Source organism: Accipiter gentilis, chromosome 19, assembly GCF_929443795.1.
Source record: "Accipiter gentilis chromosome 19, bAccGen1.1, whole genome shotgun sequence".
NCBI classification, from domain to species: Eukaryota; Metazoa; Chordata; class Aves; order Accipitriformes; family Accipitridae; genus Astur; species Astur gentilis.
Window position 1 is genome coordinate 25,673,233 of NC_064898.1, and position 124,781 is coordinate 25,798,013.

Below are 124,781 nucleotides of genomic sequence, written 5' to 3' on the forward strand. Positions count from 1 at the left end.
TGGTGTAGGCGTTTAGACTAGGTGGTGTCTTGAGCTTTCTTCTGTCCCGAAGCTTCCTCCATGCCCAAGATCATGAAATTCCACAGGCTCTGCTATATGTGTCCCATAAAATAGGAGTCTCTGTAACTCCACCGCCCAGACTTAGACCACAAGGGAAAGCAGAGTAGCAGGGGGACGTTCATCCTGTCTTCAAAACCAGTGCTGGTGGCCAGAGACATCCATTCACCCACATACGTCCTACATCTGAACACCACAGTTTACAAGGAAGGGTTGTGGTTAAAGAGGTTGAGCTCAAAAGCTTGAGTGTGGAGGGGATGAATCAAATCCCCTTCTCAGTAGTGTTAAGTATAAAGTTTTTCTGCAAGCAGCGTACATGAGATTTTGTCCTTGCTGAGGAAATTCCAGTAAGACCAGTAGAAAAGAATTCAGAAAAGAGCAAAGATTGTTTTGTTTCATCTGTGGCAAATGTTCAGCGTTTCGCAGTACTGGAATACAGTGAAACCTTTCCAGCTGGATGAAGGAGGCAGATGAGCATCGCCTGAGCTGCAGTAGGATGCATCAGGGTGCCTGCCTGCAGCAAACACCTTGGCAAGGAAGAAACATGGGTCATACTTGTAATTTATGTTTATAAAAAGTATCTCTGGCTCCCGGCACCATGACCATGGCTGCAGCCTCTTTCGATCGCAGCAAAACTTGTACGCGCCTCATTGATTCAAACATGTAGGCTCCAAATAAGACCCAGCCACACAAATCTCAGCCTCCCATGGAAAGGCCATGCACATTAGGAGGAAAATTATGAATCAAAATACACCACGACCTAGGGAGAAGATTTCCCTAATCTGTTGCTTTCTAGCACAGGGAACAAAGCTCGCTTTCAAGTTGCAGCAGGCTGGGCTAAAAAGCAAAGTCAGACCAAGGGCAGGGAGGGGACACGACAGGCAGGAGCACTTCTATCATCTCCGAATGTCAGAGACCCCCTTTCTGTCCTCCTGCACTAACCTTTTACCTTCAAGCATCCTCTTCCCAAACACGACCGCTAGCCCTCTCCGGCAGGTCATTGCTTTGAGCGGCAGAGCTATTTGCAGCAATCAGCTCTTGCTCAAGAGTCAGGAAGCGCATGGCCGAGGAGGTTAATTAACAAGAAAACATTCCAATAGCATTTCCGTTTCGTGGGACTCACGGTTTGCATTTGCTCCCCCTTTCCCCTGTGCGAAAAAAAAAAATAAAATGTGCTGCAACCGCTCTCAGAGACAGGGAGTGACATGTGGATCTCTGGCACCTTCCTGCTGAATTCTTTCGGTGAAGGAGTCTGACCTTTCCCGGGGAGGAGGTTCATGCCTCAGCTGGGTGTGCGTGATAGGAGGGGAACATCTGCACCAAGACAACCTCCTTGCATGCAAGAACCACCCACAAAGTATCTTCTCCCATCACCTTTCCTCGACCATGGACTCCCAAAGTCCGTTTTGAGTTGTGGCTCCTTGCGGGCACGTATTCCTTGCACAAGATTTGTCCCCATCACGCATAGACAAAAACCCGGTTATAAAAATCAAGTCACGGCACACTTGCAACACGATGATCTGAGAATGGAAGGGTTACGAATGCTCAGGAAAGCCTGGGTTTAAAACCCAGGTAAATTCAGAAGGGGTAATGATAAAAAAGATGATTTGCAAGCAGTGGATGAAAGATGGTCAGTGCTGTGGGTAGAATTTTGGCAGTGCTAAGCCTCTTCAGCTGTACAAAGTGATCCATGGCTGCAAACCAAGGGGAGAAGCTGGGGGACCGGTCAGCTTTGCAGCTCATATGCTGGCAGCTGAAAGCAGCAGCCAAGGCATTTCCACTTCCCAAACACACCAGGCATTTTCCTGGACCTCAAATGAACGAAGAAACTCAGCAGCTCCCAACTTTGCTAGAAATTTCCTCAAAACCGAAGCCGAAAGGGTTTTCCCCGACATCTAGCGGCCAGCAAAAACACTGAGAGAGATAACGCGGCAGGAGAAAACAAGCCGTGCCATTACCAGGAAGATTAATTACAAGCGCAATAATATCCAGACCTTCTGATGAAATATTTTACAGTATATTGCCCTCAGGAGAGTGGCTCTTTTTACTGATTTATTTTAACCTTCACATTACGCAGATACGTTATAGACGTCTTCAGAGATGCCCTGGTGTTATTTGCCCCCTGACAGCAAATAATAAACTCTTTCTCAGCTATATAACATTTCCAAGGAAGCCCTTGACGTGACTAGAAAAATATCGAGGACAATTAAGTCACATGGCACTCATAGCCCTGTGGGAACGGATTTGAGCTCTGCTGCAGGACTTGGATAGCATGAGAAACCCTGGTTCAAACGGAGTAGCAAGAGTCTTGAAGGTAGTAATTATTAAAGATCTCCTGGTTAAAGATCCTCTGGGGTCTCTCTATTATTTTAATAATGGTTCAAACTAACTTTACTGCTTCCAGAGGAGCCTGTTAGCACAAAGGAGGAAGGGCTCACCGCAAGGGAACGCGGGCAGGAGATCAGCTGCCCGCAGTTTCCTTCAGTGGGGAGCAAGGGAGGGTTGGTCACACATCTTTGGGGGGTCCAGGTAAATTTGGTGTCTCACTTGCATCCCTGCTTTCAGTCTCACTGGCTGGAGCAATGTCATGGGCAGAGGTTGCTGTGAGGTGGACATCAGCTTGGACTCCCACGGTTAAAACACAGTTAAGAGGACTCAGGTAATTTGGGGATATTTCCAACCATCTAGTCTGCCAGCCCAGACAGCTTGCTTCATCCCTTCCCTTGGTTTCTCAGCAGCAGTTCATAAGGCAGCCTTTTTCCCTCATTACGGTTGTCCTGGCTTTGCTGTGTTTGTGCAGCGCCTGGCACTCCGGCCGCAGAGTCTGGCTGAGACCCCCCACACTTATCACACTGAAGAGAGATGCTTGCCACTGGAAGGGGTGAGGTGGCAGAGGTGACCAGATCCGGCTAATCTGCCCAGTGAGGGACCCACAGCATCCATCAGCATCAGGGGAAGGATGCTGACCTCCCTCGGGGCTCGAGAGCTGCGGCACACACCGGAGGGGGTTCGTACAGCGCCTAGCACATGCAGGCGTGGGTCCCAACCGATGCTTTCAATCATTGCTTCGTTACAGAGAGCAAATCCATCCGTCATCACCTCACCGGTGTTCGCAGGGGGCTAGCACCGGTGGTCCTGCCGCTCTGGGTCCCACCACACCTCTGGAGGTTTCTCCACACCATGAACCTGCTCTTCCTCTCCCTCGCAGCCTCCTGATCCCACCCACAGAGCAAAACCCCTCTTAAATCCTTTGATAACCATCAAATCACCTTAATACAATGTTAGGGTCCCACCCCATCTGACCTAGACGCCGTATCCGATTTCTCTCATTGCTGTGAGTATTGGCGCGACGGCACGGGAGTCCCACATTAGACCTGTCTGCCACGGGATCGTGCAATAAATCCTGGCAGACAATTGGCTTCAAGCCAATTTAAAGCCTGGTTCTGAACATTCACCTTCTCTGTTCAGCCCCTCGGGGGACCAAAATCCCACAGTGAGAAAGAAATTAATTTCTAAAAACCTTAGCTAGCAAAAATAACACCGGGGCTTCTGGATGCATCAGACCAGAAGATGCCACACCATGAAGACCTTGGTACCCACAGAAGCAACTTGCATCGGGGTTCCCCCTCGGTACAGTTTCTCCCGAATTTCATGGCAATCGGACCTGTATTTTATCACAAACAGGTCTGAAGAAAATAAACCAGAGCAAAATCCCAGCAGCAAGGCTGGCTGGTGGTGGCCCAGGGGAACGGCGTACCCACAAGGGAGGCATCAACATCTACATTCATGTGACCATCTTCTTATTTGTAGGGTCCCTCCAGGGTCTGAGCACACGTCTGCTGGCTCCGTGTTCACAGCCCTGCTCTGCACTCGTGTAGTAGATGGCCATGGGTGAAGAGAAACCCTCTGAGATAATCATAAAGGTGACCCTGGCGCTCCAGGTTTAGGCTATTGCAGAAACATTCAGCACTTTAAGCTTCTGCTGCCCCAAAGGGAATTATTCCTCTGCCTGGGGGTTGCAGCATCAGCCCTCTAGCACCTTTACCAACGTTACAAACCCGAAGCGAAGGGCAGCTTGCACGCACCTCCGATGCCTTTTTTGCCTCCCTCTTTCCAAGCCCTGCAATGCTGGAACAGATCCCTGCAAAACCACTTTGGTTAGCGAGCTGTTGTCAGGTCATTTTGAAAAGTTTGCAACACTTTGCAAATTGTTCTTGCTGGAGGTTGTACAATAACAGTGCCATTACTCAAAAAACCCATCCAAGAATATTATGTTAGACACAGGTCAGATCCCTCCACCCACAACAATATTCCAAGGGAAAAAAAAAAAAAAAAATGAGGAAAAGAAATTGTTAAACACAAGCTGGAGATGACAATGAAAAATTTACTCTTAACTATGTATATTTTTATGGAGAAAGGTTATCTATCCATCCATCATCACATACTAGTACAGGAAAGAGCCTGTGAGTATTTAGATATTTATATCTTGCATGTGTAGTTAAAGAGAAAAAATACTCTTAGAGATGCATGGCTGTCTCTACTCCCCCACACTCTCCCCTTAGATGCCCATCACAAACACTGCATAAATACATTGAAGCCAGTCATCTGACCTATTTTAATCATCTATATTAGGATGAAATGAATAGAAGTGTCTGTTTGCCTCCAGTGACAATAAAGGGAGTCTCAAGCAATTAGTTCAGGTGTGAAAAACTCTGCTGTGCCAGACCAATCCCATCTACGTGTCTTGTTTTCTCCATCCCTAAAGCAGAGATAATAAACCTGCCTTTGTCTCAAAAGTACCTGGAGATCCAGAGGGGAAAGGTATTCATGACATAGGGATGTTAGCTACAAAATAGCAACAATAAGGTTAACAACAAGGCTAGTAATGAGTTCACATATAAAACCTGCTGTGGGATTGCAAAAAATCCAGGCTGCCCTCTGTTTGGAAAATCATGTCTATATTCTCCCTGTAGCTCAAACTGGATCCTTCAAAAAGTAGCATTTTTCTACCAGAACTCAGTAATTTTCAAATCAAATGTTAAATTAGAAAGGTGGTTATTTCTAAAAGCCATTAATTCTGTACCTCACAAAAATTGCATGACTGCATTCAGTGCAATTACTGTATTTTTCAGCATTTTGGCGAGTTGAATGCAACAAATACCAAAACCCACATGCAAATTAGAATATTCCTTTTTTTTTTTTTTTTTTTTTTTTTTTTCCCTTCCATTTTGCCATTTTGTTCACATTTACATTCTCCCTTGCCCCTCTGCCTTGGACTCCCCACCATCAACCAAATCCCTTATGGTGCAAAAGCAGAACGAGGATGCAACAGAACCACCCCCAGAGCGGGTGTTCCTCTGGCGGCTCTTGCACCGAGGACACTGCTTCAGCCCATTCTGTCTAGCCCATGGGAAGAAGCTGATGCCCCAAGGTCACACCAAGCCAGGACCTCCTGTTCCTGAGCCTGCAGCATGGACACAGGGCTCTGGGAGGGGGCTAGGGTTGGAAAAGCTGGCTCCTGATGCCTTCAACAGCTGGAAAAGGACCCAGCCCCTGGAAAGCCATTGGCGTTGGCTGGTGGGGATAGAAGATGTAAGAAGGAACCAGGGCTTGGAGGTGTCCCCACGTGCATCTCAACCTCTGGGTTGGAGCCAGGACATCTGAAAATATGTGCCTATAGGTGCATGCGCATCCCTTCCTACGCCGTCCCCTGAAGGACTCACCGATGAGCAGGGCATAGGGAACCCCCATGGAGCACTAGTGGTTGGGTTGCTCCTGAAGATACCGTGAGACCCCACAAAACTCAGATTATCCATGATAGACCCCTTCTAGCATCCGGGCAGGGAAACGCCAGCCTCTAGGCACCCATCTGCTTCGTGTCCTTGCTTTACATCAGTACCTGCACACTTTTAGCATCTTGAAGCCCCTGCGAGGGACTCTGCAAATCTGCGATGCTGGATTCGGTGAGATTTTGTTGCCTTGCTGGGTCAGGTCAGAATCAGACCCTAGGTCTTCAGCAGAGTTTCTAAATTTTCACAAGTTTTCAACAACATTAATTTCCTTTCAATCAGGTTTTTTACCTCTCCGCTGATCTGTCCTTTCTGCCTTTCATACATTTCCAGGCTCTGTAGCCTCATAAAAAAAAAACCTCCACAGGAGAACGTTTCTGCTTGGTTGGTGTGGGCAGGAAATTACTGTCATTTTTCACTTCTTCAGCCCAAGGAGGTGTTCACCGGGCCCGTCATCAGCGGGCAGTTGCACACTGGCCCTTCCAGCACCGTCCCCAGAGAGGTCCCAGTGCCAGCAACCAACGCAGAAAAGAAGCCAAGCTCTTTATTTTGACTGGCACCAGGAAGGCAACCGGGGCTTTTCAGCAACACAACATCTCCACTCAACCCCTCAGCAGCATCTCGGCAGCGCAGCGGAGGCTGTAGAACACCCCAGCCATCTCCGAAGGTTAGCAGCAACCCAGATGCATGTGTTTATCCCGGTTTTGGACATAACACATCCTGCCCCACCGCGGTTGGTTGAGTGTGAGCACCTACATCCCTCAAATACCTCCGTGCTTTGACACCTCACTGATGGATCTGGACCACGAAGCTCCTGAGGACTCCTACAGACACCCCTGTACGGGGAGAGTTAATAGAGAGGAGCGTTGTGGCAGAACACAAATACAAATGCAGGACTTTGAAGTGTCCAGGAAGCTTTGTCTTCATCCTTTATCATTTAAGAGAAATAATGAAAGGCAAAGACCAACATGTGGGTGAAGAGCCTCCTCTCCTTGCTAAGTGCATTATTTTGTTATTTTCGTGGGTGGAAGGCAGGGGCTGGAAGATGCAGTTCTTGGGGAAAGCTCCAGGACATGGTGAGCAGATGGGAAAGGGCTAATTCTCCTTGGGGTGCAGTAGCTCCTGATGGCACATTTCTTGGTATTTTACCCAGGACAGCCTTCAAACTTCTACCTGATGAACTACACCCCTTCTTTGTGGCAGGAAGGCTCTGCAAAGCTCAGTTATCTGCACAAGATGACGATGAGGACAGAGCCTTGTCCTTCCTTTCCTCCAGAGCTGTCTCCTAGGGTTTGGCACCTTGTCCCTAGTGTTGCATGGGATTATTCCACCCCAGATTTAAGAACTCTCCCATGCCCTTGCTGAACTCTGTTGAGCTCCTGTCAGCCCATTTCTCCAGCCTGCCCAGGACCCTCTTCTGAGTAGCAGCCATGCCCTCCAGCACATTGGCTGCCCCCCTACCCAAATCTGGTGCCATCCACAAGCTTGCTGAGAGCGGACTCCATCCAGGATATCAATGAAGACATTCAATCTTATCCAATGCCAGTATTGATTACTGAGGGATACCACTAGTTTTTGGCTGCCAGATGGACTTTGCACCATTTATCATAACCCTCCGAGATGTTTGCACCAGAGCTAGTTACTTGTGGCTCCTGTCATCACTGCAGTGAGAACCAGAACCACAAAATAATTGAGGCTGGAAGGACCGCTGGAGGTTGTGGTCCAACCTCTGCTCACTGCAGGACCAGCCCCACCGTCAGATCAGGTTGTTCAGCCTCACCTTTCTCCTGCAAATTCAGCTCGGCCTTGTTCTCACACAAAGCGCTGCTGTTCTCCCCGCTTTCGTTCGGAGAGAGCAAACAGTGACCTCCACAGCAAAGCGTGCCCCCCAAACGGCAGATCACCCCATACCTCCCAGCCCCGAGCTGTCAAGGCAGGGAAAGACACATCGCTCTAACACATGCTCTGTGGCTAAATCGACTGTTCAATCAGCTCGCTCCACTGTTCCCAGGTTGTTCAGTAACGCTGTCCTCTTTAATTCCTAAATTCTTCCCACGTGCAGTTGCACACCTGTAATAACAGAGACAAGGTTGCAGGTGCTCCATGCATGATTTTATTGTACTAACAATCTCTGCAGCCTGACAGACTGATATCCCAGGAGACACGAGGATCTCTGATTTTTAAACAGAAATAAGCAGAACAATCCCAGGGCTGTTTCAGTGCCTGAATTCAAGGGTAACCCCCAACCACAGAACAAGGGCCGCAAAAACTCTCATTCATCGAGACACTGGCGAAGGATGTGATAAAGGAGCTGAAGTACGGAGAACACTTGCCTCCTCGCTGATTTACTCTGTTTCATCATTTCCTCAGTCACCTGCATCCTCTTTCGCTTTCTTCTTTCACATTTAGACCTCAAAATCTTTGGAGCAGGGTTTGCTTTTATTCTGCTCGTATATGCCAAAGGCTCCACACGGCTGAAACAAAACTGGATACAACCTTTTCGCTTGAAGAAAGACATGATGCACTCTGGAAAAATTCCATCTACCTGTTCCATTAAAGCCCTCTAGAAGTTTTCTGACCAACATATCCCTTTGTTGAGGAGCCAGGCTGGATTTTTGGTTTTAACAAAGTCAGAATGACCTCTGCTTCAGGACTCCCAGCTCAAAGCAGATTAGAGTCAATGACCTGGAGAGAGTATCAGCAGACCACCAACACTATGACTGTCCTTGCAACAATCTTGAAGATGTGACTGTGTATAGATACCTATTGTAAGAAAAGGATTTGATCTCGCTGTCCCACCATCCTTGTTTTGGCTGAATAAGCCACGCAGATTTTAGAGATGCACGTGATTACCATCTCTAAATGAGATGATAAATTATTAGCAAGCATGAAGCAACATTGTGCTCAGCAGAGATGCTCATGAGCTGCCTCTAAGCAGCACAAGGAACAGGAACAAGCCTGAAACAAGCCAACACCATAAATTCATCAACCTCGGCACCTATCCAGACTTATTAACTTGAGCCCAGGATGAACTGTGACTCACAGGTTGCGTCCATTTCCAACATCAGAAAGGGTAAGAAGAGGATCTCACTGACAGGCGTCCCTTTTTTTCTCTTCCCCCACCTTCTCCCTCCAGCAGCTGAGGACTGGTGTACTGCTCAATGAGGGACAGCCACGCTCTGCCCACACGAGAGCTCGGCAGGCTTTCAGGAGCACTGTGTCAGACCACGCTTTCTCCTGCCACGTCTGAAATGCAACACACCAAGAGAAAAGCAAAAGAACCAGAGGTCAGCATCATCCTGAATTAGCTAATTGACTGTGGCTCAGCTCAGACCTCTCTGATCAGGAAGGTCCCTGCTTCTTGTTGTTCAGACCTCAGAAGGACCCAAGCACGGTACTGCCTGTTGCTTCTATAATTTCTGGAGGTTCCCAGCAAGTCATTGCAAATCCCCCATGTTTCACCTTTGAGGGCCGTGTTGTAGATGGCAGATCCCTGACTTAAACCCTTTTAGACGTGTTGGGCTCAAAAAAAAAAAAAAAAAAAAAAAAAGAAGCTGGTCCTGCTACACTATCTCATTTGAGGAAAGCAATGTGGCTTCTCTCTTCCCCCATCACCACCGGCAGCAAACAGACCAATTTCTGGGAGGACTTGGACAGTGGTAAGAAATCACACCCGACTGTTGTGCAATTAACAGAAGAATTAGAACCCACAATGCAACAAAATTACCTTGTCTCCTGTAATTTGTGGAGAGGATGCTTCAGCCTCTGGGTGTCCAGGCACGTTCCAGTTTGCTTTCTCACTTGCACTTCAGCATTTGCGAGAAGGTTCACTGCACACGCAAGTGAGTGGTAGGTACAACCCAAAGACCATGAAGTATTTCCAAGCGTCTCTAGCTCTCATGCCATTCAGAATAGGACATCAAAGGCATCACTGCTAGAGATGAGCATATAAGCTATCAAACTCTGTCTCCCAGATTCTACCTGTGCATTGCCTGCATTGAGATTCGGAGGCTGGTTTGGGGGAGTCATCTGAGTTGCGAAGTCACAGTGTAATTTTGGAGAAAGAAGGAAAACCAGACCCCTAGGAAAAGCGTGACCTGTAGGGATGCAGCTTTGCAGGAATGGCCCTGTATGTGCTGCTCCTCCCAAGCTCCTTCTATGGCTGACAGGGAAAATTCAAGCTACATCCCAAAGCAGGCATCCCAAGAACAGGACCCCATGCTCGCTTCTCTTCAGTGGCTCTGACTGGAGCCCAGAATAACCAGTTAAACTGCAGTGATCTGCAATGCAAACATCTCCGCAAGCAAGCTCTTTCCCTCCAGCCTTAGTGTGCTCACCCACCTTCAGGAGCGGCTGCTGTGATGCCGGTTTCACCCAGCCGGTGGCAAAAAGCGCATCAGTTGCTCACCATCCCAAATACCGCAAGAAGAGAACTCTTGGAGCAAATACGACTCCCCAGCCCCGGAGTTTGGCCACGTAGCCACCAGCCAGCCAGGCAGGCATTGCAATGCCCGTCTGCTCAGCAGAGAAACGCACAAGGACAGGAGACAAAAATAATTTCTCTTCAGCAAAGGAAGATAGTTCTGCATGCTTTAGTGACTTTGCAGTTAATAATTTCCATATGTTTAACTATCCTTTTCAAGCACCGTTCCTACCTGACTTCCCAGCTTGCTTCCCCACTGCTGAGGATGGGAGAGAAACCCCACTCCCACCCTCTCCCTCATTTGGGAGCCAGCCCTGAGAGCAGCTCAGCACCCAGGACCCATGTTGCTTTACCGGTTCCTCGGTATCATCCAGGCCGTGCCCTGGGCAAAGCTCAGCGCCGGCTGTGGCAGGTTCCCGGTTAATCCAGACAGGCACCTTTTTGACTCTTGTGCTGGACTTTCCTGGCAGACAGGGAGACGGGGGCAGCCAGGAAAGGAAAGTTTCTAAGTATAAAACCTAAAGCGTCTTCAGCCTCACAAAAGTGTCAAAAGTAGAGAAGCACGTGGTCGACCCGAACTATTTATAAACCGAGACCTGACGGAAACACGATGGAGCTGAACCAAACTCCTGTTTCCAACCCATCCCTCTCCCCACAGCCATGTGGCACCAGCCAGTGTCCTTGGCTCTGACTTCCCCAGGGTCAGGGTTTAAATTATAGCTAAGCACGCAAATTGCACCCCTCGGATGAAAAGTAAGTCCTTCCCCTGGACATCACACCAAGCTATAGGGACCAGCAGTCTGACGCTCCCTTCCAGGCAGTGGCAGCCTCTTCCCATCACATGGCTGAAGAAGAGGATGAAGAACAACCCGGGGCAGAGAGAAGGAACAATTTGGGAATGCACGACTCCTAGAAAAGTGAAATTTTAAGACCTAGATTTATTCTGAGTCATCAGAAGTAGTCTGGACTGGGAAGGTCTATGCCTCTAGGTTGAGCAGGTTTCTGTTCCTTCCTTTAAGGCATTTTTAAAGAGCAAAATTTACAGGACTCTCTCACCTATGGATCCACCCCTTGCCAAACCCCACAGCAGCCTCCGCTCCCCAAATCCTAGGGGAAGGCTAGATGTGGCCACCAGGAAAAGCCCCATCCCCTTCTAGGTGACCAGGCAGCCCCTGAAAGAACGAAGTTCTCTGCCTCAGCTGCTGCTTCTAGACACTTTTGCAACACAAAACACAAGCCTGTAGAAAAAGCAATTGTGTGTCATTTGTCGTAACAGAAAGCTACCAAGAGAAGCAGACAGCAGACCACAGTGAGGAATTGTTTTCAAGTCCAGTGGTTAATAGCTTTCTTTGCAGAGCTCATGGCTGGTCCTCCACAGAAGGGCCCACGCTTCAGAAGGAAACGTTACCATATTTATCCTTGTGCCATTGCGCTGCTCTTGCAAGTGATAATCCTACTTTTATCACGTGTTCTTCTCACAGGAGCCATATAGGATGCTACGCTTCCAGCGACTAGCAAATTAATTGGGTTTAAGATGTGTAAAATTTAAAAACCACCAGGGGAGGAAAGAATAGCAACCTTTTCCCGAGCTTTTTATTGAATTCTTAGGGAATTACGGATACGTGCGATTTGGATGAACAAAAACACAGAGCTGGAAAGGAGTTCAGGAGCCTGTGTAGACCACCCTCGGTTGCTGAGACAGGGTCGTATCGGTATGGGACATCTCTCGGGGATGGTGTAGCACAGGCTGGGGGCTGATGGGCTGGAGAACGGCTTTTAGGGAAAGAACCTGGGACAAAGACGGCAAACTGTGCCATGGGTGGTGGTGGCAGGAGTGGAGCCAGCAGGGCCAGGGAAGCAATTCTCTCTCTCCGTTTAGCACTTGTCAAACAGGGCATTGGGACCAGTTTGGGCTCCCCAGTACCAGGCAGATCGTGAGAGAACCCAGTGAGGCCACCAAGCTGGTTGGGACTGGAGCTCAGGGCACGCAAGGAGAGGCTGAGAGCTGGGTGTGCAGTGAGAGTAGAAGGCAAGGGGGGATTTTGTCACTGTCTGCAACTCCCAGCTGGGATGGTGTAAAGATGAGAGAGACACAGGCTTTCATGGGAGAGGCTCGGCGATGGGAAGAGAGTCAACAGCCCAAGATTGAACATAAGAAATTCCCATTAGGAAAATCTTTTCCCCACAAAGGTGGTCAAACACGGGAACAGGGGTCCAGGTTGGGGATCTCCATCTTTGAAGATACTCAAAACCCTCCTGAAAAAAACCCTCAGATCAAACTTCAAAGTTGGCCCTTCCAGTCCTGTTTACGCTGTATGTCTTTGTTCTCACAGTCTCCAGTAGCAGGGATTAGTGTCCTTGGATTACCTCCTCTAATATTTCCTACTTCTACTGTTCTGAAATTTTTCCTAAATAATACCAAGTGCACATTTGCTGTGTGTGCGTGCATTTCTTCTCACCATATGGCAGCAGATGTGTAAAAATGAGACCTTTCCTGCTCTCTTCTTTGCATCCCATCTCTTTTTTGTAACAGCATCACCTCTGGCTCTTGCTCCACCTGTGATGGGGAACTTCTCAGCTCCTCTCCCACCACTCAATCCCCACACGGAGCCACTTCACATTTCCCCTTTGGGACACAGCAATGTTTTTCCCCTCACCTGATTAGAAAACCAGGTTCAAATTCCAATGGTAGTTTGAAAATCCCAGCTGAGACCCATCGGATGGAAAGAGCTGTATCTGTTTTTATAAGATATCCGTTTCATCGAGGGGAGGAGGTGGAAGCAGAAGAGATGCTGTCCATGTGCCAGATGGGCACGGAGAAGTCCCAGGCCAAGTTCACACCTCATCATAACAGCTTATTAACCAGCAGGTCAAGGGCTTGAGTAGTAACCCCGCTGTGTTGCAACCCTCATGTAGACATGGGAAGATTGGGAGATACGTTCCGCTTGTGGAGGTAATGGAGATATCTGAAGTCTTATCTGCTTGTGGAGTTTACCACAGCTGATCACAGGCTGTTTTGGTGAGATGCTGTGCAGATTTTTCTCTTGCTCTCTAGGAAGTGGGTAGAGGGGCACCGTTTAGGTTCCAAAAATACACTCAAGAAATATACTTGGCTATTGGATTGTGGATTCATCCACTGCTTTTTAATGAGCTCCCCTTGAGACCAGCTCTGAGACCCTGTTTGGGAGCTGTGCAGGGCAGGGGCCTCCGCCTCCAATCCCAAGCAACAAGGAAGGATAAGGCATCAGTGCACCGGACAGAAAATACAGCTCTGCTTCGGCTCCAAAAAAATTTTGGCATAACTTGCTAGCTTGAATTTTATCTGTAAGCGTTTTCAGCCTGATACCACTGGGAATCCTGATTTTTCCGAGACTTACCAACAGGAAATCCCTGAGCCAGAGGGTTTAGCTGTAATGAACTTATTGTATATTCAAGCGCTGAATGTCAATTTGGATTACGATGTCAAAAATAAGCACTGAGAGCATGCAACCATACCCTGGGGTCACCTGTCAGGAACTCCAGACTGAAATTGGCCAGATATAGACCAGCACAGCTTTGATTTATATTTTTCCCTGTGCAAATATAACAGCTAAGACTGCACAAACCTACTGCATTTTGGAGATGAGCCCCCTCCTTCTCTCCCCAGTGCCTTCTGCCACTTTGCACGGGGCTTCCTTGGCTGGGGATGCTTCATTAGAGGCTGCCTGAAGAGCTCAGGACTAGTCAGATGCATTGGGAGGCTGAATCCCTCTATTAGTGCATGTCTAAATCCCTGCCACTTGTGTCATTCTGGAAGCCCAAAGTCCCAGGCACAACCAGGATTCCCATCCTCCCAGACACTCAGCACGCACACGTGAAGACAAGCTCTTGCTCCCCAGCCTTGGGCTAAAGCCACAGAGGAATTCATCCGTAGCACAGGATGCAAGAGGAGAGGTACGTAGGAGCAGGAGGGATAATTTACACCTTCCTCTCCAGGCACACGGCCACAGCCTTGCCCCTGTTCAGGGGCTGAAGGAGCTTGTGCCTGTCTTTCCATCCATCCCCTTTTCTCCGCAGCCAGGATGCAGGCAGAAGCAGGGAGGCTGGACCTGAAAGCCAGGGATCTCTGTTCATTTTTTGTGCTCCATCCCAAGCACTCCGGGGTGAGAACTGATCCTCTCACGCTGTCCATTGCTCACTGCAACCATGGAGCAGCACCCACAGGGCGTGCAGAGCCGGGCAGCAGAGGCTCGCCTCTGCAGAAGGGGTAATCCCACCACACAGGGCTGACAAAAGGTACCCTGCCAAGGGGATGCCAAATGGAAGTTTAAATCCCAGGTACAAGTCACATTTTGGATTTTAAAGTCATTCCAAAATAGAAGCCAAGAATCAGATACACACCTTCTCTAAGTAAATGGTTTTGCTAAAGTCTCTATGAGCTAGGTGCTAATGTTATTATCTGCAGCCTTGGCGTTCTCCCCAATTAGTGTCACATTCCCTGAGATTTCCTCCTAAATCCTTCTCATGGAGACTCTACAGCCTCTTATGGTTAGCTGGATGGAGAAAATACTTGGAGACAAGGCAGGTCAAATTTGGTTCCTTCAACTGAAGGTCATGGGACTGGAGTCTTAAAAAACAAAACAAAAACTATCCCTAACCACCCTCCAAACAAAACCAAAAACCACCCCTCACCGTCCCCCCAAAAATGAAAAAAAAAAACCCAAATGCCAACCAAAACCAAATGACAAAACCAACCAACAATCCCAGATCTCCCCTCTGTCTCCCATAACTCTAGCCAGTTTGTCTTGAAGCTGGCAATGAGATTAGCTCATTATTTGCTTTGAGGAAACACTGAGTTGCCTCTCGCTTGCATGTACGGACACACACACGCTCAGTTGGTAGACCGCGGCCGCGGGCCCCAGTGCAGTTCTTGAGGTCAGGGATGGGGTTTGCAGGGCACTTGCAGCCTCTTTTCCTCCCTGCAAACCTTCAGCCACATGAGGAGCTGGCCACCTCCATCCCTTCATCCATCCATCCCTCCCTCCCTCTGGCTTCTCTGGTCACCGGGAATAGCTCACAGTGGAGGTGTTCACCCCAGCCAAGTAATTGAGAATCCTCCTTGGAGACTGCATGCTCTCCCTTCCCTCCTCGATGTCAGTGACTGCTTGTGTGGTTTATATTCCCGAGCCTTTAATTCACTGTGCTCTCACAAACTACACCAGCACTGAAATGAAAGTCAGGGATATTGGGTCAGAATAAAACCACCACCTGCTTTAAACTGGTTTTGTCAGGGAAGAAGGTAGATCATAGAATCATTTAGGTTGGAAAAGACCCTTCAGATCAAGTTCAACTGTTAACCTAACACTGCCAAGTCCACCACTAAACCATGTCCCTGAGTGCCACATCTACACAGCTTTTGTGACTCCACCACTTCCCTGGGCAGCCTGTTCCAATGCTTAATAACCCTTTAATGAAAATAATGAAAAGCCTTGGGTCTCCTTTGCTTTGACAGGTAGGGAAGGGTCGATGGTGTATCTGTTTTATTTGTTCATCTTATGCTGAAAATCACAGCAGAGGCAGAGGAACTGAAAAGCACAGTTCAGAGATGCTCAGCCAGAGAGCAGGAAAAATGCTGCTCTACTCTGCTGGTCCCCAACTCGACAAATACTCGCTCGAGGCAGCAACACTTTTTGTTAATGCTGGAAGCCTTGCTGCACAGAGCAAGCCCACGCTAACCAGCCCACGTACTCCAGTGCCTGATATCTGGCTAACGTCAGAGCAGGGAGGATTAAAGCTTCCCTCTTCAGCCGTCTGCAGTTCCCAGCAAAGCTGACAGCATCTTGGACTTCTCACCCAGGACAAATCCTACCCCAATTTAGCAAGTCTCCTTCGTGGACGAAGAGGTAGCCAAACAACCGCTTTGTGTTGTCACACTACGTGCTGTTGACAAAGTTATCACTATAAAAACAAGCCGGAGCCAAGTCAAACGGGGCCCTCCACCTACTCCAGCATGAGAGCATTTCCTGCTAGCACGGGGGAAAAGGTTATTAAAGATACATATAGAGGCAAAGGCAAAGATAGCTGCCACAGGTTGTGGAGCTGCACTTGCTGTATATCAGTGTTTAGGGTCTGAGAAAGGTGATCTGTAAAAGGAGGACTCCCTCTGGTAGATGAAAAATATGAAATCCAAAAGCTAGATGTTAAAACTGCTCTAGGTAGATGATAAAAAGGTCCAACAGGAACAAAGTTGAATGCGCTTAAGCTCAACCGGGAATTAAATGAGAAGATGCTGTGGTTGCAAGTACAAGTTTTTAGCTGCCCAAGTTAATGCTCTGAACAGTCCTTGTCTCTTCCTCACCATCTGCTATGCTAGGAAGGATTTACACACTTTTCTGAAATACTGTGGCTTATACTGCAAATAATACACTGAAAGATCTAGGTGAAACTCTGCGGCCCATACAGCATAACTGGTTAGGCAAGACCAGCCTAAAAGCTCAGCCTAGCTCCGTTGGCACATGCTCTTCTAGCAAATGCAGATGGGAAGCGGAACTGCATGTAGTCTTATATGGATATTAAGCACCTCTTCCACAGAAGATCTATGAAGCAGAACATCTCAGTGCCTCTTGCCCTTTCTCCACATGCAGCTGGATCTCCTCCAGTGGTTGCCCTACACGCATACAACCAGTTCTTCACAACTGTGATACTGATTTTTCACTACAGCACCAAGCCTATGGTTTCAGCTGACAGGAACATGCTTAAACCTTGCTGATGGCTTGTGGTTTGGCAAACATACGAGGGGAGAAATATCTAGGTAGATCTGTTATTAAGAGTTGCTAGTAGAGCCCGGCAACTGCAGAGCTTGCAATTAATTGCGTTGCAAACACCTATTCTGCAACGGTGCTAATGACAGGAAAAAAAGGGAGAGATGACAGACACCAATGGGTGAAACCCTACAGAATCCATAGGGCACTCTCTCCTTTGAAGGCCATCTGAAGATATGGGAAACAAGTTAATCTTTTTTGGAAGCAAATGAATTTGTATTTTTTTTGTTACAAATTTTACTGAGACAGAAAATAGGGAATGCTTTTAGAATAGGGAATATTCTAGGGAAATAGGGAATGCTATCCTTCAGCCTGCCAATACTGTTTTAAAGAAGGGGTTCCTGGACTGCAGGAAACCACCATCCTGTTGCTTTTGTCCTTCTCTTGCACAGGAACTGAAGGTGTCCTGCACGAACACAGAACACAACCCACCAACAGGGGAGGAACAGCCCATCACCAAAGAAGAGCTGTGTTCCGGCTCTTCAGACCAAATATCTTGGAGCTGGAATCACAGTCCTGTGTTTCTGATCACCAGGAGAGGTGCTGCACTTGTGTACTGCCCCAACTACCCTTACAGCCAATGTGGCATTACCTTTATTTGCTAACAGAAAGTTGTTTTTTAATTCCAGCACAGCAGCTGAACTTCCTCCTTTTAATCGATCTCACCACACACGCTGTTCCAAAGCGATGCCCACCCCAAGGCAATCACAGCCAGGTCATAAGGAGGGTCCTGTAGCTCCTCTGTAGCTGCTCAGCTCTGCATTCACCGCTGGAGCATTACCTGTAGTGAACATCTGAAAAAAACCTGCGTTGTAACCAGCGTTTAGTTTTTGAGGTGAAGGAACAGAACACTGAGGCTGCTATCGGCAATAAGAGCACAGAGCACCTCTGCCTGCTGCAGAGGACTGAGGAACCCCAACGTGCTTCTGGAGCTGAGTAAAACCAGCGATCGCGGTGCTAAAAGCTCAGACTCCTCCAGACCCATAGCTATAGTTGCCCAGGGATCTTTTAAAACCAGGCATATGTGACTTCGGCTCTCTAAGGGACACGTGTTAAGCTGTGGCCAGGAGCACCGTGGTCCACTAACAGGAATCCTCAACGTCTTTCAGACCAGGCATCAAGACACAGGAAAACTTTGTAGGGACGAAGTTAGACAGAGGTGAACTCGGTTTATTGCCACTCCTTCCAGCATCGGTTTAAACAACTGCGAAAGAAAGGAGGAACTCAGTGAGGTTACCACAAAGCTGAGATGTTACCAGAACATCTGCACTGTGTCTGTCAGGTGCCCAATCTCCCCTCGAGGAATCGTTCCCTTTCAGTCTCACATAGGGCACGTACAACCAAAGCCATAGAAAACAGACACACATAAGAGTCCTCTGTCTTTCTGCCAGCGCACTCATGTCTCCAATTAAACCATCGAGGATGTATCGGGTTGCAGTGAAATTTCACCATCATTGCAAATTTGCAGGGAGAAGAAGATTAATATGAGAAAATGATTTCCAAACCCAGCAGCCATGTTCTGAGCAGTGCTAGCCAGGTCAGATGAAACCGCAGAAGACAACCCCAAACTCTGCCAAGACTCTTTCTAATTTCAGACCGACAACCGAAACCAGTCTCCTGAAAACAAGACCAGAGTAACAAGAGCTGAAAGGAAGGGACAGATTTCTGCTGCAGGAATGGCAGAGGAGGCATGCAGGTCCTCCATCAGGAGATAGCCTGCAAGGAAAAGATTTTTTTTTTTTCCCAAAAAGTGCCTCACTTGTAGCACGTGTAAGTCTTAGCTGAAAATATAAGCACTCAGCACTGGCAGCAATGAACCGGCCAGCTGGAAGAATATTGCCTTCCTGAGCGGAGAAGCCCAAGGAGACTCACAAGCAGAACAGTTGCTGAGAGGTAGAGCTAGGATTAAAATTCGGGTAGGCACAGGTAATCCAATCACTGCACCATGCTGCCCTGACCTTGCACCTTCTGTAAGAAGGAAGATGCAGAGATAAATTTCTCCTCAATGGCTGGATTTCTTCTGCCCGTCCTGTCCGGGGGGTGCAGTCCCCACATCCAGGCCAACGTGCTTGGCAGAAGCGTGCTGGCTGGGCTGGCAGGTTTTCCACCTGTACCAACTGCATGTCCAAGCTTAACAGCTTTTCATGCATGTGCAGCTTAATTGACTGAACTACCTTATTACACTATTTAAAAAATACAGGCATTTTATGTGAAATTTTTAGGTAGCTGGGACTGTTCTATGTTTGCAGATCTGTTTATATCAGCATTAGTATGCTACGGCACTTCAGGAGTTGCCCATTAGGAGCTGTCCATGATTTCAGTTTAACACTTGAGACATGACCACGCAACCTGACCTGCAAATACATTTTTAACAGAGACGTGAAAAACACACCATGCAAGACAGCTGACAAGATTGACTTTGAGCAGTTTAGGCTCAGCTCACGTTTCAAACACCATCACTAAAAGGCATTAGGTGCTTTCAGTGATATTCGTTGAAGAGCGTTCTCTCTCTCACAAAACCAGGACGAAGGTCTTGCTGGCACTGCCTGCGACCGAGATAACAGCACAAACCCCTTCTGACAGGTACCTTGCAGGAGCTGAGGCTTGGTTGCTGCAATGAGATGATGCCTCTGGCACTGGCACACAGCCCGTGCACCACTGCTGGCAGGTGGAGACATGACGGAAAGCCAGAGCGCTGCTGCCAAAAAGCCAAAAAATCAATAATTAGAGCAAGTGTTAGATTTATTCCCCATCTCACCTTTATCCAGCCAAGCAAACTACATTTAGTTTTGCCTAAATAAACAGCCTGAACTTGTTTCAGTTACCGTGGGTAATCAATACAGGCGCTCAGCATCAGGCTGAGGGCTGCTGCCCCCCTCTCCTGCGAGAGCTGGCTGGCTTTGCAGGCTTGGAGGCACAGCAGAAAACACAGGTTACATTCTCCTCCGCTAACATTCCTGGGAGAATGCTTCCCCTGTGCAAGAGCAGAAAGCATCTGCTTGCTGTAGCTGGGGAAAGCAGCTCCAGTTCACATGGGTTATTCGAGCCAATTCAGGGCTTAATAGACCTGCGTCAATGAAACCTTTGTAATGCCTGACTACCAGAAAGCATTTTTTCTTTTTTAATTTTTTTATTTTTTGATGGCCAGCGCTTTAGTTTCTTTTAACAAGTCAATACAACACAGAAAGGGACTTTCTGTCCCCGCTAAAACCAAGACAATCCAGATCAGAATGGATACGGCTGTTCCAGAATTCGGAAACTCAGAAATTCAACTGTGGTTTTATCAAAACAACCTATTAAAAGTAACTCAATAAAGCTAGATTGAAGAGACCAACAGTTTAAATGCCAAGCTAGTCAATGCAATACATACAGGACAAATTGCAGCAGCAGCAAAGCTGATGTCTGACAATCAGTTACGTAGTGGAAAAAAAGTTTTCATACTACTTAACGAAAAATTATAAAACAATGTTGCATTCTTCCATATACAAAATAAGCTGATATCAACATAACCAGCAATTAAAAGAAGTCTTAGTTACTTTTTTTTCCTGGAAAATATTTTTTTCACCTGGGGTTAAGATGACCTTGCCTGCAGACAGGAGGTGCTCACGGCTGCCCAAAGATACCAGCTACACTGGATCATTTCAGAGGTCAAAAGCACCTGCAAACACTTCCATCTGAAAAAACGTCAAAATCCAGAAACCAAGAAGAAACACCCTCTCTGGCCATTTGAAAGGTGACAAAAACGAGGTTCAGAAGAGCCCAAGGTTTATCTAGAACAAGTCCACTCTCAAGCAGCACCTCCAGTTACATTTCAGTAAAAACCTTTTCCATTCATAGTTTATGATTTACTTTAATGCAACTACATTTCAATAAAACTGTTCAATGTTGCAAAACAGCTTAAAGTAATATTTTTCTCCTGTTATCTTCCCACTTCAGCTCCAGGACTATACAGTTGATGTCTTGGCATTTTACTCTCTGCTGACAGACAGATTGGGTGGGAGAAAAGAAAAAAAAAACCAACAAAAAACCACAAAACCAACAACAAAAACCCTGTTGCTCTGATGATGCCTGGAGAGTCCCTGTAGCTCTTCACATTACACTGCTTCCCACCAGCGACTCCGTATAGCGGACAGTCTCCTCCCAAGACTTGTGCAGTAGACTCCTGTTCAAGGGGAACATCAGCTTTTTAGGCAGACATATGTTGCTTATTAGCTCGGATCACAGAAGGTGCTGGATGAGTAGCAATGCCTCCCTGATGAGGGAACACGGCATTTCCACTATCCATAAAAGTTTTGCAAATCCAGCTGTCTCCCAGCCCCACCATACGCTGTTTTTCCAGCTGCGTGCCATCTTTTTGGAAAGAGCATGAAAAACAACTGCAGTACCAGCTCGTGTGAAATAGGATTTGGAACCAACAAGGCAGTCGGGTCTTCTAGCAAACCCTCTTGCCCAAAAATTCACATTTTGACCAATAAGGGCCTGATGAACAATAAACCAAAGAGTTTGTGGGGCTGGGAAGGACACTGTGGTTCAAATCAGGCTTGTAAAGAAAACAAACACAAAGGAGCCATTAAGAGAAGACACACAAGTTGAGAGATACTAATCAGTTTTATTTTATAAATACAGATGAGCTTTCCCGCAATTACCAACATAGTTTAAATGTGTCATTTACTATGGGATATTCTGGGTTTGCTTTAAATACCTGGTCAAGCAAGGATAAGCCAATGCTGTTGTGCTTGCTATAAAAATATAGTGGGATATGATCTTCCAAAACTAATATTCTCAAAAATCTTAGGAATTCCTAGTGAGGGGAAAAGATTGCAATGAAATGTTTTCTCCACTTGAAGACATTTGCAGACATTTAACAGTGTCACAGCTGTGCAGGAACTGAAAGGCTCTTGACAGTTTAAAGCACACTGTGATATATCATCTCACCTTCAAACCTACTATTTGTTTCTCTCCCACTACGCTATTTTCAAAGTAATTTACCAGGGGGAAAAAATAAACACAAAAAAGCAAGCTATGAGGTGACTGCAGTCTGTACGATCCCCCATCCTCACACCAACGAGAAGTTTGTCAATGCTTTAATTAGCCCTGCGATGCTGTCGCCCTTCACACCACCTTCTACATAGAAAGCGATGAAAGTGGAAGAGAAACATGGGGACAATTTAAGGCCTACTAAAGATACATCCATAGAAAGCCCGTGAAAGAAGCTTTGTGCGACAGATGCAGAAATCAACCATCATGTTTGACACATTAACAATTACAGGGCTCAAACAGGAACAGCAACACAACATCAGGGAGGAAAACTAGACTTCATTTGGTTGGGTGCAACCTGAGAAAGTGCGCAACTAATGAAAAAAAAATATCCAAAGTCCTGCTGATGCTCTACGAACCTAATTTCAGATGTCGCTTAATTGCACTGAGACGCTCCGTGTTTGCCTACGAAACATAGCAACTTCACAACTACTCTTTGGGTTGCTTTTGAAAAGTCACCACCACACGCAAGCTAATGCCTTTCCGTTATAGAAGAAAACGAGTGTGCCTACAAACAGAAGGTCTGTGCTGCTTTGAGCGTGCCAGATCCCATCCCGCAGGGTACATGACTGACAACATTCCCTGATTTCACCTAAAATTACAATGCTATCAGAAGATGGTAAGATATAGTCACAGGACAGAGTACCTTATGCCCACTTGATTAACAAGGGCTTCAGGATGCCAAAGACAGTGAGAATTTCCTACCTATCTCTTCTCAAAGATGATGGCAGTGCTTTAAGCTGCTGCAGCATTTGGCTTTAGGAAAGCTTTTCATGAGGTTGGAACAGAGGAGCTTATTCAGGGAAGAAGATACTCATGAACGTGTCCAACTTCACGCCCAAGTTCGCACCTGGCATCACATTCGATGTCTTACAGAATCGAGGTCTCTGCTCCTGAGTGCTTTCACCTAGCACATCGTACTGGGACAGACCAAAGATAATGAATCGCTGTAGAAAGGCTCAATCCAACAACTCAATTGCAGACACAACCATTAAAAGCTAACAGAAGAAATGTGAATATAATTTTAATACAATCATTAAGGTGTTACCTGGAAAAATGCATATTCTAGAAGAGTGCTATTATGTATATTGGTTCTCACATACACGTCTTGTTCTGACAACAAATAGCCGAGATTATACATATCCACATTTTAAAAAGTTAACTTAGGCTAGCCTTACGGTGAAGTTAGGAAAAAGACTAGGCCATTGGTTCAAAAGAAAGCATAGACCAGGGAGGAAAAAAAGCCAGGCATGATGAAGTGTTTTTTATTCTGCTATATATTTTTATATTTGAGAGCTCACAACCGAGCCCAAATTCTTGGGTATACAATAATAGAAAGCAAGAGCAATGAAATCCAAACTGAAACAAATACCAGGAATCACGAAGCAGGCTGCAAATTGCTTTCCCATTAGTGCAGCTGAACACGTGTGCCAGTGGTAACCTACCTAACAGCAAACCACACCTCCAGCGAACCGCTGGAAGTTTCTTCCTTTAAAAGTACAGATGGTTAAAAAGATATTAATTTAGATGAATAATGTTAAGTGCCTCCTTTCTACAGAGGGTGGAGCGATTCCACAAATTCGCCTAATTCCAAAGTGCTGACTGCGTTTTTCAGTCTGGGTTTTTACGAAGACGTCTGTGAAGTGCCTCACAGCACGCTGTCCCTGTTAGACACCTCAGAGGGTGGCAGCTGAACCCCACTTAGGAAGCGCATTCGTTAGGTCTCTACTGATGAGGTCTGTGCCCAACTGAAGTGGGGAATGGTCAGGCTGAGATTTTCATGCAAAACCTTAGAGGCGATTTACTCCTCAAGGCTTCTACCGGTAGGAACAGCGAGGATGGAGGAAAGGAGGGGGAGGAAAAGTCATTTCTGATTAATCAGGTGCAAGGAAACTGCAGATATCACACGGGTGCTCATTCTCTGGCAAGTTTACACCACCAACTGAAGACCCATCAGTGCAAACTAGAACTTCAAAGGCTACAGAGCACAGCCAAGAGAAAGCTGTCCAATTATAACAAACTCATGATATTCCTGTAACACTGACTACGTTGCTCAAAAAAATCACAGGAGTACATATGGGAGAAGGTAAAGAGGTCTTACCATAAATGGTAATTTATGGTATTTTTAAATTAATTTTTTTTCTTCTTAAAAGAGTAAAATAAATTTAACTCTAAATAATAATTAAGAAATTAACAAACATTCATAGAAGGGCCTGATCAGCACTAGAAGTTGTTTCCAGGAAAGCCTTTATAAATGGATTCCAATGCCTAAAAAAAAAATTTCCAACAGATTACAAATACCAGACATAAGAGGACTGGAAGCAGAATCAAAATTTACCTGGGCTGTGAATATACCATGATCCTGTGTTATCGTGCTCAAGTTCATTTGTCTAACACCATAGGAATAGCTTTAGCTTTTTTTTTTTTTATATAATTAATATAAAGAATAAGTGCAATTTTATCTCTATTCCAGATCACTGACTTCACCTCAATGTCTGCTATCAAATCCCTGTCCAAGCTCACTTGTCCGAACTTTTACGCGGTCTGCGGAAGCTGGACATGTTTTCATTCAGTGCATAGATCCTTCGAGAGAACTCTTCAAACTCCCCTAGGACTTGTTCATCACACTCCACTGCCACAGCATGCTCCACCGGGATGGAGTTAAAGTCTTCTAGCTGATCCCCCGTGCTGAACCCCGTCGCTTCCATCCCCATGATCTCCTCTGCTTGCTCCACAGTGCAGCAAAGGACAGGGCCGAGCGAGGGTCGAAACTCACAGGGCTGCTCGTTACTTGCAGTGCCAGAGCACTCACCAGGCAGAAACGCCCCATTTATTGCACTAGTATGTCCTAGGAAAGACTCCTGCCGCTCTTGGGTATTGTTTAGGCTCCCGTTCTCTCCATTTAAACTTCTGCACATGTCCTCGCCTTTCTTGGTATTTCCTTTTGAGGAGTCCATAGAGGTATCCAAGGAAGAAGATATCGATCCAGGTTTTTTATCTAACTCTTCTACATGGGCTGTGATGGCAACAGGCTGTGTTAAAGCAGAGTTGTAACTAGGAGGAGGAGTTTTGTACTGTAGTCTTTCATTTCCCGTGCTGGCTCGTTTTCGGAGTCCTTTATCTGGAGAAGGAAGCCCACTGGAAAAGCCAATATCCAATCTGCCGAAGCTAGAGCTCTGTCTCTTTGGAACAGGAATTGCACTGGATGTATGGTGTCGATCACTATAAAAGAAGGAAAGGATAAATCACAGCTGTCAGGCATGCTCACGAGCAATACAGATGTTTAACCAAAGGCTGAAGCAATTATTTTATCACAACTCTGGGCTCCGTTTGGCCAACTACTTGTATCCTAAAGTGCTAAAACCCCAAATGTGTTTAATGCTGTACGAACTACAGAAGACACCCCAGAGGACAGCTTTACTGAAAACCGGTAAGATCGTGTAGGAACGTTCACAAAGCTCTATGGTTTGAAGAGTCAATCACCCAAGAAACCACCACGTTATGTTAATTCGTACTGTTAACACCATTTTATAGGACCAAGCTGTACTTTATGAATTATTACTGTTGACCGTATATTTATGTATTTATGGCCTGTACTGGGCCATCATAAACTCTTCAAAAGTGAGTAATAATCGCTGAATCCTCTAAGAGCGACTTCTTCCAACAGTGGACTTTCCTGACAGCTGCACAAGGAGAAAAAACACACTAACTGCTATTTGCAGAGGATTGGTTTTGCCAGATCTTCTGCTCTTCTGTGCCAATCACTCCAAAACTTTTTGGACAAGCATCAGCCTCGGTTTCTTGAGGAACGTGAACTAATCAAGCTTAATTTACAAGTTTGATTTTACTATTTAATACAGTTCCACAGACCACTAACACTGTCTCAGGTCTATAATTTGGAACATCCGCTTTACGTCATCTGGGGTGTGTTATATGAAATTTCCTTCATCGGCTTAATCCTTATCCAAATATAATCACCATCCTATATGCAAATAGTATGCTGTAGATTAACTTAAGCATCCGGTTCATTTTCCTTCCAAATTCAAAATAATAATAATAATAATAAAATACAGCTATTACTGATCTGCTGAATATGTAACTCCAAGGTTCAGCTGCTGTCAGCATGAGTCTCCTTCACTAACTCCATTTAAAAGAAACTCCTCCTACTCAAGGCCTGATACATTTTGGGATATGTCTTGCAGGGGAAAACCTTGGAATAGCAGTTACGAGTAGACCCTATCGTGGATCCTTTTCCACGTTATTTTTCTTTTTTTGCTCCCCTTTGTAAATAGGATTGCAAAAAGTCCCTCTGAAAAATAACTACCTCTCTTTAATTTCCCCTCCCATCTTACCTCCTCCCAGGCTGCCCCTTAATCCACGTGTAGGGTTTCCTTCTCTTCCATAAAAAACGCAGATTACCTTAAGGAACAGTTGTTTTTCAGAATTTACAGTTGCGGACAGTGAAGTAGAGAGATAAGTGCCACACATGCAGCTAGCGGCAAAAACATCAACTTTCTTCTTAGATTTCAACTCCTGTTTCAAACCTTTTTAATGCAAACTCCGCATAGCATTTGCAGCTTTGTTTGCAAAGGTTTGGAGCATTCTTAACAGAGGTGACTAAACAGAAAGCAGTATGTGCCACAGATGCTAATAAGTGCTGTATACGTGGTCTTGGAGACTAGTCCCTTACTGACCAGAGACTTTAAAATACTTCAACTAACCCCTACACAATAAATCATTTATTTTTAAAAGGATGTAATATGACAAACACAAGAATCTGAGGCAGGACACTTGTGAACTTTACTCAGGCAATGTGCGCTGCAGACATATTGGGGATGGTCTGTTTTCTTCTCCCCTTCCCCCAGCTTAGTGCTTTCTGCCTTGATTCAGAAAATAAATGCTCATTCCTGCTTTCTCAGGTTTGGGCTGTTATCCTCGTGTTTATTCCTGACTGAAGCTAAACCCATCCTATTCATGTTTATTGGTAGCAATGGACAGTTTCAGAAATCTGCCCATATAAGTCTCCAGCAGCTTAAAACCTAGTTTTGCAGTCTTAAGTAAGGTCCATTTCATTGCATGTAGTTTAAGGAACCTGGTTGCAAGTGCTTTTTGTTCTAATTCATTAGTTTGAACACTTGCATGATAAATGAAGATCGTTCCTGCTTTACTGCCCTATGGGGCAGCCCTTACATACTCTATTAACTGGGAAGTTATTTTGTAGATGAGGGAGATTAGCTTTGTATTGCTGCTACGTTTAGGCTGTTAGATCACTTAGTATAGATCATTCTGCCAGTTCAACTTACTAAGGAAGGGAAGGTTTTTTTGGCTGCTGGACTAAAGAGGTATTGTTCAGGCATACATAACATGTTAGCTTGAATAGTCTTGTCATAACAAGCTCTTTAAAGACTCTCCTGGTCCTGCAAACTAATTAATTTCTCACCCATTTGCCTGCAAGGCCTAGATTTACAAAGGAATTCAGGCATGTTTCTTTTTAGGAGGAACTTAAATTTACATGCCCACCGGAACAGTTTGTAAAGCTACTTTTCTCAACCTAATTAGACACCAGTTTTCACATTGGTATACTCAGACGCTTAAATTCCTTCTGCTGCATAGAAAAGTTGCTGTTGTGCCTAACTTGGGCTGATCAGCACTTGCTGAAGGTAATTCGGGGTTTGCCAATTAGCCAGTCTTAATGCCATATTCAAGCCTTTGCCCTTTAAAGAGTCTGATGTAAGATAAATGAATTTGAGTAAGTTTGAAGCACAGGCCGGCACAACAAATAAGAGTAGCGCATATCACTCGTTCAGATGGTGAAGAGGCTTTGCCTTGAGTTTGATCTCTCCAAGAATTACTTGTGTTTTACATGATGGTGTGCGTCTGTAACTTCAGGAGCTAGGATTAAACCTGGGCTTCCTTTCTGCCCTTCTTTCCCTACATGTCCTCCTCATCTGAGATGGCTCTTACTCTTGTGAGATCTTGCATCTTGTGCTGCAAGGTGATGTGTTCAACAGGAGGGACCACTCCAAACCTGTCTACAGGCTGGTGTGTTTGTAACTTGTCTGGACCCTCTTCTGACTGCTTACATTTCAGGCAAGAGCTTTTATCACTAAAATATTGTGCAAGGAATAGATAGCCTTCTGACTATTTTGAGAAATGCTGATGTGTACCTGTACTTAAAGCCACAAGTACAGCTTGAAATTCTTGCTAGAATTAGATTTTAATGAATGAAGTCAATATTTGATAAGCAGTTAAGCCATTCTATTGTCTAAGGCATTTAGATAAAAGTGAATATGCATTAAGGACTTTGAGGATCAGCTATCTAAGAGTTCATTGCCTAGGCTCCTTCCACAGTCATTGGAGAAAGAAAATGAGTACTGGAGAGAAGGGTGGGTAATACTCTATTAATAGAGAGCCATTTCTGATGAGCAGGAAAGTCACCCTCTCTAGATGCCTATTCTTGACCACAGGGGCAACCCAGGCAACTAGTTTAGGCTAGTGTCTAGAAGGCAAACATGAGAAGATGAATAGCGTTCTGTATATTTTTAAGTAGAACAGTGGCCATAGTCTTGCAGGCAACTAAAACCAAAATGGCTCTAAGTACAGTGGGTTAAGCAGTTAAGGCAAAGGGTCTTTTCCTGTTCCATCACCTCCCTCCAGGTGAGAATGAGAAGTCAAATTGAGGGTTTGGTTCAACAGTAATGTTTACAGAACGGCACAGAGCTCAGAAATACTAGGTTGCTATTAATCTTCACAAAAACAAGCAGCTGACGAAGGGTCACTATTCCATTTGCAACTTCCTTGAGGAAAAGGCTGCACTGTTACCAGAATTCAGACCACTGTATCAAGGCAAAGTCCAGAGAAAGAGATGCTTTATCAGCTTCACAGCTGATGGAATTAATAAAATGTATAAAAAAGCAAGTCCCATTAGAAAACTGTCATCCAATTGCCCAGAAACTGTAAAAGACTGTAAGGTATCGTCACCAGTGAAAAGAGTTTGGCTTGCAGGAACATAGCACTTTAAGGTACAACCTTGACCTGAATTACTAGGGTTGAGCTGGTTCAGCTTCCAGCCACAATTACTTGGTCAATCTTCTGAGACAGCAAACAGATGTGGACACCTGTCCAAAAAGAACAGCCTGCAACTAGCGGAGTATAAAAACTGATTTGATGAACTGTCATCAGGCCTTAACGACTTTTAGTCATCAAGTTGGATCAGACTAGAACTGGTTACGTACATGAGTACGTATAGTTCCTATCAGGAAGCAGGATTTCTAAAACTTAAAAAAAAAAAAAAAGAAAAGAGAAGAAACCTCGATTTATTGGACATTATAGATAAGAGTTACATCATCACCAATCTCAATGTTTCAATTGCATCCAAATCTCAAAATAGTCTAACTTCAGCTGTAAGTTTTACTGGCAGCAAAATTACAATGTAGCTGTTTTCTCCCCAATATTACTTTTTACTGGTTAATAATTAGTCGATTTGGGCATTCTCACAGACCTAAGGCACGAGACACAGACTCTATGCTGTAAACAGGCAAGATAAAGTGATTGAAGTAGGAGACAAACATTTCTAAAGTTATTTTCTTAGTGAACAGATTCTGGTTGTAATCTGTTTGCAGTTTTGATAAAAAGAAAAAGTTTCTTCAGTCAGATTCAGTTGTGATTATTTAATCTGTCTGCAAGGGGCTCAGAGAAACTGTAAAGCAGTATGAGAGACAGAATACAATTCACAGGCTCAAATATGTATCTTTTCCTCCCCCAAAAATGTTTCCTCTGAGGAACATTACTGGATCACAGCTGGTCAAAATACTAAATCTTGATTGTCTGGCCAAAATCCAAAATCCACAGCTACAGCTCTTTGGTATGAGAATACTTTAAAAAAACTTAAACACCATTTGATCTTTTTTGTTGCAAACTATGACCTCATGGCAGTAAGAACGCTAAATGAAGGTGTTTAAGTTGGTTTATAGCCATCTGAAATGTTTGAAGCTCCAAGCGCAGCTCCGAGCCAATATCATGTCAACTGTGCTAAAAAGCAATAATAGTTTCTCACCTTCTTAGAGATTACTGGTTAAATAACGCACAATAGTGACAGGGCTGCAAAGGGAGGCTGCCAATATGAAGTTAAGGTGAAATTGGGTCTTTTGGCAGCTAAGAAATTCTGACACACGCTTTAAAAAAAAAAAAAAAAAACCTTCATAAATTAAGCTACCAGAGTTTTCTTAACTCAAACATTTAAGTTTTAGGCTCCTCTTGAATCTAGCAGTATATGAATCAAGACGTACCTTCGAAACACAAATTTAAGCCTTGGCACGCAAGTATTTTGAGCAAAGCTTTTAAATGCAGACTCAAAAGGACATCTCCCTGACTACAGACAAGACCTTCTAAAGAAGTACCTCCTATTTGCCAGCATTAGATAAGCCTATTGTCTAATCTATTCACTAAGAAAAAAATCTCCTTCTCACTAGACTGCTCAAGTTTGCAGTGTGCTCTTTACTTGCCATTAATAATCACAAATACTATCCCTCAAAAGTTACACAGAGTAAATAAAATTAAGCTGAAGAAGGGGAGAGAAAATGAAAGAGTCTCTTGGTTTAATGCAACCATGATCTAAAGAGCCTGATGTGTGAAAGATAAAGCTGAAAGCGCAAAAAGGAATAAAGCAATGTTCAAAATGTACAGGCTACCCGTAAGTAGAGATTTGGTCTCAAAAGCTGGAATCAACTGCATTCTCGAAAGAAAAAAAGAATTTAAGAGAAAAACTGCATAGGGCCGTCAGCAAAAGCTAATCTTAAAAACGAGCTGCTTTTCTGGAAGCCAGTAAGACTCCAGGACTAAAAAACTGGGAACAGAGAGAATTATTCCCAAAAGGAAACAGAAAAGATTTGGGGGACCACAACTGAGACAGTCTAAATCGGCAACAACTTTGGTTCATCATCTTTCACCTTAAGAGTCAACATCCAGATTTGATATCAGAAAAAGTAAGTTTTTTGCAGTTCTGTAGCCTCCATAACAGTGTATGCGGGAACCAACAGATCTGTCTTGATTTCATCTCCATACAGTACAAATAATATTTTGCAGTAGGGGTAAGGGGAAAGAAAAGTAAACATAGCAGAATATAGGTGCCAGGAGAGATATGAAGAGGGAAGCAGAGCTTGTAGACCTGCAAGCTTGCTGCAATAAATCACGCGTGTTGGGATGTGAAAACATGTATTAATCATTTAAGTGTCATGCCTGAGAAACCAAAACAACACAAATCTCACCAGGCAGAGGGATCCAGCAGCAACGCAATTAAACCTTGATGCAAAAGCACTGGACTCCACAGCCCTTCAACAGGGCTGAGGGCTGCCCCAGAGCTCCAGGCACAACAATGGAGTTCATGAAAGCCTGAAGCAGAGACTTCAAAGAAAAATTTGCTCTGATAGAAGTATGAAATAGGTGGGCTCTTCTACAAAAGCTGTAGGGTTCATTTGTTTGTTTGGTTTTTAATCTGAAGGGCTAAAGAAACTATTTTGTACTCAAATCTAAACTGATGCTTATCAGAGAAAAAGGTTAAGCCTGAAATAACTACATATTTCAGTTACCCTATGTATCTAGGGGATTCCATTCCATTCCAGACTGCAGAGAAATACAGATATCTCTAGTCAAAAGGAAAAGTGAGACCAATGCATGGGCTAGGTGTTAAAACCAGTCCAGTTCAAGGAGAAACTAAGTACCGTGTAAGTATTTTTTTTTTTTTTTTACCGGTGTGATTATGATTTGACAAAACTTAAATTCAGCAAAACCCAGATACAGTGCTAAGAGAGGAAACTGAAGACAGCAACAACAAAACCAAACCAGGCAATGCGAGTGAATCTGTAGATAAGAAAAACCCATCACCGCCTCATATGTTCCTGCTCTCAACCTGCAAATGAAGGATAACCTGGAAATACTTTACTGACTACGGTTTGTGGCAGAGGGTCATATGACTCACCTACAGTATCCTGAAAACAAAAAATTCCTTCAGTTTAACAGCTGGTGTTTTTTATGCTTGTTTAAATATGTGTAATCAGATATTATCCACAAGACAGTGGGCATCTGTACTCTGCTATGTATGTGCTCAACTGCAATGCCCGATTATAAAAGTCTAGCCAGTTTTCCCCTTGAGCTAGACTCCCTGTAAAGCCTCATTTCCATTCATATTATTAGGAAGTACTAAGAAGCATTGTTTAGAATCATTAGCCTTAAAAAAAGTTAAAAATGAACAACTATTCATACAAATTTTGGAGGCGAGAAGGAAATGAGGCATAGACGTTCATGGGGGGGAAGGAGGGAATGTGATACTCCCAGAGAACTATGCTTAATATTTCTATATGTTTTGAAATATTATCCAGCAAAAAAATATGTTTTGTCTTGTTAATGACTGTGTATCACCTATAGGAAAAAAACCCCCTGGCTGTATGATGGCTAAACCTCTAAGGCATAACCAAAGCTTCTATTATCAGTTCTTCAAAGCCAGCACACACCAGAAGGGAAGAACAAATACCTATGCTTTGAAAATGATACCCATTTAATGTGTCCCAGAGTCATCCCACCTCTGCTTCTTCAAGACTGAAGGAGACATCCACGACCTACACGCCTCCCACTCTACTGATGAGTACACATGAGCGCTACAGAAGTCACAGTTTAGGTATTTCAGCCCTTCATTTTCAGATTTGCTTAGGGGACCACATGTCATCTTAGGATTTTTACATCACAGTGATGGATACCACACAAATACTCATAGTAATACTTTCCTGATGAAGAAAGCTTTTCTTTATGCATCTTGCTAGGGGATAAGAAGAAAAGCAGGGAGAATCTTTTCGGCTGCGCCTGAAATTACTGACAGAATAAAACTACACATGGGACTGAGCTTCCTTTTCTCAGGGCCTGTTTACTTCCACTGTTCTTTTGGCTGAGTTGAATTTTCATCAGGCAACACTTTTTACAGTATTGCTCAAAGATGATTCTTTTTCTACTCCTGTATTTGTTTTCCTTTGCCAAGACTCTCCTCCCAAAATAAGTGATTTACACACTAGCTTAGAGTTCACATGGATCAGCATTTATGTGCAAGGAATGAAAGATAACAAAGGCAAAGAGTGACACAAAAATGAGGGCTGGTAAGAGCTGTGGCATGATGACGTCCCATAGGTTTTTCATCACCGTTACCCACTGAAGTAGAATTTTTGTCCCAAAGGTCTGATATATTGAGTTGTGCTACTCTGAGACGCTAACCCGGCTTGAAGCCTGCTCTTATAATTTTTAAATCGAGCAATAACAAAAAGCTTGGTTTTGCTTTTGCATAAAAGGATGTGCGATCGCATACTGTCTATAGAACCAATGTGGTGTTCTTCCCAGGTTCTGCATATTGCAGGAAAAAAAACAAAAAAAGAAAAGACTTTTAGAGCTTAGCAACATTCTAGGACCCTACTAAAATACAGCAGTAAGAACGCTGTTGGAATAGTAAAATCCTTTAAAAGTTGCAGAAATGGGTACATAAGAGAAGGCTGTATATGAGCAGTTTGCCTGCTGGTTTTCAACTCAAACCCATAAAGGCTTTGCTAGTTCTGCTGGTTTAACATGTAAGGAATTCAGATATAATATGAATAGCACTAGAAAGCTTTAACTCCACTGTAAAAGAAGGGCCAGTGCCACAATGTTTAGTGTCATTTCACATCAGATTTAAAAATTAGTTCAAGCCTGGTTTTCAATCTCCCCTAAAAGCCATATACTAGCCCAAAAATACTAAGGTTTGGCTATTGGTGCTTTGTAGTTTGTCATCTTACTAAGAATAACTAGTTTCCGTTAGGAACACTGGAAACATTCTTTCACCTCAATTTAGCATAATATGGGCCAGAAGAAATTATTTCTCAGACCAACCGAAGCAGTGAGGGAACCCATATCCATCACCAGAGCACCTGGAGGCAAAACCTGATGGGGTTACCTCAGACTGGATGATATTTTCAACACTTTGGAGCATCCAGGACATCTGCATGGGACCAGGTATAACACAGGGATCACATAAGACCTGTGCAACTTTGGAGCAGTGAATAATTAACCTAGGCATCCTAGAACAGCACAGTGCTATGCTTGGGTGGGATGCAGGCACCCAGAGAATGAAGATGAGAATGCAGGACAAAATAATCGCTTAAGGTAAGAGGCTGCATGAGTACACACAATTCAAAGACCATAAACTTAAAAAAAAGAGAGAATACAAAGCATCTAACACCTGCAGAAATACACTTGCTAGTGAATTCTACCTTCCACATTTACTAAAGTTTATCTCAGTGGGTTTAAGGAGAATTAGTCAAGCCTCATGCTCAAACAACTGCTGCAAGATAAGCCCACGCTAGCTTTAGTCTTATAACATAGAAACCAGTCTGCTTTGATTTTCTGCACAGACAGCGGAGAGCAAGTCTGGATCCTCCAGAGTGAATCTGAGCAGAAGCACTCAAGATTTCCCTGGAAGGTTACTATCACCTTCAGTTACTTATTAACATAGCTTCCCATTTAGCAACAACACTCAAGAGGCAACAGCTGTTTTCATTAGCAGCAATTATATTCAACACAAATTGTGTCGATTTATAATTCAGCTTCCCACGCAGCTCACCTGAATTACACATTTAAAGCAATGGGAAGCCAGGTACTGATCAGACTAAGAGCGCTTCTGCTAAGGTTGTTACGCCTTTCTACTCTCCTGGACTATCATAATACAGAAGGTGCATCTGCCACCAATCCTTAAATACAGTCTGAAGAGAATGATTAATTCACCTCCCTCTAGAGAAGAACATAGTTTTTCAAACAGTCTTCCCCCCATTCCTTACGCCTCTGAGAAGTGTTGTGGGCCCATCATATAGAAGATATTATAAGAGCAGAAGAAAATAGTAAAATATTGTAGACATTTACATGGCGTGTATTCTGGGAAAGTCACAGTCTTCACCGAGCATGCTTACCTCTCGTGAAGAGGAGCTGCTCGTTTGTAAAAAATCCTTACATCCAAATTTTTTTGAAGTATCCACCTCTCTCAATTATAAAAAAATACTTACCATCTAACCATTAGTCCAAGCTCCATGAAGTTTTTCAGGTTAGGAAGAGTTTGCCTTAGATCTGGAGTACTCAGCCCATGTTGATATCTAAGCTACAAGAACAGAAGAAACAAAATTAGGACTGCTTTCCAAATCCCAGATTCCAAGGAATATAACATTATGGTCAGTTAATTTACTAGGTTTTCAAAGAAAGTATAGAATAATCAAGCAGTTCCAAGAGATCTATTCCTCTTAAGGAAATGTTCCATTTAATACTCGTAACCTCATATTAGCAAAACCCACCCAAGAACAGGGACAAAATAATCAGTCAATCTGACTGTTAAATCTCATTACACTTTTTCCATTTCCTATCTGTAACAGGAGAGCAGCCTCACAGCTTAATAAAACTACAGCCATTAAGTGAAAAGACCAAATTTCAACACAATGTTCTATATTCACTGATTCAAAACATTTATTTGTATGCAAGCGCCATCTGTCATCTTGAGTATACCAATGTATGCTGGAATCAGTAGTGGAATTATTAGAGTAATATCAACTAGTAAAAATACATACTGTCACACAACTGATCTAAATCTGTGTTCCTTATACAGTTTACATCAACATTTAAACTGCTGCTATTATTCTTATAATTAAACCCAGCATTCAAATAAAACGCCAGGTAGCTAAGAGAAAGGCTTCAAACACTGCCTGACTTTAACCCAAGTATTAACTCCTATGTGGGTGCAACCTTAAATGAAAAGATTCAATATGCTGACTCCATGCAAACTGCAACTTGCTTTTACCCTCAGACTATCAAATCAAGTACACATGACTTAACTGTCACCGCTGGTAATTATAAATACTTAATTAAGAAGTCCCCAAACTAAAAATACCTCTGAAGAAAACAGCACATGGAAGGGAAAAAGTCTTTCTTTCTTTCACAGTTGAATCTCAAAACTTCAGGGAAACTTTGCAGGGAAATTTATCCCTTGTGTGGTTAAAAGATGAAGAAAAATAATCCCTAAATTCCAGTATCTTTAAGACTATCAGAATGAAGCAGTATCAACTTAATATGCAGTTCTCAGCAGATGTTAACACCCTCTAGAAGTCACAGCTGACCTCCAATACACACAAACAGTAACTGCACAAACTCGATACCGATAGAGCTACTTGCTGAAACATGGAACAATACCACTCAAAGTTAAATCTGTTTTTTAGAATTCCACACCTGTTTCCACAATTCATGAAAGTAAGGTGTAGGCAAGCATCCTCTAAGTTAGAAAGTTTTCTGACTTCTCCCAAACAATGGGCCAATCAGTTTTTCACAGAAAAAGACTCTTGAAATTGGGAATGATTTCTATGCTGAATTTTAGTAAGAAAAATTGCTTTGGAAGAAAATCATCCTCAGTACTGCATTGTACAACAGGAGACCATTTATTACACAGTTTATTATTTCCATATGGACACATCCAAGTCATATGGTGGGCTTGGATTCATATTTTCTGCTACAGTGACAGAACCTGGATTAAGACAACCATACAATATAAATTACTAAACGATCACCACATTCTCCTGATGGGATTACTGTGGATTTGGTTAACCAAAGGACTAGCCTGGGGCAAAAGAAATAAAAAAGAAAAAAACAAAATAAAACCCCATTACATTAGTTCCTCCTACTATAATCAAATGTTCATAGAATACCCCTTTTTACAGTCATCCTTAAATTCTAAGGTTTCAGAGCATGAAAAGAATTGGATTAAGGGATTTCTTTATTTCCAACAGCCAAGATCAGAGGAATGCATGCAAGCCTCTTGTACCAAAACATGAGCAAAACCACTGTTTCTGCTAAACCCCATTTTCATATTGCAAATAGTAGAGATGCACAGTAAATAAAGTTAGGATGTCAGTTTTGTGAAACCTCTAGAAAAAAACATATGATTTAAATTTATAAACTGCATTCTATTTTGGCTTTGTAATAGCTTAAAAACAAAGCAATATTCCCTTACGTGTCTGTATCAATACAAGCAGATGATGACATATTTACGAAACAAACCTACAAGTAAACCCAGAAGCTGCTGAAAAACTCATCTGCCTTCTAATGACAGAAAAAAAAAATAATTAAAAACCAGATGAGGCATCATAGCCATGAGTTACTTCCCAGGTTTTAGTCTGGTTCCAAAATTACCTCCCGATTAACGCCACAAGGTTAACTCCCACTTCGCAGCGGTCTGCAGTAGTCTCACATACACCCAAAAAAGAAATCTCTCTACCTCTACCGAGTCACAGAACCCACTACATGGGTAGCACACAGCAAACAGGAGCATTGCGGGGAGCGGGAAGGCAGGGGAAAAGATTTCTCTTTTAAGTAAAAGAGCAGAACTCCTCTTCCTCCTACTCTCACCCGCTGACGATGCTGCATCATTAGTAAGGACTGGGGTTTTTACCCCAAACCGTAAAGCATTTCTCATACACCTTTCCTTAAGTTTAATATTTTTTAACAGACACCACCACCCATATAGGTATAGTTACTCCGCCTCATCCAATAAATAGTAAGACACTGAACGACAGTAATAACCATCATCTGCGACCTCTTACAGCAGATTCATACAAGTACCTTTGAACATCAAAAATCAATTTTAAAAAGAGAAACATGCAGGGAGAGGACAGCTGCTTTGCTCATGAGATTTAAAAGGGTAGGACAGCAAAAGCAGAAAGAGGTGGCCGTGTGCTGTCTTGATTCTTTTAAGAAACTGAGTTCACATTTCAGTTGTTGCTACTAAACATCACCCATTTCCACCCACCCCACACTAAGTTTCCAAAGGAACCAAGTATAATTTGCAAAAGCAGCATTTTATTTAAAGATTAGATTGTTTCTTCAGGATATTACAGACCCGGCCATCCAAAGAAAACGCGCCTGTTTTAATTTGAGTGAACAAGTGTCCAAGATTTGTGTACACATTTATGACCGTGTATTCTCCATGGGACTGTGAGTAAATCATTAATGATGTTCAAGTAATAAAATATTAATTGCCACTTCCTTACTAATATTTAGCTCCTATATACAGCTTTGTTTTCCCAAGTGCTGTGTGAAACGTTACTTGATTGAACAAAACCACATAGTAAACGTGAACTGGAAAACAAATAAGCTAAAGAGCTCAGACACTTCAGACAGGAGTCAGAGTCTGCTCTCATACCAGTTACTAGAAACACTTACTCCACAGAAACAAGATGTAGCAGATGAGATGCATCATATATTATGAACAGTTCAAGACAGAAGAACTTAAGGGTACTGACATTTAAGGGGGAAAAAAAAAAATTCTCACTTTGTAATTCCCTTAACTTACACTTTCAACTTTTTACTGTCCTTTGTTACTTCGGATTCTATGTTAACTGACATAATTCCAAGTTATTTCACTAGAGATGTAAAGAAGCAGCTAGTCAAATGTAACTTTAAAAAAAAGCACATATTCATGTTTCCAAAAGATTTTAGAAAACAACTCCAGATTCATTAAATTTGATTCCTTTCTCAGACAACTTGTATTCCAAACCTCTGACACTGCAAATCCAGGGTAATAAACTTAAAAGAATTTCAACATTATGAAAAGACCTTGAAAAGAGGATAGACAGTATTTGTAACTATCAGTAGGTAACTGCCTATACTGCTTTTGTAAAATCCGAGTTTTTTGTTTGTCCTAAGACAATTTCAGAAAGTACCTGTACAGAAGAATCTGAAGAAAGAGGATATTAAATTTATATTAAGGCCAGCTCTACCTCTACAGAAGACCAGCCTATCATACTGTGGATAGTTTATATTATACTTGCTATTTATTCCAAGATCACAGAAAACCATAAATGTTGAAATAAACTGCATTTAAAACAATGGTTCTCAGAGTGAAAGGTAGATTTATTCTTAAAACTTGTATTCGCTTTCTAATAAACTGTGTAAACACTTAATTTCCACCAAAGACTAAGAAAATTGTTCCAGCTAACACAACCACAGTATTAACCTTGTTTGTCATGCCCCAGCTACAGCTAATTTGTAACAAGGCAGGCATAATTGGTTTAGACTCTTGAGTAAGAGGAATGAAAAAAAGTAATAAAATTCAGCTGCTCCAGTTTCTACCTGTATTTCCTTGTGTGCAACGGTTTGAACTTCTACTGGAAGGAGGTTGTCAGTCCTCAGCAGTGAGCTCCACCCTGAGCATCTCTAAACCACTCCTGCTATCCAAGCATCTTCCAGGTGATTTGTCAACCAGACAAGCATACTTAATTAAAATCATGTCAGACAACATAAAAGGTTACCACCTTCCTAAAGGTAACAATTCCATGATAAAACATTCATTCACCAAATCATGATGAGTCTAGCTATCTCATTTGTTAATGTATTAAAATACAAATCTACAAAGCAGTTACTCTCTTACAAAGTAAGAGATAAGAAGTACTAGAACTATTAAAGTATTTTAAAATAAGCTGGCTTAAAAAGAAACCATTTAGCCATCTTTCTATTTCCAGGTAATACCAGATTGCACCCATGATCAAAATTGGGGCTTTTGCCACTAAGGGACTGCCTCTTAAGAAAAATAACAATATCCTGCATTTACGTGCAAAGAAGAATAGCCCATTTCATATACTAATTCCTGTAACAGTATTTAACGACTAATGGTGTACGAGCATTTACCTTTACCTTCCAGCCAGAAACCACAGAGTACCTGGACTGGAATATCCTTTTTTGGGAGTGCAGAATGAACTCCTCTGTTCATCATTTACCATATTGTTTCCCCAGCCATCTTGTTCTAAGACATGTGGAAGCTGTCTTCCAGCTCAGACTGTGTTAATAAAGCTCAAAATACCAGCCACTTCAGTACATGTTATGCATAATACTTGAGTCTACATCGAAATCTCCAGCATATTTGCTCTTCCCTTAGTCTCTACTGCAGGCAACTGGTCCTCGGTGTTGTAGCACTGTCTATCTATACAAGAGGTGGACTCAACCCGCTACTACACTATGCAAGCTCGTGTACTGCTAAAGCAGTCAAGAGCAATTTTGAATTATTTTCAGTTCAATAAGGAGTTGTGCTTGATAGCATCAAGCATTTAAAAGGACATCTGCTCCACAAATGTGAAAACCCACAAACAAAAATAGAAGCAAAAGTGTTCTTTCAATCAAGTTCGCAGTATTGGTTAGAAGCCAAGCATTTACATAAGGTTTTTAGAGAATCAAATGCTGGGACAGAAATATAAAATGCAAGTTTTAATAAAATGACATAGTTAATTGTTTTACAAGATTCTGGATGACTTTTCAGAGTATGAAGGAGCACTGGCTGGGATTCAGATGACTAAGCACTGCAATAATGAAAACAGAAAGTGTTGTTACAATGCCTGTTGCTATATAAACAACCTTGGGGGATCAGTGAAATAATGCCTGCTGCTATATAAACAGTTGTGTGTGTTTATACCTTTTGGGGGAAATTATAAAATTTTAGATTATTTGCACTCTTAACATGTTGCTTGCCTTTGTTTTATTAAATCTAGCTAGTTGTTCTAGCTCTGAACAGCTACATGGGTTCACTGAAAAACCCTTAATCTGCAACATCAGTGAAATACATTGTGGTATCAATTAGCTCTTTAGACCGCATATCTCAAAACTAAACATCTAAAATTCATTTTCATTTTTCATATTTAAAAGACTGTCAGTATACATCTATCACAGTTTGGAAGTAAGTCTAACCAAGGCTTTTTTTTTTTTTTTTTTTTTTTTTTTTTTTTAAAAAGCTTCTTGGGGAAGTAGGAGAGGAAAAAAAGCAACGTAGCAAGCACTGATTGTAACAAGTCTTCAAGTCCTCAATCTTGCTTTCAGAAGGAGCAAACAGAGGACTGCCACAGTAGTGACAGCCCTCATCCAAACACGAGGAAGTGCTCAAATACACAGCTATTTTTATGGAAATGCTGACTCGTATGTCGATATGCCAACGCCTGCCTCTCTCCCCAAAGTGGATTTCCATGCTGTTCAGAGGTCCACCCTGAAAAGCAGATGTTTACTTTGCAATTCTTCTAAGAGTACTAAACTAACATGAAAAACAAGTTACATCAACATCCTTGAAGACTCATGTCCTTCATTAATCCATTGGGCACATGCTTTAAAGTTCCTAAAGCTGACCCAGAGTGCTTAAAAAAAGCCTTCATTAAAACCACCTTAAAGGACTCCCATCACAATTTTGATTTAGCAATAACAAATAAGGCATACAAACAGCAATCAAAGCAGTAACAGGAGATAACTTCGTTTTCTGCTGTCCCTTCAAAGCCTACTTACAATGACACTGTTATTTTTAAAACATGCTTAGTCTAAACTAGCCTGATTTCCCCCACGCTTACAAGTTAGAAGCTGGTATCAGTAAGATACTTTCCTCTTCTTTTACTTTGATCTGTAAGTGATAACTAGCAGTTGAGATGCTGCAAAGTCACTGGTCCAAGACAGTCGATGCTACAGTTAGGAGACGTCGATCTCGCCATCATGGCTAAGTGTCTGCACACATTAGGTTTGCATGGAGCTCTAACTGATCCAGTTCTCACAAACTGCATCAAATTGACATGGGAACTTTCTCTCACCCACTGGTTCTTGCTACCCCAGGAACAGCCTGTCTCCTTTCCTCTCTCCTCTAAGCCTGGAGAATTTTAATTCACTTCCATCTGAAAGGCAGGGGAAATTCATGCATGAAATCTAAGTACAGGAGTGATTTGGCAGTGACCAGGGAAACTATATTCTCATCTGATAACAGATCTAATTGTCTTCTACCTTCTTTGATTTGCCTTAGAATTATATTAAGCTGCTTCTTCCCCTCACATCCACCAAAATACAAAGTCTGATCGTTACTCAAATACAGCAGCAGCCTGGACACTAATGCTCAACAACTTGTAATATTCTGCCAAACATTTATGAAGTAGTTTTCTTCTAATTTTTAAAACTGAAATGTGATAATAGGCAATATTTAATACTGGATTTTGGTTTCACAGCAATAGTGTTTATTGGAGATAGACCACAAGAAAATAAGGAAATAGGAGTACGTGTTTGAGTACATGCAGAACACACTGTAGAACTAAACATTTAGATGAGCCAAAAGCCGCGTTTCCTCCAGGACTCTCTTTTTCATATTCGTGAAACCCTTCCTGAGAGTAAACACAATATCCCTCCAGAGAGATCTCAAACTTTAGCCTTCATGGTTCGAGTCTGGTATCCCAGTAAGGATATGGGAAACCATCGTCAAAGACAGGCTGGGGGAAACAGCCACTTACATAAGTAAACTATTCCTGTAAAATTTGGTGGTTTGTGGGCTCGTTATAAAAATAAAGTATATGGGCCGCCTTGCCCATAAAGGTGCCTCTCATATACCATGACCATTTTACAAAAAGAACATTAAAAAAAGCAATTTAGAAGATAGAGCAGTTACTGGCCTCAGAACAGTTTCCCTCCTTCCCCAGTGAAGCACTCAAATAACTAAAACCATGTTTACTCTTCAGCTGTAGTCTTGTTGCATTATAGCTTGATGAGATGAAACTATACAGCATAACTTTTCCAGGTTCAGGTCAGAACTTCTTAAAACAGCTCGGTATCTCAAAGTGATGTTTATTGGATTATAAGACATGGGCACACTTACTTCCTATGACCTCATTCATCCTGAGCTTTTGTATTAAAAATCATTACATCAGGCACAGAACAAAAGGTCAGATGTGCAAAAGCCAGAAGGAGAAAGACAAGTAACATTTTGTACACCTATCTTAAACACATTTTCTTTATGCATTTAGCTCCCCAAGCGTAATTTTGTGTTGCATGAGAACATCTGATGCTTACTTTTTACCTATATACACCAAAAGGTCAAGTGTCAGGAGTGCACAGGTAGGTACAGAGAACTCACCCACCTTGTCCTGGCTGGAAATCAGAGTGAATATAGCACAGAGCCAGGCTGAAAGGCTTCATGGCTGCACCAGGGCTATTCCATCAGCGCAGGGGGTGGACGAGCATCCACAGCCATCTGCATATGCCTGTGAACTCCTCTCTGCTAGTGATGAGGTTTTATCACTTGATGACAGTTCATAGCAATATAGTAGAAGTTTCCAAATAAGTTTTGGGAAATTTACATATGGTGCTACTCACTCTTCCTACATTTGTTCATTACCTTCAGATTTTTATAAATCCACTCCAAAACCAGGCAATTCTCCCATCTGGCATCAGTCCAGCTTTACCTTGTACCTCAAGATGTTGCAGGAAAGGAACCTGCAGAATTATTTCAGTGTGCATGAACAATGTGCTCCATTAGGTATTGCACACTCCAAGTCTTTCAGCTATTTGTTCTTTCATGCTATGTTGGGAAAGCCCTTGTTTTAAGCTAGGTAAAATTGAGCTTTCGGCAGTTTTTCTCAAGCATTCATCCAGGTTGTGAAACCTGCTCCTTCAAGTGAAAAGGCCCTTGCTTTGAGAAAACATTACTCAAAGAGCAAGTGATTCAGGCCATGCCACAGAACCTAAATGTAGGAAGAATTTGGGGATTCTCAGCTCCCAGACCCACTTTTCACCTAAGCTGAACTGCTTCCCAGGTATCCATTACGCTACTTTTAGTAGGCAAAGGAGATTGACTTTTAAATAAGATTAGATTTTGAATCAAAAGGGAAAACCTCTCATTTGAGGAATATAGAATTAATAGTTTAAACTGTGTAAGGCTTGCTTCCTATCAGGGTAACACCATCATTCAGTGAACACCAAATGGCACTAAGAGACACCGATACTGGAAATCTTTTCTCATATCATAGACAATATTTCAAACTTAAAAGCTGAGGTCAGGGAACGTTAAACCAAGGTCTGTTAAGCAACAGCCTTCCTGAAGACAACAAGCAACTTTTATTTGCTAAATTGAACCAGAGCTTGTTTTTTCTATTTACACAATGTTAACTTGAGAAATATTCACATGAATTACAAACAAGATAGATACAAACAAAGAAAGATACAATAGTCCCTTTAGTATTTCCAGTCTCTTGAAAAATGAAATACTTTAAAGCTCTGGATTTCCAAGTGTTCTGGACTGATCAAAATGTAAATAAGCCAATACATATCAGACACTTCTATTCCTTTTGTTGGAGAATAACTTGCTCTAAACTTCAACCACAGTATATAATAAGCCTGAAAGGCATTTATGGGTGATTAAGCAGCTGTCATAACCAAAGCTTTCAAAACAGGATTTGTGCCCCGATGTGCCAAATCCTATGCACAGAAGTATGAGACAAACCCTGCCTCACAGAGTACAAAACATACATATTAAACTATACAACAGAAGAACAAAGGATGTGGGTGGATGGCAAAGTGAAAATAACAGCAGGTCAGCAAAAATAAAAAGTCACAGCTTGACACTTGCTAATGACAGATAAGAGTAATTTTTGTGTATCAAAGCAAGCAAGATTTCAGGAAATGATATGCATTTTAGCGTGATTTCCCCCCCCCCCCCCCCACATTAAGAGATGGCAACATGGCAGAAAGTGAGAACGCTCCTGAAGGAAGAGACAGGCTCACAAATGAGGTCCATGAATTCCACAGGTGTTAACACTTTATATCTGAAAGTCAAGCTTTGTCTCCAGAGCACACACCCTACTCATTAGGAAAAATTATACACTACATCTTTTCCCTACACTAACACATTGTGCCATGTCTTGATAACAGACTTCCCACTTGCCTATCTCTTTCAATTTCAAAACGTAGCGCTTATATATACTACAAAGCAGTTTAAGTTGGCAAATCACATGTGTTTATGTCAGCTTAACTAGATCAGGAATCCATTTTCTTTTCGATTACTAAATTTCAGTTCTATTTTAAACACATACTCATTTTGTAAAAAAACCTTAGCAGGCTGAAGAGTTAACGCACAGAGATGATGACAGCTACACAGTACACAAGTGATCTAACACCCAGAGCACGCTTGCAGGGGGGCGATCCCCAAAATTCTTTGGGAGAAGTGACTCTAGGCAAACCTGGTGCTGCCACCTCTCCTATTCCACCCAACGACGTTCACCCCACCTCATCTGCTCCGTCCTCTCTGCAACCAGAGCAAGCAGCACAGCCTCCAGCACTGCCTGGGCTCAAGCTGCAGGTGCGGTGATCAGCACAGGTTGGAGAGCCAAGACCTGCTCCTCCGCAGAGCAAGTTAACATTGGCCTTTGCTGATCAGTACAGATTGCCTACAGGCAAGGATAGGCAGGCTTTCATCTGAATGAAAGGGTGACTGTTGTTACAGCTAATCCAGTCTCATTTCAACCTATTTTATCTTGGCATGGGTGATAGGAAAGGAAAAAAAAGAAAGCCTTCCAACAAGTTTGCAAAAAACATATGTAAATTCCCCAATTCTAAATGATCTGGCTAGGTATCAGCCCATTGCTACCCTAGGAGACTTTCAGGAATGAAAGTTCTCCTAAAAGGTTTTGGCTCTATGCAGCTGGAGAAGGTACTTTGTGGTTTTTCAGGTGCAGTCCCTTCCTCTTAACATTAAAATGAATGCTTGGCACTTTACAAGATGAGGACTCGACTCTGGCTTCAACCTGTGCTCTTTCAAGAACACTTTTCCCTATGCAGCTAAATTGGCCACAAATTCAGACAGTGCATTCTTTCTGAACTGTACATTTTATGATCTTAGTTTAGGGGCCTCATAAAAGACGTAGTGTGCAAGTCACAGTATCCTACACTTGAAGGATCATAACCACTGCATCTACACCGATACCCACAGAACTCTTAAAGACACTTCTGCTTGGTAGTGTTTATTGCCAAAACAAATTTCTAGTCCTAACATTTCTGCCGCTCAACTTCCCATGGAAAAGTTTAATAGTTTCTATTATAAAGTTGATTTTCTCACATGTTTGATCGTCTAATGGAGCCAGAAACTGAACATCTTGCCTCATTTCACGTTTAAGAGCTGAATTTCAGTTTAGTTTCTTACATATGGCACTAGTACATAAGCATTTAACTTTTATTCCATGCAGCTATTAGAAAGATATCGGTTTGACTGCAACTAGAATATGTCAAGAAGTATTTTGCTTTTCTTCTATGCTTCTGTAAATGTTACTTACCTCGTGTATTAGACAAGCAACTGAACCAAAAAGTACCATTCCCACAAGAGTAGCATTGGCTGATCAACATCCCTAGCAGGTTACATAAAGCACGTAAATATTGTCTGCCACCATGTGGACACAGCAACTCTGGACACTTGAAAGGAAGGCTAGACACAAGTTAACTTGCTTGGATCTGTATTGCATTGATGTGAAAACAAACATCCTTGGGGGAGCTGACAAAAGATTGAGTGATTTTTTTCATGTCAAATAGCAAAGTTCATCTGTTGCTAATGACTGTCAGATGAAAGCAGAACTATTCTTTGGCCAGGGCTGAGCAAATCATGCCAATGTGAATAGAAGTAACATCACTCAATAGTTGTCTGACAAAACAAATCGGGGCTGGATCAGAAGAGAAACCTTGCCTTGTGAGGCGATCGTAAGCACGCATTCAGCCCGAACAGAAAAAAACTCCAAAACAAACCTTAACTCATGCAGCGTAACAAATCAAAGAGATTTCACAAAACCTGGGAGTGATGCCTGGAAGGTATGTGCCAACTGCCACCAACAGCAGAGCCTCCCTGACAAACACCAGCAATGAACTGGGGTAAGACTAGACATATTCACACCTTAGCTTGGCTCTAGGAAATCAAGGAGTTGTAGAACAGTCCAAACTATTTGATACCTGGTTTCGCAAGTCTCCTTTCAAGTGCCAATAACTTAGACAAGGACAGAAAACCACTTCTGAGGCCACCTCCCCTAAAGCCAGAGGGAGGCAGTGACCAAGGTCACAGCAGCAACAAGACTAAAAGGGGTCTCGCACCAATCATAGTTCTGGCCTATGGTTCCATGGCAAAGCTGAGCCGAGACTCAGAATAAGAAATCCAGAAGATCAAGAGACAAATTAACTTCCACCCCCTTCGGTGGCTGACTGAAATACCAAATCATCATGTAATGCTCAGAGCTGCGAATAAGCTGATTGTTCCGTGCAAGAAAACAGCTGCAGTAACTCCCCTTCTAACCGGGACCAGAAGAAACTAGGTCTACAGCTGTAACGCGATTATTTCCTCTCCAAGCAATCTTGCAACTGGATGAGGAATAGTGCCTGTCAAGTATCGTGCAAGAGACTACCTTGGCAATACCTAAAGGAATTAGAAGTTTCATGAACAAGATGATCATGCTCTCTTCAATGGCTTTGGGTTACAAATAATGACCAATACAGGAAAGAAACCAAGTAATATCATCTTGTATACAACTTCAGGCCAGGTATTCTCCAGTAGTGACAGTGTACATGCTCACCGAGGACTTACCTCAAGGACAGTCACTAAAACAAGATCATCTCTTCATATGTAATGAAGAGCCTACACTGAAGTCAGGCCCAAGCAATCAAGGCTCTGGGAATGAAGAGACAGCAAAACAGCAATAAAGCTTCTTTCTTTCTACAGGCTTGAGATTTGAAACTTAAAGCCACTGTATTCTCACCCCCACACACTCTAAGGTTAAAAAAAATTTTAAAGAACTGATAGGAAAAAACCTGGAGAGCCAAGACCACTACTCGAGGACTTGAGAGCTCAGCTTAGCAAGGTCCATGCCTATGCCTTAGCTGAGCTGTGTGCCACATGCATTACATGTTCAGAGCGATGAGAACTCTGAGAGGTGCTAGCTTGCCCATGCTGTGTCAGCTTATCACCCACAAAGAAACCCAACTCACAATGCTCTAGGGAGTTCCTAATATTCATCCACTATAGCAGGCGGTTTTCACGGTGTAATCTCAACTCCTCTGCTGTGAAAACGAATGCAGGAGTTCATTTCATTCTCCTGCTAAAGCCTCCTCTTCCTCAGATACTCCACACACATCCATAACTTGGCAGCTGCAGAGTTTGTGAGACCAGCTACCTACTGAATGATCTCCCAGTGCCTAATGCTTTTGAGAGCCAAGCAATTCCCTCCCATTTTTAGCAACTGTATTGTGCTTCACCTTTGAAAATGCTCTGGAATGGCAGTGATTTTGTTGTTGTTGTTGTTGATATTATTAGACATAAGTCACTAATTTCCCTTTGAAAAAAATAACATGCTTGTACATTCATTAGAGTCAAAGAACTGAAATCTTAACTGGAAATTTATGGGTTTACCTAATATAATCCAACTTAAAAAGCTACTCTGCAAACTTCGTGAGGGATTCAATTCAATTTTACAAATAGAAAATATGGGGATTGAAACAATTTGTGCTCACATACAGATGGAAGTTATTATGAACTCTCGGAATTAACACACATTGTTTTGACTTCGGAATGTAACAGCAAAGCAAGTTTCTCCAAATAAATGCTCTACCAAGCTAGCACTGAGCTGCTTCTAATTCCAGCTGAATTCTCCTGAGTACAAGATGTGGTTTTCATTGTTATTATCCTGCTGTTTTACAAAACAGTACCACTTTATCTCTAGAAGAGTTTTTATTTCAGCAATTTTACTTAATATCAACCCAGTCTCACTTCTTCCCCACTCAAGTTTCTCCTTGTCGCCAGAACTCCAGGTAATTGTGAAAGGAACAAAAATATAAAAATCTGTGAAACCAGGGAAGCTTATACAAATCCTTTCAAGTATTTCTTTTAAGTTGATACAAGTTTTTCTGGGCTCTTTGTTTCTCACCCACAGTGATCAAGACTTGCATGAATGATTCAAGTAAGGTGATGGGAGACCCAAGTTCTTCTCTTAACACTCCAGTAGAGTCAGCACTGTTCCTCCTAGGCACCTCCAATCTTCCCACAGCAACCCAGAGGGAATTAAGCAACTGATCTGCATTTATTCATGACAGAATAGTTTGCAGGACTGGTTCTCTGAATTAAGGCCAACACCCTTGGGCCTTAAAAGGATTCCCTCACAGGTTGTGATGGTCTAGAGGTAAAAAAGAGGCAGCTGCTCATTCTCCATCCAAACTTAATTATTTTCACACATTCACATGAACTAAACACACCTGAAAGGTTCTCTCAAAGCAGCCTTAAGATCTTCTAAGAGCTACTTAAATTCAACAGTTCCAGCCTCCAAAGGAGCACATAAAGGATTCAAACAATTTCAGGTTTTTAGATCAAGTCAGCCCCTGAGTACAGGAGTTTTGTGATGTATTTCTGCAAGTTATCTACCTGTTCTGCTTTCACAATGGAATTTCCCCTTGGCAGAACTATAAAAAGCTGCAATATTTGACTAAGGATATCAAAACAAAGATGACTACACCAGTTTATATGGACTTCAGTAACACTTTCCTGATTAAATAAGTAGTAGAAGCCTCCCAGAAATTCCGATTTACTTTTATTATGTTTTTATATTCAACAGCATACAATCTCAAGCATTAACATGTGAAACACTGGTGTTGTACAAACCACTTCAAAGTTTGGCCACTGACTTCTCTAGCTTGTAGCAGCACCAGTGACCCCATGTAAATTTGGAAACTTTTTTTATACAAATACGTACTTAAAGTCTTCATTTACTTTTATGAGTTTAAACACATGCCAGTGATTTCAGAAACCAACTGCAAGGACTTGGAAGGCAACATGGGTGAGTGACCATGTGTTCAACTGTTCACAGTCCTTTAGAAATAGGACAAGAACAAAATCAGAACGAGAGATTTCAGTAGGTCCAACAGTGGCTAACAACTCAAAGATGACAAGTCTTAAAAAAACAGGAAAACAAGCGAAGTGGTGACAGTTCCTATAAAACCAATACTACATACAGGCACAAGTGCCAACTAACCCAGACTACAAGAACTGGGAAGACTACCAACTTGGGCTCAGTGAAGACTTCATAATCTCAATCAAGAAGCACAGAGTGCTTGCATCACATAACTGAACACCAAACTCCAGCACAGGAACAAAACCATGAAAGGCTGAAAAGCAAAGCAAGCGGCATCACGACTCACAAGTTACAGAATGAACTAATGTATTTACATAAGTAGAGATTAAGGAAAGCATTGATTTGATAGTAAAGGAGAGAGAAAGCTATCAAAGCATTTGAAGGAAAAGAGTATTTAATCCCTTTCTCTCACTGGTCCTCCCTATGAAAGTCAAGTGTGAACAGCTGGCTGCCATTATTAATACCAGCAACAAAGAGCCACAGTCTAAGTTACATTAACAGCTTGGTTAAGTGAATTTCCAAGATTAGCAGGAGTTGATTAACTTCATCTTAAGATATTTTAGCCTTTAAGTAATTTCAGAGCCATTGGAGGTTATCTTCCAAAATACACTAAGCATGGGCAAGATACCAGAAGTCTGGAAAATGGTAAATGCAATCCAAGCTTAAAAAACAAACAACACAAAAAGACTCAGAAGCTTTACTTCAATTTGGGGTAGGGAATGGGGAATGAGTGGTGGAAGAGAGAACTGGAAAAAAACAAACAAAAAACCCTAGAAACTAAGCATAAAAAAGATAAGATTTTTCAAGAATAAAACTGTCAGACCAATCTAATTTCAAGCCTCACAAACAGGTTAGAAACTAAAAAGTCATTTCTGTTGGAATTTAAATAACTCTGGGCACTTTATGGTGTAATATGCTCGCAAGCATGCCAGGGAAATGGGACATTGATAAGTATGAATGAATACAGAGCAAGTAAGTACTCTTTGCGTGTAGTTAAAACAATGTTTCACTGCTATAAATGGAAGTGCTAGCAAAGCAGGGATCCACCTGAGTCTAGGCTTTACCCCAGTTCTATTCAATATTTTAATTAGGTGAGCTGGAGAGAGAATAGGCTCAGATGCAGATAGCACAAGGCTGAGATAGAGTTCTCAACCCACCTTTCCCCATCTTCTACAGTTACGTCACCAAATCAGAAACATGATTAAAAACAAAAAGATGCATCTTTAAGGATACATTCAAGGTACAGCATGTAAAACATGAATTAAACGAGTCACCTGCACAAATTCAGAATGGACTATTTTGTTGCTGTGCAGAAGACTTGGGATGGCACAAAATTCACCATGTTAGACTGTTGAGAGTACAAACCTATCGGAACATAATGAACTGGAAAAAAATTACAAGACCTGTGGAGCATTTCTCCCATCCTACTCAATGTTTTGAAGGCAACAGTTGCATGCTGTATCCAGCTTTGGGCACTACAAGAAAGATGTCTCCTATTCTCCATCTGAATCCACAACAAGAATGCTCAGAAGTTGAGACATGACCCATGAGATAACACTTTAAAAATGAAAGGTTATCTTTCAATGCATAAAAGTTTGCAAAGAGGAAGAGACTTAAATAAACATATTATTATAATAAGTGATTATGTGATTAACGAAAAGCAAGACAGATTTCGATTAGATGTCAGAAAAGACTTTAATAGCCAAGACAGTCAAGCATTGGAACTAAGTAGTACTTAGATCACAGCCTCTCCTTCAGGGAAAATTATACACAGATCTACCAGGGATAGCGTATGAGCAGCTGACCCTGCCCTAGGACTAGGCAATCGTCTAAATGGCCTCCTCAGGTCCCTTTCAGACCAGCTTTTTGAACATTTTCTGAATTCCATACCAAATGTGTTAGCAGCAGGTATTAGTACCATCTCAAATACAAGCTTGTGAACTTGTAAACTCTCATGCATTTGCTAAAGTAAAGGATTATTTTTAAAATACATTAAGAGCAAGGAAGTAAGGATGATCAGAGAACTTTTTAATATAAAGTCATACATTTGCAAGACTTCAGATTTTCCAGCTTGTTGTGTTTTCTTATCATAAGTATAGAGGTAGAATACTAGTTAAAGTAATAATACAGCAAAATTAAAGACACAGCAATGAGAATGACATGAATGGATCTTCAAGTATGACAGGATAAAAATAACAGAAAACATTTGCAATTTTCAAAACAGTGTGTATAGACTATTTGAAAACGAAAAGATTCATTATTAGCTGGCAAGCCTTTCTCTAAGCACAATGCAAGAAAATCTCAAGCACAAAGCTGTAAGTTAAGTGAAAACAATGACTTGAAGAAAACCCCCACTAGTTCAGATGTGATGCTATTCTCTGTGGCAGACAAGACAGGAGATGTACACTCACGGCATACTGACACCAAGCAGACAGTAGATATAAATAAAAAAAAATTAAAATCTCAGTGTACTAACCTGTGCTATATTTTTGTTGAGAAGATATACTCCATATTCAAACTGAAGCTTCTCCCCTCCTTTTGGATATAAAGGAAATCTGATGGGAAAGAAAAAAAGGGGGGAAAAAAGGGCACATGAGATGAAATTATTCAGATGCTTAAGTAAACTTTAAAAAGCCACAGACTCCTTTTCTGAGAAGGTAAAGGTTTAAAAAGCCTCTCTTGCTGACTTCTCCCAGGAGCCCTTCTCCACAGGATATACTTAGGAACCCTCTGCAACTCCTGTCAATCAGCCTTTTAAAAACTGATGTCAAAATTCAGCTAATGAATTACATTTTCTAAATCATTTTAGGTTTTTAAAAGATGCTTTATGACCCTCCCAGTGCTGCAACATTCCTCTCATTTAGTGAAGCATATTTTAAGAAGCACACAGCATAACACCAGATCCCACGTTATCCCTTTGTATTCAGCCATTTGCATTTGGTTAGCTCATTTCCAAATAGAAATAAACTTTGAAGAAAGGTGTTCTCTTGTGATTGTTATTTTGTGATTGAAAGAGCACAAATCTCTTCACATACAGGAGACATTTGCAGGCTCGCTTACCATCACACCAGAACAACGGTCAGAGAATGTAAGTGATTCCTTTCCTTTCAACAAGCTTCACACATGCACCAAAGGCTTGAGTCAGTTACAGCGTCATAGGTCATGCCAGCCCTTGTAAATATTATATTCCTAATGTTTATTTCTCCTATTTAATAAATAAAGCATTTTTCGCAATTTTAAATACCTAGATGCAGCAAATACCTTATAGGAAAGTAGCACAGCTTACTTCTGTCTTAACTACTGCATGAGATCAGAGAACCAAAACTTTAGTCCCTAGAGTATTGAAACTGTTTGACAGTCTGCACTAAAGAATACAAATTTATGTGTATGTTCTAGAAAACTTTGCTTAAGTGAAGCAAATCTCATAAACAGTTTTAATATGTGTACACTGCATTTCTTAGGACTGTCTTTTGACTCTTCTTTACCACTAGAGGTTATGAGGTCATCGTGGTCAATACAGTAATCTCAGTACAATCTAGATTTTATGTTTATGGGAACTACACCATGAAACGAGCTTTTGCCTTTTCAAGAACTGTATGCTCTGTAGCTCCTAATCAAGATGCTGAGCGTATTATCTGCACAAACCCCACATTACATCAGAAACCAAAGTCTCTCTCAAACGTAAGATAACAAATACAGGAGATCAATATCTACTAGAAACAACACACATTCTAGAGGGGTGATTACAGAAAGTGTATTTTATCATCAATCAGCCCCACAGTAGAGTACATTTGCAACTTTTAAGGAGAATTATACAGCACCATTAAAGCTAAAGGTTAACAGGTCATGATCACAGCAGATCAAATATTAAGATGTCAGCTTTAAGTTTTATGCTACTTTCAAAATCACTAGGTCACTTCTGGTTGAGGAATATAAAAATCACCATGAATAGTATATATCTAGCTCACCTTGCTTAATAGATCTATAAATCCAACGAGTTCCCCATGCAAGAAAATAAAACCTTTCAAAATGAACACATGCTGCAAAAATTCCACGACGCATTATCCTAAGCGTAAAATACAAATCAAAAGGAGTTCATTTCCATATCTACAATTACACTACCCAAATAGAGCAGGATTTAGCTTTAAAAGGATACCTTTACAATTAACAGAATAAAACTAACTCAAGCTTGACAATAAAAGCACCATTAGGAACACAAGCCATGTTTCACTGGAAGATAGTATTTCATTAAGTCACTAGTAATGGGAACCATGTATTCGATTATTAGACACAGAGCTTTTCGATACATACAGTATAGAAGAGAGGATAAAAACTGTTTTACAGTGCTCGCTACCATCTCCCACACAGTTTTTCTAAGTGGTAAAGATTAAGCTTTTCTGTTTATCACATTGGCCCTGCTTCTTTGCTAATGTTCACACTTTTGTCCTCTAACTTCCACTAATTAATCTTGAAAGACTCTGAACTACATACATCCTCGTGTCAGCTTTCATAAGATAATCATTTACATGAAAGTCTTGAAAAATGTTAGTGGATGTCTTTGTGCATGCACATTTATGACTCAGAGAAAAATATTACCAACTTTCACATCTCTTTCTTTGTGTTATCTTGCTTGCCCATTAAGCCTGGTCACAAGCAATAAACTTAAAGGAGAGGAACCACGACATTTTATACAGTGCTTCATTGAGTATAACTGAATGCAACCTTAACTGCTGGCTCCCTAAGTGAAATTCTTCTTGCCTGCTCCTTAGAAAAGCACGACTGTAAGCTAAATCTCTCACTTTGGCATGCTGCAAAAAGTTTAAGTCTGCTGTATAAGGTTTTAGTTATACTTGCTCAAAAAATATATTTGAAAACTACTATTTTAGTATTTTTATAATCACGAAGCACTCAATAAAATGCAAAATGGCATCTGCCTGCCCATTCTACTCCAACATGTACCTTCCTTGTTTCCATTCTTGCTGATACATTTGGGGAAAAAAATCATTAAGCTCTTTTAAAGCAGAACAGAGATATTTACTCTAGGATGACAAATTCAAAGGAGTAAGTGTGATATGTTTAGTAGAAAGAAGAAAAAAATCAAGCTACAGGTGTCTCTTGTGTAATCACCAGAAGACATCATCTGAGAGAAGTTACCAAGTAGTAGGAAACTTGTTCTGAGCACAGTCAGAAGGTGAGCGCTGGTCCTCCTCAGATCAGTACACTTACACACTGTGAGGAAACCATACACCTACCATGCTAGCAGGCAGTAATTAGGACCAAAACTGCTTCTGCTCAGTGAAGTTCAAAGTGTGCCCTTGTAAAAATATCTTGATATTTATCTTGTGACTATGGAATATTACTTTTTAATAGTGTGTAGACTTCTTAAAACACAGCCCTAATACACCCTGAGTTTACAGTAGATATTCTATTTCTGTATATAAAGCGCACTGCCTAGCTGGCATACAGCAGTAATAACTTTAACAGTGACTCATAAAGAAGATCTTAGTTCAGAGAACATTAACTTGATGCAAGAAAAAACCACAGCATTTAGTAACTTATAACAGGTTAACCCCATTTGGAGTTGTTTCTGCACCTCGTGTTTCCACTGTAACTCAAGGCTATTCTTGCTTCCCTTCAGACATCTGATACATCAGCAATGGTAAGAGCCTGTGTTGGTGAAAAGCACAACGAAGAGTAGTGATAAAGGGATGAACAAGCTAGCAGGCACGTGGAAAGGCAGCTGTAGGATCTATGACAATTGTGCCAAAGATGCCGAAATTAAACAAGTCCCACTGAATTCAGAAGGTGGAGAACACTCTGTAAGAGTGATCCAAACTGCACACCAGACTGATTTTAACCAGATGGTCAATATGTGCCTTTAAGATCTAAGATAACGTAAAGAGGATTCTCAATCTTAAAAGCTTATGTTTGTTTTGGAAGTTTTATGTTTTGCTTATTCAATCCTGAAGGACTGTGACAAATGCAAAGTTTTTATTAATTTCTTTGAGTCATGTGTTCTCTTTTATAGGACTCACTGGGATACAAGTCAGATGACCAGTGTTACCTAGCTGTACCATGCTGCAGGAACAGAGACAAATGCATAATAAACTGCAAAACATACACATGTATGACATTTTTAGACACATAGCTCACCTCCCCTTTCATGGCATGTTACTTTGGGCAAAAGTTAATTCTTCTACTTGTGATACCACAATGACAGAATAGTTTCTTCCATAGTGAACCAGAACAATATCATGCTTACAGCCTCAAAGCACACATGAGACTTATACTAACACTAATACATTCAAAAGCAAAGTTTTCCCAGTCTCAGAAGAAGAGGTTTTGATTGACATTTCTCATGGACAACAGTAAAAAAAATAAAATTAAAAAATTAAAAATAATCATAGAAACAGTTTACAAGGCACTTCTAATGATCTCTGAATAATTTCATTTTAGCAGAGATTAGAATAGAGATAGCAACTCATCTGCTCCTACTGTACCTCTCTCCCATCTCTCCTGCTTGGAGGGTTCCCAAGAATAAGCACCTCCTCTCCACCCGCAATCTTAATTCCAACAAGTCAACATCAACCGCTTTATTTCAACCTATCCCCTACTAATTACTGCCACACTTCCTAAGCAGACGTCAGCTGCTGGATGAAGAACTCTTCAGCTTCAACTTTATCCAAGAAAAACTGGCAGGGAAGTTGGAAGGGAGCACATTACTAACAGCTAGTCAAGAAACTCTCCTCTTCCATTGAAAGCACCTAATATTCAAATAGGATACTATTCTTAGCACTGAAATCCTGTGTTTAACACAACTGGGTGCCACCAACCACGAGCAGTTCTAAGAACAAAGAACGGGTTTTTGAAGTACATAAGGCAACAGATTTTCAGTCTATTTGCACATAAGGAGATTTTACTGATAGGCAATGAGTAAGCAAACAAGCATGAGCAGGTCAAGGCTTAGAGTAATGCTGATCTACATATCCAAATATATCTACTTGTAAGAAACTCAAATGAGACTGACAAATCAAAGCGTGCACTCAAGTATCAGAATACAGACTAGTGCAAGCCTAAAAGGAAGAAATCTCTAATTTCCTTGTAAACTGCCCAGGTAAACAGGGGTGGAAAAGGAAGAAATCCCAGCTAAAAGGAGTGGCTAAATGAAGTGTCAACATCAGTGTGATTTTATGCTGTAGACTCTATGTGAAAGTTTCTACGGTACTAAGCCTCATTTCACAACTCTTCGGGGAGGGTTTAAACTAAAAAAAGCGAGGCAAAGGTTACGTGCTTTGTTCACAGTTACTCTGATGGGGAAAAGTAACCTCAAGTCAGCCTTTTAAATAAAAGACAGGGCTGAAAGTCTACCTATTCTCCAACTTGAAACTACAGAACCAGCACCCTACCATCAACAACAGAATTAAATTTTGAGTTCTTCAGGGATCTCACAACACTTTGAATGTTACCTTTTAGAATAGTCAGTTTGAACATTTGCATAAGAAATACCATTCTGATCAGTATCAAGCTTACAGGCATCCAACTACATCAACAGGACTCTTAAGGAGCTGTTACTTTGGAGTTAGTCTTTAAAGAGGTTTTTTTTTTATAACGTGGTATTTAGTCAAGTAGAACACATCTTAGACATAACACACACACGTACCTCTAAGAAACTGAAAAGCAAAGTATAATCTTACTGCAGTAAATCACATTTTTAAGGGTACAAAGACTGTGGACAGGGTACTAAATTGTCAACTCTGGTTTAAAAGTCTTTCTAGAAAAGAAAAGAAACTCAAGATACACATTTCCAGTCAATACAGAAAACTAATGGTGGCTGGTAGCCATCGTTTCCACTCCAGCTGAGTCATTAAGAGGCAAACAGCTAAACAGAAATATCAGTGTTAAACCAAGGAAAATTTCATTTTTCAGTTCAAGATGTATTCTTGAATGTGTCTAAACACATTTGTGGTCTGGGGGCAGTACAGGATGAGCAGATAGGAGTTTCGATGAATGCCTTTGCCAGCTGAACCTAACAGGCCTGAAGACGTTTCTGCTGGAAGTAGACTGCGACTCTACGACATCTCTACAGCAATCTGATTCAAAAGCTTCGCAGTGTGCCCCAGGAGACCACCAGCCATCGCTCTATGTTGCTGAAACTACCTGTTCATCCAGATACAAGCAGAACATCTTATAGTCATAAAGCTACAGGCACAAAGAAGTCTAATGTACTGTCTCTAAGGCAAGTTCAAACCGCCCTGTATTCTCAGCTATGGTAACACTTCCCTCTAGATAAACTTCATCCTTCCTTGGGGTAAGAAGATTGTCTCAATTACTTTGCAGTGTTGATTTCAGTCTTATTTTCTATGACTCAAAGCATAACAAAGGACACTATGCTTATGCACTGATGACAGTAAGTCTGAGAAATTTCAGGGGTAGATGAAAAGCCTCTTGCAAGGATTCTTCTTTTTCCTATTTGCAGTTTAAGGTGAGATGCCGACAGCCTGATCAGTCATGTTTGGTGGGGTTTTTTTTCCCTTATAAAAAATATTAGTTACTACTTAATAAAAGAAAGGGGGTTGACCCATCTCTTACTAATTTTTTTTAATATAGGGACTAAACCACTGGTTTTCGTAAGACAGCATGGGCAGGAAGCTTGCTACTAAAGTGTCTCCAACCAAAACTGCTCACTAATACTGATGTATTTAAAAATCAAAAAACTGACTACAGAAAAAAGTTCTTTTAAAGATCGCTTATGTTGCCCACAGATACTGATTCTGGAAAATGAGAGGTATGTTTCAAAGCTAAAAATGTGATTAGCCCAATTTCAGTGTTTTAAGCATTAGACCACCCTTCTTACAGCTCATAAATAAATTGTGCTAAATATCCTATCCTAACCACTAAGAACTCTTCTTCCACCTTTTTCAGCTGATCTTAGGCAAGTACTTATCAGCCATCAAGATCTTGTTTAATTTTATATCCTCAGCTAATCTTTAGCTGCTTTACATAGTAACTTCAATGTTTGATGAACATGCAGTAAATCACCCCAAGATTCTTGGTTCAGTCAGATGGTAACTGTTAGGAAAAGCTGAAGGAATCCTTATTCCATACATTTATTTCAGACCTCAAGTATCTCTTATGAATTCAAGTCCAAATACATTTACTGTTGTGTTCTGTGATTTATGAACTCCTCTGTATCCAGAAAAATCACATATGTACCAATATATTGGTGGCCAATTTTTATTGTCTATAACCGCCTGTCTTTAATACAAACTATTTTTAAAGCTTAAGAAATTGCTTCATTTTTAACTGCTTTCACCTGCTTCTACTTTGGTATTACACCATATGTTTTAGATCTTTTATTCTCTCTTCTGTTCAGACTTCTGCCATATCCCAAATTATATTAAAGTCTCAAAGTTTAATCTCTACTTCAGAAAGCTCTTTAGGGAAGAAGTCAGTAAAATAATTATTTTTACACATCACATCTAACTGTTTCCACAGGCTGAAGTGTGGCACAATTGAAATAGCATATTACATCCCATTTGGCAAATGTAAGTAAAATTCCAAATCTAGTTTGGAACTGTGTTAGATAACCTTAATTTTCAAAGTGATGAAAAGTTCAAGGACTGGTAATATCTGTAGCTTTGCAAGCTAAATTAACAGCAAGGACATTTATGTTTCAAGAACAAATAATTATCCAGTAGTTAACTGAAGATCAGAAACTTAGTCCACCAACTAAACAAAGCCGATACCACTGCATTTTCACATCATATTCGCAGTACCTTTGATACATCCTGCCCAACTGCAGCCATGGGAGAACAAACTTGACATGGCTTTTTCCTTCACTTCTTATTTTCAAGGACAGTAAGCAGAATGACTGTAGGAAGATTCCTGTAGAGCAGACTTGGCAGAATGCAGCTGAAACCCAATTATTCACTATTATACAGATAAAGAACTGATATAATTTCTGTGACTGTAATAGTCACTGGTGTGATAGCAGTCATCCATCAGATCCAGGGAACAACTGTGCCTCACACAAGACTACCAAAAAATATGGCCGTTTAGAAAATGATGAATTTCAAGCTTAAGCCCACGGATAGGACACCCTATACAACGACAGAACTAAATAGCCCAATCCAGATACAACAGTGAGCTGAAAAAGTCACAAGTTCTTGCTTGATATGACTGAACTATGAGGAGTGTACAAGAACAAGGTTTAAATATTTACTGAAGTTTGAGTTATTTCAACCTCACGCCCTTTTGGGGGTCTGTGAGGGGGGCAGGCAGGGGCGGAAGGAGCTGGTGTTTTCCCTCCAGCCTCACCACATCCTGTTTGCTCGTTTTAAAGGAATGTTGTATCCAGAGAAGAAAGCTTATGTTATTGAAAACTGCTGGGACTTTTCTGAACCAGAAGAACGCAAACCTTGAAAGCCTTTTAAGTGAGAAGGACTACCACTGTCCAGCCAGCTCACCTGAAATCACTATTCCCCAGGACACTTTGAGTCAAGTATTAGGAAAAAAAGACACAGCCACCAAAATGCCCAGCACTTCCAACCTCTTAGCACTCCACCAGAAGACCAAGGCACAAGAAGCTTTGGTTGCACTCCTTCAAAACCCGTCTCCTTCTCAGATAAGCTGCTCCATGGTTACATCAGCTTCAGAGCAGAGACCAGCACAGATCTTAAGTAGCAGACCCAAGCAACTGAGTGCTTGTTGGAAGGAACACAACTAAAACACAACACTATGAAACTGCCGTCACCACCAGACTTCTCAATTATAGAAATGCAACACAGAGCACTTCAGATCCTTTTTAGATCAAGCTACCAGTTGATGGTGGAGGCCACGAACTGACCTTAGGGTGACTACTAGCCTACCAGGAACAGCTAACTAGTCTGCCAACAAGCAAAAAAGTTAAGATCCCCACCTGGCGAGCAATGCTGACATCAAATGAAAAGGCAGAAAAAAAAAGAATTACAAGTGTGCACTTTGCTTTGTTAGAGATGAGATTAAGACATGAATATGAATCACAAGTGTATTCAGATTTGATTACTATATGGGTTTTAGTTTCTACTTGAGAGAAAAAGCTACACTTGTAAAACAAACTTGATGACAAAAATACAGACTGCCAAGGGAAAAAGCATATCCTCATTCAAGCTTTACACAATACAATGATAATTAGTTTACTGGGAAAACATAACATTGGCAGTTTAACTTTATGAAATGTATTTTCAAAATGCCTATCTGAATAGCTCAACAAGAAGATAATCGAAAGCAGAAGAACTGCCATCTTTCTATTAAGAAGTGTAACTGCTGTGACCTTGCTCTTGGAGAATGTACAATAGCTTCAATATGTACAGGCTGTATACAGGAAAAGAAAGCAAAAGACCCAGATTATGAAAGTCAGGCAGTTCTCGATAAGACAGTCACCAATTTATACAAGAGGGTATCATTATACTACTTCAGCAAGTAATGCTTTCAAACACCTCAAAAACACAGCTAGCACTCCACGGAACAAGCGACACTGATAGCTTTTTGTAAATTGTGCATTTCTGTGATTTATTTCAGCTTGAATGCAAGGCTTGCTACATACAAGCCATGATGGATATCACAACACAAGGACTATCTGAAAGGACAGAGCAGACAAGCTCGCTATCAGATCTTTAAATCTCCCTGCCACTGAAGGATCATTTTTAACTAGAGGACACTTTATACAGGTCAAGTCCCCGCTTATTGAAAAATGAAGTAATGTTTTGAAAAATAATCTCATCAGGAGGATAGTGCTCCAATGGGAGTAAATTAAGACTAGTATGTCTTCACAGAAACATTTCTCAGCTGTAGATGTCTGGAGTCAGTGGTCTCATCTACTGCAGTAAACAAAATCTGCTTTCTCAGACTGGCCAGGAGCTTCTAGTTCCCAGAAACAGTGTTAACAGTATCTAAATTTATTAAAGAACACCTGATCTAATTCTTAATCTACACACAGGAATATTTGCTGACCCAAGAAGGCAAAAGCATTATTTTGGTGATCAAGAATAAAATAAGCCAGGATTCTAGCTAAATATCCTTAAGAATGTGGAACGTAAAAATACAGTTCAGGATAAGTTCACGGCAAAAAGCGTTCTTTGAGCAATACAGTTGAACACTTAACACACACTCAATCTACCACAAAGAATCAACTTTACTTTGACAGATATTAGATTTCTCAACAAACCATCTCCCTCCATCTGATTTAAGTTTGCCAAGATTTCTTCCCAAAGCTGTCATTTTATTATCTCAGCCGAAGTACCAAATATGATTAAAGACTTCTCGATTGAGTTGGGAGATGTTAATGTCAGTGAAAAGTCATTCTTTACTTGCTTGTGTCATGATTTTTCAGACTGCTTTATTGCAAGTACCTTATATGTTACCAAGCACAAAGCAACAACCACCTTTAGTTACACTAAGTCTATTAGAGCTGAAACTCTGATTTTCCCATTCTTCAAAACAGGAGCAAGGCCACAGTAGTGAGGACCACTTCTAGACCATGCTCATTCCACAAGCTGTTTCCAAATGCTCCAAAGTTATCCACATGCCTCTTCAGCAACACTATCTACTTCTTTGCAAATCCAGCTTGTCACAGGTAAAAGAACTGAAAGACAACACACTGAGAAAGGCAATTCGGAAGCAGTCTTGTAGCAGAAAAGGCTTTGATACAACCTTTGCTTTACTGGCAGGCCTGAGAAATGAAACTTTTTACACCAGACCTTATGCTGTCAGTAACTCATGCGGCATGACAACACCATGTGAACCACGCACAATATAATGGAAGTTTTATCAGTGCTAACAAGTATGCCTAAAAATACAACACCAACATATCAAATTAACTGCTTGAACATGTGTGGATTAAAAGTACATCTGGCCTGACTCTTAACTTTTCCACTTCTCTGAAATTTGGCTCCCTAAACTAATTAAAAGCATCCCAAACTGGGGTAAACCAACCTGCTGGTTTGAATTCAAGACTCAATCAACAAGCCATGCAGATACGTTAACATTCACCACACACAGTGCTGCAGCCCTTTGGCCTTGCACTTGCATGTCAGCTTTAGCTGTAGAGAAGCTGCATGAGGATAAACCCACTCGTGGCACTGCATCCTTAAGGAATCCAGAAGTATTCTGAAGATCCAACAAGGGCAGCTGCATTTCATGCCTGATACAACTCTTCAGTTGCTACAAGACTGCCTCATCCCAGTGAAAGATGACGTGTTCTTTATTATTCATACCTTTGTACTTCCCACGTGGGCTACAGCAATGAAATGAAACTGGCCTTTAAGTTTTCAGCGCCCAGAGAATTACGGCTAGTTTTGAGCACTGCAGTGCTGCTATGATATAAGAGGTTGGATGCACCCAGACTTTGTTTCCAGATCAAGTCTGATGCCAGCAGATCTTCACAACAATCCTGGCTCAAAACAGCTACTTCTAGGACCCCTACCTAAATTAAACATCAAGACAAAAACTGACTAGTAAGTACAATCTTCTGGCATGGTTGAAGTTCTCAATAACGATGAAGCTGAGCTCCAGAAAAAGACAATTTTGAGGTATAACTCCACATCACAGAAATAGTTTCCAGGAAATTATTTCAGGATCAGACCTATCGCTTGTAGCTACAAACACAGCATACAATTTTGATCCCATTTTCTATGAGGACACAGTAATGCAATAGACAGTCATTTCCTATGTTTAGTGACAACAGAAGGTGTTCAGACAGGACAAGTAGCATAATTTAGAAAGCCATGGCAGCACGCTCAATTTCACTCCTTCTTAGGTCATTCCATACAACTGTTTGGCTCCTGAGGTACTTAAAAGTCATAAAACATAACTGCAAAGATGTCAGATGTCTCTGCAGATGACCAAGACTGCATAGCAGCTGTTTGTGTATTCTTTGGCCTGCTGGCATCTGTCAAGCAGAGTGGAAGAAAATACCTTAAATCTTCCTATAAACTATAAAATGCCAGGGAAACCTTTACAGTAGTTTACTGTTATCTCAGATCAGTTAATGCCAAATATTCCTGCAAAAAATACACCAGATTAGATCAGGCTTCTTCCATGACTGTCTAGGGCTTGTTTGGGGTTTTTTGTTTTATTTTTAAACTTAAATATATTTTTTACCTTTATAACTTTAAGTGGCAATAAGTTCAATATTTAAACATACAACACAAGAAAAAACAATAGCACTTTTTCAAGATCAGACACCTCTGAAATGCCTTTATGTGCTCCAGTAGCTAGCTATGCTTGAAAATGATGATGTTCTTTTTGCCTTTTAAATGCAAAGTCTTTTTAGATCATGTACTCTACCCCTTCATCTTTTTTTCCCTAATCTGAAATAGGACTTTGAGGTGGTTACTTTCTTACTACAGCTAGTTTTCTAATCCTCCCTTAACACATTTTGGTGGGAAGAAGGTGTAGCATAAGCCAGAACAGACTGCATGTACTATTTGATTTCTCTTACTACAGAGAAACAATGTTAGCAAAGCTATTTCTTGAAACCATTCTCATTTCCAAATTAACTAGCAGGGAAGTAAGAGTTCTTGAAAATCTTTTAAAAGGCACAGTATGAATGAGAAAGAAAAAATACAACAGAAATAAATTTCTCCAAATGTGCATTTCACTTGTCCAAACACACATAGGGCACCAGAAAGGTGCTTAAACTCCAAAGACCATTGTTTTTCTTAGGGGAGTATACATATTTCCAAGCTAACGTGATTTGATTAAACAAGTATTCTACTCTTAAATATTCAGCTGGCAGGTTGTAGAAGTGTCATGTGAAGTCTCAGTTATAAAAAGTAGCAACCGAGCATAGCTTTGAGTAAACAGAGATGCCAAAAGACTCCCAAACAGATGGCATAAGTGTGCTTTACTGTACTCACTTTAATACCAAGAAGGAGACCGATATGGTTTCAAAAGATTCAGTAGCTTCCAGCCAGCAAAATGCAGGCATTTACTTTGCGAGATGTTTAGCTTGTATCAGAACTGGGAGAACCGAAGACTATATAAGAAAATACTGCAACAATTGCAGCAACACCAACACAAGCAATTTCACAAAGTATGTCTCAATCCAGACATAACAATCCTTATTTTGCTCTAAACTGGAAGTTATTCTTTATTTAAAAATCTGGGAGCAGACTAACAGAAGCATTAAATGCAGTGCTTGACAGACAGTGTCAGAACATATCATAAATAGTTTAATCTCTGCATTCTTACTATGTTTATGAGAGTGCAATGAAGTGCTACGTTTCAGTTCTGCAAGAACAGTGCCAAAGAATTTAGGTAGTTTATTCAGGAAACATGTTTGTTTGTCACTGGAGAGAGGAACATGCTGCTGTCCTAAGTAGCTTAAATTTGGGAGTTATATATCCATTATTTGCTTTGAAATCTTTCAGACTCCAGAACTTTTGAGCAATGCTACTCTTTCTTCCTACATATTCAGTACGCTCTGGCAATGTTGAAAGGGACCACTGAAAAACTGCATTAATGAGATATTTAGTGACAATCGTATTCTTGTCTTACCTTGGTGGTTCAGAAAGTCATAAACGTAGATTTATGGGAGAAGACTTACAGCCTTTTAGTAGTACCAAAATTATTTCATGGAATACAAGGAGGGAACAGTTATGGAATATATTATAAACACTAGTATCTCTACAATTACAAAGCTGACCATATATTGTATGCTTCCAGCAGGTATTCTATACCTCATTCTACCTTCAGTAATGTGGCCAGACAAGTGCTAAGTTCTCACCACAGTCTCCTACTTCTTTTGTACACTCTTAAGTTCCAATGTAACAGTAATTGCAGCGGACAAAATTGAATACTTCTACAAGAACCTTGACATTTAAGTGATCTGGATCATCCAAGTAAACAAATCTGAAGCAGACAGAGTGTTTCCCAAACGTAACTTACATTCTCAAAGCTCTCAAAATATTTAACCAGCTTATTATAAGGGCTTTAAAAAGCTGGTAAAGAAACTTGAAAGTGAAGTAACACATTTATACAGTATAACATTAAAACCAAACACATGTACTTATGAAATTGCTCTCAAGTGAAACCATCAGCTATTCCCCCAACGTACGATTTTTAGAAGCTCTTAATATAGATCTCAGGGCAACCCTGCAGTCCAAAAAAAAAAAAGTCCGAAGCCAAGTAAAATGTTTAACCTAGTCGATAATCATGATGCTATGTGTTATAGTAAAGATTAAGTATAGAGAAAACTTCACTGTAATTACTCAACAGTTTATGTTGGAGTTTGAAAAGCTGCTAAAGGACAGGTGACTGAAATAAAGAAATTTAATAATGCCTGTTAATTGCTATGTTCAATTCAGTTAGGAGTAGGTGAGAAACATGAGCTATTAGTTTAGAACGAAAACTGCAAGTTAAGACAATTTGAGGTTTTCTATAGCAACCAAAATCCTTTGAGAGTTGGTAGGATTGACTCTCCAATAGCTGGGAGAGAAGATCCCAGGCAGGAGCTAATCCTGAAAAAATCTTGCAGAACACAGGTAAATGGCCCAACAGGGATTCATATACTTAGCTAAACTTTCTCCTTTTCAGAAATCTATTGTGAAATAAAGTATTAAGTCATGAGGATTTGGAAGGCTATAGTCTGAAGAACTAAACCTTCCAATCTGTCTCAGACAACAGGAAATTGTTTTAATCTTTATACACCCACACATGGGCAGCTCTACTCCTCAGAAATTTATTTTCCAGATATAAACGTTCTAGTTTGCTACCCTTCTGAAAGTGATGTACAGGAAAGAGTATGATCATATGCTTAGAGAACTAAACTGAAGCAAAACAGATTAATGTTCTATTAAGTTACCCAGGAAGCGTTTGGACAAGTTATTAAAATGGTATCAAAACTAATTTGCAAGACATAATTATACAGTCATATTTTATTGTGTCGAAACAGGAAGACCTCAGCGAGTTTAACTCTTAAGGCAAGTTACATCTGCTGTCCTGGCAAAAGTCACTGAGTTTCAAAGAGAAATCAGACACTTCCAAGCAGTTCAGTCCTGTCAACTATGCACAGTAAGACCCTTCCATCTTTATTTGGACTATTAGGAATTAGTGTTAAAATATTAAGACTTTGGTTGCATACTTCCAAAGAGAAAAGGGGTTTTTTATAGCGTTCATGTCAATAGAGACAACTACTTTTCACAAATTCATGTCCCCTCAGTCATTTCCTTTGCTCCCTTTTCAAACCTTGCATATGGAAAAACAAAGTTACTGGTGCTGCAAGCCTGACTCTGCAGCCATCCATACATGCACAGGATCAGAGCCGAGCAGCTGGCCTCCCACAGCTGGTCAGTATTGCATTCCTTTTGAGTTCTGCAGTTGCAGGCTACAAAGTGCATCTTAACCAATAATTGCCACTATTTTCATATTAGAGCACACAGGTGCAAAGACAGTGGGAAAATAGGCAAAGGGCCAAATGCAGGAGAAGGCATTCAGGGAGTAAATTTAAGGGCAGCAAGATAAGTTTCCTAGTAGCATAACAATAACAATAGCGTAGCTATGTGTTGAAAGACAATGATTACAGAACAAATGAAAAACTCTTCACTGAATATTGATTTATAGTAGGTAACAGTTTACAGTGCTCTTTTTCAATTGATTAAAATCCTCTGTGTTAAAGAAAGCTATTTATTTTCTCATGTTTATCAACCACTACTCCAGTACTGGCAGTAACTCCCTCAGTGAAGCTTCATTTGCCATCTGCAGCTTTTTCCCAGAGCCAGTAGCAAAACATGAAAGGCAAGTTTTCCAATCAGCAGCCAAAACGTACCTATAAGACACACTATTTAAGTTCTTCTAGCATTATTAGAAGCCCAATCAATAGTATGTGTGTGCCAACAGACCTAGAATGACAAAGCTGAACTAGTCTATTAGATCACAGAATTCCAACACAATAAACTCAAACAACTGTCCCCCAGCTACTGCAAGCAGTAACAAATCACTTCAAACTCTGTGTCACTTCAGACTACCCAAAACTGTTCAAGGTTTTTTTGTTGTTGTTGTTGTTGTTTTGTTGCTTCGAAGAAAGTACATAAGCATATTTACGACATACTTACTCTCGCTCTTTCTCCGTCAGTTTGTCATTGATATTATCTTTGATTGTGGACCGGGAGCCCTTGTGAATTATAGGATACCTGAGTGGCACTTGCAAGAAGTAGGATATCATTGAAACCAAGTGAGCAGTGTAGCCCAGGGCAACAGCAATGCTTCCGTCATCTTTAGCTGTCAACAACAACAAAAAAAATCCATTATTTAATCAACTGGATCTCACTGCAGGCTCAGAACAAGTTCATCCTTATTGCTTAGAGAATGATATAATTAATGAAGCTATCAGAAGTTATAACTTAAGAACAGGTGCAAGTCTGCAATAAATTTAGACTGCTTTACAATTGTTTGCGGTACACTATATTTGCCTCTCTCATTAAAGGGCAATGTAAAATGGGTGATGGCTTGTTCTCTTTCCAATTTTACACTTTCAAAGCTAAAAGGTACTCTTGTCAACGTTTGGCTGGGTGGGGGAGGGTAAAGAAGAGATGGGAAAAGTGAAACAAAAATCCCAAGACAAAATTCAAGTCTTAAACTTTCTGCATTTCTCTAGATGTAGCTGACACGTATGACTGGGGTCAGGGAAAAGCTGCATTCCTCCATAACTTTATTCATTAGTGAGATCAGTGGGAGAGACATCGACCCCAGGGTATGAACTTTGTTCTCTGCCAATAACTAGAAGAACTTAAGATTAACCCATTGTTTTAAAGTATAATTTTCAATCTGAGATTTAAGGTTTTGACCTTAAAGCTTCACCTGCTGGGAACACACACAGGTCTTGCGATTCAAAATACATCCTTTAGCCATGTAAGCCCTTTTCCTTTCCGTTTTTTCTATTTTTCTTCTTTGTAAGCGAACACACCAATACAAACAACATGACATAGAGTCATCCCTTCTAAGGCACAAGGGGGTCCCATGAAATCAACTAAACAGAGGACCTTCTAAGAAAGCTTATAATGATGTTCGACGACGACTATGAAATCATACTGAGCTCTATTACAGCGCAACATGGTACATGGATTTAAAAGTTACACCCCTTTCAAAAAGGATTTTGTAAAAAGTGTTCAACATTTGCAGCAAAACAGGCTTTTTAGGGAATAAATTTTTTTTGATATTTCAGATGCCCGATTTTTTTTTTTTAAATATTATCTACCAAGAGTCTGAAAAAAAAGATACAAGTCAGGCAGCTGGTTTTCAAATTTAACTGCATATTTCACTAAGTCGAATGCTTAGTACTTCTTCTACATAATACAATATTTCTAGAGACTTTGATAAAGAATTAATAATTCTTTTGTAAGGAATTAATACCCATAAACTGAAAATGGGCCAAAAGGTGCATGCCACTGATTTCTCAAGAACTACCAAAATGAGTTCATGACCACATTTAGTGCAATCAGGAAAACAGAAGCAATAGACCAATTTTTGTCATATTGATAAATTAATTTCTTTTAAAGAATATCCTTCATTATTCTAGCATCCAATATACATGCTGTTAACACAAGTTAATTCCTGCGGGATGGCTTTAAAGAGTTAGAAAACTGATTGAGGTTTTTGCCCAATAAACCATGTGACTTGCAGAGTGAGCAAGTTACTGGGAGCAAGAAATTCTCAAGGGGATTTTAGTGAAGTTTCAATTCATGGCAAATATTTGTAGATGAATGCATGCAGTTACCTGTACAACTGTTATACAGACAGGCATATTATATATTTGCTTCTACAATAGGATGACTGCAGACAGTTAAAGAAGAAGCTGACTTGTAAAATACTGCATACTGTCAGGCAGCTTTAAAGTCTTACTTATGCAAGATAGTTATTTGGTAAATTCACCAGCAACTACAGCAAACTGAATGAGGACTCATGCACATTCCCCATCAAGATTTATGGACTGAAAGTAGCCACAATGGAATTTTAGGTCAGTGATTCTGGAAAATATTTGCGTCTAAGTTTGGAAGGCACCTCTGGATATTGCATAGTTCTAGCCCCCTGCTCAGAGCAGGGTCAGCTACAGCAAGTTGCCCAGGACTGTCTCCAGCTGGGTTTTGAACATCCCCAGGGATGGGGGCTCTACAGCCTCTCTGGGTAACCTGTTCCAGCAGTTCCATATTGAGTCTTAGAATACCGAGGTACTTTTCTAAGAGTCAACAGTAACTTCCTTTGTACTAGCTAGGAAGTAGGAATAAATAACGAATAAGTTTTCTCCTAGTCTAGACCTTTCCAGTCAGAAATTTGGATCCCACACCATTGCTATCAGTTTACTTAATTTTTATGAAGTTTAGAAGCAGTGTCAACTGTAACAACTAAATTAAGAATAACCAGCTACCTTGAAAGTCTTCAGAATTAGGAAGCTTGACTCCACAAACAAAGTAATCCTTTTGATCATTCTGTAAGTTTAAAATCAACAATGGAAAGTGAGAATGAAACAATAACATCCAGAAAACAGAAACCTGCACAAAGTGTGATGACAACAAAGCATTTTTGTAAAGAAAAACCTAAATATTCGAAGAAACCCAGAGTGACTTTGACATAGTGTTTTAGTCCACATTTCATAATTCAGAAATAAATGCAACTTATTTAAAGAAGAAAGAGCTTCATCTTAATCAATTCATTATACAAAAGGCATTGGAGCTCAATATTTTGACATCTGTTCATCTGTACTCTGTTAAAGTTCAGCTAGCCTACTGTCAGGGTTAGTTCATATAATTGTAAACAAAATGGAAAGTATCCATTATATTACAGCTACAGCTATTCTACTTTTATAGCAGAGACTACTTGAGAGATGCTGGCATAAGTCCTCTCCCTGTGAGGTTTGCAATCTCAGGACCAAACCCAAGAAAAAGCTGGAAAAAACAGCATTGAGTGACGAGCAAGTTCCATCACGAATAAAACATGATACTGATACTTGCTCACAGTGTAACAAATAGGAAGTTCATTTCACATCAAGCAGATTTTTAGAACATTAAAAACATACCAGATCAATAGGGTAGATATAGGATAGCTCCGATAGCAATTGCTTGCATCGAATAGTCTGCTGGGCATTTGTCTTCAAAAACAGTTCTCTTTAGGAAAAGAGATTCCAAAACCATTAGTTTCTTCAAAAGCTTTAAGTAAAGGTATCATGCCCTCCTATCCCTCTGCATCTTCCCAAGTATCACCTCCCCTCTCCAAGAAAGCTAGGTAATTCCAGAAAAAAAAAAAAATATACAGAAGACAAAGCTGACTTTTCATTTTCAGTTGCACCTCATATTATAGTTGTTGTAGTCAAAATACACCTAAGTATTACAAAGCCATGTAACGCTAAAACAGACCTAAAAGTCCTATCATAGTCTACACATGCAACCATGCATCTGTTTTCTTCTCTTCTAGACTTGTCACTGTTAATTATCACTTTAGATATCTAGAAATTGTAGCAGAGACGTCTTAACAGAAGTTTTGGGGTGACATTAGGAAAAATTTGGTGCCAGGAGTCCCACTGCAAATGACCTACTCTCAAGCCTGTATTTCCTTTCCAATTGCAGAAAAAGCATAGGTCCTTTTACCTCTTAGCAGTGCATTCCTTTCTTAATTCATGCAGGGATTCGTTATGCTCTTGAAGTTTCTGGTATTCAGTCTCAAATGCATTTTCTAAACAACATGAGGAATCGGGGAAAAAAAAAAATTAGTAGCAAGTATTTTTTCAGTTACCTGAAGTTTTAAAAGTAGATACTGACACAAATGTTGGCAATAATCCTTCATTTACTCTTAGATGCCCATTTTCCATGTTATGCTGCTTTCATGCACTATACACCATTTACCAGCCAAATACAACCAATGAAACCTCATTCTCCTTTAACAGCTGTTACCCTCATGTCCACAGTAGTGGAGTAATTCAGTTAAGGCATCTCAATACTTACATAGTCAGAATTAAGTAAGTGGCAAAACCCTTATTTTTAGTAGTCACTAATTATTTTAGACTCAACTAAGTATTAAATAAAGAATCCTGCAACGAGATCAAAGGTCCGTGTAGCTTGGTCTCTGGTGAACTCCAAAGAGACAGTGATCTAGCATTTTACTATGGGACACTTTCCCAGTAAAAGAAAATGCCAAGAAGACTGAGCATTTCTCCTTTCACTTACATAATAAACTATTAAGAGGGATTTTTGTCTTCTAACACTTAAAATGGGATCCTAATCACAGGTACAATAACATCCCTCATGACATTATGATGTGCCTGCATCAAGCCACTGTTTACTGTATTACAGTGCAGCTCTTCTGATTTTCTCATAGAATTTTAATTAAGCACAGATTTAAGATTGCTTTAGAGAGGTGCCATAGTAAGAAGTTATTTAGAGACAGGATACCAGAAACTGCTGTACAGAATTCAGTATAACACAGATGGTGAAGAAATTATATATGGCTGCAAACTTCAGATAAACACAAGCATATTAGAGCCAGACCAAAAAACAAACCAAACAAAACCCAGCACCTTAATTTTCATCACCATGATCATAAGCTGGGCTAAGACTCTTCTGATCAGCTGATTACAAGTATCTGCAGTAGAAGCAGTAACATTTCTACACTCACCTCTGTCATGCAAAGTACTTTTTTCCTTATGCAACAATGCTACTTCTTGACCAAGGGCCTTCTTCTGCCTCTCCAGTTCATTACGTAGCACCAGGATCTTCAACTGTAAACATTCACTCTCTTTTTTCTATTGGAAGAAAAACAGATTTTAAAAAAAAAAGTTTTTCTGCATACAAGCAGTTCCATAAAAGGGCTAATAGGAGGGAAGGAAAAAATAGGACAAGACAAGTGTCTGCCAGACTAAAAGCTGAGTTCATAGATTACCACGGGCAATAGATTACCAAAGATGTTAATCATTTTGCTGCTTTGGAAGGAGAGAACCTCAGCTGTGTCCCACAGTGCTTGTTCCTGCTGTAGGATGCATCTCCTCTCCTGTGCTCAGTGACACAACCTGGCCCAGGGCAGAAATTTAGAGAGGAAGGAGAGGTGGGAAGACACTTCGGCAGGACAAGTACAGAGAAACTAATAGCAGAGTGCTAGCAGCATGATGAGCATTCATTGCCTGGCAAAGGGTTCAGCAACAAGAGGGAAGATGAGCAATGAGGAATCTATGCTAAATTGAGGTAAGGACCTGGGAAAAGGTTGGAGATGTCTGAGCTGCACTATTAGATCCAATTCCCAGCTTCAGGGTGATGAGAAAAAAAAAAAGGATACAAAAGGAAAGACAACACAGCAGGGAGCAGATTATGTCATTCCACACAATTATATCTGAAGGATCTCTTCTTTGAAAGTTTCAGGATTTGTCCTGTAACTACTCTACATCTATTCCTGTGTTTAAAAATAATCTGTTTTTTTTCTTTGACACACTGTCTCCACTAAGAAATTGTGCTGCCATGTGCATAGCAGAGCATAATTTTCTATTATAAGTGGGTTTTTTGCTTTCTTTTAAGGCAGAAATAACTACCATGTTTAATAGATACTTATTGAGAATAACTGAAGACAGATTCAAAATGGAAGAGAGAAGTTACATCTCTTCAGTCCAATCATAGCCCTGATAGAGCTCAAAGCCTGAAGGGGCAGTCAGACATACTTGTGAGCAAGTCTGGTGTAAGTACTGCCAGACAATGTCCCTTTGTGTAACTCTGCCAGCTTTCACTTTTTCAAGCAGTTAATGGAGATAATGTTACTTCAACACTAGCTGCCTGAAAAAAGTCAGCTCTTGCTGAACTCTTCTTTCCACTTCATATTTCCTTCAATTACACATATATGCTGAGCCTTCTGGTTCAAGACTGCAGCAGGAAACATGACTCAATATTAAGGAAGGAAACTATATATAGTTCACACACTTATAAAGGGGAATGGAAGCCCAACAACAGTTTCCACTATTAAACAAAGGAAAAGAAAAATAGGTAATTATTTCCTTATACCATAGACCATGGTTGCTATGAAATTGCATCACATGTACAATCATTGCCATTTTTGGTTTTAGTGTTCTTCATATAGTTTTGCTCACACATATCTATAAAGGAAAAGCCTTTGCATACAGGGACAAGGATATCCATAACTGAAAAAAGGATGGTTAAAACCCTCCTAACAGCCAAGATACCAGCAGAAGGCAAAGAAGCTCTGGGTTAGAGTCACTCACAGGAGGTGTTATATTGCCCCTTAAGGGGGTCAAGTACTTAGTTTTTTTGTCTACAATGCAACCCTGTAATTAGAGTGGGTAAACACACTCCCATTTTCCCATTTTGTCAAACCCTTAAACCAGTTTGACACTTTTAGAAATTATCTGAGTACTCTCAACCCAGGATCTACCTTACAGCAATAAAGTAATTTCACATCACAAGTTTCCTCCTTCCTATGCAAGGCACCAGACACATGCCAGTGAGTACCAGTATAGTGAAGTCACCATGAGCCACTCTTGTTCTGGCAACTCACTGCTTTGAACAAAGCTCAGCCTTTCTGGGCAGAAAGTAGAAACTCCTGCCAGTAAACTTTTCTGGAGAGGGGAAGAGGACAGGCAAAACAAACTGTCAAAAGCTATTGCAAGATCTAATATAATTCCTGCTTAAAATGAACGTGTCACTTGAGTGACAGCTTTTGCATGAATTCTATTCACCCAAAGGGAGCAGGGTGCAAGAAGATACAGCCAGTAGACTCACCTCACTCTAAATCCATCATAGGTTGCTGTCAAGATGTATCTAAATCATTAAAAGTTTGTTTTTCCTGATAAACCTCTTTCATGCACTGTGCAATGTTTACACTTTTACATTTTAAAAGCAGTTATACAAAATAAAGGTAAAAATAGGATAAGCAATCTATCAATCCATCTAAGTAACATACACAAATCTAAAATCCATTACGTTACACTTCTCAGATGAGTTTCCATTTGAAATGACAGGTTTAAATAAAGATTTCAAGTTCAAGTGTCAAAAAACCAAGCTCATGGTCAAGACATCAGCCAGATGCTTCAACAAGGCTGTAGAATATGGTTTTAAATAATCAAACTTACCAGTTCATTGCTTGTAGATGTACATCTCAGCTTTTCTTCAATCTCCCTTCCTATTTTCTGAACAGTTACCTGAGTCTGTTTAATTGCACACTGGGCTCTGTGAAGCCTGTAAGGAGAAGAGAAGTTACAGCTGTACAAAAGGTTCCCCACACATGTCCTAATGATGAATGCGCCAGCCACCTCAAAATCAGCAGCAGTAATATGAATTCAGATTGTCAGCTTCTATTTTGAAATGAAACATTCAAAGAGGAATCAACCTGCAGAATTTAGAAATGAGTATCCAAAGCAAACCAGCAAGTTTCTAATTTTGATCAAGTGCCAGACGTCCTTTTCATTTGTTAAATTCAGTAGATGTCAACAAGGCAACACTCTAGGTAAGAGGTAATTATAGGGATCTCATGTAACAATTATCAAGTTATAACAGAGTTAATGTCAAGACAAGGATACACACAACAGTTACCGTGAGCATTGTTAACGTAGGCCAGCTTTAAAAAAAGTGCAAGTATCCTATAGATAACACACAGCTACCAAGGCCACGAGCATGAAACACCCTTCAGTATCCCCAAATATGCTATGGGCCCTTCTGTAACAAAAACATGGTTTTCTTAATTGAAACACATTTGAAGCATGAAAAGAATAATGATTACATGTTTCTGATCATTAGCCCTAGCTTTATGGTGAAGAGGAAAAACTGATTATTAGCCATATTTATTGAAAAAAATCAGGCAGAGGAAAGGAATAGCACAAACAGGTCTAAGAGGCATTAATATCTTTCTTAGAATTAACATGGAGTGGAAATTAACATATTTATTAGGAAAAATTAGAGTTGGTCTGCAGACATAGACTACATATTTCAAGGCATGCAAACCCAGGCTTAGTTTTCCCATCCAAAGTTTCATTATTAATGGCTTCTCCTTTTGTAAGGATATTCTTCAGACAGCCTTGCTGCTGGGGTAAACACTTAGCTCAACTAAGGTCTTGTCAGAACAGCAAAAGTGGTCAGATAACCTACTGTATGACATCAATGCTTTTCCAGGCAAACATAATTAAAAGACCAAGCCTGCTTCAACACATGCTTTAATGACCACCTCCGCTTTGCCAAAATTAAAAACTTCTGCTTCTTCATAGAAATGCTTAATTTTACTAAAGCAAGGCTACAAATTTGCTGTGCACCAAAAACGAAAGCACTAGAACACAGAGAAGAGGCTATTCAGCTCCTTCCTTTTTACATTCTCTAATCTCTTGCAGATTTATAAGCAATTGAGGCATTACTATTTAAAGTTTTTGCCTAGCAGTTTTTAATGGTCTGTATGCAGCTAGACCAAGGTAACCAGGCTACATGCTTCAAGTATGAGTAACCACAAAGCATTCCTCCTTCTCACTCCATCTCCCCTCAGCATCCCATCTCAACTCAACAGCACGCGTTACATACTGGTTAATCAGTGTGAGGACAGTGCCTAAACCGCCTGGCCCAGCAAATATGTGGAGAAGAGATTATACATGGACAACAAGGGACAAGCAGTGCTAACAAGATTAAACAAGGTAATTGTTAGGACTTCTAATTGTTAGGACAAGGTAGAAGTTAGGACTTCTACTTGTTATAACTCTAAGTGAATACACATAGGTCATCAGATACCTCTAGTTCCTTCAGACTACTGCTTTCCCTAAATGACACTCTCTGTAATAGATTTTTGTTTCAAATAATACTAAGTGATTCCTTTGGTTTCTTTAGAGCTTCTTGGACGGCTCATAGCACAAGCAGCCTAAGAGCTTTTTAGGGGTAGCTGTACCCCATCCAAATCACGTATCAAGCAGCATGGCTCTGCTGGCTGCTACTGAGGGTAAGACTGCTGAGGCCAACAGCATTGGGTCACCAAGGGCTTGGTCTCACATCCCTAATGGAGTACTGAGACCTCCTGGAAACACTTTTGCCTACTGGGAACTACTACTTATACCTCCCACCTTCCTGAATGCATCTTGAGGATGTCGGCTACATAACATAGTTACGCAGGTCAAAGCCAAGGTTTGCTGACCATTCTGAACATCATTCAGAGCTCTGCTGTCACATCATACAGCAGGGTCTATATTTCCTACTTCAACAGTTTCCAGCCTGCCTCTTTCCAAAAGTCTGGAACATTTTCTTTCCAGACATAAGAAAGCCTTATCCAAAGCTAAAACTTGTAAGTAAAGAATAATAACTGAGTGAGATTTCCCCTTCCCCTTCATCTGATTTTATACTGGAAGAACATTCTCGATTTAGCCTGTTAGGTGGTCACGTCACGCTATTTAGGTAGCAAAATCTGACTGCTGAAAGGTGTTTTACTCGTTAAAAGAGTATTTATGTAATTGATAAATTGTCAGAAGGGTCATTTGCCATGCAAGTTCCTCACAGTGATTTGATCAGTACTCAGCTAAAAACCTACAAATTTTGTAATAGCTTCAACTTCTTCTACCCATGTCCAAGTATAAGGAACAAACACCTATTCAGGCTGACTTCTCCAAACAATACATACATTAGAATACTACTTCAGTTTGGTGATTCTATATCTAAAGGTATATTCCTAACCTATAAAGACTGCTATACAAAATAATTCAGCAATCAAGTTTGTTTTTAATAAGAAATGGTTTTCTTTTTAAGCCAAACTTCATCCACTCATTTTTTGCAATATAAAAAAAACCCCTACAGTTAAACTTGGCTGCCTTGATGCCAAATAGTGCCATTTACATTGCAAGACAGAAAACTTACTGATATTGTTTGACTCAATCCCAGTATGTTCACTGTTGTTCCAAGAACTTTAAAATGGTAACAGTAAGATCATGACCACATCCAAAGTTAAGCCTTCCAAGATTAAAATTTTAGGGGCTTCATGTCACAAAAGCAGCAACTATCAACAGAAATCTCCCTCCCCCAGCCAAAAAAGCCCTCACTGCACCCACACGGAAATCTTTGGTCATCCAACAACGGGAATACAAATTAAGCCATAAGGGCATCAGCATGAAAATTTTGTTCATCATTTCTGCATGCACAAGACAGACTTTGGTGGAGGCAATTATGATTGTACCAATGAATGGAAATCAATAAGTTGAGGCCATAAATCTGGATTAAAATTTATATATAATGAATGGAGAGAAACTTCAACGCTAATTGACCGCATATTGTTTCCATTTCTAGTCTGAATGCAAGTCCAACATTACAGCCTAAAGTTAGTACAATTTGTGCTTTAAGTACAATCTGGCTTGGTTTAGTAATTGACAACGATGAGCCAACTGATGGAATAATCTATATGCTATCAGCCAATGCAGGATTCTTCCTAGATTGTTCAAGAGGAGTTTTTTATTATTTTTTATTAAAATTAGCACTTCCATAGCGCTTTAAGAGCTAATTCAGGGCTTCAAGAGGCCACTGGCCTGCTACCAAATTTCCTTCGGCGGTCAGGAAAGCCAAGCCAGTTACAGCAGAAACTGAACCCTTTTTAAAGAGACAGCTTAGCCAACAGTGTCGTCATCCTGTGTCTGCAGGCTGCTCTGGTGTCTCTGCAGCAGCTCACAGCCATTGTCAGCCAGCAGCAGAGTAATACAAACGTTAAGTGTGACAGATTTACTGCTGTTGCTTGGGGCCCTGAGAGCTGCTGTGCAATTGTCCAACATCAGGTGAGTTGCATGCTGCTGCCTGGGAAAGAACTGGAAAGCAAAACAGACATTAAGATTCCTTCCAGGGGAAGGCCACCCTATTACAGTTTGGAGGTGGAGATCCATGAAGCTGTTGTCCTACTTCCATTCTCCTATCACCTGTTTTCTGAGATGAGGGAGACTAAGAGGAAACAAAATACTACTCTCCCTTCCTTTGGAAGTTTAAAAGACAGTGGGATAGATACAAAAACATTAGCCATGCACCGTAAGTTAAGACCAACAAAAGCTGCATCCCTAATTGATCCCTTCTTAAACCAAGGAAGAACCAGTGTGCAAAATTTCAACATCTCTCTTCTTCACTTGCTAGTTCCTAAGTTGCTGAAATACAGGCTATTTGGGGTATTTCTTCAAGGCTTTTCAAGTCTGACGTAAAATTGTTCCACTACCACCACCCCCCAAAAAAAAAAACCAAAAAACAAACACCACCTTACTTTCTACCTTGACTGTAAGATTTAAAACAATTCTAACATACAACCTTCTGCCAATCAATTCAACTTGGGTACTGACTTGGAGGGGGAAAAAGAAGATGCCAAGTTTCGGTCTTCCTCACCATTACAGGATTTCTTTGCAATACCATCCTCATCTTGTTTGCAAGATCAAGCAGTTTTCCTGACTTCCCAAGGCTGCATAATGCAGTGGTCCAGCATAACTTGACTTTACAACTTGGGAATGTGCTGTAACAACACATTTGCTCTCTTTCAGCTTGCAGTAAGTTTGAGGCAAAGTTTGAAGGTCCAGCTGAAGCACTTTCCTTTAAGACATGCTGCAGTATCCTGCAACTGAGATATCCCTCTCGGTCATGAATTAGTCTAGTGATTTACTAGTTTATATAGCAAGCTTATTCCTGGCTGCAATCTTTAAAAAACGGAAAGCTGGAGCGTAGTGACAGTTGTGCCAATTAAGCTAACATATGCTTGTATTTACATTAAAGTCTCAACTTTATAAGACATTTGATACATTATTTTGTAGTTCTATCATACACTCCAAATATCCATTTGCTTCTATCAGACACATCTGGGTTTTTCAAGTACAGAACTTTAAGACATAAATACATCAATTAATTACAGCAGTCACATACTACAGCTACTTCTCACAAGAGAAATAAATGCCTATGGTCGTATTTGCCAGAACAACCTTAGTTTACAATGAGACTAAATTTAAACTGAGAATTACTACCAGGGATTTAGAAAATAGAACAGAACACTTCTGGCAATAAGTGAGATGTAGGATCCTGGAAGTAAAATACCCAAACCTATTATTAAAGAAAAAAAATAATCCAAGACTTTCCTATTAAATACAAAAAATGGAACGCATGCTACTTTATATCAGTCCAGAAATTAGATTATGGAGAGTGCCAGCCAGCTATAACATATTTTTCTACATAGCCCCTTAAACCGTCATTTGCTACATCTGCTTTCCCACAAGAAAAATTTTTCTAATTTATAATCACATAGTCCCTTTCCCAATTTCCTCAGAAACCTATACCTACAATTTGTCAAAAGCAGATGTAGGGCGAGAGAAGACAGTAGGGAGTAAGAAGAGAATAAAATCCATGTCTGACTTATTCATTTATGGCATTAAACCTCTACAAGAGCCAGTGCTGTAAGAAACTCAAACAAGATAGTGCTGTTGAAGCACAGATACTTTCCATCATTCTTTTAAGCAGTTTTGAATTGACTTACACATTTAAGACTCAAATTAACTTTCTGAATAATCAAGTTCATGTAGACACTGCAACACTGGATGCTTTGAGCTATTTGCAAATGGAGAAGAAAAGGAAAAAACATGTCTATCAGACTAGCGGGACGCAACATGCTGGCCTCCAGTGTGAGGAACTTTTAAAGGAGCTATCTAGAATATAGATGACCTTCAATACACACAGGGCATGAACAGAAGAGGAGAGTCTTAATGCGAAGCACAATCTTCTCCAGAAATGAAGGCGCAAAAGCCAAGATGTTTCTAGTCTTCTTACTGCAATTCATAGATTTGACTCCAGCACTGGGATGAATTTATGGCTTGATTTTTTTATTATTTTTTTTTAAAGAACAAATGTATTTGTGGCAAATACCAAAGGATGTTTCTTTTTGTTCTTTATACTGGTGCTTATCAGCTTATGATTACAGAAACCTTGCTGCCAGGGCAACAGACAGAATCACATTCAAGACACTGCATATAGTAGAATGGTAAATTACGTGCAAATCAAATTTCCAAAGGGCATAAACATGTAAAGATGACACCTACCAAAAGGACAGTGACACTAGTAGAAGCCAACAGCCTTTTGCTGACACGTAACTTGCCAACAAATCTTATCACTGAGACACTGAGCAAGCCTAAGATGAGTTCACTGCATAACTGTAAAGGAAGATGCAAAAATTCAACTTGAATGGGTTACAGGCTCCACCCAAAAAGGGAAACAGCTGCTCAAGTTGATTGTGTTCTTCCAATCGCAGTCCACAAAACTGATAAGGTGTTTGTGACAACTGAGCACAAGCCTTACCCAGTGGAGGGAAGAGAGGAGAAACACCAGTCAATATTCAGGCGACTCATTTTTTCAAGCTGCATACTGCTGCACTTTTTCCTGGAAGCCATCCCCAAACTCAAATCAAAGTTTACTTCCAAGAGAAGAAGAATTCTGCAGCTGAAGTACAAAAGCAAGATCTCCCACCAGACAAAGGGGTGGTTGTAACACTCCCAGGAGTGTTCTGCAGCTTCTCAGCCATAGGTGCATTCCCTACCCTGCCCTGCTTTTAATTATCAAGGATATTAGAGCATTTTCCCCAATGTGAGATCTTTAATCCATTTTATTTGTTCTCAGTCAAAATGCAATATTGACTTTCCCTGATGTGGTTAGGTATTTCTGAGCGTTTTGGTGACATGACTGCATTCACTGAAATCTTTGCCCAGGCTGAAAGATGAAGGAACCAGAAGCACCATTCTTATGGCCATATCCAGGACAAAGTCATAACAAAAATAAAGAAGAGTCCCAATGCAATTGTTCAGAAAAATCCTCATTCTTAAACACTTTCCAGTATCTGTTAGAATTATTTAGCTAAGCGACATGCTCTATTTTTCACCAACTCCAATAAAGCCAGAAAAAGGAGGACTGTGTTATGACTTTTAATCTAATTGAACGTTGCTTCATTGATAAGGTCTTTTACTTGCCGTCACAAATAAAGAAGCTATTTTTGAAGTTCAGCACAGCTCTGTGTAATCTCTCTCTTAAACAGTGCTCTGAAACCAAATTTGATCAAGAGCTAGCAACATGACTATCACACTTACACTAAAAATCTGCCACTGTAGGGGTGTTGTATTCCATATGGCACATTAGGAAAGCTGAAGATAAGAGCAGCAGCAGTGGAAGACTACTAACCCTGCAGTTAACTTAACATACAAAAAAACTCCACCACTCTTTCTTGCTTCATGGACTGTTTCAACTTGCTATGACCCATGCCGCACTCTTCTACATGTTTTGGCAAAAGTCAGGCTTGTAAATTGACTCTTCTGATGACTGATTAGCCTCAGTTTCCATATAGCTTAGCACCACACAAGTAACACGTCTGGGAACAGATTTGTCCAAAAGTCTCATTCCACAGATCAAAATCCCTAAAGAACCTCCCAAAAAAATTCAGATCCCAGTTTTTAATCTCCATCACTACTTCCCACGAAGACAACACCCTGCAATTCCAACCCACATGGTTTTTAGGCCAAGAGAGATGACACTTGTTATACTGTTCATCCATTTCAGTACTACTTATTAGAGTATACAGAGGCACTCAAGAGGTCCAATTACAGTTCATATTTATTTATGCTGGCCTTAGGCCACCTGGGTTTTCATGTCCAAAGCCAAGGGGATGCCTGCTTTGTCTTGGCTGCCTATACAGTATGAAGAGCCAGGTCTTCCAGGTGGAAATCTTTCCCTAGTTAGAAACATCAACAGGGCCATCACAGAAAAACCACCACACTTATCACTATCAAAGGGAAGTTTTAGCAGCAGAACTTACTGATGTAAGAGCACAAGTCACACTCAGAGGAATCCTACTATCCATTCCACACTTGAGACAGTGTATTCCACATCTCCTGGGACAGGGTGATGGCAGCAGCAGCAGCATTAAAGTCTGAAAGTCTGCAATGTGAGCCAGCGATTTGACTGCTAAGACACTCACAGGAAAAGCTAGAACAAGGCACTGCAAGAGCATCAGGCTATTAGTGACAACCTTTTCCTGGCACACACACACCATCTTCTCAGGACATGGCACTGCTCCTACTGCGTGAACATCCGTAACTACAACAATTAGAGAGGTTTTTGTTGCGGCTATGAGTTGGGACCCTTCTCTGAGGACGGAAGAGCAAAGAAAAAAGCTAGAAACAAGAGACTTAACTGTCAGTGCATATTTAAAAAAAAATAATAAATCTTTCCTACCTCCCCTTACCTCTATGCATCTACTAGCATGCTAAATGGAATAGGGTAGCAAAGAGCAACTCTCTATTTCCATGCAGTCAGAACTGCAGAGGCTAGAGGCTGAATCCTACTTACTGCACAGCTCCATTGGGTTAATTTCTTTCACGGAGATAAGGATGGAAATAGAGGAACATCAGGGAAGTTGAAAAGACAGTACTGGTTTGTGTGGCTCACCTCTGGGTTTGTTATTAGATGCTGTACAACCCCAAAAGTCAGAGCGCAGCTGACAGCGTGTTTTCTTCCTGCTTTCCCTCCTTTTCGCTCACCAAACATTTGGACGCCTAAAGTTTGGAACTGCTGCTTATAGCAACTATATAATAGCAAAGTCTGACTGAGCTACTGGCTGTCAAGACAGGACATTCTGACATTGTTTAAGACTGACTTGTCTTGTGCTTCTCCTTAGCTATAAACAGGTCAATGTACCCCTGAGATACACCTTAGCACAAAGCAGTTTAAACCCATTAAGACCTTGCTTACTCTATCATTCCCCACCCAGAGAGCTTATGAAAAACAGCTTCAAGTTTAGCATAATTTCCATGTGTTAAAAATAGCTGCCCAAAGGCAGTTACTACATTTGGCACGTACAATGCCACTGATTCTGTAGTCTCAGAGAAACTACTCTGAGCTACTATGAGTTTTTCAACAATACAAATGCTTCCATTTTTCTCTATTTCTAGTTTTAGAGATCAACTTGTGTAAGTTCTGTTCATTCAATAAGACTGCTAATAAAGATGGAAGAATTTAAACACACAAGCAAAATATCTGTTAAAAAGCTTCTTTCCTGAGAGAGGCAGAACTAAACAAAAGCTGATTTTATATTGGGTCCTCAAGTTTTAGTCCTGGTCATTTAAGGTAGTTGATTTTACCAACCTCTCAAAGTTTCAGACTGCAGACAAACACTACCTACATTTATATTCTTAAATAATACTTCTGCAGTGATAAGACATGCACTCTTCTTTAAATTAAGTTATATTACAAACGGCAAATCCTGAAACAAAGCCTGTCACTTGAAGCATACCCCTGGCCTATGACAGATTATGAAACCTGAAGAAGATGGGAATACTTAAGGCACTGCAACTTCAGACAATTTCTAAAAATTCTGTTTCTATTTGTCATGTATCAACATGCCCAATGCTCAACAGTGCACTGCAAATTTCTTTCAGCCCCTAACCTAGAAAGTAGTAATTAGGTGCTAGTTCAGAAGTTGAGCTCTGATCCTCCTCAGAGCAGTCTTGTCACTGGCAACCTTGGACCATTTAAAGTCACTGAACCTGGGCCATCGTTGCCGTGATGCAAAATACAGGGAAACTGTTCGCTTAGTGTTATAATTTGGTTCGAAAAGTCATGTTTACTTGTCCAGGGAACTGCAGCCAGATTTATTTGCTTATCACCAGAACTGCGAGAACATTTTGTTTTTAATGAAGGCACAGCCTGTGTGGTCTCTGGAGTTGCTCTAGTTTTCAAGATTTAATCCACTAGATCAGATGTACATGTGGCAGTAGCAGAAGAAGCCCTTTAACACCTAAAAGTATTATTTAAATCAACTTCAGCCAGATTAGATATTAGCAATATTACAGCAGTTGCCTGGACCTGGTCTTTTACTCATCTCCAGCACTCAAACTGTACCAATATCAGATTTTGTTGTTGTTGTTAAAAAACAACATTTTTTTTTTAAACAAAAATACAATAAAAGTGTTTTCAATCTGCACTAACTGGCTGGCTAAATAGCACAAACTTGCCATCCCATCTGCTTAAGGAATGGTTAAGCCATAGCGAAAGCTGTTTTGACTGGAGAGATAAAAATACAGGAAGCAAAATTTCAAAGGGACAGGTTTCACTAGTTCTTAGAGCACTTCTTGTCTCCAGGCAGAATCTGGGAGGATTTCAGGCACTCGCATACTTAAAGGCACAAAAGCTATTAACAGGCCAATTCCTCTAAGTGTCACAATACCATGAAAAGCTGTTGTAGAATACAAGATACTACATTTCATATTTAGGAACCGAAATAAAATTTTAACATACAGGATTTTAAGCCCTTTCTTTAGTGATTGTCAGCATATCCCATCTTCCCAACACCACTTAATACTGAAAGGTCTGTTTTTCAAAGTTTAAAGAAAAGAAAGGATACAAAACTAAGAGAATACTAAATATAAAGCTATTCCCATTAGTGCTGCAAACGTGCTGAGAGCTTGATTATGGAGACATGTCCAGAACATGACCTCAGATGAATTTGGCCCATCCTGAGTGTTATGTGAAAGGTGAAACGTGTTACTGTATAACCTATTACCACCAGCTACATAATATTTAGAAAGCCTTTAAGTGACCTCTTTTCAGGAAATCTGACAATATGGCCAAGGGACAAAAACCTCAAAATTTTAGCTTTCCAGTTGGGGTGGTTAATTTTTGTTAGTTAGCCTTTTTAAAACAAATGGCTGGAAGAACATTCGTCATTTCCATATGGCATGAACAACTTATTAGCAGCACTATGTTTGCCTGAGGATCTTGTGCCTGCCCCAAAACAAGAAGGTTCATGAGCTGCAGAGGTGCTGAGAACTTCCTTGTGTAAAGCTAAGCTGTCTGGGTACTTAAACTTTTCCTCCTGCTTAATTAACTTGTAAATCCATGTAATTAAGCATCTGAGCACACAGGCACTATTTTAATCCAACACTCGAAAAATTTTCTACTGTTCACACACTCTAGCATGCCTAATTAATTTTTTTAATCAACATAATTTGAGCCAAGCACGTGCTTTTCATTAAGGCCTATTCACAAGCTTCGTAAGTTTTAGCTATTCACTTCTTAGAAGTAGAAAAAAAAAAATGAAATCATTTCTTCCCCAAAAAGCAGTTTTGATAGCAGAGATTAACCATAGAAGTTCTCATTTTGCAGTTTTTCAAGAGTTAAGGGTTGAGCTAGAATCTGCACTGCCAATTGATTTTCACACTGTACAGCTGATCACAGTGGCTATGCCACACCTGGCAGCACGGTACCATCAGAATAACTGGAATGCAGATACCACCATCACCAGGAATTTCTTCCTTTTTTGAGAAGTTTAAACAAAGCCAGTACAAGCTGTTCTTCATGTTCATGTCTCGTGGAAACATTAGGAAGTGACATGTGTAGCTCGTGAATTTTTACTAGACAAAAAATCATATCATGAGAAAGTCTTCAAAATGTGGGACTTATGTGACCAGATGCAAACCTTTACAGTGTAGACACCTCCCTATGCTCTTTATAGCCAATGGACAGAAGCAGGCAGACATCAATCCATTTCCTCCCAAACTACATGTCCTGTCAAATGAATCGCCACTCAAAGTATGCCCATCTCTCTCTTCTGGTTCTAAGTGGAATATGCTCTCACAAAAACTATCTTTGGAAAGAGTCCACGGGCTAGTTACTCAAGCCTGGACACCTGGAGGAGGTGGCAAACCAGACTGCTTGGTAGGAGAAAAAGGAAACCTGACAAGAAGAGACTAGATATTATTTTAAAAGAAATAAATGCTATCACCAGTCTTTTGAGCTAGATACCAAAAGGTAAGCAGCAGTAGAGAAAGTGTACCTGTAAAAAAGCAGAGTTAATGTGAGAGATAATAGAAAGGATTCTGGACTACACAGCAGACTTTGCCTCAGTTCCTGAAGAACTTTCCTAGCGAGGAAGGAAACAGGCAAAAATAGCACCTAGGTATGGTCACAAATTATAACTTCTAACTTTTGCTGGAACTAGACAATGCAATATATACTGCTTGATAGGGTATGTAGACTCCACTGAAATATAATCAGCAGCATTCCTGGTGCTGAGGTCTGGAAAAACTGTTCCTTTTAGGACAAAGCAAAAACAAAGGAGGAAGTCTTAGCTCAGAGGCAGGGCTAAACAGGAACTACACCCAACAGCATGCCTAGAAACTGTAAGAGACAGTGCCTGGACTCTCACCTTCCCAAGACTGAGCAAAGCGCATGGTTCCAGTAATCAGGTTTCAAAACAGCACTGGTGAGCATCCAGCAAGAGGAGCTTTATCAAAGCTGACATCTTCATTTCTTGTCAGCTTTGTGATAGACAGCCAGACACTTTCAGAAGAAGGACCACAGTTCAGATTAGACAGGGTTAGACAGGGCTCCAGTTGGTCAAGTCCATGACCACCTGGTATAATAGCGAGTGTTTTTTTCTGGAGCATGCTTCATACTACAAAGAAGTGCAAAGGAAACGTGAAAAAAATGCGTGAGCAAAGCAAGCAGGATGATGGGCACACATTTTCTTCTATTTAACAAAAACTTAATGTTAGGTAGCATAAGAGTTCTCTTCTAATGGACTGTGCCAGAACGTAATCAGAACTTCGTAACACGCCCCCTGGTTGTTTTCTGCTAAAAGTACAGAAGACAGACATTTCAAAAGCAGCCTTTAGTTTAAATATATTTTACAGAATCAAGAAACAGCACATTTAAATTTTAAGGGAGCTTATAAAATAAAGACTTCTGAATAAGCAACCTAGAGTTAACTTTTCCTACCACTTTCTTCACTTTAGAATAGAAAGCTAATGCTTTATGCAGGCAACAGTGACACCTACTGTTAACATTATCAAATGGATTCAACTTTTACAAGAGATAAAAAACCAAATGCATTTTTCCAAAGACTTTTGAAAGCATATTAAACATTTCCTTTCCAAGGGTTTCCTTTGTAGCACATCTATTGCAATTACTGCAGAACTGAAGTTATCCTGTCTTGTAAAATGCCTTTTAAATACAAATTCCTCAAAACCAACCTACCAACAGTGTTCAAAACCTCCATTATATTTCCCCACAGCTAACCTTCTTGAACTATTATAATTAAAGCAGATCTGAAAAAGGCATTCTTGTTTACCTTCATACTAGCATTTCATGTTTTTCACCACCAGAGACACCTAAGTAACCATCCAAAAGCACAGTTACCATACCTTTCTTATGCCATACATGTGTTGGAGTAACTGGGGTCCTGACTATGCAGTGCCTCTTTTCTGTATTACAAGGGAGAATTATGCAAAAGGTAAATTCAATTCAGTGGTTCAACGATAAAAAAAAAAAAAAAAAAAAAAAACACAAAACCACACACACACACTTAGGTGTGCAGCTGTTTTGTTCCAGCTATGGGATCATTCTACCAAGTTAAAAAAAGGAACTTGCCAAAACTTATCATTGTTCTAATTTATTTAAATAAATTTTAATTCTGTTGAGGAAAAGAGAGTAGGGGCTTTCCACATAATATCTCCAACAAAGAAGCTCCATGATTTCAACATTCACAAGGCAAGTCCATGGTCTCGCTGCACAGCCAGCTCTAGTTCAGAGCACTCAAGCATCCCATCCATACAGCAGAAGCCTAGAGACCACCAAGGAAAGTACACCCATCAAGGCCCATCTCCTTGCTACCAGCGGTAAATCGGCACTACTGGATATCTCCTTTGCACATGATAGTCCGGAAGTTTTTTTAATATCTGGAAAGGCTCCTTCCACGCACACTACAGAATTTACAATAGCTACGCAGAATATTCTCAAAAACCTTACCTAAGCAAAGAGAAGACATCGTAAGAGTTACGAACACAGTTCTGATCCACCTGGAGAAGACTATTCTTCAGGGTACCTGAGTGATCCTTAAGGCAAAGAAAGAATGTTAATTTATGAATCAAAAATTTTTCCATCTTGACTAAAAACAAGCACTTCTGGTAAAAGAACAAACTATCTTGCATTTAATGTATCTTAAATCTATCTTCATACAGTTTTACGTACGGTACATAGAAACAATTTAAGGTGCCAATAACACCAAGTTCAAGTCTGGCCTACAACAGCACTTACTTATAAAGATGTTAACAACCCATCACTTTAGCTGTGTTCTAGACCTGGAGTGTGTTTTCTTGAACTTTATTATCCATCACTGCACAAATTTTATGCGCAGAAATACTGAAGGATGCAATTTACAGTACTGCCATTCTTCAGCTTCAGATCAGAGAGCCTATACAGTAATGTGCCAGAGATGTACAAGACCACAAGATAAAGCTCTATTCTTTATCCATGCTGTAACACGTTTAAAAGATCAAAGCAATCTTAGTTTTGAATGATGTGAACAAGTTTCTGGAAGTTACAAAAAAACCACCCTTATGTCATTCTTAAGAGACTAAAGTGTACATTCTGCTCAAGAGGCATCAAAGCAGTAACAGACAAACCGCAATTCTTCACGCTGCAAAGGTCAGATACTGAGCTTTTCCATATCAGGTACCATCACACAAATTCCTAGAAATGCCACAATCTCAGAACTGTTTCTTCACATGATAAAGCAAATTCTAAGTAGGTCAAACCACCTGGCAGCATTGTCAGAAAGTCTATGGATTGTAGGAAAAAAGGCATTTATTTTAGTGTATGAAGTGGCCCCAGCTGGTACACATGATCAGTTAATTTTCCAACAGTGATACAGATACACTCCAAGTACCACAATCCCTGCCTATGTATTCTTTCCTGCCTCAACAGGATGTTTCCATATAGAAGACATTGAAATGCAGAGTTACACATCAACATCTGCTGACACAACCACATTTGCCACAGGCCATGCAGCAGACATTCCTTTCCACCAAAACTAAGGTTCCACCTAAATAATTGTGAGATCTATACACTACATTATGCATCATATTGCAACAGAGGCACCATATCATCAGCTGTCTTAGCTCCTCATTTCCATTCTCAAGATGTTGGAACCTACATGCTGAAACCCATACATATATCCCCTGAAAAAATACCAAAATAAAGTCATCTTAATGCCTGAATGAACTAGGATGGTGGAAAACTGAAAATGCACAACTATCAGCATCACCATTTTACACCATGAAGTTGATGTCATTTCAAGAAACACTGCCTTCAGATGGCAAAGTGCAAATTTTTCAGAGAACAAGTGGAACAGCCTAGAATAACTAGTTTCAGGAAGGAAAGAATTTGGAGCAGCAACATATTTTAGCCTTTTCTGTTTCCCCTGCACTACGCTGTGTTGAAAGGAAATTCCCAAAAAGTCAGACACCACGTCGCCTATACAAACTGTTCTACCCCGAGGAAACTTGCAGTGTGTGCAATGGAAGCATTTCAAACTTCGTTATTCAAGAAGTGTGCCCTTTGAAAGGGGAGTTTGTCTACTTCTCTGCCACAGCACTTATTATATATAGGCACATGTATTTGAAAACACACAAACAGGCTTTGGTTGTGCAAAGTGGCCAGGGTCTAGCTAATAAAAAAAAAAAAAAAGAAAAAAAAAGAAAAAAGCATATGCAGGTAGAGACTCTACCTACATTGATGGAGACCACATACTGGACAGAGATGCAGCTTTCCAAAGATAAGGGCCTTTCCTGCTTGACAGTTGAAAAATAGCTACAATTCAGTATCCTTGAAGAATATAACTTAATCTTCTGTTTCCCCATACTCCTAGCCACAGCCAAATGTTTTGAGTATAGAGTAGTTCGGGTTTTATTTCTTTAAGGAGTCAACAGAAAGCTAGTCATTAACTAAAGGCTATACTTGCTTCCCTAAATGCACTTTCTGAAAAGATATCACTGCAATAGCAAGGGCAAATCTGACCCATTAGTAGCAGCAAGCATAAAATTGTTGAAAGAAAATTTGAAAGCCAGGCAAGCAGAGGAAACCGGAGAAGGAAAAACCTGGTTTTAGGAAAGCCAATATAGCACCCAGAACTGATTTTGTTGAACCTGGGTAAAAAGTGGATTTAAACACAAGCATGCAGTCTCAGACAAAACCAAGCAGATTAAGAAAACTGCTAAAGGACTGGGAATACTTTAAGTCCAGGCTGACAGCTCCAAAAAAAATCTTTGACGCTCATATCTATCTTATTCAAACATTGGTCCAGTTCGAGCAAATCCAAATAGAGTTTCACTGTATGATTACTAGAGAGGATGAAACTAGGAGAGAAACAAGTGCTCCACTGGTCCCAAGCCAGAAAGAAAACAGGAAAATAAACAGGACACGACTGTGACAAAAGCAGCAGAATCTTGCTGAAGTCTTCTAGCAAAATTGCTCCAGAATTTACTACAAAATAATAATAAAAAAGCTTGAACAAAAACAGAAGTTGGAGGAACAATTATGTGAAAGTCAAATGTGGTTATGAACAAAGCAACTATATTGGGAGCACACATTTGTATTTACATTGAGAAGAAAAGCTGTAAACACTAGAGGAGTTACATGAGCACTGTCAGACACCTACAATAAAGCACTAATACCCTTCAGGGCTCAGAAGGCACGCACAAAGGCTTCTGAAACCCTACTTCCCAACTTTTTTCTTGCCATGAGCTAAGTATCCATTGCAGCAAGAAAACTGCAACTTTAATAGGAACATTACCCAAAGAAAACATTCATTTTTTCATTGCGTATCAGCAACAGCTGAGTTGCTGTTGGACAGAAGAGATGGAAGAAATGTAAAATTTCTAACACCTATGTATTGTCAAAGATACAGAATTTAAAGGCTTTTTGACATCAGCAGGAAAAAAAAGTGAAGAGTCAGTGATGATATTAACAACAATAAAGAGGCCCTGGATACGGTTATTTTAAGACAAAAATTGCAGTACTACCATTGTCTGGTTTACCTAGAATTTCTCCACCAGTGTTGCTGCTAGAGTGCTGCTGCTCCTTTATATGACAGGAGCTTCCTAAAAAGCAAGCATTTTGAGCACAAACCTGCATTTTGAACGTTACCTTATACGCAAGCAGGCTTGAAGGTTCTAAAACAGCAGCTAAAGTACATTACCTAGTAAAGCTGTAAGATTGCAGTCCTTTGATTTTAAATGAAACCATTTAGCAATTAGGAATATTCCTATTTGAGCATGTTGCTCTTGCTGGTTTTGGGTTTTGTTTGTTTATTTGTTTGTTTTTACCAGGGAGATATGCGTTTAATCAAGAAATCTACAATTTTCATCAATAAAAACAACAGTTGTGACAGTCACTAATGTTCCTGCCCTGCTTCAGTTTATTCTGCTACAATAGCTTTTAGGCTCTCACCTCTCTTATTACAGTTAAGTTCACAGGACAGAAAATGGGAATTTGCATTTAGTTCCAGATGGATCAAGCAATGCTCAGAAGTAACATCTACAGTGTGTTTTGAAACTCTGAGTTGATGAAATATTGCCAGAATGGTTCAGTCAGCTTCCAACACTTTTCTTATTTTGGCTCATAAGTGGTCCTAATTAATGACATAGACATTTAATACACTAATAAAATGCACTGTATTGTAAGACTCCATAAATCTACTTTGGCAATTAATTCATAGTCCAAAGAATTATTAAAATAACAAGGATTTTTTTGAGCAATGGGGAAAAAAAATAAGAGTACGATACCTTAACTTTGTCCATACTGAGACATGCAAAAATAGAGGATGCTTCCAACGCTGACTGAAGTGTCTTTGTGCACAAGGTTTTCATTAGACTCGCAAAATGATATTAGTAAGCATCTGTTTTGATAACAAAGTTTCATGTGTGCCAGTGCAAAGAAAAAACTGCTATTCCATCCATGTATTATCTCAAAAATTGAGGCCTATTACTAAGACGTGTTGAAGTATTACAGAGACCCACTATGACCATCAGAACAAAAAAAAAACACCACAGGAGATAAAAAACCTAACACCAAAAATCCCTTTCTACAGAAGGTTTCAGGTGGTGCTTCATAGTATTTAGTATAACCACCAAAGCGGGGCTGTGTAATGTTTAGAATATCCAGCATTGACATGAAAATTATGAAGCAAGACCAACTAAAAGCAGAAATACCCCTTAGGTGCACACAGCTTCTGCAGGTTACAGGAAGAGTTTACTTGTGTCAACTAGTTTGTCTTGAAGGGCAGACAAGTCACTTAAACAGGAGGTATGTACTATACAAGAAGAGATTTAGGTCAAGGAACTGACCAAGAAAGCAATCAGAAGCTACAGAGCAGGGTGACAAAATAAATTTCTAGCTCTTGCAGCCAGAAAGAACTGAATAAATTATAGGGAAGCACAAAGAAGGAGATTATTTGTGCTCTACATAGGCTATGACTGTATTTGTAGCTTAGCTACAGAGCACATACAAGAACCAAAACCAAGATGTACTTGTAAGCCTTATGAGCTAGGGAGCAAGTCCTGACAACAAACAATCAGGAGAGAGGATAGCATTACCAACATTGAATTCAGGCCCAGCTTATTAATACTCAAACCATGAAAAACTAGAATTGCATCCTGCTTCAGGAAAACTCAGTTAACAGTACCAGGAAGCAGAGTCTGAGCTATGTACCAAACCATCTATGATTTGAAGGATAACCATCAAAATACTAAACAGAGTTTGGAGGCTTGCATACAGCCAGAGTTTTGAACACATAGCCACCTTGTCCCTTGCTCCACTCTCCCTACATAAGAATGGTTACCTGTGTTGCTGACTATAAAGGCACTGCCTCCATTCAAATCCCCACAAGACAGGACTTGCTGGTTGTGGCTAATGCAGAAACTGTAGCTGAGTGTCAAGAGCCATTTTGTCTCCAGCCAAGGACTCCTTATACAACCTATCTATACCACAGTACTGCCACAAGCAATTTGGGATTAAAAAAAGGACCCTGTCAGCTGTGCTATTTACAATAGGTAAGTTTAAACTTTTTCATCATCCATGTAGTAATCAGCACTGCCATGTAATTAATTTAGCTGCAGTCACAATATTGGCAGAACAAACACAAATACTACAGTGGAGCCTTTGGGGGGAAAAAAAAAGGGGTGAAAGAGTTGCAACAGAGCAAAAAAAATAGCTTCCCATTTAGAAGCTACAAACCCTGGTTTTAAGAGTGAGAACCAAAACTTAGTGGACTTTTGTATTTACCATGAAAATAAGTCTGAACAGCCACACCATTTTCAAAATGTTGTATGTTTGAATGCCTCAAAGAATAAAGTCAAGGCATATTTTCAGTAACCAGGCTTTTTTGGGACTTAAAATTCTATGCTTTAAGTCTTTCCAGAACAGCTCAGATGTCCATGTAACAGAGGCAAGATAACAGTTCTTATCTGTCATGTCAAAAAAGTATTTCTTCTCAAAACTAAGCATTTTAATGTTCTGAGCATCCAAGTGTGAAAATTTAAGTTTAGAAGTTGAATTGCAGCTTGTCACCAGTACTAACAAGCCAGAACAAATATAAGATACCCTTACCTTCTGTTCAAATGAAGCTCCGTAATAACCATCATTGAGACCAAAAATAATCTCATTTGGGTTTCTTGCATGTATCTGTGAGAAGAAAAAGCATTTTACAGTCAGCTTGCTATGACTTTACACTGCAAGTGAGCATAAATTGCTCTGTTTGATAGTCAAATGCAGTTTTTCAGCACCTGTAATTCTAGACAAACATGAAACCTAAGAAAAAACTGAATTTAACCATAGAGAATGTATTTGCTTCACAGCTTTAATAACAGTCACTGAGTATGTTCAGCTATTCTATCCTGAAATCAGAAACACAGGCCAGAGCATCTTTCCTATTGCTGCATTTCCAGCTGACAAAACTAAGAGACCAGGAAACTAATCAAAGAGGTAAGTCTCAAGAGTAATTAGCTTTCACATGGTATTACCTAAAAAGATAATTAAAAATAAGGCTTTTATGGTCATAGTAGACACAAAATTAGCGTGCAGTATTATAGCTAAAATCCTACTATTAATGCAAAGAACATTATTTCAAATAAAACCATGCACTAGAGCATATTATTTAGGGAGCCATCTCTCCTGTCTGGTAAAAACAAACAGAAAGAAAGCTACAATATTAAGGGTACTGGGTTTGGCTGGGATGGAGTTAATTTTCTTCATAGCAGTCCGTATGGTGCTGTGTTTTAGATCTGTGACTAAAACACTGTTGGTAACACACCAGTTAGCTATTGCTGAACAGTGCTTGCACAGCACCAAGGCCTCCTCTGTTTCTCGCTCTGCCCCCGCAGTGAGTAGGCTGGGGGTGTGCAAAAGCTTCAGAGGGGACACAGCTGGGACAGCTGACCCGACTTGACCAAAGGGATATTCCAGACCATATAACATCACGCTTATAAGTAAAAAACAGGTCAGTCTTTGCAAGGTAGCCGTTGCTCAGGGACTAGCTGGGCATCTGTCTGTTGGTGGGAGGTGGTGACTGACTACCTTTGCATCACTTGTGTGTTGTTCTCTCCTTCCCAGCCCCTGCTGTTTTTTTTTTCTCCTTTCAGTTATTAAGCTGTCATTATCTCAACCCATGAGTTTTTCCTCACTTTTGCTCCTCTGACTCTCTTCCAGCCCACCAGTGCACAGAGTATTGACCAGGATCAATGCACCATGTGAAGCTAGAGCAGTCGTTCCCTATAAAGCTTTCTTCCAAGGCTTTGAAACACCCCAATTTAAACTAAATGATTATTTTTATTTTTTTTTAAGTGAGAAATAAACTATGATCTAGTCTAAATAGATCCTATCAATTAATCAATCGAAAAGTGCCCATTGGAATTAGGACAACATATTTGATTCAAAAGGCACCCTATTTTTTGTTTTTATTATTTATGTGATATGGGTTTCTTTTTGAGCCACTTTTACCTATAAGCTCCACGATACAGAAAACACCTCACTTTTCACCTCCTTCAAAAGGCTACTAGTAAGAGACAAATAGCAGCATTAGAACAGGCCTTATACAGTAAGCTGCTTGGACTGGAGATCTTTGATGGGATATCATTACCATGAGAATGGATTAAAACTGTAATATACACAAACATTATGATCTATGTTCATTTAACTATATGTACAATCATATCGCTATTTCCTCGAATTGAGGCATTGCAATTTAAAGCACCACGTACTAGCAGTATCATTTGAGAGGCTCAGTCAACAATAACTTAAAATATTCAGCTAGTCAAGATTTAGAGCTCTGAGGTAAGCTAACATGAATCTCTGCAATCAAACTTTAAAATACACCCTTCAAATGCATTCATTTCCTTTCTTAGCACTCTATCTATTTGTTCATCCACATGTTTGTTTCCTTACGTAAAAAGTTGAGACAAACTGTTTTCACATTACCTGCTGGCCCAAGTACTTTAACCCATCTAGATTGACCTTCCATTCAATCAAAAGCTGAAAGTGCTCCTTCTTGCCACCCCAGATCCTCACAACAAAACAAGAGACAGAGGTATCAAGACGATCAGGCATTATTCCAAAGTCCAGACTCCTCCATGTCGGATTCTGTAGATATTCAAAGAGGGATAAAAACAACTCAAACTGAAAGTAGTCCTAAAATTGACAATTCAGAAAGTAGCATGTTCATGTCAAAGATTAAAAAAAACCTTAATAATAATGAATACCAGCCATTTCAAGTTTTACACAGAGTTGAAGACAACAGGCTCTGCTGCTTCCTTATTCTGTTTTCTAGAAAATTCCTGGGTTGAAAACTACATGCTGTAAAGTACTTCAGAAACTCAGAGCAGGCTCTGCTTCCTCCCACTACAAGATACTGAAGAATTTACTTCAGAATTTACTAACTCAGTTTAGCCAAATCAGGAACTTTAAAGTGGAAGTAATTTTCCAAGTTATAATTCAGCTTCTGAAAACTAGAGTATACCTTACATTGCACAAGTTCAATTTAAAACGCCTATCTATTACCCAATAATTAAGGTTGTATAATTTATTGACAGGTTTGTTCACATTCTTCTCCTTGACTGATGCTGATGGCAAACCTCAGATGTTGTCACTAACTTACCCAGTAAGCATCACAGAAGGAATGCATTAATCAAGTTCTCCTAAGGAGAAGGGATATCTGGTAGTTATTCACACCCGAGAATAACAAGCCATTAAAACACCCATAGATGATGTACAGCATTTGCTCAAGACATCTTCTATTTAGATTTTTGTCATTCCATCTCATGTTTCCTTTGGTTAGATTCCCTTTTTGTTATTCCTTTTCCTGATTTAGAATAGGCAGAACTCAAAATCCTAAAGTCTCAAAGAAGATGTTTCTTGGACAATTTAACAGCCTTGAAGACGTAAGCAGCTTTTCCTCCATTCAGCAGGTTTTTGAAGCATTTACAGCCCAGTGTGCCATAAATGGTGCAGTTTTACCTTGTTCATGAAGACATTAAAATGTCTATTTAGCAGGTTTTCAAACTTCCTTACCCAAGACTTGCAACTCGATATTTCTACCAAGAGACCTACCCCTTCTCAGTTGTAAAACAGTTCAGTTCTGGTCCATTCACTGATCTGAACTGGAAAATTTAGAAACTCTAAGGCATTTTCAAACTTCAGTTTCTTAAAGCTATTAGCTCTTCAAAGAATATTAAGTTTATATGTGCAGATACATGTTCCTTACTGTTCACCTATACAACAAAAAGATGTTCAAAGAAATCAGTGGTATATTCTGCAACACTGTTTTGACTCTCCCGTTATTTGGGGTGTTGCAAGCGGAGCCTCTACTTCTACACCAAAGCTGCTAAACTGCAAAGCATGAGCTTTTAATGAATCTGTACACCCAGCAAAGTAATACACAAGTGCTCTCTGAATAAGCAATTTGCAGACATTTAAATAAAAGCAGCTATTTCTGTTGCCAACACCAGCTAGAACAAAAAAAAAAACAAACAAAAAAAGATGAACTGTAAATAAACCTGAGTTATGATGCATACAATTCTTAGATACTGAAAGATGCTAAATCAGTAAAAATCCAGCTAACATTATTTTGCCTATTTGGTGTTCTCAATATTTAAAATGGATATATACTGTAAAGCTTAAACTGAGCACTGAACAGTTTTCACATGAAAAGGCCCTGCCCTTGGAGTGTTTAGTCCTATCTGCAGGAGTACCAACAGAGCATTGCTACACAGCTGTTAAAACAAACATGCATTTCTACTATTCAGTAACTCGCTATTCCAACCCTTGTGAAAAGAACCCGAGAAGAAGAATGTAATGCTCCCAGCAGAACTGAAGAGTGGAAATAAACATTTAACACTTATGGTATTCAGCAAAGAAATCAATATACTGCAGTACACATACAATTTTTAAAAGAAAGTTTTTTCCATATTAAAATAACTTACCAGAGAATTCTTGATCACCTCGCTCTTATAAAATTCTAAAGAAAGACGAGTAAAAAACACCTTTAGATTAGCTTAAACACTGATACAAATCTTAGTATTTGAAATAGAAAAAGCTAAAATAAGTAACACTCATGAAAGACAAATGCTAGAGGGTCTAGTTTATCAGTAACAGATTCATGAGAAAAAACTTTAAAATGCAGTCATACTTTTGACTAAAAGTACTCATTCACACTTAATTATTAGAAGTCATTATTTAAATTTAGCATTTCATCTTTATACCCAAGATAATCCTCAAGATTTACTGAGGCTTTGGTTTCTGGGGAAAGAACATGCCTCAGTACTTCACAATATTTAGATGACATTCACAAAGCGACTAGTTTGTCATACAACATCTTCCTGGAGGAGTGCAGCATGGATACACTAATTACACTGCTTTCCTGAAGAGCAAGGACGACCTGTTCCAGATGCTTAGAAAGTGAACAGCCAAATTACCTCACAGAAGTGCCAAGAACCCTGTATTTGAATGGAAATAAGCAAGTGCTGACACATGGACCCTGGCTTCCCCAGCCAAAATAAGAGCTTAAAGTCTTTAGGTAGACAGCTCTGGAGGCTGGAATACAGATTTTGTACAATATCTCTCAGTCCACTGGAGTCCAAGGATAAAGCTTTGATGGAGTGCAGAACAGTCCTTACACCAAACACTGTAGAAATGGCGATCAGTTATAGGTTCAACCAACCACTACAAGAAAATCCAGGTAGCAAGCTCAAGTTACATACTCTTACCCTTCTGAAACAATGACCTTGAAAAAAAGCAAGGTTCAACTACAGTAGCTGAAAATAAAAATTAGGAGAAAAAAAAAATTTGCCTACAAAGCTCCAACTGTTTACCACATCAAAATGGGCATAAATGTATATTTTTAATAATATCTCTCCACAATGAAGAACTATACGTTGCAGTGGAAAGCAAAGCATTAAAGAGAAACGAGATGTAACACTCAAACACAGTTATCAAAAGCAGAACAGATGCCTGAATGCTTTGTGTCATTGGCTGACAATTCTATTTTTGGAAAACTTCAATAATAGTAAGTGCTGGTTTATGCTCCGTAAAATAACTGGTACGCACAGAGTGGAACACTCTCCCACACACAAAGCAACTAAGGGTCCAAAAGCTTTAACTTTTCTGTGCTCTTGAAGTTGCCAAGTTTCTTAAATTGTTGGGGGGGGGGGGGGGGGGGGGGGGCGGGGCAGGGAAAGGAGAGGAATAGCAAAAATAGGCTGATTTAAGAGACTCTACCAAATCTGTCATCTGTTTTGCTTCCTTGGCTGCTAACACTGACAGCTTTTATGAAGTTCAGGAAACTAAAGAGGTCTTCTCCACTGTTAGTATATGTGACGCAATGGCAGCAGGTTGTCAAGGGAAAAAAAAAAAAAAAAAAAGGACAAAGAATTCATACCATAAGAATTCAAAGATTAAGTGGTAAAAAAGTTGATAGCAAGCCTGGTGTACCTTTGTATATCTTGGTGTTATCACATAAGTGAAGAGTGAAGTATGTATCCAAGAGGCGATAACCATTCTTATTGATAATGTTACGTGCAGCGATATTCCGAAGATGACGAAGCCGGCGCTAAAAATAAGAAAAAAATGTAAATAGTTAAAGAACTTCCTTAAATTAAATTGAACCCTTTTTTATTGTAATAAAGCATTTTAATGATTTCCAAAGCACCATTGTCAAAAAAATCCCACCAAGCACTCAATTTTTTTTTCTTTGGCAGAAAGCTAGTGTAAACAATAAGCATTCAGCAAAGCCACTGACTGGACAAGCAACAACTAGCACCTATGAGATCAGATTAAGCAACGCTGATATACAAGACAAGCTATTCTTACTCATGTCCTATACATAATTTTTATTCTACATATTTAAATCACCCCAACTATTTGAGCAGTTTCAAGCAAATATGTGACACTATTAGCATCAAACAGCAGCAGTGTCACCCAGGTGTTCTGCATCATCACACTGGAAACACTTCCTAGCCAAAGCTATTTTCAACAAGCACTAGTAGACCAAGAACTCCAAAATAAACCACCACCTAACTCAGAGCCATACATAACTGGCTGAACAAAACTTCCTGAATTTACAGTAATCCTGGAAACCGCTGTAACAATCTTAACTAAAAGTACATCAGAAAGGTATATCCAGATTTTCAGGGAAAATTAAGGGCACAGACAAATTTCTGATGTCTGTCAGCTACCATCTGTTTGGATAACTGAGTCCTTTTCTCTTGGATTAAATACACTAGAATATGTCACTAAAATCTTTAGTTCAGGTGATTTAATCCAACTCCAACACTATGTTAGTTTGCTACAATACTGTATCTCAAACAAAAATCATCAGAATGAATCAATCCCCTCTCTCTCCCCCCTCCTCTAAGTGCCAAACAGCTTTAATATTTGTGGCTAAAATCCTCAACTTCAAAGCATACCACGCCCTTCGTCTCTGACAAATACTTAACATTATTACCTTATTGTTAAATTCAACTAGTTAACAAAGCAATTCTGTAGGACTGTCCAGTCTTAAATCATTGCTTAGCTATGGTTCTTATTTTAACTTTGAAAACCCATGCATGCTTAAAACAGACTACCATGAACTTAGCACTTGGCAAACTGCCACTTCAAATATATAAAGCTCTCACCAAATCCTTCAGTATCATATTCTCCCAATCAACCTCTCAACGTACCAGTGTCTCACCCATCTACCATGGGGGCGTTGACAAATGGCTCCCTATCCTTTTTGGATCACCACAAACCACCTACAAGCCTGAAACAACTGGTTTGGTGCATCCTTTTACCACAGAGTTCATTTTACAGCATACTACTTTTTCCCCAAAACCTTGTTAATTTGTAAGCCTGGATCCACCTTAAAAGAAACACTCCCACATTGACCAAAAGCAGATTCAAAATGCTTTTGAAACCAAAAGACAACTTCTCTGCAGCTTGTCCTAAAAAGCTTTTAAGAAGAGTTGAAAGGCCATCATCTGTTTTGGAATCAAAGTGTGACACTTTATATCACTTAGTATCATTTAAGTGATATATTAGTTTTCCTTCCTGGAAATATATAAGAAGAATATTAAATTTCTCACGTGACAGACTCAAAACTACTGGTGGATTCATTCCTGCAACGTCTGTTTATGAGTTACACTAAAAACAGAGCCTGAGATGGGATGCCCAAATACCTCTACTATATATGCGCAATACAAAATTAAAAACAAACAAACACACACAAAAAAACCCATACCCAACCTTCTAAGCTGCTTATTTGCAGAACCACATGGTCTTATTTTGTTTGAAATTGGTATCAGTAATGTCAACAGAAAGATTAAGCCTCACTTAAAAAAAAACCAAAACAAAACAAAAAACTATATGGACCTTGTACATTATTTCAAACATATTCTTAAAGCTGTGTAGTTTTGCTAGCCATTTTTATAAGCAACTTAAACACTCCTTAAGAAGTGGCTTTGAACATACATTGTACTCCCTATAAAAATGATTCAAGGATTTTATGTGCCATTTCTCTCCTTTAATTAACTTCAGTAGCATACAAATCAGTCATGTGCCATGTTCATCTCCCCCTTCATTTTTGATATTTTTTTTAAAATCCCTTAAAATCCAAGAAGAATAGCCCACACAGCATCTAGCTGAGGGGGTAACTTTCTCCAGGTCTTTTTAGGATTGCAAACTAATTGTGTGACTGGTTTAAGTAGCATGTTACAATGAAGTAGCCCTCAAGCAAAGCCAAACAAGTTTCTCATCTTTCACTATGTGCAATGAAGTTTGGAAAAAGCTGTGGAGTGTCATAACCTACAGCTACATCTTTGGACAAGAGCAGAGTCCTTATCTCCATGGTTTGTGACTTCTGTGCACCCTTAGTCTGGAATTTATTCCAAAGTCTAAAATCTCACTTCTCCCAAACCAGTTGGAAGAGGAACATTAAATCTGGGACTGTGAGACCACAACACAGTTCAGGACTCAGCATGCAACAGGTAATGAATGTCTATTTAAATCACTAACTTAGTCATCACTCTCCTCCTCCCTCCTGTCCCATTACTTGTCCATTTAGCCTAGCTGATAGGGAAGAAGTTTCCAATTACATGGACAAATTTCTTGTTCATATTCTTTAGTATGAGGTCATGATGACAGAAGGACTTGGATCCTGAAAATAAACCTTCCAGCTTGCCCACTAAATTGTCGCTGATATTATATTGCATTACTCAGATTTCCTCACAACTCCACAGAGGCAGCATTCAGAGTTAATTAACCTCTCCTGACCAAAGATAAGTAGCTTTAGCCAGGAGACCATCAGCTATGAAGACATATCCAGAAGACAAATCAAATAGGCTCTAAAATTCCTCATCACAAGCTTGTGGCTGTTCTGTGACAATAAGTATTATTTCAAGGGAATTTTCAAATCTCTGTTAAGTGTTGCCTCCTATGTGTTTAATATCATTTTTTGCTCAAGATATTTGAATAGACAAAACAAAAAACCCACTGTGTTGTAGTTCAGCTATCATTGGCACCAGCCAAATCGCCCTGCTGCCAACTCTGCTGCTTATTCGCAGTTCTGCATCGCCCTCCTCATTTGTACCACCATAAATAAGCACTTGTGCAGCTGCTCAGTGAATCACCCTGGGGAACCGATCTGGATGAAAACTAACCACCTCTCTTTCACTGGGTTAGTTTCACCAGATCAGTTCCTCAATAGGGTTCACAATGTGGCTGTACAAGCAGCTGTCCTCGTGAAAGAAGGGATGGCGCAGCAAGAAGCAGCCAAAGGCAGACAGGATTGCTTAAATGGAACCGCCAGCTTAAAATATGTGCAGAGCTACATACAGCCTGACACTTCTACAAGCAAAGTGAAAAGCGGTTCACAATGAAGTATCAGTGCATTTCAGACTGCAAAAGCAACTCTTTATAGAGAAGTGCCCCATTACACTTTACATTTAATACAGTAGCTGCAAATAAACCAGAGTTCTTTCATTTCCTTTTTCTTTTAGGTGAAGTGGGAAAGAGTGGTTACTTCTCCTAAGAGACAAGTTCTAGCTATTTGCTTTTTCTATAAAAGTATCAAGAAATCTTCACCACAAGGAAGGATTCCCCCGCAGATGAGATGTTTTGCAACCAGAGCAGCCATTCCAAAAAGCCCAGTTTAAAAAAATCAAAATGCAAGTGCTAAAACACAAGGTAAGTGCTTTGGTAGCCTCATGAGTCACATAACTTAAGAAAGACCAGCTGTGTTTGCAAGCCGATAGTGCAGGATCTGCTTTCATAAAAAAGATACGCAAAATATGCGGATGAGTATAGATAATTTTCACTGCTATCTCCTCAAACCGTTCACAGTCCATCAGTAACAGTACTGAAGATCTCAGACACTACAACAGGCATCTTAATAAGATATCCTACTGCAAAAAAAGTTATTTTTCAGCAGAGCACTGATTTAGGTAAGCTCTGACAAGCAGAACTGATACCATTAAAAAGGTTATTTAATTTTCCCAACAGCTCTGAATTTAGTGCCTGCAGCCTGAATGATGGCGTATCTGGATCACTGCTTAGCAGAGCAGTAGAGCAGGTTTAACAGCTTATTCTAGGGGGTTTGTGACACAGAAGTTATTTTGATTACCACAGTTGCCCTAGTCCTTTGCAATTCCCAAGAAAGTCAATGGAGCAGTGAAATTACATGGTAGGCCTTGTTATCATTTGATTTAATTGCTAGTCTAAGTTGCGACTGAGTAAAAGCAACTGCTATATAGCAACTCTCCATTGACCTACATGAAAGAAATCAGTGCTTCCTTCTACCTTGAAAATAAATTACTACAAACCAGGAGAAGAGAGCCACTAATTTTTCCTTAGAAGAAATCCTGAATAGTAGCTTATATTTTAAAAAAACACTGCTGGAGGTAAAGATATCACAGGTTGTAAACATACAGCTATCCCAAAGGCAGGCTGGGAAAGCTTTAGAAGAGATCAGAAGAGCAGAGCCTACCATCAGGTTTCATCCCTCATGCCTGCAGAGCCACAAAACTGGCTTCCCACAATTCAACAGCAGCATCTTGACAGAGCTGCTAGAGTGCAGCGAGACCATTCACGCTCAGCAATGACCAGCTTCTCTTAAAAGTCAGGGATATTTTTGTTATTTAAGAAAAGCACTCAGTTTTCATCACTCTGAAGAACTATTATCAGTTGTTTAATGTATCTAGTGTTCCCATTCAATGACTTTCTGGGAACCTCTCCAGATTTACCGCAGGCCATAAACAAAAAGTCAGACTGCTACAGAATAAAGTATTTTGATCAACAACCTTGTTAATACTTTGCTTTTTTCATCAGCTGATCCCAGAACTCTACAGTCTACCAAGTCTTCTGAGATTTTAAGGACTGAAACTGCCTGGTCCCTTCATGCTTTAGTTCCCTCAACACTAAGATACATAACCATCATCTTTCACTACCTCTGCCTAAAATACCACCTTCTGCATCTAGACGCTTGTTCCCATCCTGCGCAACGTTTTCTTGTGCATTTGTGCAGTCTCACTCATGGTGAGGGTCAGAGAATTTATCCAAGCTACAGCTGACAAAAAAAAATTAATTTTAAGTGTAAGTTCCTCCAATTCAGCTCACTACAGCTACACAGATGTGCCCACCACAAAAGCAGGGCAGAGCAGGCAGGAGTAGAAAGCAGCAGAGTTTTTTTTAACACTGCAGTTTCTTGACGGCTTAAACTGATCCAGACACCATGCTCTGCTTCCCTCTGGGCCTGAGAAACTTAAGTGACAAAGCTATTCACTTGGGTTTTTTGTTAGGTTAAGTCTAACAATCTGGTACCATTAATAAAAATCACTGCAGAGCTGGAGGGTGGGGAGGACGGGAAGGAAAGAGACTAAGTCAAAACACGAGAGAGAAGTGCACTGTTGTTAACACAAGGTCCAGACTGTTCATGGAACCACAAGAAGAACAGTGACTACCTACAACAGCCTAAAGTATTCGTGGAATTTCATACTTATTTGTTCAGGGTCACATAGTGGGTAGCAAAAACAAGCACAGAGAGTTCTGACTCCTCTTCCATCTTAACCATTTTATTATTCTCTTACAAGTATCTGATGACCCTGGGAAAAAAACAAAACAGTGTAAGTATATCCAAGCTGGATGAGAACATAGCCAAACACCATTTTTCTATCTTAGCCACTGATCACACTTACTAGCTCAGGCTCCAAGTATGAATTGTGAAGCTCAGGTCATTAATATGGGCAACAGCTAAGTCTATTCTTTATCACATGGAGCCTATCATTTTATTAGCAGCTGAGATGATCTAATGACTCACTGCTGGTAAAAAGGGGAGGTCTGTCTTCTTTATGTCCCAAATCTGCCTCCTCCTACCCTCTCTTCTAGTTGCATGGTCTGCCCTCTTCAGCACTGCCTCTTTCACCAAAACTATTCATGAATCCTTGCTCCCAGCAGAAACACTAGCACTTTGACACATTAAATCAATTTGCAAAGGTGTCAAAGGAGCATCTAAACTTAAGCAAGGCAGGCAGTTTAGTTTCTTCCAGCAACAGCCATCCAAGATGCTGTCAAACAGCCCCCTCTGTGAAAGGAAGGTTAGGCTGAAAACTCTTCCAGATGTTAATATAAGAATGACAGTGGGCCTGCTGCATCCGTGTCCACGAGCAAGTTTCAGAAATTCTGTTGGAATAGTTTAATTTTTAAAGAACTTAGTAAATTTGAATACATTTTCCAGAATGAAGTTTAAATTCAATTGGCCATGAAGAAATTTTTATAAATCTATGGCTGGATTGGAAAAAAGCTTTGTTTCCACCACCCCTGCTTTCCTTGTGACATCCCATATAATCCATGTGAAGTGTAAAGCATCATACAGGTTCAAGAGAGCATTTCTGATTCAACAAAGAACAAGGGTGGGGACACACACAAAAAAAAAAAAAAAAACAGCTTACTTTTGCCTGAAGTACAAATACAAGGGTAAAACCAGTGTAAGAAGGCTGAGAAACCATCTCGTAGAAGCAAAGTCAAAATTTACAGAAATTACATAAAAAAAAAAAAAAGCCCAAAGTTGCCAAAAACAAGTCACCACTCAGGGTTCTCACAGAGACCTGATTACCTGAAAAGCAATCATTTTTTCTCCAGAAGACATGCTGTACAGGACTATCAACACTGGCTACAATTTCAGCACCAATTCTCCTTACTCAGCCTTTAATGGAGCATCCTACCTATCAGATCGTTTTTAACATAAACACCAAGACATAGTCTTCATCTCTGGACACCATCGCTGATTTTCAGACTGCTGCCGTCCTCCTGACTGTTTCAAGGGAGAATATTCCATAAATTCTTTCCTGGTCAGGATCAGCTCTGACCTCTGTACAAGCTGGTACGTATTCTGGTTTTACCTGGCTTTCACATGAGTCTCCTAGCTTGCTTGCTTTATGACCCACAGTAGCTCTGGAAGAATTTAAGCAAAATCCCTCCAACTATTTTAGCATTAAAGCAGGCTTCAAAGATTAGTTAGCAACACAAACATTACTACAGCAATTCTAGTTGTTTTGAACTTAACAGAACTGAGCTTGCATGGTCAGCTATTTGGGTCTCTGAATACTTGTCATAATTAAGTCACAGAAAAACACAAGGCTCTGTGTGCTTTGTAGCTCACACAAGTCAGGTTGGTTTGGGTTTTTGTTTAGGTATTTTTTTTTCCCTCCTTTTCTTAAAAAGCATAAAAACTCTAGCTCTTAAAAAATCTAAATATGAACTGTATTCAGCCAACATGAGCAATATTTATTAGCACAGCACTGCTCAACATCTTATTATCTGAACTTCCTACCGCCTCAGATTTTCACTACTTGCTTTCATCTGTCCGTACCAGTTTGACTTATTACCTAGCAATCATGTGATCTAAGTTCTTGGAATTCAAATGGTAGACAAGAATTCACACTTAATTCAATTTTATATAAGTTTTCAAGCTGCCTTGTTTTCCAATTTGATACACTCCACTACAAAAAGAAAAAAGGTACCTCACAGAAGGTGTGGGTCAAGTCTGCTGCAGTATACAAAGGAACATGCAGTGGGAATTTCAGATACTATTCAGATGTGTTGTTACCTAAATCCAGAGGAAGGATAAGAAAATGCTTGTACTCCAATTTAGACACTTGCTAGGAAGATTTATTTAGAAGTTTTGTAATTAAACAGTTTTCCACAGTTCACACATGATTTCAGATCGACTTCAGAAGCAAAGCAGAAGCATTTAATATGCAATCTTGTAGCACACACAATAAGGTATTTTTGGAATTCTATTTTCATGTGATTTCAGCACACACTTGAAGACAGCAAGGCCCCGAGAGCTACACAACCATCATTAGTTCAATGAATCGCTTGCGGATCTCATTATTATTGCACCCCCTTCATATCTCAGTTTCCTCAAGTCAAGTAATGGCATTCAGCAGCAGTTCAGTAACTCATTTCTTCTTCTAAGGCTTAGATACTTTCTGGCAACAGTCTTTCAAAAGTTATGCCTGCTATGAATCATACCTGAGGCCAACACCAATTCAAAGATGCACAGTAAGAACGTAACCGCATTTTTTCCTGTCAAGATGCAGAATACACTCATACAAAACTTTCCTCCCTCACATTCCTAAAGATTTGATGCAAGCAATAAGACACATTGAATCTGTGCAGCGTGATTTACCCAGACTAAGTGACCACAAGAAAGGTCAAAACTACCTTCACCAACATAGGCCTAAAGTTTTCACAGACGTGCAATTGTGGATTTTAGTTTACAGTTCCTTAAATCAAGGTGCTGGCTTTCCTTTATGCTTAGGGGCATCTGAAAAGCTTTTGAAAGGTTCATATGAGACAGAAAACACCTATGAAGCTTTCACTTGAACACAACAAATCTCAAAACAGGTTTCTAATCATCCATACTTTGCCACAACTACTCCTGTTTCCATACTTCAATGAGAGTTTCAACAAAGAGTCAGTACATGGAAGATGTTGTTCAAAAGGCACCAAGTCTTCCCTAATTCACATAGGGAGAAAGTGCAAGAGGAAGAGTAAGGAACATCTCTACATTTGACACGGCCCATGTAGAAGTATAATTATTCTCCAGCTACTTGAATGCAAACCAGCCCTTCATTAGCTCAACTCAGAGTTAAAGTATGCAACACGTGAAGTGAACGTTGTATCTGACAAAATATGCCAGTCTATGGCACAACCTGCTCCTTTAACACTAAGTAAAACAGCAACAGTAGTTAGTATCAGAAAGTAATAAGATGGCTAATTACATAACAACAAAAAAAAAAGATGGCTATATACTACTTTTAAAGGTAGCCAAGTACTTCAGTCTATCCTCCCTTTCACCCTCTCTTAATAGCTAGCCCGCTGAACTCTTTCTTCACTAAGTAACTGAATTTACACTGGGGAGCAAGTCAGAACTCAAGTTCTACCTCAGAGCAATAATGTAAACAGCTGGTAACTGTTCAGCAGGAGCAAGAAATTTTCTCTTTGTACACCATAATCACATGTAGAAATTCTACACTGCTTTTTTAGAGCTCAGAACCAATGAGACAACCAAGACCAAAACTGACATTCCATGCAAGCTCACAGTGCTCACACTCTTCACTAGTGATTTTCTGCATCCTCATCCTTCTTTCAACATCCAAAATTTGTGCTCATTTCTGCAGAAAGACTGAATGACCTGTTATTTAAACTAGAAGGTAGGGACAGGTACAGAAGACATGGGTATTCAGTCTTGGGATACAAACAGGATAGCTGGTTAGGTGTGACAAAACAAGACTGAAAACATAGAATTTACTTAAATGTTAGCAGGACGGGTTCAAAAGCAAAATCATAAGCCCATGCAGGGACTTAGGCAAATCAACTTCTTTCTGTGTATTGTTTCAACAGCTGTGTTCAGTTATGGTCACTACAACATCAAGACCAACAGACCAAGCAAGCTGGCAAACACCACAACCCTGAAGAATAAAAACTGTCAGCATACCCTAAAAAATTGCTCTAAACTGGGGTTAAGAAAAAAAAATAATCTTACAAGCACCGACCACTAGCCAGCCAAAGCTCCTCTTACTAGGTGTTTATATAAGATACAAATAACAAGGAACTAGATATACAGTCTTTTCATCTTTAACCAAGACCTTTAAGAAGCAGCAACTAGAAATACCATCTTTCCCTATTGATGTTTTCCTCCAAGTTTGTCTAAATAAATATTTACTCACTTGCAAGATGAAAGACCAAAACTGTAACTGCTTCTTTGACACAACATGGGAACTATGCCATGAGGTAGAAAAGTGAACATCAGGGTGCAAGTCCCACCTCATTAATAACACACTGTGGCCGTTCAGAGAAGTCCCTTAAGCTTCTTAATACCACCTTGGCCAAGAGAGCATTAGTCCATATTAGCGGTGAGAATGACCTGGGAATACCAATTAAGCAATGGAAAACAAGATGATGCTCAGAAGGAAAGACACAAAAAGTAAACAGGGCCTTATGGAATAAAGCATCAACAAAACTGAAGCAAAGGCACTTTTGACCTTAAAGAACCACTTGATTTTAAGTATGCACCAAGTTGCAAAAGCAAACAGCATACACCGATTAATAACCTGAAGCATATTAATGTTTATCATGTTACTAGTTGACAAAGCAAGGGCAAACCAGTAAGCTTCTTCATAAATAAGGAATGAGTCTTTAGTTACCAGCTACCAAGACCTTTCCTTCACTCAATTAAGAATATTCCTTAACCCCCCCCAAATCTCCCAAATAAAGCATCAAAACTGATTTACTACAGCTTTCTGACAGAACAGTCTCTCTCTAACTTACCGCCAGACCATTCAGTCTGCAAAATACACTTGCATTCCTTAGGGAAAAAAAAATAGTAGTACACTGCAGATAGCAAAAACCTAGCTCCAGATTAACAGCCAACCTTTTTGGCTGCAATTACAATTTTACAGTAACTTTAACAACTATTTCCTCCTAATTGTCTCTAATAAACACTAGACAGTGATACAGCTAGACATGGATACAACTGTGTAAGAACACTAGATCAACACTCACATTGTGGTGTTTTACTGGAGCTGCACTTCCCTCCCCACTCGGAGTTTAAAGACAGTGTATGTCAAAGAGAAGTGAAAGCAATATTCAAATATGACACTTTCCATCTGCTATTCTGACTTCCCCCAGCATATTTAGTAGGAAAGAGGAAATAAAATATTTAAGAGTCAGTCTTTGTTTTCATATTGCTTAGTAGTATATACAACAATATAGCTACTGAAAACTATTTCAAAAAAGATGCTCTTTTCACACTGTTTTAGTTGAAAAACTAGTTCATGTGTAGCTCCTAGCCCGTACAGTCGCTTTCTTCACTTCTCCCACATAAAAGACCTCTCAAACTCATTTGCCAGTGCACTTTGAATCACCCATTTCTGCCGTTACCCAAGTTGTCGTGTATGAGTGGTACACATCTTTAAATAAAGTAACTATGAAATTTTAGCTTTGTTCTAATTCACCCACGTTCTTCTCATTCTGTTTTACCTCTACTCACTTGGATCACCTCAAGTATCTATACATATACCCAAGGTACTAGATTACACTGGATTGTCACTTCCAACTGCTGAAAATAATGGTTTTATTTATTATTTGAATGCAGAAGTAACTGCTATCCAGAAGTACTTGTTCTGTTTTTTCCTCAGAAGTTCTTTCCAGAAGTACTTCCAAAAGAAAAAAGCGCCTTTTGCTTTAAAGTTCACTTTGCTCATGACTCTCATACCTTTCCATCCTGGGTTCAAACAGGGCAGCAGTGCAAGTTTCTGAAGCCTGTATATTAAGCTCATGCAATTAGTAAAATCCCAAAAGCTCAAAGACTGTTAAATATTTAGTATATATGATTTCTTCGAATGGAGCTCAATGGAACAATTCCTTGTACATGAAATTTTACAAAATGGATAGAGTCTTCACTACTATGGTCATCAATGAGATATTCAGACCTTGTCATCAACTTCCCATTTCTTCATAGGAATGGAATAAGAGTATAAACCTGAAAAGGACATTCACAGTCTCTGAATTCAATCCCTTTATTACAGTCAACCAGTTCATAGAAGGTAAACATTACAGCATGTTTTCATATTAAAAGTAGATTTTGGGGGATTTTCTTCCTACCAGTTAGGGGTCTGCTCCAGAACTTTGTTTGGTTGAAAGAAGTTTTTCAGTTCCTAAATAAGATTTTCATATTCAGTATTCAAAACAAAGGACCTTTCCCTTCAAAACATGTTCAGGACGGGGACAACCCATCGTCTGAGCAGTGGTGGGATGGCAGAAAACATATCCTGGCCACATGATACTTTTACCCAGCTACTGGAAATGCCAACATGCACCTAGTCTGACAAGTCTGTATCAGTACTGAGTATAAACAAATGTGATGCTCTGCAGTTTGCTGAAGTTCAGAGTACAAGGAAGCCTCACATGGCTCATCATGGAACCATGTCAGGGTCACTTCCCCTTATCTTAAACCCCACTATGTGAGCTAAACTGTTCCCAGAGTTAAGCTAGCATGGAAGCCACAACAGCCATGTTTGCTAAGTGTTGCTCTCGGGCTCCTAAAGATTCATCACACTCCAGCTGGTTCTTCATGAATCCCAGTCTGAAAGTGAATGGAGGCTACAGGGTGTCCTTGGAAAGTATCACTAACTGTTTGCTCTGTTTCACTCTGCCCTAAACACCTACTTCTGACATCTGTGGCTGAAAGCTCATTCCTGCTCCTTTCCACAGAAACTTTTACCACCTGACAAGAGTTGTCTATGAACTGAAAGATATAGAAGATATTAGGTCACCTGGACTTCGGTCTAACACTGTTCACAGCTGTGCACAGTGGCACACTTTACCCCTTCCCTTCTTACCACCGCGTCCATATTCACCAGAGCATACCTAACTCCCTCACGTGCACCCTCGGACGCAATACATCCAGTCTTTGAGGAGCTCAACTTGGAAACCCACCTTGGATATCACTACACAGGGCATACTGAAATGTGATTGACTGACACTGAGCTGGAACTAAAGCTTCTGATGGAAAAGACCTAACTCCATGTACAGCTTCTAGTATATCCCTTAGTATCTATAATAGCAGGTTTTTTTCCTCCCCATTACCCAGGCTGGCTCCAGTGAGCAGAAAATTGCTTACATCGAGGTATCAATAACATGGGTCCAAGAGTTGAACAGTTTCCTGGGGAAAAAAGCAGATATAGATGGGAATGATCTCTGGTCCCATTATAGGGCTGCCTTAGGTACAGTCTGAATGTCACGTACTATTTTCCCCCTATAATTTGGAAGTAAGCCATAGACTATCTTCAGAAGAAAGCTTCTTGCACCTGATCATCAATCAGGCCAGTGGAAATTAGCAACATAAGCAGACCAAACTTCTAGCTTACAACTGGCAAGTACTGGTGGCAGAGATGCAACTGGCTGATGAGCATTTTCCCTGCGGCTGGTGTATGGTCAAACCACTTGGAAACAAGCTGTTGAAATACTTTACAATCAGCCAAGCTGTTACATGTATGACTTAGTACTCACCTACTACACTGGAATCCACATTGGGTTTTGTTCGCTTTTCTTCTGTCATCTATCTTTATCACAGTAAAGTAGTAGGGGACATTTTTATCATTTTCTAAAATGGTTCTAGCCATTATTTCTGAGGGATCCTCCTCTGCTCCAACCAAAACCAATTATACCTATAGTTTATTCATGCCCTGGTTAGCCATCTAGACAAGAGGGATGCTTCAGTCTACAGACATGGATCTGACTGAATGCCTGAACCACAGACCGACTGGAAATCATTTGTTAAAAAAAAAAAGTATGGGTTCTTTTTCTTCATTACATCTCCCCAATCACTCACTACAAACTGTGCATCAGTACAGCTGTTTGTACAACAGTACATGCAGTTCAAGCTTGCAGGTCTTCAAACACTATCTCACAGTTCATTAAAGCTTCAGTCTCTCTAATGTTGAAATTGATAGTAAAAGCTTTTCAATTTCAGCATGAAGGAAAAGTTGGAAGTGCTGGAGGCACTGGTGCTGGAGTCCATGAAGATATGCTTTCCTATCTCTAGACAACCACACGTGACATCCGTTTTCGTCAGCAATTAGCACTGTAACATTCAACAAATCATTTGACTGCAGCATGACTGGCTGCCTATGTTAAGACTGCATTTTTTTTTGTCCAACCCCTTCCATCTAGAACATGAGTCTGAAAGGTTTGGCTCCCCCACCTCCCATTGCTTTGAGCTGCCTATGATGACAGGACTGAGAAGTTTGAGCATTTAGAAATCAGTAAGTTATTGTGACACTCCTGGCTTTCTTGCATCAAGCAACTAGGAAGAGATAATGCTAAAGAATCTCTGCTTTTAAAGTGTAATTATTTCATGACACATTTTCAGTTCTGTTTAGACTCACTCCTCCAGCAAAAGAAAACATCCTGGCACAATTACTTAGGGATACAAATTGGAATATTATGCTTAACCAGATGCACTTCTATACAGCCATATCCTCTATTTCTCCCACTTAAAATGTAGAATACAACAGCAAAAGGCATTCTTAGGCCAGGTCATCCTGTCACCACCAAACAAGTTAAAGAATAGGTTAGTCAGTCTGACACAAGTGTGGTCACACTGGCAAAAGGCTTTGGACACGACTTTTCACTCCTGCAAATGTGTCAGTAGCAGGAACTTCGCTTTCTAATCAATGTGAATTTCACTGGCACAATTAAATCTAGACTAAACCCAAATTACACCTTCAACACTTCAGTCATTAAAAAGTCAATTTGATCATTAAAAGCACTCACCTTAAGTTCACATTTGAGAATTTGGTCTTTAGAGAGATTTATAGCCATGACTCAGACCACCTTACTCTCATCCTTACAGTCAAAAGATGCAGCACTTGGTGTTCTAGAGAAAATTGCCTACTAAAACAATCAGCAAGTTGATTTCTGTGCTGGCAGGTAGCAAACAACTACCTCGCGTACAATAGACTGGAATCACTTTACCATTCTTTTTCATGATTCTGCAGTAAAATATCTCCAGGGTGATTAGCGCCTTCAAGGAAAGTTATCTTGCAATTCAGTAACAGACTTTTAAGATCAAATAATACAGTCAAAGAGGATGATTTGTTATCAGTGTAACCGACTGTAGTTTAGTTCTGGAGCTTCTTGATTTGACTGCAAGCACTGACACAGCATACAGATACCTTAGCACACAGTCCCTATATTTGCAGAGCACACAGGAAAACAATACCTCAGACTTTGTCACAGCCTTACGCTGGCTACAATTAACATTTCTTCAGCACCCATACAAGCATCCTACATGGCTTAAGCTAAATATTTACTCTACTGGAACATCCTATAATTGATGGTTCAGTTTCTGCTCCTACAAACTCCTACAAAAGTTTCGGCTCCTAGAAAAGAGCCTGTGTTTTGGTCTCACTTTCACAAATGAAGTCCAATGACTAATAACTAAGGCTTCTCCCTGCAGCATTCACCTGGTTCTTGCACAAGCCGGGGAAAGAATAAAGCCAAAAATTCAGCAGGGAGAAGGCCATGCTTGATCTCCTGAAAGATCCATTGCTCCCTGTAAAGTTCATCCAAAGCAGTGCTCACATTTGTGTTCATTAACATAAAACAGGCCCACATTTTAGAATAAGGACTTGCTCTCAACTTAGGGTCAATACTTGCACAGCTCCAGTGGCCAAGAGCCATCTCCCTTCCCTCCCTTTGCCCCTAAGTGGATGTCTGCTACATCATGTTTATCTGAGGTGCAGTTATATCTTCATTTAAAACTGACATCTATTGACTTTTCTCTAGTAACTCTTCATTTTCACACCTGGTAACACGTAGCTCAAGTAACTCAGATTGTGCATCTACTTCTCAATAATGTCGCCTGCACCGAGGCAGTGAACCAAAACTTCAAGCACAGACTCACATCTTACAGTATTTCCAAAGAAAAGCATGCTTTTGCTAAGTGATTATTCCCCCCTCCAGCACTACTGCTTAAGCTCCCGTACAATAAAAGTCACCCCATGCAAGAGGGGAAAGGGCACGGACTTAGTTTGATACGGATTGCTAAACCCTCATCCAGAGCCTAGACTTCCTCACTTAACCTTGCTCCTAATGCTCTCCAAAATTAAAACATGGGACGGTTGCCCAGTAAACCAAAAGCCAACTACCAGCAAACAGGAAAAACAGAGTTAGCTGAAGGAAGGATGTGATGGGGAGGGAACATTTCACCGCTTTTCAGAGCACACAGTACATTTTATCCATGCTCACCCCCCACACCACAGGAGAGGAGAGGGCACCCCAGCTGCTCCGGCCTCATCAGTTACCCAAGCATAAAGCCGATTTATCTGGGTGTTATCCATGCTGCAACTCCCTGCTTTAGTTTGCACCCAGCACCTCTGTGGGCACAAAAGCAGCCTCTTCACGGAGAGGAAACCCACACCTTGACTCTCCAGTACTGGCGGGAGAGGGGCACAGACCCCTGCTCCGGCACAAACGGAACCTCACCCTCTCATCTTCCTACCAGCCCAAGAGAAGGGTGCTCAAAACCCCTTGCTTCAGGGACCGTCTTTCCATCAAGCTCAGGGACTCTGGCTCAGGCATCCCCATACCTCGGGCAACTCCCCCTTACACCTCAGGCAGTACCTCTCCACCCTTTCACCTCAGGGCACCCCCACACCCCAAGGAGCACCCCTCTGCATCTCAGGGCACCCCACACCTCAGGAAGCACCCCACACCCCAGGGAGCAGCTCTCTGCACCTCAGGGCACCCCACACCCCAGGGAGGACCCCGCTGCACCTCAGGGCACCCACACACCTCAAGAAGCACCCCCTCCTTCATCTCAGGGCGCCCCACACCCCAGAAAAGACCGCTCTGCACTTCAGGGCACCTCCACACCTGAGGAAGCACCCCCTCTTTCACCTCAAGGCACCCCACACCTCAGGGAGGACCCCCCCTTCACCTCAGGGAGCACCCCCCCCCTTCACCTCAGAGCACCCCTCTCCCCAGAGAGGACTCCTCTGCACCTCAGGGCACCCACACACCTCAGGAAGCACCCCCTCCTTCACCTCAGGGCACCCCACACCCCAGAAAGGACCTCTCTGCACCTCAGGGCACCCCTCTCCCCACAGAGGACCCCCTCCTTCACCTCAAGGCACCCCCACACCTCAGGAAGCAACCCCCCCTTCGCCTCAGGGCACCCCCCCCACCAAGCTGATGGCCGCCTCTCCCCGGAGGCCGGCCGTACCTGCTGCGAGGGCAGCTCCACATGCAAGGCCCGGGTGGCGGAGCCCGGCGGTAAGGCGGCGGAGCCGGCGGCCGAGCTCATCTTCACGGCGGGGCAACGGCCGGGCAACGGCTGCAGCGCCCGCACATGAGCCCCGCGGGCCGCTGCTCTTTCTCTCTCTCTCTCCCCCCCCCACCCCGCTGCCGCCGCCGGGCACCCAGGGGTTAATGGCGGCAGCAGCACCGGCCCGGGCCGCTCGCTACGGAGCCATATTACCGCAGTGCTGGGGGGGCGGGCGGCGTGAGGGAAGGAGCGTCCCGCTAGCTCATTGGCCCGTCCTCCACCGAGGCGGGAGTCCGAGTGCGTCTTCGAGACGCTACTGGCTGAAAGGAACGCCAATCGACGCTCCACTCCGCGGCCTCTGTCAAACCGTTGAAAGGGGAGCGGGGAGCCGATTGGAGGCCCGACTTCCGGAAGGCGGGACGGCGCCTGAAGGAGCGGCTGACGATTGGAAGAAAGCCGTTTTGATTGACGCGGCTTCGTCCCCCGTCACGTGTTGAGGGAGCTGTTTTTATCACGTGGCGGGACGAAAATATTTTGCTGGGTGGGGGCGCCGTCGCCATGGCAACGCGGAGCGGCCTTGCCCCCACCGCGGCCTGGGCCTTGCTGAGGGGCGGCCGGGCCCGGGGTCCCCAAAAGGGCGAGATTCCTCGTCTGGACCCACACGGCACATCCAACCGGCCCCACATCCCATCCACCTGCCCCGCGTCCCGACAAGGTGCCGCGTATTACACCAACCTGCCCCACAGCAGGCCGACGCGCCCCACGAAAGACCGACCTCTCCGTCCTCCACGTCACGTCGGCCTGCCCCACCACCAACCACCCTGCCTCACCGAAGACCGACCGGCCCCGTAACAGGCCAGCCGCCCCCACAGCGTGCCAACCAACCCGACATCACGCTGATGCATCCCACGTCCCAACTCGCCCCCGATGTCAACGCACGCCGAAGCCCGCCACAGCCACCCGCCACCCACCTCCATCCCACCGAGGCAACATCCATCCCGGCCAGAAGGACCGTCCCCACCCAGAGCCGGCACTGTCCCCACGTACCACGCAGCACCGGGAACGCCAGTCCTGTCCCCGCGCCCTGCCGTGGCCACCCGTCCCCACGGCACCCTGCAGCACCTGCCCGGCGTAGGCAGCCCCACTGGAGATGCTTGTCCCCATCACACCGCTGAGGACCGGCATGGGTTGTGCCAAAACACCTGTCCCCGCACCGCCAGGAACGCCTGTCCCCAAAACACCCCGGCACAGCAGCGCCGGGAACGCCTGTTGCCGGAGCGTGCCGCAGCACTGGAAATGCCTGTTCCCACCGGGCTGGGCGGCTCTGGAAGCATAGAGCGTGGCATGCAGTGCTGGAAAGCCCTGTCCTCCTCTCCTCTTCTCCTCCCTCTCCTCCTGTCCTCAGCCACGCGCAGCTCCCACACCGTGGAGATCTTCCCCGCTGGAAGCCCACCAAGCCTTCGTTCATCTGCAGTACTCGTGGTTTTGCAGTATTCGTGCCGTATTGACAAGCGTTGTACCGGCGTTGTCTTCAGCATGCATTTTGGTCTTGGGTATTCAACGGTGAACTCATTAAAAATAAAATAAAAAAGAGGAAGAATGATGAAAACTGCAGTGTAAAGCCAAGTTTTCTGGAGTTCGATGGCCATGCTTGCAGAAGTCATCCTCTTCCATCCTCACCTTCCCTTGCAGCCACTTGCCAGGGTCTGCCTTTCCCCAAAGTACTTCCTAGGAAGAGTGGAAAATGGAGCTGTCAAACTCTCCCCCTCAGTAATTCCCCGTTTCACCACTGAGGGACATGTCGGTGTGGACTTTTTTTACCAAATTTTGTGATTCAAGGTGTGGGTACCCAATAAATCCGACACCTCAAACTTAAGCTTTGGGCATTGTGAGCCTGGAGTTGTGTTTGAGTTCTGGATGGTGCTGTCTCTGACCAAAGAAACTATTTCACAACAGTGGCCTTTTTTTAGAAAAGCTTCTGGGAACCAGTGCATCTCCTTTTTTTTTCTTCTGATGAAAAAAATCCCCTACTATTTCAGTATTTTCAACAGCAAAGTGTGCTGTTTTCCGGCATCCAGACTCCTGAGCCACGTTGTCGAGATCAGGAGGTTCAAACATAGTAATTTTGGACCTGTTGTATCAGTTTGATTCACCTCCTGGTTTCTGGCTCATTACAATACATATGGTCCTTCCTCTTGAACTTTCCATCTTCACCTTGGAGGACTGAAACTTCCTTTTTAAGGTGAAAAGGGAGTGAAAAAAGCATTTGGAATGGCAAAAATGATCTTAACATCAAGAGATTTGGGAATGCTTTCTGAATCTGAAACTCTTTAGATATGCTTCCTCCAGTGAGCAAAACTAATTCCAGCTCAGAATTATATATAAAATCAGAGACAATCACAGTTGTAAGAACAGTTATTCCTGAGATAAATTACTAAAAATAGTTTATGGAAATACTGTGAAGATTCCACTGCTTGTTTGCCCAAAACATCAAAGGATTTAAAAAAAAAAAAAAAATCAATCCTCAGATGATATGTGACTTTTCTGTGACTAACTGATGCTGATTTGGTGAATTTAAAGTCCATACGACACTACCATAGGAGGATTTTCCTCTTTTTCTTCATTTCCACAGGAGCAGATGACTATCTCAAAACTTTCTTAAAATACTGATGTTTAGAAAAGTCAAATGAGTTACTTAACGTAGCAGCTCACATGCTCTATAAATGGAGATTGCATTGAATTTGCTGCTTAATGTAGACTGAGAGCTCTAACCTATAATTCAGGGACTAAAAAGCAAAATTTCCCCCAGAAGAAAATTCAAATATGACTCCAAATCCCATGCTGACTTATTAATGATTTTGTAGCAGTGGAACTGATAGAGCTCCAAAGAAGTGCCTGCAGATTTTCAGCTCATTCTAGCTAAGGCTTTGGCCTCATATTGTCTATTTCAGACTTATCTTTGCCTTTTGCTCTGTCAGTGTAACAAGGAACTGTTTGCAAAGGCATTATAAAATGAGGAGTTTCCGGGGATAAGGTTTCAGTTTTACATTTGATTTTCACGAGCTTTGAGAGGTTAAGACCACACCTTGGTCTATGGTGAACCATAGTTCACCACAGTGACCATTCAACACCCTGAGAGTCATGTAATAATCCAGATTGTGCCTGAATTTGAACAAAATAATCATCCCTTTGGGGCTTAAAATAATTAGTTAATTAATAAGGATTGGTGGGGTTTCTTTACCAGCATATTTGCAAGCTGCAGCCAGGGAGGACTGTGGCTGCTTTTATCCCTGGTTTATGAACAGTCACTCGGAGCAGTAATGCTGGAGCAGTACTGCCAATCTCAGCTGTATACGTGGCATTACGTAGGACCCTATATAATTTACTGATGTCCTAGGAAACTGTCGTTTGAATTCTTTAACCACATAAAAAGGCTGGCGTTATCTGTCTGCATCGTTTTGAAGATCACAGCATGACCTTTATTATGTCCCTGTGGATGTTCCTGCAGCTGATTATCATAAAAGATTAAATTCCTGGGGCTGCAGTAAGTGCACGGATGCACGCAGCGCTCCCACCTCCATGACCTGCCCATCTGCCCAAGTTGAGTGGTGCAGTCAATACTCTAGAGGGACGGAATGCCATCCGGAGGGACCTCAACAGGCTTGAGGAGTGGGCCTGTACGAACCTCCTGAAGTTCAACAAGGCCAAGTGCAAGGTCCTGCACATGGGTCGGGACAATCCCAAACAGGGATACAGGCTGGGGGATGAAGGGATGGAGAGCAGCCCTGTGGAGAAGGGCTTGGGGGTACTGATGGATGAAAAGCTGGGCATGACCCAGCAATGTGTGTTTGCAGCCCAGAAAGCCAACCGTGTCCTGGGCTGCATCGCCAGCAGCGTGGGCAGCAGGTCGAGGGAGGGGATTCTGTCCCTCTGCTCCGATCGGGTGAGACCCTACCTGCAGTTCTGCATCCAGCTCTGGGGTCCTCAGCACAGGAGAGACAGGGACCTGTTGGAGCGGGTCCAGAGGGGGACACGAAAATGATCAGAGGCTTGGAACACCTCTGCTGTGAGGACAGGCTGAGAGAGTTGGGGTTGTTCAGCCTGGAGAAGAGAAGGCTCCCGGGAGACCTTATAGCGGCCTTCCAGTACTTAAAGGGGGCTTATAAAAAAGCCGGAGAGGGACTTTTTACAAGGGCATGTAGTGATAGGACAAGGGGTAAGAGTTTTAAACTGAAAGAGGGTAGATTTAGATTACATGTAAGGAAGAAGTTCTTCACTGTGAGGGTGGTGAGGCACTGGCACAGGTTGCCCAGAGAAGTTGTGGCTGCCCCATCCCTGGCAGTGTTCAAGACCAGGTTGGATGGGGCTTTGAGCAACTGAGTCTAGTGAAAGATGTCCCTTCCCATGGCAGGGGGTTGGAACTAGATGATCTTTAAGGTCCCTTCCAACCCAAACCGTCCTGTGATTCTGTGGTCTTCAGTGTTCTTCAAGTGAATCCAACAGGCAAACAGGAAAAAAAAGTTCTCAGAAACGTCATCTGATTACTGAGCATGTCTTGTGTTCAGATGTGGTCTAAACTCACACCAGCAGCTCCTCACTTTTTCATTATGGAAACCCAGAAGCAGTTTCTTCTGGACATTTTTTGTGGAAAGCAAAGCCAGAAAATAATTAAAATTATTATTAACAGAATTTCAAAATGCTATTTTAACAAAATAGGGTAAACAGTCTTACAGAATAAAGCATATTTTTGAAAACCCTCTGGAGAAAGCTGGATGAAATACCACTCAGGAATTGTCAGAAATGCCATTTGAAAACTTAATTGTCATTTCTTGACACACTGCTATATCAGTGCTCCTTTTGCTCGGTGGCACTGAATTTGAGACACATGGGCTAGTGTCCATTCAAATGACATGTGGAGAGATACTGCCTGCAGGTCTTTATGGAGATTATTAAATAGACTTTATTGCAACTTTTGGCATGCTAGAAGCTTTGGGAAAGGAAGCAATGACCTTGTGGCTAATGGTTATTCCTACTTCTGCCACAGATCAGGTCAAATATGCTTCTTATTGGGGTATGAGATCACTGCAAAATCACTCAAATGAGCAAACATACTTCAGTGGTGGATGGAAGGATTCCAAGTGCAGAGCAAAATACATCAAGTTTGTGAGCTATATAAAGAAGAGGAAAAAGCTAAAGTTTTGCCACTGAATGCCTATTAAATAATGCAATTTACAGCCACAGATGTGGGGTTAAATGAGTTTGTTTAGCTTTTCATTTAGAGAGATCAAGCTCAACTAACAGAGACTAATGTAAGAAACTGGGTCTGTGGGCACTAAACCCTGGACCCTTTTATGTCCAAGGTATTTCTGAGTGTCTGTATTTCTAATTGCAGGCGAATATGTTTGCTCTATCCCTAGAGGTTGTTTTAAACTGCTGTAAGACACCTGCAGCTACCTAAGACTTTCTAGTCATCCCTATGCAATATATCAGAGGCTCATAGTAAAAAGCACAATAAAGGTCAGATCTTTTTGCTATGAAGGCCCTAGGTTTTGAATTAATAGCAGTATATGTCTGTGAGCATCAGCTGAAGAGCCATGAAGATATCAGCTGGTACTATAAAAGTACTGGTCTACGTGAAGATGTTCAGAAAAATGCTGAAAACGTGTGGTTGAGTTGTACCACATTAAACTCCATGGGGGGGTTATTAATTTGCAAGTAAATTGGCCATTGTTTGCACTTCGCCATCACTGTCAGCTGCATAAATGGTTTTCTTAATTGATTTCATTAATTTACCAGAAGTTTCCTGAGTGTCCCAATATAGATAAACCCTACCTCAGATAGAGAGACTTCATTGTATTTTTGACACATCATCAAGCTGTTCTGGTCACAATACATGCACAGAGGAGATTCCCTTTCAGTAGAAGGCAGCTCGCAACCATTAGACAATTTCCACAGAGGACACGGAAGGGGATTCCTGCTGCTCTGGAGTGCAAATGATGCTTGGAATATCTATTATTATCCTGGCACTTAGAAGAGCTATTATTTTCATGGAAAAACTTCCTTCTCAGATGCAAGCATATATTCTAAATATATATTTAAAATGAGATAGGGAAACAAATTACATTTTAAATGAGATACAATCATGAAGGAGAACAGCAGCACTATCTCAGAACAAGGGGATCCCTACATCGACTTTTACAAACCAGCTTTATTCCCGCATTGACTAGGTTGTACAAGAAGTAATTGCTATTTTTGGTAATTTCTTTAGGCACTGAGTGTCTTTGCTATGTGGACTTTAGTGTTTGGCACCTGGGCTCTTCCCCTGTCAGAGTCTTCACAGTGCAATTGCACAATATGGAGAAACAGCCCAGAAACCAAACCTAAATTCTGGGAAAACACTTATTGCTTTAAACCATATTGCTTTAAAACTACATGTGTATTATTTCTTTGAAGCCTTCAATATGTTAAAACATTGTGGTTTGGGGGAAAGGGTGTTGTTTGTTTTGCTGGTTTTTCTGGGTAGCTTGAGAAACGTGTTGGTAGACTGAAGTCATCCAACCAAGATAGGCTGATCTAAATCCACTGAAGTCAACAGATTCCATTTAAGCATCTCTGGTGGGTTTTTGATCAAGCTTATGGTGAGGATTTGCAAAAAAAGCCTCACCAAGTCATGCTGGCTTGGGATGAGGTTCACTGAATGGTCAAGACACCGTGATGCAACTCAGTTCAGCGATGAATGCTGCAACAGTAGTTGTACCTGAATTAGCCCTGACACACTTTTTTCAACCTTTTCTTACCAACCTGTGATGGATTCAATCTCTTCCAGCCTTCTTAACTATCCTACAAAGTTTTTCTTTAATAGCAAATCCAAATTCTTTTTTCTGCTGCCTTTAAAACCTGTTGTTATTTGCCTTGTTTTCAGGGAATGATGGATGCATGGATCTAAGATACCAGCAAACTTTAGGGTTATTGCACTAAGTTCCGCTACAGGAATCTCACCCACCGGTTATAGTGTATCCTGAGTATGTGAAGCTGATTTTTTTTTTTTTTCTTTGGAAAAGATATTTCAGCATGTTTGCTCCTGCAAGAGGGTTGCCAATTAGTTTAGATGTTGTTTGAATTAGCTTGTTGAAAAATCCAAACAAAAGCTTATTGTCCAAAAGAGCTAGAAGCGGGGGTCAAGTGGCAGGGGGTTGTAAAAACTGCCTTCAGAAGGATGTTATTACCTCATCACTGCGGCCATAAAGAAAAGCTTTTACCAGGAAAAAGTTTAACAAGTTCAATAAATGTTCAAAGAACCTCACAAAAGCTTCTCAGTTTGGAAACAACATGAGCTATTTCTTGATGCTTTATATTTTGAGTGTAGTAAAAGAGAATTGCTGCCACGCGAAGTCATGCTGTGATCTTCCCAGGTTTCACAAGTGAGGCAGAATCAGGCCAAGATAGTTTGGGATGAGGATGTTTTAAAAAGCCTCCTGGAAATGGCCCTTGGGATTAAAGCCATGAGCCCCCAGTGTGCTTACTCAGGGCCACATCTGCATTGAACACAGGAGTTTTTTGGCTTTCTGGGGACTCCACATGAGCTTTGAGTGAGGGAGTGCTTGCATCCTGCTTAATCAAGGCTTGGCAAGGTGCTGTTTTGCCCTCTGAATTGCTCTTGCAATAGTTGGGAAAATGTTATTTTGGATCAGCTAGAAAACCAAAACCCCAAATCATTAAATGTGCTCTAGAATGGAAGATGCTGTACAAATATACATGATTACTGGACATGCTTCATAAGTGAACAGAGGCAGCTAAACCAATTTATTTAACAACACGGACAATGACCTAAAAGGCAGAGCAGGCAGAAAAAAAGAAAAAAAAAAGTAGAATTTATCAGCTTGGGATAAGGAATAGTATTTTCCAAGATTTTTTCCCCAGAGTTTTCAGCTGGTTATAGGGAGAAGGCCATATCAGTACTCACTGCGTACTGGATTACACCAGATATAAGTGTTACAGGTCTTAGCTTATGTACTACAGTGTTGACCATTCTGGGGTCTGTCCTAGGGGTGTGCTGATAAAAGTGGGCTACCTCTGAAACTCCCTGTTCTAACACATATGTTTTGTCTGCTGTTGATGATGTTTCTTGGACTGATGACATGTCTACATCTTCTATGTTGTTTGTTTGGTTTTTTTAAATTAGAGGAGTTGGAAAAGAAATTAGAAAAACTGTTACAGGATCATACATTGAGTTGAAGTGTTAGCCTCCGATAGCTTAAGTGCATGG

At 40.9% G+C, this 124,781-nt stretch overlaps 1 protein-coding gene across 2 annotated transcripts; it reads right to left on the bottom strand.

The window, feature by feature from the left end:
* Positions 1–21,658: 21,658 nt before the first annotated feature.
* On the bottom strand, positions 21,659–116,729 carry UVRAG (UV radiation resistance associated). 2 transcript variants are annotated; one of them, XM_049822726.1, is made up of 15 exons: positions 116,474–116,729; positions 99,640–99,757; positions 98,133–98,167; positions 96,133–96,294; positions 94,267–94,341; positions 88,630–88,715; positions 74,949–75,054; positions 72,497–72,623; positions 71,473–71,557; positions 70,905–70,992; positions 70,257–70,317; positions 67,948–68,113; positions 52,332–52,410; positions 35,174–35,265; positions 21,659–25,328 (listed from the first exon to the last, which is right to left on the bottom strand). In XM_049822726.1, the coding sequence occupies exons 1-15, from the start codon at positions 116,552–116,554 to the stop codon at positions 24,626–24,628; spliced, it is 2,064 nt and encodes a 687-aa protein (XP_049678683.1). In that variant the 5' UTR covers positions 116,555–116,729; the 3' UTR covers positions 21,659–24,625. The 2 variants fall into 2 exon arrangements, with proteins under 2 accessions (XP_049678683.1, XP_049678684.1); XM_049822727.1 differs by lacking the exons at positions 98,133–98,167; positions 99,640–99,757; positions 116,474–116,729 and adding an exon at positions 96,809–96,849.
* Between the last annotated feature and the right edge of the window lie 8,052 nt (positions 116,730–124,781).

What these genes read in the sequence shown, in the direction of transcription:
- UVRAG (XM_049822726.1), bottom strand. Translation starts at nt 116,554, where the DNA reads ATGAGCTCGGCCGCCGGCTCCGCCGCCTTACCGCCGGGCTCCGCCACC. An exon ending in GATGTCTTCTCTTTGCTTAG is followed by an intron (nt 75,055 to 88,629) that starts GTAAGGTTTTTG and finishes TTCTCCTTACAG; the next exon opens with GCTTCACAGAGCCCAGTGTG. An exon ending in AAGGAATGCACTGCTAAGAG is followed by an intron (nt 70,993 to 71,472) that starts GTAAAAGGACCT and finishes CTTTTCCTAAAG; the next exon opens with AGAACTGTTTTTGAAGACAA.